General features: G+C 47.3%; 5 protein-coding genes across 11 annotated transcripts; 3 read left to right on the top strand and 2 right to left on the bottom strand.

Annotated features, from left to right (window-relative positions):
- Nucleotides 1–3,445: 3,445 nt before the first annotated feature.
- MESP2 (mesoderm posterior bHLH transcription factor 2) lies at nt 3,446–8,038 on the bottom strand. Of its 2 annotated transcripts, none has more exons than XM_069558881.1 (2): nt 5,211–8,038; nt 3,446–4,140 (listed from the first exon to the last, which is right to left on the bottom strand). In XM_069558881.1, the coding sequence occupies exons 1-2, from the start codon at nt 6,501–6,503 to the stop codon at nt 3,871–3,873; spliced, it is 1,563 nt and encodes a 520-aa protein (XP_069414982.1). In that variant the 5' UTR covers nt 6,504–8,038; the 3' UTR covers nt 3,446–3,870. The 2 variants fall into 2 exon arrangements, with proteins under 2 accessions (XP_069414982.1, XP_069414983.1); XM_069558882.1 differs by having other exon boundaries at nt 5,277–8,038.
- A 17,949-nt stretch (nt 8,039–25,987) lies between these two features.
- Nucleotides 25,988–27,357, top strand: MESP1 (mesoderm posterior bHLH transcription factor 1). Its single transcript, XM_069560254.1, has 2 exons — nt 25,988–26,683; nt 26,997–27,357. Exons 1-2 carry the CDS (start codon nt 25,988–25,990, stop codon nt 27,069–27,071), a joined length of 771 nt encoding a protein of 256 aa, XP_069416355.1. The 3' UTR covers nt 27,072–27,357.
- Nucleotides 27,358–32,466: 5,109 nt separating this feature from the next.
- Nucleotides 32,467–82,397, bottom strand: WDR93 (WD repeat domain 93). 2 transcript variants are annotated; one of them, XM_069560300.1, is made up of 17 exons: nt 82,047–82,397; nt 71,600–71,968; nt 70,139–70,331; nt 67,852–67,916; nt 60,510–60,588; nt 58,005–58,123; nt 55,919–55,957; nt 53,570–53,654; nt 49,291–49,462; nt 47,583–47,653; nt 46,532–46,618; nt 45,165–45,284; nt 44,408–44,621; nt 42,118–42,181; nt 41,570–41,726; nt 41,011–41,212; nt 32,467–32,837 (listed from the first exon to the last, which is right to left on the bottom strand). In XM_069560300.1, exons 2-17 carry the CDS (start codon nt 71,900–71,902, stop codon nt 32,738–32,740), a joined length of 2,070 nt encoding a protein of 689 aa, XP_069416401.1. In that variant the 5' UTR covers nt 71,903–71,968; nt 82,047–82,397; the 3' UTR covers nt 32,467–32,737. The 2 variants fall into 2 exon arrangements, with proteins under 2 accessions (XP_069416401.1, XP_069416402.1); XM_069560301.1 differs by having other exon boundaries at nt 71,600–71,943; nt 82,047–82,088.
- PEX11A (peroxisomal biogenesis factor 11 alpha) lies at nt 81,819–89,203 on the top strand. 2 transcript variants are annotated; one of them, XM_069560302.1, is made up of 3 exons: nt 81,819–82,318; nt 84,467–84,582; nt 86,794–89,203. In XM_069560302.1, the coding sequence occupies exons 1-3, from the start codon at nt 82,263–82,265 to the stop codon at nt 87,363–87,365; spliced, it is 744 nt and encodes a 247-aa protein (XP_069416403.1). In that variant the 5' UTR covers nt 81,819–82,262; the 3' UTR covers nt 87,366–89,203. The 2 variants fall into 2 exon arrangements, with proteins under 2 accessions (XP_069416403.1, XP_069416404.1); XM_069560303.1 differs by lacking the exon at nt 84,467–84,582 and having other exon boundaries at nt 82,236–82,318.
- Nucleotides 89,204–90,926: 1,723 nt separating this feature from the next.
- PLIN1 (perilipin 1) lies at nt 90,927–110,545 on the top strand. 4 transcript variants are annotated; one of them, XM_069560298.1, is made up of 11 exons: nt 90,927–91,119; nt 95,728–95,936; nt 96,349–96,450; nt 97,101–97,159; nt 99,844–100,048; nt 101,900–101,982; nt 103,974–104,238; nt 104,769–104,941; nt 106,701–106,892; nt 107,301–107,546; nt 108,562–110,545. In XM_069560298.1, exons 4-11 carry the CDS (start codon nt 97,115–97,117, stop codon nt 108,901–108,903), a joined length of 1,551 nt encoding a protein of 516 aa, XP_069416399.1. In that variant the 5' UTR covers nt 90,927–91,119; nt 95,728–95,936; nt 96,349–96,450; nt 97,101–97,114; the 3' UTR covers nt 108,904–110,545. The 4 variants fall into 4 exon arrangements, 3 of the variants coding, with proteins under 3 accessions (XP_069416399.1, XP_069416398.1, XP_069416400.1); XM_069560297.1 differs by lacking the exon at nt 90,927–91,119 and having other exon boundaries at nt 96,349–96,513; XR_011250500.1 differs by lacking the exons at nt 90,927–91,119; nt 95,728–95,936 and having other exon boundaries at nt 96,353–96,513; nt 108,562–109,498; nt 109,972–110,545.
- The last annotated feature ends 858 nt before the right edge of the window (nt 110,546–111,403 follow it).

Below are 111,403 nucleotides of genomic sequence, written 5' to 3'. Positions count from 1 at the left end.
TGTTACTGCTTGGGGCATAGACTTGGATTACCATGATATTGAATGGTTTGCCTTGGAAATGAACAAAGATCATTCTGTCCTTTTTGAGATTGCATCCAAGTATTGCATTTCAGACTCTTGTTGACCATGATGGCTACTCCATTTCTTCTAAGGGATTCCTGCCCACAGTAGTAGATATAATGGTCATCTGAGTTAAATTCACCCATTCCAGTCCATTTTAGTTTGCTGATTCCTGGAATGTCGGCATTCACTCTTGCCATCTCCTGTTTGACCACTTCCAATTTGTCTTGATTCATGGACCTGACATTCCAGGTTCCTATGCAATATTGCTCTTTACAGCATCGGACCTTACTTCTATCACCAGTCACATCCACAACTGGGTATTGGTTTTTGCTTTGGCTCCATCCCTTCATTCTTTCTGGAGTTATTTCCCCACTGATCTCCAGCAGCATATTGGGCACCTACCGACTTGGGGAGTTCCTCTTTCAGTATCCTATCATTTTTGCCTTTTCATTCTATTCATGGGGTTCTCAAGGCAAGAATACTGAAGTGGTTTGCCATTCCCTTCTCCAGTGGACCACATTCTGTCAGGCCTCTCCACCATGACCCGCCTGTCTTGGGTGGCCCCACACGGCATGGCTTAGTTTCATTGAATTAGACAAGACTGTGGTCCGTGTGATTAGATTGACTAGTTTTCTGTGATTATGGTTTCAGTGTGTCTGCCCTCTGATGCCCTCTCACAAGACCTACCATCTTACTTGGGTTTCTCTTACCTTGGACCTGGGTTATCTCTTCAGGACTGCTCCAGCAAAATGCAGCCGCTGCTCCTTAACTTGAATGAGGGGTATCTAATGTGGAAGCGATCCTCCATTTGGGGATGTGGTCGTTACCTGCTCGTCACCTGACCGCTCACAGCACTGGCGTTCACAACACCTGTGTGGCTGGAGGAACTATGTCTGGAGGATGCCAAAGGGACAGGCAGAGCCAGAGACCTGTTTGCAGGTGGTAGGCAGAACAAGAGATGACTAGAAGTCCAGTCGCTCAGTCTCGGTCCAGAGCTTTGTCTGCAGGTGGATCCACCTCTCCCAGCCAGCGGGTGATGGCATGGCCTTAAGATGAGCCAGAAGCAGCAGGGGGGTGGTGCCCTCTCTGGTGCCCTCTCTCACCTCCCCACCCTCCAGGAGACTCCTCAAGAGGCATGTCCTCTGCACTGCAGGGTCATTGAAAGGCCTAGGAGAGGTACTCAGCAAATTTCCAGTCTCCTGTGGATGGTGCCTGGGTCCCCAAGAAGGTAGGGGTAGACCAGTCATCCCAGAGAGGGGCCAGCCTCCCCTGCAAGGCACTTCGTGGAGGTGCAGCCAAGAGCAGCTCTGCCTGGGATGGAGCCATAAATCGAGGCAAGGGGCTGATGATCCTGAGAGGCAGGGCTGAACCTGCGCTCCCAAAGGGTAAGGACAGGGGTAGGGGCTGACCTAACCCCCCTGGGCCCTGCCTCCCCAACTCTGGCAGCAACTAGGAAGTGTCCCAGGCAACTCCAGCTGGGGCGACAGCAGCCTTTGGCCTCTGCCTTTGTATCTCCCGGAGGAACACCTCTTGAGGGGAGTTGGGAGAACAGGGTTGCCAGCTTCTAGAAGACGCTCAGCTCTGGCTGCTGCTGGTGGGAGCTCCACTCCAGCCCCTGACGACGTCATTAGTGACTGGACCAGGAAGTACTTCTCTCTGTCCCTGTAAAGACTGTGCCTAGACAGGTGGGAGCCAAAGGAAGGAGACGGGCGGTTATTCAGCTCCACCTCTGTGCAGGTGTTGTGAGACTGTGGAGCCAAGACCTTGGGTCTTCTCAAGAAGGAAAGAGCACTGGACAGGGAGTCAGGGGCTTGAAGTTCCAACCCAGCTGAAGGGCTGGATAGAGTTCTCCTCTCTCTGGACCTGTTTTCATAAAAATGAAAGAGCAAAAAATATCCATTGCTCCTGGACCTGGCTGGGCCTCAGCCCCAGGTTCCCAGGTCCTGGCTCCATGCACTGAATCACACTCTCAGGGTGGGACCCTGGAACCAGATGATTCAACCCGTTATTGAGGTGAGGGGACCACTGGACTGGAGCATCTCTGGGGTCACGTAACTCTATCCAGGTATTCTGTATTGAGCTTTTGTTGTTGTTGTTTAGTTGCTAAGTCGTGTCCAACTCTTTGTGACCCCATGGACTGTAGCTCGCCAGGCTCCTCTGTCCATGGGATTCCCTAGGTAAGAATACTAGAGTGGGTTGCCACTTACTTTTCTAAGGGATATTCCCGACTCAGGGATCAAATCCACATCTCCTGCATTGATAAGCAGATTCTTTCCCACTGAGCCACCTGGGAAGCACTGAGCAATTACCATGTGCCAAGCCTAAGAACCCTGAGAGGTAGGGTTTATAGTCTCCACAGCTGAGGAGACAGAGGCTCAGGGAGGTTTTGAAGCTTGCCCACAGTTACACAGAGTTAAGAGCTGAATGAATGTACACCCACGGCAGTGGCATCCTGTGTCCATCTCCTTGCTGTATGCAACCTCGGCTGAGGTTTCTTCCTCCTCTGAGGGGGCTGGCAGCTCCTACAGAGGGCCCTGGGGTAGGAAACAGAACCCACTTCTGAAAGGTTGGGGGACTGGTCACCTAAACCAGTTCCTCTTTTAAGAGGTGGAGAAACTGAGGCACAGAGGAGTGACTTGCCTGGGGTCAAAGGGCACATCAGCAGACAGCGGGTCAGATGGGAGGCCCTGCATGTGGGAACTCATGCTCTGCTCTTCCTCCTGCCCTCTCTCTCACACTGCACCATTAGAACGGCCCCCAGCCTGGCTCCATTTCCATGAGGCTGCCATAAAGACCGAGGAAGGCTCTGACTAGGCTGTCTCATGGCAGCGCCGATAAAATAATACACTGGGCCTAACCCATGGGAAAAGACGCCGATGCTGAAAAGACTTAAGGCAAAAGGGGGTGGCAGAGGATGAGACGGTTGGATGGCAACATTCAGTGGACATGAATCTGAGCAAATTCTGGGAGACAGTGAAGGACAGGGAACCTGGCATGCTGTAGTCCATGGAGTTGCAAAGAGCTGGACACAAGTGAGCGACTGAACAACAGCACACGGGAGCCACACACAAGCACCTTTTGGGAAACAATTCCACCTAACTGTGAAAGAGCCCTGTGGGTCAGCAAGAATGCACCCAGGAGAATGGGAAAGGGCCACAGTGGTGGGGTTGAGGCAAGGGGACAGGCCCAAGTGTTCACCCACCTTGCCCAGCGGACCAGGTGGAGCCCCTGCACGATAATTACTGTCAAATTGGCAATTGAGGGCCTACATCAACCTCAGTAGGCCTAGACTCCCAGTGGGGAAAAGCAGCATGACTTGTTCCTTGCCCTATGGGAACATTTTTACTTTTCCAGAAGCAAGAAAAACCCAGGTAGACAGAAGAAAAACAGACCACACCAATTTTTTTTTTTTAAGAAGTACAAAATCTAAGCATATAGATTTCTTCTCACTCCCATCCCACCCACCACCCACCCCCCGTGCACTCCCCTACCAGTCCCAGCCTGGCCAGCCACTGGTGGTCAAGTAACCACCATCTTACTGCCACTCAGGCTGTGCCCTGCAGAGCACTGGACATTCTAGTGGATGTCGAGGAGTGGAGGGACTGCCCCAGCCCCGACTTCAGCCAGGGAGGTGACCCCCTATCTGCTTTAAACACTGCTCTATGAAAGACATCACTTGGAAAAGGGATCCTTGATAAAAGAAAGCCTGAATACTACTGAAGTAGCCAATGATGTGGGCAGCCTACACTACAGGCCTGATTCCTGGCTGAAAAGGGGGGTGGCCTTTACTACTGGCAGGCAAGGCCATTAGTAGAACATGCCCAGGTGAGTCCCCGCCAAATCTTCTTGCCAAAATTCAGGGCAGCCGCTGAGCGGAAGGCCTGAATTCTGGGGAAGGCTTTCCTCACTGAGCTGTAGGGTAGGGCCTGGTCCCTGGTCCTCCGAGTTGGGCAGCACCTCTGGAGGGTGGCTCCAACATCCCCACTGGGTCTGAGGCTGGAGTCGCTGGCAGGCAGGGCGGGGCAAGAGAGGAGGGGTTTCTGGCAACAGACAGGACTCCGGAGACACAGAGATACCCTGAGGGAGAGAAGAGCAGCAGGTTAGTGGGCCACGGCCTCAGGCCCTGAAATCCCAAACCTGAAGGTTGCCCATAGTGTGGCTGGCAGCTGCTGAACAGCCCTGGGGCTATAGATGTGCTGAAGCACAGTGGTTAAGGGTACAGGCTCTGGAGACACACTGCTGCTGCTACTGCTGCTAAGTTGCTTCAGTTGGGTCCGACTCTGTGCGACCCCATAGACGGCAGCCCATCAGGCTCCCCCATCCCTGGGATTCTCCAGGCAAGAACACTGGAGTGGGTTGCCATTTCCTTCTCCAATGCATGAAAGTGAAAAGTGAAAGTGAAGTCGCTCAGTCGTCTCCGACTCTTCACAACCCCATGGACCGCAGCCTACCAGGATCCTCCGTCCATGGGATTTTCCAGGCAAGAGTACTAGAGTGGGGTGCCATTGCCTTCTCCGGGAGATACACTGCCAGGGTTCAAATCCCAGCTCAGCTACTCACTAGCTGTGAGAACTCGTGGATAACCTCTTTTAGTCTCAGCTTTTTCCTCTAAAACACGGTGATGACAACAAAACCCACTTCATAGGGCTGCTGGAGGGCTGATGAGTTAATACACGTAAAGTACCAAGAATGGGGTTGGGCACACAGTAAGCATTCAGTAAATCTCCTTTATCAATATGCTATTTTATGGAAGCTTGAGGAAAACTTGAAGGTCACCAGTTCCAAGCCCATCTACTTAGGAAGCCCCTACCCTTGGGACAGCCAGGCCTCCCCTCCATTCTCACTGCCCCCGACCTCCCCGCAATACGGAGCACGGAGCACCAGGAGGGAATTTCCTGAAGGTCCCTGCTACCTTCCATCCTGTAGTGTTGAAAGCAAGTCTTAAGATTCCCCCCTCCTCCACATGGCTGTGAAGGCGTTTAGGTAGAGGTGGGGGTGGCCTTAACTTCCCAGGGGCCCACCCGTCTCCCCAAGGAGGTTAGAGTCCTCTTCATCCCTCCGCTTCAGTTTCTCTCCATCCCTAATCAGGATTAGGTAACCCGGGATCTAAAAGGCATGAGATTCTCGGGAGACCAGAGCTTACTCACCCCCTCCGTTTCCAATCGAAGCCTGGGGACCACTCCAAGGGAAGTGGCGAGAGCCTGGGCGCGCACCTGGTACACTGCAGCCAGCTCCAGAGACGCGGGGGGCGATGTCCAGGGCGTGGGCTGGTTCCGGGGCTCTGGGGGTGTCTGCGTTGCACAACAGGCTTGAGGCGGCGTCCAAAGGGCCGCATCAGGGGCTCTTCCTTGAGAGAGCTGCGGGGGCGACTGCATCCCGGGGCAGTAAGGGGGTGTCAGCCAGGGTCCCATGTCGGGGACCCTGCTCCCCAGGCGCTCGGGCGCCGCTAGGGCCTCGGGGCGGACGGGCGGGGACCCGCAGGACACCGCGGCACCGGCGGCCGAGCCGGAGCAGCAGCCTTGCCTCTGCGCCTCCGCGGAGCCGCCGTCGGGGCACAGCGCACAGCCCCGAGGGGGCGCCGCGACACTGCGCTGCCGGCGCCGGCGCTGCAGGCTGTCCTCGCTGAGGCCCAGCACGGCCGACAGGTGTCCGATGTAGCGGATGGCCAGGCGCAGCGTCTCGATCTTGGTCAGGCTCTGGCCGGCGGGCGCCACGGACGGAGGCAGAAAGCGGCGCAGCTCGTGGAGGGCGCGGGCGAGCGTGCGCATGCGCAGCTTCTCGCGCTCGCTGGCGCTCTGCCGCTGCCCGCCTGCCGGCCGGGTGCGCGCTCGGCTGGGCGCCGTCGAGGCGGCCTCTGCGGCGCCGCGGGCTGCAGGCACCGGCTGCGAGGGCCTGCGGGCGCGGTCGCAGGGGCATGAGCCCGAGGAGTCCGAGGAGGAGGAGGCCGGGGATGTGGAATCCGAGTGGCCGACCCAGTCCCAGCCCTGAGGGAAGATCCAGTGCTCGTGGCCGAGGAGGCTCTGCAGAGGAGGCGACTGGGCCATGGCCGGGGCTGGCTGCGGGCTCCTCGAGGCAGGCCGGGCCGGCCACCTCCAGGACTGAGCTTTTATTCGGACCGAAGGTGCGAGGTGGACCCCCGCCAGGTTGCGGAGAGGTGTCAAAACCCACAGAGCCCAGGGAAGGTCTGGGCAGGGGGGCCCTGGGAAAGCGGGCCCATTTGCGGAGGTGTGGATTCTGACTCCTCTAGGGGGCTCTAATGGAGGTCCCTGCTGCCGGGGGAAGTGTGGAAGAACAATTCGCATCTGGATGGAGCCGCGAAGCTTCTCACCGTGTTCCCACCCACCCCGCCTCGTCCCCTGCTCCGGTGCGTGCCCGGACCCTGACAGTGGTGGGCAGTGGCACCGTCTAGGGGCGGCCAGGCAGTCCCTCAAATGACTCATGGACCCCTGCAAAGAGTGGCCGCCTCCCTCATCACCACCCTCCGGGAGGCTGTGCCCAGTAACTCCCGCCCAAGTGCCTAAAATTGTGCGGGGTAACGCGTCAAGATACACGCCGAGGGACTTGCTCACAGTGATGGCGGGAGAGGGGGTTGGGGAAAGGAGCAGAGGTCCAGGGGGACCCTTTCTGGGTTCCCAGAACCCGCACTTGCTGCTTCACCGAGTGATAACCGAGAAGGTCATCTCACTGTCCACAGTTTCTTTCCCTGAAAAATAGGACAGAGCCAGCAGCTCAGAGAAGAGACATGGAGCGTAGTGGGTGATGAAAATGAGGGAGGGTGGGCCCCCAGGCGGGCCTGAATCAGATCCTCCTTATTTGCTGTGTGACCTTGGAGAGTTCATTTAACTCCTCTGAGGCTCATCCTCATGACAGTAATAACATAAAATACCTACCACCTAGGATGATCGCTGGTGCTAAATGGAACCATCTATGAGACCACTTAGTAGAAGCCTGGCAAGTGGGCTAAATGTTTGCTACTATCATTTTCTAAAGAAAGTATCAATATTTATGTCTCAAGATGCTTGTGGGCATTAACCATTTAATTTGTTTAGCAACTTATGAATGTCAGGCATGCCAGAGTGAACAAGAGAGTTGTGGTCTCTGCTGTCTCGGGATTTCAGTCTTATGGGGAAATATGTCGGCATATAATTAGTAGCTCCACTGCTAGCTTGCTGTGTGTCCTTGGGCAGCTCTGAGCCTGAGCTCTTAAAACAGGAGTAATAATTATACTATCTGCTCACAGGACTGTTTTTACAGTCTTATAGTATAACCTTTGACACAGTAAAGTTTAAAAGTGCCCACTCCTCAGCAATAATTGCAGTTTAAAGGAGGCGTCAGTGTTCCTCATATCTTCCGAGAAAAGGCTGAAATCCAAGGCTAACGGCCAAGTGAGGACCAGGAATGGTTGAGGTCTGGCCACAGAGGCAGAGAGGTTACAGCTGGGCCTTGAACCATGATTAGGATGTGCATAGGGAGAGAGGCAGGCAGGTAGAGAGCATTCTGAATATGGGAACTGCATAAGCAGAGGCCTGGCAGGGGGACTTCCCAGTGTGCTTCGGTGTGCCAAGATGATGTGAAGAGCACAAGCTCACCTTGGCTGGGGCCATGCTAAGAAGGTGGATTTTACTCCTAAGACAAGGGGGAGCCAAGTGACTTCTGAGCAGAAGTGTGACAAAAAAAAACAACAACTCAGCATTCAGTAACTAAAAGTTAATGTGATGATGTTTCAAGAGTAGCTTAACTTGCACCAGCCTAAAGTAATAAATGGCCTTGTGGTAGTTTTGTGACTGTTTAAAAATTAACTTTTACTTACACCAATTATATAACAATATGTTCTCTGTGTAAGAAATGGAAACATAAAGCTGGACTCCCTGTAACTGCTCCCCAAGGGTCATGTGTCCTTCTAGACTGGGTCCCTGTGCACTCCCAGAAACATTTGTATCCTTAGAAAACATATGGTATAAATGAGATAACATTATGGCAAGTTGTCTGTAATTTGCTTTTTCTCATTCAGCAGTGTATCTTAGAGCCTTCCATGTCAGGATGTGTTTAGCTGACTCATAGTTGGTCTTAGTTGATTTAATTTTAACTGGAAAAAAAAAATAATGATAGGAGGTGCAGATAAACCTTCAATGATGAAATTATATCACTTTCTCCTCAGAACTTAATTCTTTAAATATTGGAGAAAATATGCCCAAGTTACTACTCTATGATAAAATAATAATTGACATCGAAAATAAGATTGGTCAGGGCACCTGTTTTTAGTTTAACTACTATCAATAATGAGGGCACATAATTAATTTGTCCATCACACAAAAAGAAGGTGGAATCAATCAACAATGGCCTTGATTTCAAACAGGAAGGAAGCAATTAGTTATGCAATATTTCATGATTTAAAAGGGTTTAAACCAAGGTTAAAAAAAATAGTAATCCTGGGTATTTCCCTGGTGGTCCAGTGGTTATGACTCCTTGTTTCCAAGGCAGGGGGTGTGAGTTCAATCCCTGGTTAAGGAGCTAAGATCTCACATGCTGCGTGGCGCAGCCAAATAATAATAATTTAAAAAATAATCTTTTTTCTAAGGAGAGGGAGATTTAGAAAATAGTCAATCCTACACATTTAAGGATTAAAATAATGGCAAATCATTATTTATCCAAGGCTGTACGATAATACTTTAAAGATCTTGACATATACTATCAGGAAATTTATGTAGATGTAACTGATAGTTATAAATGGGATTCATCAGGTTTCATGTATATTTCTTGATCTGGACTCTGGAGTGTCAAATTGAGGTGCTGTTGATATTGAGTGCTCCAACTCACCTCTTTTCACTGCAATATAGTATTCATAGCATGCTCACACCATAGTCAGTCTCTTTTAATGCACCTTTGGTGTGTTTTTAGCTTTTGCCAAAGAGTGCTGCTTTGCACAGGCAACTAGGTATGGAGTGGTGGAGTGGCCTTGTGATTCCCAGGAAGGAACAAGCCTGGAGGGATCTCCTGTGAGAGCACTTGGTGAATTAGGGGAATTGACCATTGGCAGAGCCCTGTGTACTGTCCTTTCCTCTCTAGCATAGCCTGGCTTCCTTCTGTCTTAGTTTGGGTTAGTCCTAGAGCCCAGGCCTCAGGCTGACTGTGGGATGGCAGAGCATAAGTTCTGGGAGGTGAGGCCCTGGAGCTGGTCCACTGTGGCCCCTGGCTCTTCGCTGGGCCCCTCAGCCAGGCTCCGGGAGCACAGGGGCACACTGCTGGCCCCACTCAGCGTTGGGAGGCAGTGTGGCTTAATGATTAGGAGCCTGGACTGTAGAATCAGACCTAGGTTTAGAGTCCAGGCTTCATCCTTTCTCAGCTGTCAGAACTTGAGCAACTTAACCTCAGTTTTCTTGTCTATTAAGTGGGGATTCTCATTTCCAGGGCAGTTGTTGGTGCAAAAGCAAGATAATGCATGTCTGGGGACTTTCCTAGAGATCCAGTGGTTAGGACACTGTGCTTCCAACATCACAGGTGTGGGTTCAGTCCCTGGTCGGGGAAGTAGGATCCAGCATGCACCACGGTGTGGCCAAGAAATAAATAAAAAATAATAAATGTTAAAAAAAAATCTGTTCAGTCACTCAGTCGTGTCTGACTCTTTGTGACCCCTTGGACTGCAGCACACCAGCTTCCCTGTCCTTCACCATCTCCCAGTTTGCTCGAGCTCATATCCTTCGAGTCAGCAATGCTGTCCAACCGTCTCATCCTCTGTCGTCCCCTTCTCTTGCCCTCAATCTTTCCCAGCATCAGGGTCTTTTCCAATGAGTCAGCTCTTCTCATTGGGTGGCCAAAGTACTGAAGCTTCAGCTTAAGCATCAGTCCTTCCAATGAATATTCAGGACTTGACTGAATATTAGGATGACTGGTTTGATCTCCTTGCAGTCCAAGAGACTCTCAAGAGTCTTCTCCAACACCACACTTCAAAAGCATCAATTCTTTGACACTCAGCTTTCTTTATGGTCCAACTCACATCCGTAAATGACTACTGGAAAAACCACAGCTTCGGTTATATGGACCTTTGTGGGCAAAGCGATGCCTCTGCTTTTTAATATGCTGTCCAGTACTCTTGCCTGGAAAATCCCATGGACGGAGGAGCCTGGCGGGCTACAGTCCATGGGGTTGCAAAGAGTCGGACACGACTGAGAGACTTCACTTCACTAGGTTTTTCATAGCTTTTCTTCCAAGGAATCACTGTCTTTTAATTCCGTGGCTGCAGTCACCATCTGCAGTGATTTTGGAGCCCAAGAAAATAGTCTCACTGTTTCCATTTTTTCCCCATCTATTTGCCGTGAATTGATAGGACTCCTTAAAAGGAAAAGGTAATGTATGTCATCACCACCATGTCATAGAGCCTTTGTTTATAAGTCTTTCTTATAGCAAGTTCCGGGCAGCAGAATGAAGTGGGTTAAGGACAAGATTGCATTGTGGTAAGACGGCTGACAGCTTCATCTGTGGTGCCAGAAGATAGTTCCTTCCTCTCTCACTCTAGCACCAGGCCTTGGGCATCCTGCCCTAACCCCCTCCTCCAACTTCCGCCTGTCTTCTCCATGGATCCTCAGCAGGGCACTCCAGCTCCCGGCCTGTGGCAGGGCTCACCAGTGCTGCAGGGCAGAGGCAATGGAAGAGTTCTAGGTGTTGGAGCTGGAACCAGAGCCAACTGGCCCAACCAAGGCCAGAAAGCGGAGAATCCGAATCAGCTTCTCCTGGTGGACTGGGTCCTGGCCCAGGTGTTTCCCACTTGCTCTCTGGCCCTGAGACTCTCAAGCATTCTTCCTTGTGTGCTTGAAGCAGCCCCGGGTGCTGCATGAACAAGCGAGGTCTGGCCCCCATCCCCCAGGGGCTTCCAGCTGGGCAGTCTCCATTTCTCGTTCATTTGACTTGCCTGGTGAAAGGAGGGATATCTATGGCTGTGTGCTGTTAGATAAGGTGATTAACTTTTGAGCCTCAGCATGATAGTGACACCAGTTTCAGCCCCTTCCTTCCTATGATAGGAGGAGGTGGTAGCTAGATCAGGGAACCATGGTCAGCAGAATGTTCACTAGTGTGGCAGATTCTTCTGGTTGTCCACACACTGTCTGTTATTGCCTCTAGTCTTTCTTCTTTAATAACAGGGCTCTGTATTACGTAGGGTAATGTGCCCAACTGAAAACTACATTTCCTAGCCTCTCTCGCAGATGGAATCATCAATGAAATGTGAGTAGAAATATAGTATGGGGTTTCTAGGAAAGCTTTTTAAAGCAGAGGTACACTCCTCTGACTCTTACTCTCTTATATCATCATCCTGGAAAGTTTAAGTGATGGCTGGCGCTTCAGCAGCTTTTTTGTGACCCTCAAGCAATCTCAAGGACAAAAGTCACATCTAAGGAAAGACTTCCTCGGAAATCAGTGCAAAGAAATAGAGGAAAACAATAGAATGGGGAAGACTAGAGATCTCTTCAAGAAAATTAGAACTGCCCAGGGAACATTTCATGCAAAGATGGGAACAATAAAGGACGGAAATGGTATGGACCTAACAGAAGCAGAAGATATTAAGAGGAGGTGGCAAGAATACACAGAAGAACTATACAAAAATATCATCATGATCCAGATAACCACGATGGTCTTACCTAGTGTCAGACATCCTGGAATTTGAAATCAAGTGGGCCTTAGGAAACATCACTATGAACAAAGCTAGTGGAGGTGATGGAATTCCAGTTGAGCTGTTTCAAATCCTAAAAGATGATGCTGTGAAAGTGCTGCACCCAATATGCCAGCAAATTTGGAAAGCTCAGCAGTGGCCATAGGACTGGAAAAGTCAGTTTTCATTCCAATCCCAAAGAAGGGCATTGCCAACGAATGGTCAAACTACTGCATAATTGCACTCTTCTCACACACTAGTAAAGTAATGCTCAAAATTCTCCAAGCCAGGCTTCAGCAATACATGAACCATTAACTTCCAGATGTTCAAGCTGGTTTTAGAAAAGGCAGAGGAACCAGAGATCAAATTGCCAACATCTGTTGGATCATCAAAAAAGCAAGAGTTCCAGAAAAACATCTATTTCTGCTTTATTGACTATGCCAAAGCCTTTGACTGTGTGAATCACAACAAACTGTGGGAAATTATGAAAGAGATGGGAATACCAGACCGCCTGACCTGCTTCCTAAGAAATCTGTGTGCAGGTCAAGAAGCAACAGCTAGAACTGGACATGGAACAACAAACTGGTTCCAAATTGGGAAAGGAGTACGTCAAGGCTGTATATTGTCACCCTGCTTATTTAACCTCTATGCACAGTACATCATGAGAAATGCTGGGCGGGATGAAGCACAAGCTGGAATCAAGATTGCTGGGAGAAATATCAATAACCTTAGATAATCAGATGACACCATCCTTATGTCTGGAAGAAGAACTAGAGAGCCTCTTGATGAAAGAGGAGAGTGAAAAAGTTGGCTTAAAACTCAACATTCAGAAGACTAAGATCATGGTATCCAGTCCCATCACTTCTTGGCAAATAGATGGGGAAACAATGGAAACAGTGACAGACTTTATTTTTTGGGGCTCCAAAATCACTGCAGATGGTGACTGCAGCTATGAAATTAAAAGACATTTGCTCCTTGGAAGGAAAGCTATGATCAACCTAGACAGCATATTAAAAAGCAGAGACATTACTTTGCCAATAAAGTTCCATCTAGTCAAAAGTATGATTTTTCCAGTAGTCATGTATGGATGTGAGAGATGGACTATAAAGAAAGCTGAGCACCAAAGAATTGATGCTTTTGAACTGTGGTGTTGAAGACCCTTGAGAGTCCCTTGGACTGCAAGGAATTCCAACCAGTCCATCCTAAAGGAAATCAGTCCTGAATATTCATTGGAAGGACTGATGCTGAAGCTGAAACTCCAATACTTTGGCCACCTGATGTGAAGAACTGAGTCATTTGAAAAGACACTGATGCTGGGAAAGATTGAAGGTGGGAGGGGATGACAATTCAAAGATTGAAGAAGGGGATGACAGAGGATGAGATGGTTGGATGGCATCACCGACTCAATAGACATGAGTTTGAGTAAGCTCTGGGAGTTGGTAATGGATAGGGAAGCCTGGCGTGCAGCCGTCCATGGGGTCACAAAGAGTCGGACACGACTGAGAGACTGAACTGAACTGAAAGAGATTCTGTTAGGCTGGAATGACTCATGAGATCTAATTACTAATAAGGTGGAATCAACAGAGCCCTATGTACCCCCCTTCTAAGTTCAGAGTCAGGAGGCATCGTGTGAAATGGGCATGGTTGTTCATTGCTTTCCAGGCGCCAAGGGTATGAAAAATGTGATTCTGTTCCTATTTTCAAGAAAAAGGGGATCTTTAATCAAGGAGAATGAGATGATCAGATAGCATCACCAACGCAATGAACATGAATCTGAGCAAACTCTGGGAGACAGTGAAGGACAGGGAAGCCTGGCGTGCGGCAGTCCATAGGGTCACAAAGAGTCAGACACGGCTCAGGGACTGAACAGCAACAACAGATCAGGAGGCGGTGGTCTCCTACTGCCTACGTGGGGTGAGTGGCCACACCTGGGGGCCACAGTTTATGAGGGCATGGGACAGACCCAGCTTAGGGGAGGGAGCTTAGTGAGGGGGTGTGACTCTGGGTCACCAGAGAAATAGTTGAAGGGCTCGGGGATGTTTCATGCAAAAAGGAAACACAGGGGATGTGAGCATTGTTTCCAGGTGCTGGAGAAATACTCCAGGGAGAGTCTGAAGGACTTTCTAGATCACAGGGACTGTCTTGTGGGGGAGTGAGTGGCCTATTCCTGGAGGTAATCAAGAAGAGGCCAGATGAAGGGACTTCCCTGGTGGTCCAGTGGCTAAAATTCCATGCTCCCAAAGCAGGGGGCGCAGGTTCAATCTCTGGTTGGGGAAGTAGATCCCATATGATGCAACTAAGAGTTTACATACTGCAACTGAAGACCCTGTGTGCTGCAATTAAGACCTGGTGCAGCCAAATAAGTAAATTATATATGTGTGTGTGTGTGTGTGTGTGTGTATTTTTAAAGAGACTGGAAGAGTACACTTAGGAGCTGGAGTGGATGGCTGCTACTGCTTCTGCCAACAGTGACCAAAAGTACCATAAAACGAGGGGCTTGGACCTGATGACCCCTGAGGAACTTTGAGAGCCGAGGCCAAGAATCAGCAGCTGTCCCCTCAGAGCCCTGGGCAGTCTCAGGGCCAGGGAGCCGCTGGAGACCTGGCTTCAGGACATCTTGGGCAGGGGAGGGCAGAGCGAGGCCTCACAAGTGTTTCAGCACTTGGGACACTCCTGCCACTGCTCTTCTCTGGGCCTGCGGCTTGGGCTCAGCTGGGCCTGCTCTCAGGGCCAGCACCACAAGGCCCTGAGTCAGCTTCGCTCACTCGTGTAGCACCAGTCAGCCGGGCACAGAGGGGCAGGCCGCGTCCCCGTCAATACTCCGATTACAAGTGTTAGTCATTCAGTTGCATCTGACTCCTTGTGACCCCACCGACTGCAGCCTGCCAGGCTCCTCTGTGCATGCGATTCTCCAGGCAAGAATACTGGAGTGGGTTGCCATGCCCTCCTCCAGGGGATCTTTCTGACCCAGGGATCAAACCTGTGTCTCTTATGTCTGCTGCACTGGCAGGTGGGTTCTTTACCACTAGAGGCACCTGAGGCCCCTGTCCATCATCCCCTGATTGATGCCCCAGACCCCGGTCAGAGGAGAAGCGCAGAGAGGCCCAGGTTGGAGTCAGAGTGTGCTTTTAGCTCCGGCCCTGCGAGGGGCTGGGGCAGGCCGTGCCTCTGGTCGGCCTGTGTTCGCTCAGTGGCTCAGCGCAGACCCCAGCCCTGATCCCAGAAGTTTTCCACCTGCTCCTTCCCCCTGGGCAGACAGCGCAGGGCCCTGGGGAACAGGCCTGGGCCCTGGAGTTGGTTGCAGGGCTAGCCTCTGCTCCGCAGGTCTTCTTCCCTCCTGCGTCCCTTCCTGGCCCTGGGGTGGTCAGGCAGTGGGAACGTGGGGGTGTGGGGCAGGGAGGCAGGCTGCTGGGGGCTGCAGGGGCTGCCGTGTGGTATTCTCATTACCAGCCAGCGCGAGGGCTGGCCTGGCCTCCCCCTTGGCCACGGTGGCTGCCTTCACACCTCCTGTTGCCTGTTGACACAAGGCCACCTCCTCCAGGGCAGAAGGTGTCGACTTGGGAACCAGGGTGTGCAGGGGCCTCCAAAACAGCCTGGCAGCAGGTCCCCTTAGAAACCCCAGAAAGCACTTTGGGGGTAGGGGCAGGAGGCTGCAGGCCCCCCTTGTGGGAGTCTCAGGGTAAGGGCAGAGCCTGTGTCCCTGGGTTGGTGGCGGCGGGGCGGATGTGGTGGGGGTGATACCCAGGGGCCTGCGTGTGCCGCTTGCTTGCTCCAGGAGCCCTGAGTATCCAGCCCAGAACCCTGGACACTCTCCTCCCGTGGCTCCAGGGACAGGCATGTGACTCTGGGCATAGCCAGGGAAGCCCAATGACCAGGCCCTGCCAGGCAGAGCACCATCAGTCTCACCTGGGGGCGCCCAGAGGCTGACAGCCACCCGGGAAGGGCATGGAGCAGCCCTGGGCACTGTACTCACCCCGACCAGGCCTGAGCACTTCCGCACCCCACAGTACCCAGCGTTGCCCACAGAAGTCTGTTCAGTGCTCAAACCCCAGGCATGACAGCCTGCTACTCCCTGTCTTGCTGAGTGGGAAAATTGGGCCCAGAGAGGCCCCTTCCTTTGCTTTAGGGCATCCCAGAAACAGAATTCAAATCCATAAAGGCCATGCACACCCCCAAGAGGAAACATCGTTCCTGACCAGGGGGCTGAGACTCGGGGTGGCGGGGGTTGGGGGAGGTGGTCGAGTCTCTGCTGCTCTCTGGGAGCTGAGAGTTGGAAGAGGAGAAAGACGAGTTGGCTCCAAGAGTCTGTGGGGGCCTGATGTGTTGGGAGGCCATGGGCGACAGAGAGGTGCTACCTGGCCAGGTGATCAGGGCGGTCCCAGGAGGGAGGGCCCTGAAATTGTGGATTTTCTCCAGGTGGGGGTGGGGTCTTCCTGGCCGAGGGGAAAGGTGTGAGCCTGTCTGGAAGCAGGGACGCTCAGGGGTAATTGGGGCGATGCCAAGCCGTCTGGAGCCCTGGGACAGAGGTGGGGAGGTTGGGAGGGGTGTGGACAAGAAAGTGGGAGCCAGGTGGGGTTGGAAAGTCCTGCTGAGTGAAGAGTTTGGACTCTTGGGGAGGCAGATCACACAGAAATTCTGAGGAGGGGGAGGGGTTGGAAGGTAAAGAGATGGAGGCAGGAAACAGGAGACTGCAGTTACATCAGGGCAAAGGCTGTCTAAATTGGGTACAGGCAGGGGCCCTGGGAGTGGGCCAAGGATACCATAGGAGGTAATGTGGGAAAAGATGGCTGGGGGTGCATGAGAGAGGCTGGGGCCACAGGCATCCAGGGAGTGCCCAGCAGGCTGAGGGCAGGGAGGTGCATGCCATGTTCTTCCTCCAACAAGAAGGGTAGGCCAAGGAGGCTGGTGTGCAAGGGCTTGCAGAGGCCCCAGCGTGGCCTGGTCCAGCTCCTGGGGCAACAAGTCTCAGCAGAGACGGCTCAAGCCTAGGGCCAGCCATGCTTGGGCTCAGTGCCCACCTTTTAGCCTCAGTCTCCTCATCTATGAAATGGGTGTCCTTGCTGGGAGGATTAGATATAGCATCATATGTTCACCATGGGGGACTCCACGAGTATTGCCTGCCTGTCCTGCTGGAGAGGAGAGGCCATCTGTGGTCCTGCAGCTCTTGGGAGGGACAAAGTGGGAGAAGGAGAGGCACTAACTTCTGCAGGCTCTGCAAAGGAAAGCCAGCCGCCCCAGCCTGATTACTGAAAGCCTTGAGGGGGCCTGGGTCCACCGTCTCTGCTACTGGAGTGCAAACAACAGAGGCAAAGGGGTTGCGAAGTCTTTTTTCCTTCCCTCCTTTCCTTTTCTTTCTTTTCTGATTTGTCAAACCAATAATAATCATTACAGAGAAGTGAGACTTGAGCTTCCCTGGTGGCTCAGCGGTAAAGAACCCGCCTAATTCAGGAGACGAGGGTTCAATCTCTGGGTCAGGAAGATCCCCTGGAGAAGGAAATGGCAACCCAGTCCAGTATTCTTGCCTGGAGGATCCCATGGACAGAGGAGCCTGGTGGGCTACAGTCCCGCCGTGGGGTCTCAAAGAGTCAGACATGACTTAGCGACTAAACATCAAGAACGTATAGACAATCAAAATTAAGGGAATTTTAAAGCCCCCACGTCCATCCACCCAGAGGACCAGGGTCACACTTAGCCTATATCTCTGCATCCTAACCTTTTCTAAGCATCCCTACAAACACAGAACATGGAGACGGAAGCATTAAGGGAGCATACTGAGCTCTTTGGGCTTCCCAAGTGGCACAGAGGTAAAGAATCCACCCGCTAATGCAGGAGACACAAGAGATGTGGGTTCAGCCCCTGGGTTGGGAAGATCCCCTGGAGGAGATGGCAACCCATACAGTATTGTCCTTTGGTGTGTCTGGCTTATATCACAATGTCATCAAGGTTCATCTGCAGGGTAGCATGTGGCCAAGCTTCATTCCTTCTTACGGTCAAATAATATCCCATTTTACATTTATACCACATTTTGTTCACTCATCACTTGATAGACATTTGGGCTGTTTCCACCTTTCAGGTGTTATGAACAATGCTGCGATGAGCGTTGGCCGACAAACATCTGTTTTAGCCTCTGCTTTCAGTTCCTTTGGCTGTATAAAGTGCGTGTTGTTTTGTGACCAACTTCTCTCACTAATGCATTAATAACTTTCAAAAAATTGGAGTGTAATTGCTTTGCTATGTTGTGTTAGTTTCTGCTGTACAACGAAGTGAACGGGTATATGTATACATAGAACCCTCCCTCATGGACCTCCCCCCACCCCCTCATCCCACCCATCCAGCTCATCACAGAGCACTGAGCTGAGCTTCCTGTGTTACACAGCGTGTGAATAACCTTTTCTAGATCACTAGACTTATTTCTGCAATGAGATTTTAAAGTACTCCCTGGTGTGACAGTAACTATTCAGGTGACACATTTTCTAGTATATACTAAGATGCCTCCAAGTTTTGCACGTAGGTGTATATCCATATAACTATACTTTTAAACTGCACATGTCGCATGCGAATGCCAACTCCTTGTAAAAATTGTAAACCTTATAGATATAATCTCTTTATATCAGCCCTGAGAACACAGCCCTGCCCCACCTGCCTGCCAGATAAGTCCTAGATCTTAGCCTTGGTGAGTATGCATTTATGCACACACATGCTGTGGATCCTTACAAAATGCACAGTAGGGGTTGGTTTTTAGATTTTTGTTCTCTTTTGCTTTTCCTTATATCAATCGAGTCACACGGAAGGAGTTTTTCTGCAGTTTGGATCTGTCACTCAGCAGCAAGTCTTCACTTGCACCTTTAATCTTTTCTTATCAGGATGAATTCCCCATCAGGGAAATCGCTGGGCAAAGGGCATGCTGAGGCTGTTCTGAAGCCTGGGGCCAGCCTTCGGGAGGGTCGGTGAGGGGGCAGAGGTGGGGGTTGTAGAGGCTAACCTGGTTGTGGGAGGCAAGCAACAGGTGTCAGCACTCCTGGGGGCCTCCGCCAGACGGGCTGCCCATGCTGGGTGCTGACTGTGCACTCCCAGGGCCTGGGGTGAGGCATGATCTCCAAGGGTGAAGGAACTTCCTGGGCTCTGCCAAAGGCTAGACTTGGATTTCTCTTGGTGGGTTTATCCTACCCTCTGCTGCTGCTGCCAAGTCGCTTCAGTTGTGTCCGACTCTGTGCAACCCCATAGATGGCAGCCCACCAGGCTCTGCCATCCCTGGGATTCTCCGGGCAAGAACACTGGAGTGGGTTGCCATTTTCTTCTCCAGTGCATAAAAGTGAAAAGTCAAAGTGAGGTTGCTCAGTCGTGCCCGACTCTGAGACCCCATGGACTGTAGCCTACCAGGCTTTTCCGTCCATGGGATTTTCCAGGCAAGAGTACTGGAGTGGGGTGCCATCGTCTTCTCCGTATCCTACCCTCAGTAGGCGCATAATCAGTACTGACCATGTAAGACCCTTCTTCTGTTTATAATCTGGTCAACTTAAGCCCTGGCTTCCCACGTGGTGCTAGCAGTAAAGAACCTGCCTGGCAGTTTCTTTGCAAGAGACGTAAGAGATGCAAGTTCTATCCCTGGGTTGGGAAGATCTCCTGGAGGAGGCCTGGCAACCCACCCCAGTATTCTTGCCTAAAAAATCCCATGGATTGAGGAATTTGGAGGGCTACAGTCCATAGGGTTGCAAAGAGACCTGACTGAAGCGACTTGGCATGCATGCACGCAACTTAAGCTTTATCCCCACCCCCTACATGTTCTCCACTTGGTTCAGGGCTGTTTCCCAGTCTCTGACAAAGGATCCTATGCTCAGAAGCTCTTCACTTCCCCAGACCCTACCCAGACATTGCAGCCCACTCCCAGGAGCCCCCATTCTGCTCTATATTAGGTCTGAAGTTAGATACCCCAGGAGAAGGGAGGTGATGTGCTCCTTCCCCAGCCCTTGGGAAGGACAACTTGGAGCTGACTGAGGCCCAGAGCCACCCAGTGACTTGGCTGGAGCCTCACCATTGTCCTGGCTCCTTACTGTTTTGCTGTGCAGTCAGCCAGGGCAGGCATGGGGTTAGAAGAAGCCAGAAACCTGTGCATCCTGCCCAGAGGAAGCGCCATCCTGTGCTTTCTGCAGGTACTGGTGCTGGATGTGCCCAAAGTTGGCCGCTGAGTTGGGCGTGTAAATCCTTAGGGGGAGCTGGTGAGCCTAGAGTTTTGGTCAGCTCATGGTCTGATTGCTTTCAGCCTCTGCTTCCAGGGGTATGCAGGGAAGGTAGGGAGACCTGAGCCCGTCTGCCTTCTCCTCATTCCTCTGGGTTCCATCTTGCTTTACCTTTCTGCACACAGGTGTATGTTTTTCCCAGTGGACAGATAAGCAAATTGGCGTCTAGAGAGAACAAATGGACTTTCTGGGGTCACACTGGCACGAAGTCAGCCTCACCCATTTCTTAAGCCAGCCTCAGCCTCTCTGACATATCTGCTTAGCTCCCAGCGCCCACCACCTCCACCCAGCATTGGCCCTGGCCCCAGAAAAACAAATAAATAAAGTCTTCTGACAATGGCAGGAGGTCCGCCCAGCCCAGATCTCAAGATCCCAGGTAGCTGGGCAGCGCCCTCTGCTGTCTGTGGCTGGGAATGCAAGGACCCTGGACACCCAGGGGCAGCTCTCTGACCTGAGACCATGCTTTGCAACCAAGGCATGCAGTCTCCCAGGACATCTCAGCAGGTAGTTGGGAGTCCTTGCTCCATTTTACATACTAACTGAGGGGCCGTGTGACAAGTTTCCCTGTATTCACATGTCTGCATCTTTGCTTTGGGCTGGTTCAGCTACTTACTCCACCCCGTTCATGCCCGGTTTCCCCATGTTTTACTCTAAGGCTCAGACCTTCCTCCACTTACCCAGATGAAGAAGCATAGATGTGACACCTCTAAGGGGAGAGACACGATCTACTTTCCCTGCCTTCTCAGCCTGGCCCGGCTCCCAGAACTGGCACTTCCTCCCCAGCCTTACCAGGAATCTGACAGATCTCTCTCCTTTCTTCCCACCCCCTCCCTCCTCATCACCCCTCTGCCTCCTTCCTGTGACTTTCACTGGCTGTGCATTCCAGCTGATCCATGACCAAGATAATCAGATTATCATGGGTCCAGAATAATCTATTCCATATGGCTTGCCAAGCCAGTGGCTCCGGGAGCTAAAGGTGTGAGGGGAGGGTGGTGATCTCAGTTGGAAGGGGCTTCCTGGGAGCCTTGGGGGCCTTCACTGGGAGCTGATGGGGAAGGAGGGAGGTGGAGGAGAAGCTGGGAGCCTTCCCGCTGGGCCCTCTGATGGCTCTGGGCTCCAGGCGGCTGCAGCCCCACCTCCAACACAAGCACGGCCTCATCTGTCCGTGACACAGTGGAGTATAGGCTCCATGGTGGGGGCTGGGCGCTCCCCATGCCTCTTCCACTCTCTGGATTCGGGGGGCTCACTGTAGGGCACGGCTTCTCAAAAGTGGCTGAGCTTCATCGTTCTCAGGACATTTCACTTTACATACTCGGAATCTCCTCCAGGGATTCTGACTCAAGCAGGTCCAGGGTGGATCTGGAAATGCTTTACATTTTTAATATCACAACAGATCTGGGTGACTTGTAGCGAGGTTTCAGGGGGCCTTGAGGACTAGGGGGCATTGCCCCCTCTTCCTGCACCCTCATTCTTGAGGCGGTCCTCCAGGAGTAAGGAGCCACTGGAGGTTTCCAGAGGAGACAGGGGAGCTGGTGGGAGGACAGGACACTGGCTTGGGTCCCAAACAGCACCAGATGGACCCTGGCTCTGCCCCTACTGGCCATGTGACATAGGACTACCCCCTGCGCCTCCATTTCCTTAACTAGCAGGTGAAGCGGTGACATCCACATCACAGCGCGCTTGTGAGCTGGGATCTGGCCGAGGCCAGGCCCCAAGTGACAGCAGGGACATGCATGGGGCACTGCTGGAAGTATGGTCTGTGCAGGATGACTTGACACCGTTGCAACATCAGCACAGCAGGTAGGACTCATGGAAGGGATGGAGACTGAGTTACCCAAGTGACACAGGTGGTACGTGGCAGAGGAGGGATTCGATTCTAAGCTACACCCCTAGGAGGGGTGTCCTAGGCTGCCTAAAGGTGGGGCTTCATGAACAGCAATTACTCTCCTTGAAAGGGCCTTTCTCTCAGACTTGTGCCGAGGTGTGGTGGGAAGATCCCCTGCAACAGGGAACACCCAAATTAGGAGCCTCCCAGGAGGTGTCCCTGCTGATGCTAAACAGGCTGGCGGTAGGAGAGCCGCTTCCTTCTCCTGGGGCCTCTGGCTCCGGCGGGGTTGGGATTAGGGGCTGCGAGGGGAAGACTGACATTGCACCTTTGATTAGCACTCTCCTGTCAGAGGGCCTGGCCGGGGAAATGAGGGCACTGAGGCTGGGAAGTGGGAGGGGGCAGGATCCAGGCTCAACCTGAGGCAGCCGGCTGGCTCCTAGAAGGAAGGCTGAGACCCAGGCCCCAGCCCAAGGGGGTGCTGCCCTGTCCTGCCTGCCCCCACCCTGGCCGAGGACCCGCTGAACTCTCACCTCCGCTCAGTGGGGCTGCCCCAAGGCCTCATTTCCCAGCCTTACACGTTGGCAGGGGGAGGCAGGCTCGGGCCGGGGGAGCAGGAGCCACTGGTTCTGGCACTTGTCAAAACACAGGCCCCAGAGGTGTGAAGGCCTCAGCCCAGCGGGAGGGCGTGTGGGCCCTGCTGCCCGGAGAACTCATTAACTGGGGCAGCTCCCTAATGAACCCACCGGAGGGGCTGGCGATAAGAAGATCAAAGGTGCGAGAGGCATGGGGACTCGGGGAAGAAGGAGGCCAGCTGATGGGAGCCCGGAGAGCCTGGGCTCCGGCTTGGGGGTCCCTCCTTTCCCCCACTTGGCTTCAGCAGGCCCATAGCCTTGCACACACTGGGCCTTGAGGGGTCACGGGAGAGGGAGGGATTCCAGCTGGCACCTCCAATTTGTCAGCCTTGGAGCTGAAGATGGAAAGATGAAGATGGAAAGACTGGAGTTGGGGGCGGAACCACTCCTCCTCTCTCATGCCGTTTTTTTGTGTGTGTGAGTTCTTGGCCTCCATGGACACCCCTGAATCCTTTAACCCTCTCTCAACCCTGACACCAGAGATCTTCCCATCACACGCCACGCATGGTGTCCCTCTCTTGCTCCATAGCTTTCGGTGGTCCCCACATAAGTGAACAATGAATGTTAACTGTTGGCTCTCAGATTTGAGCATCCTCAGGGGCCAGAGCTGTGTTTTCAGGATCAACAGTCTACCTCCCACACACATATGGCCCTTTGTTTAAAGAATGTCTAGTTGATTTTGTGCTTAACAAAAATTCACTTTAAGAGCATTGTTGCCCACAAACCAGTCATGATGGTTTTCCCTGGACTAGGAATTGGAGACCTCAGAGGCAGAAGAGTAAAGAGATTTGATATGCCCTCTGTACTTATTCAACTTTTAATCACGTGCATGTATTAGATTTTCAAATAAATAATAATATAAGAATACAATAAAAGGGTGGCTGATTTCCTAGGAGCTTTTGGTCATTCTGAAAGTGAAAGTATTAGTCACTCAATTGTGTCTGATTCTGTGTGATCCCATGGACTGTAGCCCACTAGGCTTCTATATCCATGGGATCTCCAGACAAGAATACTGGATCGGGTAGCCATTTCCTTTTCCAGGATATCTTCCCAACCCAGGGATCAAACCCTAGGTCTCCTGCATTGCAAGTGGATTCTTTACTATCTGAGCCACCAGGGAAGCCTGGTCATTTTGAGTTTTCTCAATTATTAGCTACAAAGTGGAAATCAGAATTGTATGGGAATTGGAGGAATTTGTTGACATTCAGAGGTTGGCAACAGCATGCCCAGAGCCCCCTGGGATCCCACCCCTCCTACCTGACCAGCTTTGACTCTGCACCTCCTCCTACAACCTGTTTCCACTGTTTGTTAGCTCCAGTCAAGTGGGATTTAAGGGGGGTCTAATGCCAGGTTCTTGGCTTGGATCTAGAACCCCATCCATTGTCCAGGATCCAGACAGGGCAGACCATGCTGACAGCTGCAGGCCTGGGAGGGTCCTCGTAGCCCAGGCTCTCCTGTGGAGCCAATGGGCCCTGTGGCATGTGCTCATGGCATGGAGTCTACCCCTTCTCTCCAGAGGTGGGTTGGCACTGTCTCTCCTATATGTGATCATGGGCATAAGCATCTGGGGCTGCTGGGACAGACTGCAGAGTAGGGGGTGTAGAGGGTGTTAGAAGAGGCCAAGGGCAGTAGAAGAGAAAGGAGACAAGGCGAGATGGGTGGTGGTGAGCAAAGATGCTCAGGAAGAAGGTACCAAGTCACTTGGCTTTCTTTGCTACAAAGCAGCTCACCCATGAGTCTCACAGAACTGGAAGCCTGGGGGACACAAAACAGTAGACCTCTGAAAGAAACCTAGACATGACTTCTTTGGAAGACATGATACCAGACACCAAATACTTCACAGTCCAGCTGGAGAGCAGACTTCCATGCTTGAAGGAGCTATTGTGACAACGTGTAAACTCAGACCCCAGGGGTCAGGCAGGCGATGCAGGCACTCTGAGCTTTCCCATGTGGACAGTCATGTTATCCATAAATGGAGACAGTTTTATTTCTTCCTTTCCAATCCATATGCCTTTTATTTCTCTTTCCTTAATCCACAGGTGAGACCCCCACCTCCCAACATTGACAAGGTATGGGTAGGAGCCAACATCCTCGCCTTGTTCTGAGTTTTGAAGGAAATCTTTCAGTCTTTCCCGATTTAGTATGCTGTGAGCTGTAGGTTCCCTGAGGATGCCTTTCATCAGACTGAGAAAGTTCTCCTTTAGCCTAAATTTGCTGAGAAGTTTTATCATGAAGGGGTGGGTTTTTGTTGTTGTTGTTGTTTGTTTGTTTGTTTGTTTTGCCATGCTGTGGCTTGCGGGATCTTATTTCCTGACCAGGGATAGAACCTGGGGCCCCTGTAGTAAGAGTGCTGAGTCCTAACCACTGGACCACCAGGGAATTACTCTGAATTTTCTTAAGTGCTTTTTCTGTGTCATTGTCACTCACATTTCATTGGCAAAACCCGTTATTCCTGCCCCAAAGTGGTGGGATACCAGCTAAAGGCCAGAGGTGGCAGCTGTGGCAACAGGCCAAGCCCTTGACCCTGCCAGGCTGAGGGTGTCCTGGAGGGCAGCAGGGCTCCTCTCCTCCAGCTCAGATGGTTCACCAGCCTGCCCAGATCCTGCCAGCTTGCTGGATTTACCTAGGATAGCTTCGTCTCTCCCACTCACCACCACCAGGGAAGGCTGCACCCAGGACCGGTCTGCCCTGGAGGAGGAATGTGGAGTCAGGGCTCCACTTCCTCCTGGCCTCTACAGGAGTCCAGGGACTTGCTGCCACAGTGCCTGTTAGTCACTCAGTCATGTCCGACTCTGTGCCACCCCATGGGCTGTATTAACCTGCCAGGCTCCTCTGTCCATGGGAGTCTCCAGGAAAGAATACTGGAGTGGGTTGCCATTTCCTTCTCCCCCATTATACAAACTGGAAACGAAGGTTAAATAAAACTTTTTTTTTAAGCATTTATTTATTTCTGGCTGTGCTGGGTCTTGGTTGCTGCGTGGGCTCTTCTCATTGCGGCGGCTTCTCTTGTTGCAGAGCCCCGGCTCTAGGGTGCCCGGGGGCTTCAGTAGTTGCCGCTCCCGGGCTCTATCCGGAGCACAGGCACAATAGATGTAGTGCACTGAGCTTAGTTACTCCGAGGCGTCTGGGATCTTCCTGGACCAGGGATCGAATCCATGTCTCTTGCATTGGCAGGCAGATTCTTTACCGCTGAGCCACCAGGAAAACCCTCAAGAAAACAAGAAGGCAGCCCCAAACCTAGGTACCAAAACTTGCACTTCCCTGACCTGGCTTCCTTTAGCCTGCTGAGCTGGTCCAACACCCTGGACAGCGCCTGCCACTGGCGCGAGCAGAAGGCCGGAGTGTCCGGGTCAGGTGTCCCTGCGAGGGCCCAGGTGGGGCCAACCTGGCGCAGCCAACAGGCCGACACCTTCGCCCCCCCGCAACCCCCACCCCGACGTTGGTTCAAAGGGTCAAGCCCCGCCCCCGCCAGGCCCCCGAGCCCCCTTTGAAGTGCTGATGCGGCCTGGAAGAGGCCACTTCACACTTCGGGGCTCGGGGATAAAGCGGTCGCCGGCCGCCGGCCCCCAGACACGCCGCCGCTGCCATGGCCCAGTCCCTGTGCCCTCCGCTCTCTGAGTCCTGGATGCTCGCGGCAGGCTGGGGCCCAGCTCAGCCGCCGCCGGCCGCCGACGCGGACTGCGGCTGCTCCCCCGCTTCGTCCCCGGACTCTTGGGGCAGCGTCCCGGCCTGCAGCCCCGTGCCGAGCCCCAGGAGCTCGGCCACCCGCGCCGCCCTCCGCGCCCCGGCAGCGGGGAGGCGAGGCGCGCGGGGCGGCCGCCTGGGCGCCGGGCAGCGGCAGAGCGCCAGCGAGCGCGAGAAGCTGCGCATGCGCACGCTCGCCCGCGCCCTCCACGAGCTGCGCCGCTTCCTGCCTCCGTCTGTGGCGCCCGCCGGCCAGAGCCTGACCAAGATCGAGACGCTGCGCCTGGCCATCCGCTACATCGGACACCTGTCGGCCGTGCTGGGCCTCAGCGAGGACAGCCTGCAGCGCCGGCGCCGGCAACGCGGCGACGCGGCGCCCCCTCGGGGCTGCGCGCTGTGCCCCGACGGCGGCCCCGCGGAGGCGCAGACGCGAGGCTGCTGCTCCGGCCCGGCCGCCGGCGCCGCGGTGTCCTGGGGGTCCCCGCCCGCCCGCCCCGGAGCCCTGGCAGCGCCCGAGCTGCGCGACCCTCCGGTGCTTTACGACCGCGGGGCGGCGTGCCCGGAAGGACCGGCGATGGAGCCGAGCCCCTCATCCCCGGTTAGTATCGCCCTCCTTCGCGCGGAACTCCCTCCCGGCTCAGCGCCGTCTTGGGGTGGCACTACCTACCGTCTCATGTCCCCACCTCACACTCCGGGGACCAGCCCCGGTGGGGCTCCCCCACCGGCGGCCCGGCTCGCCTGCTCCCTCTCTGGAGCAACACGGTTGGCGTGCGCGGGGCGCCCGAGCGGCGAGGGGAGGGAGGGGGGCACTGGGGACGCCGAAGGCCCCCCTGAGAGCGGAGCTCGCGAGCGCGGACACCCAGGCTCGGCGGCCTCACGCTGAGGACCACGCTGTCTCCTGTCTCCTCCAGCTCTTTCCCGGCGACGTACTGGCCCTGCTGGAGACCTCGATGCCCCTCTTGCCCCTGGAGTGGCCGCCGGCCTGAGAAGTTGAAGTGACGGCAAACATCTGGCGCCCAGTTCTGTGAGCACCGACGCCTTTTTGGCCTCCGCGCCTTCGAAGCGGTCCCTCTCCAGACTCCCTTTCCTGAAAGAGGGCACCGGAGATACCGGCATGGGCATCGCTGAAAGTGAGAGCCGGTCCCCACCTAGGACGGGCTTCCGCAACCCCTCCCGCGATGGAGGGACTCAGAGGGTAGACACTTGGAGACAGGCAGGAGGTCTGCCTAGTATGTATTTATTTATTTGTGAATAAACTCTGTGCTGGTGTCAGTTGGCAAGTTCTTCCTTCACAGGGACACAAAGCTTCCCCTCCTCCAAAGGACGTCAGGGATTTGGGAGTCCCCAAAGCACACAGCCTCAGACCCCTTCCTCCTTGCCACCAGCCCCGGTTTAGCACCCCCTTATTCCCGATGGGCCCGCCTGAAGGGGGCGGGGTTTCATTTGAGAAAGCGGCCGCAAGCTGAGCCTGTCCACCTTTTCTTTGAACCTGGACAAAACCAAGTATCTCTGTAGAAAATGCGTTCATTAGTGCATACTTACTGTGCACCGGGTCTTTACACATTTTATTCCTAAGTAATTATTTTGCAGAAGGATAAACCAAGGATCAGCACTCAAACCCATATATGACTTCCAGAATCCGAGCTCTCGGGCCTGGTTGGGTTTTGCCTGCTCCATTCTTTCTGGGGTCTGACAGGACGCCAGCTCCCAGGGCTCACTGCATGCGTCTACTGCCCTTGTGCTGGAGCATCAAGGCCTAGACCCTGGGATTCTCCCATCTCCCTTCACTGTGGTTTCTCTCCCGTTTAGGGACATAACACAGGTGGGTCAGTCCCAATTTTAAATAGGTGTGACCTCCCAGAGGCCTGACTTAGGCCAAGATGAGAGGTCCATCGGTTGTATCCAGATCCACAGAACCTAGATCTAGGCTTGGATTCAGATGAGGGAAATGCTGTATGGGGGAAGGGGAAACCTGGGTTCAGTCAGGGGGTCTGGTGAGCAGTCAAGCCTGGGGGTTGGTGAGGTGGGGTAAGGGGTCTCTCAGCCATCTATGAATGCTCAGTTCTTCTCCTCTGCCCTCCTCAAGCATCTTTGAAATACTGACCTTAGCATTTTTAAAAAATACCTTTATTGAGATATAATTTATACCATGAAATGCATTCAAGTACATAATTCAATGGTTTTAGTATATTCATAGTTAGGTAGCCATCACCACTGTCTTACTTTGGGTCATTTTTACTACCCCTCAAAAGAGACCCTGTAACCATTTAGCAGTGATTCCCTGTTACTCCATCCCCCTATTCTCCAGCCCAGCCCACTCATCTGTTTTCTTCTAGCTCTACAGATTTGCCTATTCTGGACTTTCATATGAATGAAAGCATCGTATTTTCTCGTGTATCAGTACTTCATTTATATTTTTTGCTCAGTAATATTCCACTGCATGCGTGTAGCACAGTTTATCTATTTATAGGTTGATATTGATTTGTTTTGAAACCACTTCAGAGATCATTCCCAATGCTCTGGCCCAGGCCAGGAGGGGCAGTAACTCAGAGTGGGGTGGGGGTCACAGTGTGTAATTCAGGAGTCCTGGCGCACCCTCGCCAGCATTTGGTTGTAGGGAGTGGGATCCAAAAGCAGAGGCCCTGCAGGGGGCGGGACCCCACACCTTCACTGATCCGCCCCCTTTCCCGCGCCTCCGCCCCCAACTCTCTCTTCCCTCCCAGGGCCCTAAGGAACTGAGTGGGAAGTCTTCTCCAGGACCCTGCCCAGTTTAGAAAAATCTGTTTGCATAGTAAAGGCCCCGTGGTTTAGGATGGGGAATTAAAGTTATTAGCAAGTCTTTTCATAGATAAGTAGGGCTCATCGGCCAGCCCCCTCCCCTGGGGTGCGCCTCCCCTCTCTCTCCAGCCCAGGAGCGGCCCACTGTTTATTAGCACCTGGGTGTGAATTTCCATTAACACGTCCCCGCTAATAAGAGGGCTGGAGATGGGAAGCGGCGCCTCCCACCCCTCCCGCACCCCACTCCCTTGCTGGGGGGCCCCGCTCGCACCCACCGGGAGGAGGGCAGAGAGCGGCTCCCGGGTAGGTGAGCCCTGGGCGAGGGCGCGCTGTCAGTTCTCTGCTAACCTGTTGAGCTAAGCCGTTAGCGCGGCCGTTTGGAGGATGGGAAGTTGAGGACGATCAGGGGCCGCGTTGAGACTGGGACCTGGGTGTGACTCCGGGGCCGGTGTGCTTCCCCGCGGGCGCATCGCCTATGCGACAGCTGAGCAGGGACAGACGGGCTGGGTGGCGCGTCCCCTCACCGTGGGGGGCTGGTCCGGAGCGGGCAGCGCGCAGGCCTGCTGGAAGTGGGGTGGGCGTGGGGGTGGGGGTGGGGCGGAGGATGGCATCAGCGGCGGATCCTGCCCGGCTCTTGTCGCCGCTGGCCGCCTTCGCAGCTCCCAGGGGTCAGAACTGTCATGGTGGAGAAGCACGTATATACGGAGCAACCAGACGAGCCGGGGCTGTGTTTAAGGCTTTAAATTCACCAACTGGGGGCGCTTCCCTGGTGGTTAAGACTCCAGGCTTCCAATGCGGGTTCCATCCAGGTTCAGGAACCTAGATAGAATTGCACATGCCCTGAGGAAAGGTCAAAAGGTTAAAGGAGAATGCTATTTATATATATTGCTAAAAAATAAAATGTTTTTAAAAAATAAATCCAACAACTAATTTCGAGTCATTTTAGCCTCAGATCCACAGGCAAGGTGGGCAGGTGGTGCGGCACCTGTAGCTATTTTACAGATGAGGACACTGGAGCACAGAAAAAGAACAAGGAAATTTTCGCAAAGCTAGTATACCTGGTTGCGGCTTCCCAGGTGGTGCAGTGGTAAAGAATCCACCAGCCACTGCAGGAGATGCAAGAGACATGGCCTGAGAAAATCCCCTGGAGAAGGACATGGCAACCCACTCCAGTATCTTTGCCTGGAGAATCCTCATGGATAGAGGAGCCTGGCAGGGTACAGTCCATGGGGTCTCAAAAAGTCGGACATGACTGAGCGACTAAACAACAACAAAGTATACCTGTTCATTGGGTGGCGACATTGGTGAGTGGTACGCAACAGATCTGGGCTTTGCTGTAGCCTGTCAAGCAAGTAGTATGTATGTGTGTTGAGGGGTCTGAAATAAAGCTCCTAAAGCACATGGGCCACCAGTGCCATCACTGGCAGGGACCTGCCGCTGCCTGCTGACCACATGTATTGCTCCCGTGAGACAGCCGTATTTTGTAGATGCTGCTCTCCCTTCCTTAGTTCTGGTGGCCATGACCTCCATGCCCCTCTAGGGATGGGCACGTGTGCAGGTTTAAATGGTCATCACAGTGAGTGGTTCAGGGACGTGACCACGTGCAGACCAGTGAGGAGCAGGCTCAGGACTTTGCTGGAACCACTGAAAAAGGGACAGTCACCGTGGGTGCTGTTAGTGGTCATTTTGCAACCCAAGCAGAAGGGCCTACCTGAAAAAGGGAATCAAAACTGGGGGGTGGGGACTTCCCTGGTGGTCCAGTAGCTAAGACTGTATGCTCCCAATGCAGGGGACCCAGGTTCAATCCCTGGTCAGGGAACTAGATCCTGCATGCTGAAACTAAGACCTGGTGTAGCCAAATAAGTAAATTAAGAAAAACAGATATGAAAACAAAACAAAACAAAAATAAACAACCTGACCTGGGGGCAACCACATGGAAAGCATTATGTCTAGACTTTTACACTCCATGAGCCAACAAATTCTCCTTGTTGCTGAAGTTCGTTTGAGTTGGGTTTCTGACTTTTGCTGTTGAAAAAGTCCACCAGGATTTGATAAGATTGTTCCAAGTCTTGACTGCAGTCTCAATTTCCCTCTTTGTTAGATGGGGACAATCATACTTACATTTCACAAAGTGGCTTAAGGCTTTTATCTAAAATACAGAGACCCCAGTAGATGCCCTGTAAATGTCAGTAAATGTCAGTTCCCCATCACATTTAGGTGGCGTGTAAAGCCAAGACGATCATCCTGAATTTTCCTTCCTCATCCCAGAGAGACCTGCCAGCCACCATGCCTACTGTGTAGAGGAAAAGGGTACGGTAGAGCGTTCTGTTGTTTTGGGTTTTTTTCCTGCTGTGTTTTCATTCTCATGGTGAGGATGGCGAGTGGCAGAGTGTCTCGGGTGGGGATCTCTTCATCCAGGGGGCATTCAACTAGTCAGGTGTCATGTCCCCTACCATGAGGCAGGGGTCATGCCAACAAAGACTGTGTATGACTCAGGCGAGAAGGTGGATGGGGACACAGAAACAGCTCAGTTCAGTGCAGTCACTTAGTCGTGTCCGACTATTTGTGACCCCATGGACTACAGCACACCAGGCCTCCCTGTCCATCACCAACTCAAATTCATGTCCATTGAGTCAGTGATGCCATCCAACCATTTCATCCTCTGTTGTCCCCTTCCCCTCCCATCTTCAAACTTTTCTAGCATCAGGGTCTTTTCAAATGAGTGAGTTCTGCACATCAGGTGGTCAAAGTATAGGAGTTTCAGCTTCAACATCAGTCCTTCCAGTGAATATTCAGGACTGATTTCCTTTAGGATTGACTGGTTGGATCTGCTTGCAGTCCAAGGGACTCTCAAGAGTCTTCTCCAACACCACAGCTCAAAAGCATCAATTCTTTGGCGCTCAACTTTCTTTATAGTCCAACTCTCACATCCATACATGACTACTGGAAAAACCATAGCCTTGACTAGACAGACCTTTGATGACAAAGTAATGTCTCTGCTTTTTAATATGATGTCTAGGTTGGTTACAAACCATGCAAGCATTCAGCCTTGGGAGAGGCTGGGGTGCACTAACCACCTGCAGTTCTCAAAGGCACCACATGGTGTCCTCAGAGAGGCAGGCCTAAACTCTGAGCGGCAGGGGACTGACTCCACCCAATTTTCCTGGGAAGTGCAGTTTCTAGAAAAGAAAAAGGTACCTCTGCGCCTCCCTCCTGGGCCCCCAATCCCCCAAGTCTCCTCTAGGGTTCCCAGGCAGCAGACAAGAGGCAGCAGTGGCAAAATTCCTGCGTGCACCCACTTTGCCTCTCACACCTGTGTGACCTTAGGCAATCAACCACTCTGAGCCTCAGCCTCTCCAGAGTGATTCCACAAAGGTTATGAAACAGAAAAGAGAGGGCAAACAAGTGGGCCAAGAGAAAAGGGGGGCATACAGAGCCCGGTGGACTGGGTGTCTTGCTTATTTGAGCAGAGTGGCTTCTGCTCTCCTTGTGGGCCTATGAGGCAAACGGCCTCACCAGGCCTGGGACTCTGGCTGACCTCATTGTCTGGGGCCTGCTGGGGGTCTGGACTGAGTGGGAACGAAGGATACACACCACAGCAGCTTTGGAGTCTGGAAACAATATCACTGTTTATTTAGGTGACATCTGCTCTCCTGAGCATTCTGACAAGTGGCTTATAGGTTGAAGGCCCCCCACCACCCTGCCACCCCAAAATCATGTCTCTCCCCTTGCTGGCTTGCAGAGGTCCCAGACTGCAAGGCAGGCCCCTGAGGCCTACTGAGCTGCAGCCCTTTGTCTTGTCTCTTGATCTCAGAGCGTTCAGGGCAAAGCCTGCCTGCTGCCAACCTCTTCGGAGCCTAGGGCCGCAGCCCGATCACTTCTTAAGGTCCTCTTTTTGGAGAAGCAAGGAATACCTCCGCAGCCGGGTCCAGTGCTCTTCCTCTTTCACCTTGTACTTCGCCAGGTTCTGAATACTGTGTGGGACAGGCCATTGATGAGAGAACCCAGCTTTGTACCGCGTCCTCCCACTCCCTATTCCCCCCCACCCCACCCCCCACCCAGGGCTTCTAGGTCCCCAGGGCAGACCCTGACCACCCTGGGCTGATATGAGAAACTCCCCAGATGACACGTCTGCTTCCTGTCTGTGTTCTCAGGACTCAGCCTGGTGCACAGAAGGTACCTGAATCAGCTTTGCAGAAGGAATAATGGGAGAGATGGAAGGTGAATTTATGATCTAAAAGTCTATTTGCAGGACCAGCGTTAAATACATCCGAATGCCACTAGTTACATGTCACATTTCTTGAGCACGTACTAGTGACCAGCACTGGGGGAAGTGTTGGAAAGATCAAAGTGACTAAAACAGCTGCCCTCTCCCCGACCACCAGTTTAGTGAGGTGATCAGTCACTAAGTCGTGTCCGACTCTTTGCGACCCCATGGACTGTTAGCCCTTCAGGCTCCTCTGTCCATGGAATTTCCCAGGCAAGAATATTGGAATGGGTTGCCATTTCCTACTCCAGGGGATCTTCCTGATCCAGGGATCAAACTCTTGTCTCTTGCTGTCTCCCGCATTGGCAGGCAGATTCTTTACCACTAGTGCCACCTGGGAAGCCCAGTTTAGTGAGGCGACGAGAGGAAAAGAACATTCGTAACAGGAGGCAGTTAGAAGCAATAGAAGAGAGCTGTAGAGGAGGGCACCTCCTGCCTGGGGAGTGCTCCCAGAGGATAAGATTTCGGAGCTGAGTCTTTAAAAACATAAATGCACAGTCAGCGTGGCAGAATCAGAGAGCCCAGGTCGCCCTTCAGGCTGCATGCAGAGCTGGCCACGGGGAGCAGGCAGGAGAGAGCTGGCCTTCCTTCTGGGGAGGGCACCACCGCGGGCGCCTGAGTGAGCGGACAACGTTTAAAAGCTTAGAGCAAATGGGAAGAGGGACACTTCTGGGGGGAAGACAAGGACCACAGGTTTGGATATGTTCTGCGGCTCTGCCAGTGGGGCAGCCACACAGAGATGTCTGGTACTCAGTGCATTAAAGCATTTTTTTTTTTTAATGTAAGTAACCTATGCTTTGCTTTAAAAAAAAAAAAAAGCAAAGGATTCAAAAGTGGGTATACAATTAAAAGTAAACCTCCTTTTCACCTCAGACCCTTATTTTCTGTTCCTGAAGAAACTGTAATGAATGGCTCCTTGTAAATCCTTGAAAACTGTTCAGACACACAAGTACAGACATGCATATCATCTCTCATTTTAAACTTAAAAGGAAGAGTGCAGCACACTGCCTGCCTTTTTCACTGAACATGTATCCTGGCGGTTGCTTCTTGGCAACACTCAGGTCTGCCTCTTTCTCTTTCCCTATTGATGACCCTTGGAGTTTTCAGTTCCCCTGTGTGGGGTGTGTGTGGGAGTTGGTGGGCAGGGGGCAGGCAGAAGGTGTGCAGGCCTTGGCCCCTCACAGCTCATGTGCAAACCCAGCTCCTTCACTTAGAACCTGGTGACCCTGGACAGGCGACTTGACCTGTCAGGAAGCCTGTTAGCTTCCTGGCTGTACTGTGGGGATAAAGTTAACCATAGTAAGAAACAAGATGGGCCTCAAACTACTTAGCATAGTACCTGGTACACAGCAGGTGCTCAGGAAAGGTTAATTCTTTTCATTTTTTAAAACTGAAGAATAGTTGATCTACAATGTTGTGTGAATTATTGCTGAACAGCAAAGTGATTCAGTTACATACCACCCATCAGCAAAGCCTGAGGGAAGAAGGGGAAACATCTCACTCCACAACTTCTGTTTGGCTAAACAGGCAACCAAAATTACTCCTAACCAACATCATGAGAAACGCTGGACTGGAAGAAACACAAGCTGGAATCAAGATTGCCGAGAGAAATATCAATAACCTCAGATATGCAGATGACACCACCCTTATGGCAGAAAGTGAAGAGGAACTAAAAAGCCTCTTGATGAAAGTGAAAGTGGAGAGTGAAAAAGTTGGCTTAAAGCTCAACATTCAGAAAACTAAGATCATGGCATCCGCTCCCATCACTTCATGGGAAATAGATGAGGAAACAGTGGAAACAGTGTCAGACTTTATTTTGGGGGGCCCCAAAATCACTGCAGATGATGATTGCAGCCATGAAATTAAAAGACGCTTACTCCTTGGAAGGAAAGTTATGACCAACCTAGATAGTATATTCAAAAGCAGAGACATTACTTTGCTGCCTAAGGTCTGTCTAATCAAGGCTATGGTTTTTCCAGTGGTCATGTATGGATGTGAGAGTTGGACTGTGAAGAAGGCTGAGTGCTGAAGAATTGATGCTTTTGAACTGTGGTGTTGGAGAATACTCTTGAGAGTCCCTTGGACTGCAAGGAGATCCAACCAGTCCATTCTGAAGGAGATCAGCCCTGGGATTTCTTTGGAAGGAATGATGCTAAAACTGAAGCTCCAGTACTTTGGCCACCTCATGAGAAGAGTTGACTCATTGGAAAAGACCCTGATGCTGGGAGGGATTGGGGGCAGGAGGAGAAGGGGACGACCGAGGATGAGATGGCTGGATGGCATCACTGACTTGATGGACGTGAGTCTGAGTGAACTCCGGGAGTTGGCGATGGACAGGGAGGCCTGGTGTGCTGCGATTCATGGGGTCGCAAAGAGTCAGACACGACTGAGCAACTGAACTGAACTGAACTGAAAGACAAATCAGGCAAAATGATTTACAATGTATTAATTAACAAAGAACTCTTTAAAATCAAAAGAAAATGAGGACTTCCTTCGTGGCCCAGTGGCTAAGACTTCCCGCACCAAGTGCAGGGAGCCTGTGTTCGATCCCTGGTCAGAGAACCAGATCCCATGTTCCACAATTAAGACCTGGCAGAGCCATATACATAAATAAATTAAAAAGAACTCAGCCATGAGAAAAAGAGCCAGGTCAATTTGCAGAAGGAGACAGAGAAAGATAGAATAGATATAACATAAAGATGCTCAACCTCCTTAATTTCCAAATTAAATTAGTTACGAACTATGAGTTTTGTCCCTCATTTCTTGGCCAGTCGAGGGAGGGGGTTAAGGATGCAGGGTGAATCTGCCCTTTCAGACGTACCTCCCCTGTAACTCTGAAAGCCCACCTCCAATTTATCCCACAGAAAAACTCACAAAAATGACTGTGGAAGGATGTTGGCTGAGAAATGGGGCCAGAGTGACCCCCATGGTGGAGTCTGTAGTGGGCCAGGGCACAGATGGGGGAAGAGGGCTTCAGGAGTGGGGTGTAGTCACTGGGAGCTGGGCTCTGGGTGGAAGAGGAATAAGGCGGCTCAGAACTGGGAAGGCGCTGGCTTGTTTCCTAACTCGGGAATGCAGTGGGGACACATGCCTGTGACTAAGACAATGGAGGGAAGAGGTCACCAGCCCAATGGACAAGAAGGTCTGGGTGCCTGGGGGAGGAGATAGCCGTGGGTATGAGCAGGAGGCCGCTTTCTCTGAATCAGGAGGGAGATGGGGTATGGGGGTGGGGGTGACTGGGGTGAGAAGGCAGCCAAGGTCCTGGGTGCTCTGGGAAGTGGGAGGCAAGTTTATCCACCAAGGGCACAGCAGAGGTGTGGAGAGCGCGTGGAAGCTGGGCAGGTGGCTCCCGTGGCACCAGTGCCCTTTCCTTGGGCTGAGTGCCGGTGTTCAGCAGTGAGGAGGGACCCGGAAGGACACCTGGCCCCCTGAGGCTAGGTACTGACTGTCCCTGGGGACAGCCCTCCCTGGCGCTCCAGACACTCTCCCTCCACCATCAGGCAAAGAAAGGGTTTTCCTTGCCCATGATGGCATAACAAATATGACTGTAGTCTATTGTTTTGAAGCAATGTGTGTGCATCCAACTTCCAAAAAGATGGGCTGTCCATCTGCAAAGTGGTAGAGCAGACGGAATATCTGTAAGGCCTCAGGCAAGACCTCTGAATTCCAGTAGCCTTACAGCCTGCATATGTGGGGTCTACGGGTCTATAAATAATTTTCCAGAGGTTTGTCCCTCTGTTTCTCGAGAAAAGCAGAGCTTCCCTGGTGGTGCAGTAGTTAAGAGTTTGCCTGCCAATGCAGGGGACACGGATTCAATCCCTGGTCTGGGGAGATTCCACATGCTGCGGGGCAGCTAAAGCCCGTGTGCACCGCAGCTGGAGAGAAGCCCCTACTCACGACAGCTAAAGAAAGCCTGGGTATAGCAACAAAGACCCAGCACAGCCAAAGTAAAATAAATATATTAATTAATCAATTAATAATAATAAAAGAAAGGCAAAGGAAGGTTAGGACGGGCCCACAATTTCCCTCCTAGGGACAATGAAGATGGGGCAGTGGGTGTATTCTTCCTCCACCCTCAAGAGAAATGTCATCTGGTGTCCACATGGGATCTGCCCAATCCCTTGCCAAGGGAGTGTGTGCTCTGTGGACGTGGGACTGTTGGGTCAGCCCAGAAGCCCACCTTCTGCTTGGCTACAGGGAATAAAGAGGGCATGGAGGGAAGAAAGAGGGGTGAGGGGGCTGTTTCTAGCAGCTTCCTGTGTCCTAAAATTTCTGTCTTGTGATCAAAAGTCTGATCCAGCCAAGACGGCAGACCTGACATCAGGGAGTGGTACCAGATGGGAATGGTGCCCTGGAGGCCCAGGAGGGATGGGAACAGAAGCCAGGTCTGGGGAAGGGGCGGGCAGTGGCACACTGGGGGCTAACTGGCCTTCTTCCCAATTCCAAAAGGCCTGCTTTAGTTTCACTCTGGCTATTTATAAAAGTCCCAAGTGCACGTTTTGCAAAAACATTTTGGACAGACTATCTCAAGTTTGAACTCTGAATCTATTGCCGCATAAATCCATTGCCTTAAAGTTTCACCTAGTTTTTGGGCCAAGGGAAACTGTTTCAGTCACAAGAAGTAAACAGAGACCAAAAAAATGATTAAAATCCTTGAACATATTTATGTGCAAGAAACAATGAGAGTAAAATGTTAATGACAGAAAAATGTTAATGACAGAATCTAGGTTGTGGGAATATAAATGCTTACTGACTTTTTTCGAAACTGAGGTCTATTTAACATAATAAAGTATTGGAGGCAGGATACTCTTTGGAAAAGCCCCAGACATCAGACCTCAGAGCAAGCAGAACAGGGAAAGTGGAGGCATCAGTCGCTCAGTCATGTCTGACTCTTTGTGACGCTATGGATGTAGCCTGTCAGGAGGCTCCTCTGTCCATGGGATTTTTCAGGCAAGGGTACTGGAGTGGGTTTGCCATTCCCTTCTCCAGGGGACCTTCCTGACCCAGGGATTGAACCTGGGTCTCCTGCACTGCAGGCAGATTCTTTACTGTCTGAGCCACCAGGGAACCGGAAATGCCTTGTCTAAATCAGTGTTTCCTAATTTATCTCTGGGACCGAATCCTGTGATCAGGCCCAAGTAAATGCCCTTTCAAGCTGAGCTGCCGCAACCACAGCATGCAACCCCTCCCGGCTCCTGCTGGGTCCTTGGACCGAGGGAGCACTTCCCTGAGCTTTTCCCTTCCCCAAGCTCTCACTGCTCGCTCACCCCTGAGCCCTGCACCTGGCCCCTCAGCCCCCTACCTGGTCAGCCATGCTGACTCCGGCCCACTTCCCAGCAGAAGGTTCCCTGGGAAGGCAAGCCCTTCTACCCGACCCGCTTCTGCAGTCGCTCCTGGGGAGGGGCTAGGGTGTGGGACCTAGGAGCTAAGATATGTTGATAAAGGAAGAGACACGGTTGGGAAGGGGATATAGAGGAACACCTTCTATACCCTATGGGGGCCAGGATGGGTCTCTGGAGACTGGAGGGGGTCAGGGCAGAAGGGACTGCCTTCTTAAGGGAGCAGACCCAGCCATGGGGGAGTGGGGAAGGATATTATAGACACCCTTCCCATGGAAATTTATGTACATAGACATTAAAAACCAAAGCAACAAGGAAGGTTTTCTTAAAATTAAAAGTCATTAAGTTGTATTCTGGAGTGACATAAAGCCAGATGAAAAAAGTGAACATGATCTCAACATAGTAAAAATGCTAATGATAAAAGCTTAAAGAAATGTACTGATGCATTAATGGCAGCGCTGGGATCTGGGGGGTTGGGGTGATATTAACTTAAATAATAATTAAATTATTATTTAATTTAATAAAGAAATTAAAGTCCATTTATTGTCCTGTTTCCCAAATTTCTATAAGTGCATATATATATATAAAGCGTAGAAGGCTGAGCACTGAAGAATTGATGCTTCTGACCTGTGGTGTGGGAGAAGACTCTGCAGAGCCCCTTGGACAGCAAGGAGATCCAACCAGCCAATTCTAAAGGAAATCAGCCCTGAATATTCATTGGAAGGATTGATGCTGAAGCTGAAGCTTCAATACTTTGGCCACATGATGCAAAGAGCTGACTCACTGGAAAACAATCTGATGCTGGGGAAGATTGAGGCCAGAAGGTGAAGAGGGCAACAGAGGATGAGATGGCCGGATGGCATCACTGACTCAATGGACATGTGTTTGAGCAAACTCTGGGAGATGGTGAAAGACAGGGAAGGCTGGTGTGCTGCAGTCCATGGGGTTGCAGAGTCAGACATAACTGAGCAGCTGAACAATAACATAAAACTGAGAAATAATGAGTAACATTTTTGCAGTGGGTAATTACTCTGTTATGGTAGTAGCACTACATGAGGAGCAAACTTATCAGGCTAAGCAGGGTTAGTTAAGCAGATGTCTGAGTGGTAATGTCCACCTGCGCCCTGACTAAGGGAGGAAATGGTCAGGGGCTAAGGCATCATGAGTTGCTCAGGTCCTCGGCTGCCAGGCAGGAGGTGAGCTGCCCGGAGCTGGAGCCACTGGCCTCTGGTCCCTTCCCACGGGGAGGGCAGTCAGTTGGATTTTGGGTGAAGTGGGAAGGCTCACTCTTCCTGGGCCAGTGAAAGGAGGGGGTTAGACAGAGAGGACAGAAAGGGGAGCCTTATCAAGCAAGAGCACCAGGAAGCCTTATCAAGCAAGAGCACCAGGAATCTCCCTCAATCCAGGAAAATGGCCCCACTACAGCCATGACCCAACCTCATTCTCTCGACTTTCTTTTTTAAGCCATTGTTTGAAATTTTCCAAAAACATCCATATGTTGGGTAGAAAAGTTGCAAATAGGAAAAATACAAAGAAAAAACATCACACATCCTTCATTATCCGATATAATGTTGTGGATGGATTAGAAGAGACCCCAGCTGGACTTGTCCAGTGATCCAGTGGTTAAGAATCTGCCTGCCAATGCAGGGGACACAGATTTGATCCCTGGTCAGGGGAGATTCCACATGCCTCAGAGCAACTAAGCCCGCGGGCTTCAACTACTGAGCACTCACTCTAGAGCCCGGGACTGCAACTACCGAAGCCCATGCGCTTAGAGCCCGTGCTCCACCACGAGAGAAGCCACGGCAATGAGAAGCCCTCACACCACAACTAGAGAAAGTCCCGTGTGCAGCAAGGAAGACCCAGCGCAGCCAGAAATAAATAAGTAAATGAATGAAAATTTTTAAAAAAGAGAGACCCCTGCTTTCTCAGAATGGACTGCATACCATTAGTGATGCTTTTATAGCAGGAAGGAACACAAGCAGAGTCCCCTTGGAACTGGGGGTTACAAACGGGGAAAGAGGAGAGGTGTGTCACGTAATGGTTTCTATGGATGATGGAGAAAGGAAAGCGGGCTCAGACAAGGGGCTGGCAAACATCTCAACAAGGCCAGCTAGGAAGTGATTTAGGCTTTGTGGGTCATAGCGTCTCTGCTGCAGCTGCTCAGCTCCTCTGTAACTCTTACATAAGCAGATGAGACATAAAGCAGTGGGCGTGGTGTTTTCCAGTGAAATTCTAGTCACAAAAACAGGCAGTGGGCCAAATCTGGCTGTCGTTTGCAACCCCTGTCTTAGACGATCATGTCTGATAATCCAAATCGACTTAAAAAAAAAAAAAGAATTGAAAAAGCAACAAGAAAAACACAGCCTTGACAGGAAGAAAACACCAGCTTGAAGCCTTTCTTTTCTATCAGCCTGAATTCATTATTCCTTTTCTTCCAACCTGAGTGGGGTTTAAATGCCAAAAAGGATCTTATGATCAAGCAAACTACTTATTCCATGGTCCAGAGACCACCCCCGGTGCAGAGGCCCAGAACTTTACCTCTTTTGGAAGAATTTCTCGCATCTCTCCTCCAGGGGCAGTGCCCGGGCAAATGTCGGGTGGTCCAATATGCTAGCTTGAGGAATGGTGCAGTTTCTTGACAAGTTTTCTAGGAGTGGGTAGTCCTCAAAATTAAAATAGAAAATAGAATTTGGGGTGTCTTCAGCTTTGCTGGCAGATCCAATTTCATCTGGATGGTCTCCTGGGATGAAACAGGAACATGGTGTTCTGTTACAGTGATTACCTTTTCCGTGCACCTTGCGGTCAGGGTGGGTGCGAGGGGGCTGCTCTCTGCTTACAAAGCCTGGATCACTGGGGTTGGGCTAAGAGGGCCTCACGTGACCTGGAGCAGCAGGAGTCCAGACGGGAGACTTGCCCAGCATTTTATCTAAGCGCCAGTGAGGACTGAGTGGCGGTGTCCTGGCCTGGGGGGGGCTGGGATGAGGAGTGGGGAGGAGACTGGACGGGGTCACCCTAGCTTTATGCGAGGACTGAGAGAGCTGGGGGTGGTCAGCAGGCCGCAGGTCTGGGCAGCAGCCCTCACGGGCCCCCTCCGTACCTCGGAGCAGGAAACCCGGGTGGTGTAAAGACATGACAAGCACTGGGTTCCAGGGGGCCGCCAGGGAGTAGGATCTGGGGAGAGCAAAGGAGCAGACGATCTGCGGCTTGGCCACGTCCATGAGGAGCACAGAGCCGTCTCTGGAAAAGGTCAGCACCTGGGGAGCAGAGAGGGTGAGTGGGGACTTCTCCAGTCTGCCACTCATCCCAGTGTGAAATAAGAGAGGCAGCTAGAAATAAAAAACAAATGGGGAATTTATTCACCTTGGGCACCCAGCCTCTGGACCCAGCTGGAGCCGTTCGGGGGGAGCAGGAAAGCAGGTGTCTGCTCCTGTGGAGCTGTGGCAGCAGCGGTAAAGAAGCCGCCTGCCGGGGCTCACCTGTCTTCCCCACTGAACTGGGAGCTCCACGAGGGCAGGGGCTTTCTCCTCCCAATCTGTGCCCAAAGCTGCTCTAGTGCCCAGCACACAACAGGCCTTCAGCAGAGATTTTTGAGAAGGAATAATGAACACATTCACTAAAGAAGAATGAGGGGCCTGAGGAACCTACCATGCCAGGTAAGGCTTGGACCGGGGCCACAGCACAGATGGCTTCATCCAGGCACTTCACCGGCCTGTAGCAAACAGACATACAGACATCCAGACTCGGGGAGCTTTCAAGTTTTGCCATCCTCTCCCAGGCATATACCTATATCCAATACAGACAAGTTCTTCTCTAGAAGCATCAGGAGGTACCATCTAAATATCCATTGGTGGGAGAGTGCTTAAGTAATTGTGTTACATTATATGATGGGATACTATATAGCAATGAAAATAAAAGAGCTGGCGCTGCACACAACATGCACCATTCTCCTGAACAATACTGCAAAGCAAGTCACAGAATAAATGGCAATGGAAAACAAATTGGAGAACACACAGAATATGATCCCATTAGCAAGTTCCCTAAAATATGCGCAGCTAGACTGTATATGGCTTGGAGATACACTCATATGAATGTGGTTAATTCTTGAAGGAAAACAAAGAAATGATGAATTTAGGAAAACAGTGTGGTAGATTGAAAAAAAATTAGACATAATATTTGGCAGTAACTCCCATTTAAAAAAAGGTAGAGTCTATTATACAGAGTGAAGTAAGTCCGAAAGAGAAAAACAAATATTGTACATTAATGCATATATATGGAATTAAAAAGATGGTCTGATGAACCTATTTACAGTGCAGCAATGGAGACACAGACAAAGAGAACAGACTTGTGACACAGGGTGGGGAAGGAGAGGGTGGGATGAATGGAGAGGTTTGCACGGATACATATACACTAGGGTATATAAAATAGATAGCCACTGGGAGTTTGCTGTATGACTCAGGGAACTCAAACCAAGGCTCTGTGACAACCTAGAGAGGTGGGATGGAATGGGAGGTGGGAGGGAGGCTCACGAGGGAGGGGACATATGTATACCTATGGCTGATCCACGTTGATGTATGGCAGAAACCAACACAATACTGTAATTATCCTTCAATTAAAATAAATCAATCAAGGGGGAAAATGTGGAGTCTGCTTTTCCACTGCTTAAATGTGCGCACGGCCAGATGACATGCTGTGTCCAGTGTAACACAAGCAGTGCACAAGGCTTGGAAAGCCTCAGTGAGCCTCAACGGCAGCTGGGAGCCCTGAGGTTTACTGAGGAGCGTGAGACAGCCTGCAGGAGAGGCTGCAAGGAGGAGTGCCTTGGCCACCAGCTGCCAGCCACCTGTATGTGAGTAAGCCCCGCTAGTCGGCCCCTTGCCCATGGGCATCTGTGAGAGTCAAGGCAAGCCCAGAGCAGGTACTGTCCAACTGAGCCCTGCCCCAAGTGCTGACCTATAGCATCAGAGGCTAAATGGTGACTGTTTCCTTAAGTCACTAAATTGTGGAGTGGTTTGTTATATGCAGCAATAGATAATTAAAATCAACCCTGAATATTCATTGGAAGGACTGATGCTGAGGCTGAAGCTCCAATAATTTGGCCACCTAATGTGAAGAGCCGACTCATTAAAGACCCTGATGCTGGGAAAGATTGAGGGCAGGAGGAGAAGGGGATGACAGAGGATGAGATGGTTGGATGGCATCATTGACTCAATGGACATGACTTTGAGCAAACTCTGAGAGATGGTGAAGGACAGAGAAGCCTGGCATGCTGCAGTCCATGGGGTTGCAGAGAGTTAGACACTATTTAGCGACTGAACAACAACCACTTTTGAGGTGGAGGAGAGAAGGATGTGATCCAGGAGAGGCACACAGAGAGCCTTAACTTAACTGGAGATGATCTATTTCTCAAGCTTGGTGATAGGGACAGTGGCATTCCCACCCCCGCCCCATATGTATGCTAAATACACACCCTCACGCATACTATACAGGTTATTTGCATGCATAAAATATTTCCCAATTTAAAAGAGGGAGGCCTTTGTAGAAACTGATTACAAACAATATTTTGGCAAAAATGACCCTTTTCTTGGTCACGTGGGATAGGAAAGATGTCATTTGTGCCAACACACAATTTATATACATAGAATTCATATATATATATGAGTGTATATATATATATATATATATATATATATATATGAGTATAGGGTTGGCCAAAAATTTCATTTGCGTTTTTCCATAAAATGTTACAGAAAATAAACCCAAATGAACTTTTCGGCCAACCCAATAAAAGACTTTAGTGATTCTGAGAAGCTCACTGAGACAGTGATGACCAGAGGGAAAGTGAACTCTAGTCTGAGAGGTTGTTTCAGTTTTTTACTATTAAATAGGGCACTATGTCTGGCAGATCATGTACCTCGCCCTTCCCCCAACCACCCACCTCTCCACCAGCAGACTGATGGTGGAGTTCTGGATCGCCGAAGCTGTCACCAGATGGAGAGACGCGTCTGTACACAGCACCACGCATTTCATGTGGCATTTCACTGAGCCCTCGGGATACACATTCTGTCCTTTGTGGACTAGGAAGTATTTCAGGAAGTGGATGCTTTGGCAGAAGCAATTTTCAGGAAGAGCCACAACTCCAAGAGTGAGTCCTGGAGGAAAGGAGGGCATGAGCAGGTCAGGCAAGGGGCAGAGGGAGGCAGCCATGAGCCCGAGGTCTGTGACCAGCGAGTGTGTGAGGGACAGGAGGCAAAACCAAGCACTGAGGGGCTTCCCTGGTAGTCCAGTGGCTAAGAACCTACCTTCCAGGGCAGGGGATGCCGGGTTTGATCTCCGGTTAGGGAACTAAGATCCCACAGCCCGCGGGGCAACTAGAGAAGCCTGTGTGCTGCAGTAAAGACCCAACCAGAAGAAAAACCAAACAAAACCCAGGCAGCGAGCATCCTTCAGAGTGAAGGCAGCCTGTCCACTAGGCTGTCCGTGTTTTAACTAACATTGCCTACAGAAAGGGATTCCTAGCCAACGCCCACGGGGAGAAGGGAGCCCCATTCAGGAGGACCCCTTCTAAATATGTGGGGGAACCAAACCCAAGGACGGGGACCAGTCAGCACTGGCGCGGAAGGGAGGAAGTGTTAACCCGGGCAGGTCAGGGTGTGTAACGGAGGCGCAGCGGGGGAGCGCGGGGCTCGGCTTACCTTGCGCCAGGTCCCAGAGCGAGAGCACGCCGTCCTCGCAGGCCAGCACCAGGTAGGAAGAGCAGGGACTGAGCTGAGACACCACGATGGGCGCGGCGCACGGCCACACGCCCTCGGGGTCTAGAGGGGAGGACGCCGCTCACCAGGCCGCCCCCGGACCCCTGTCCCCACCCATCACCGCCACCCGGACGACTTGAGACCCAGACTGGTCTGCCTGTCTGGACTCACCATCTCTCTCCTGTCTGTGCCATGCTGTCTCCTTCCTCAGGATAATATAACAAGTTATATGATTATTATACTACAGTTAACAGGGATCGGGGCTTCCCCGGTGGGTCAGTGGTAAGGAATCCGCCTGCCAAGCGGGAGACATGGGTTTGATCTTAGCATTGGAAAGATTCCCTGGAGAAGGAAATGGCAATCCACCTCCGTATTCTCCTGCAGAATCCCATGGACAGAGGAGCCTGGAGGGCTACAGTCCATGGGATCGCAAAAAAGTCCCACAGGACTGAGTGACTGAGCATGAGCAGGAACACTGAATGAGTACTTACTAGGTGCTAAGCCCCAGAGCAGACACTTTACGGGCTTTATTTCATTTAATTCTCACAGGGATCCTATGAGGTGGGTCCTATTAGAACCCACATTTTACAGATGAGCAGAATAAGGCAGAGAAACAAGTGACTTGCCCAAAGTCACAAGAGCCAGTCAGTACAGAAGTGAAGATTAGAAGCCAGGTTTCCTGGGAGAGGGATGGCAGGAAAGAAAGTCTTCCTTTGTGAGTTTTTAAACATTACTTCTGAGTATAACTCTGAAGGACAGCATAGTGTTAGCTCAAGGAATCCACACAAAGTGAATTTGCTTGTGGAACTGCCCCCCTGAGTTTGTCAAAAACAAATCACCACCACTCATATTTCTTAAGTGCCTTTCAACTTCAAAAGAACCTTCACGTAGAGAAACTGGATTTTGCTATTCACGACTAATGCGTGCAGTACGCAAGGATGGTGTAACTGAGTGGTTTTCTGCTTTGGAGGAGAAAACAGGGGATCGGGGCATCAAGCGACTGGCCTGAAACCACACTGATTGCAGACACATGCTGGAACCAAGCCCCCCCTTTTTTTACCCTCACTGCCTAAGGAGCCCTGTAAGCCAGATGGGGCTCTGTCCCCGTGGACATCATCTTTAAGAAACATGACAGATCAGAGACACAGCCTTGGGGTTACACCACAGCTAGCAAGCCACCCACTCTGTCTGCACAGCTCTGGTCCCCTAAAAGCCACGGGACTGTCAGTCACGTGCTCTTGGCTAAGCTGAAGAAGGACACGATCTGAGAGCCCCGAGCTTAGGCGACTCCCATCCCAGCAGTAAAGTACCAACTTTATCCTTCAGCGTCCGGTTAAGTGAATAGAAGAAGAAGTTGTGATGATCGGTCCAGTGTACACCAAGGGCACAGGCTAGCCCTGGGAAAGAAGAGAGGAAGGGGTGTCACGGAAGGAGTCTGGGTAGACTTTGATTTGGGTGGAGGGGTTTGCCCAGGAGGAGGTCAGTTTGAAATGGTTTGTGCCAATGGGCAGCACCCAACTGAGGGGTGAGCTACCAGCTGAGGGGCTGGGCACCCCCAGGAGGGCTGCTCCTGGGGCCAACTCATCTTCCTGTGCAGGGAGGATGGTCACTACTACCCCTCAGCTGCTTTCACATCTTCTAGATAAATTCCTGTCCACTAGGCTATCAGTGTTTTAACTAACATCTTCTACAGAAAGGAATTCATATCCAGAGAGTTGGACCATAAAAAAAGGCTGAGTGCCAAAGAACTGATGCTGGAGAAGACTCTTGAGAGTCCCTTGGACTGCAAGGAGATCAAACCAGTCCATCCTAAAGGAAATCAACCCTGAATATTCATTGGAAGGACTGATGCGAAAGCTGAAGCTCCAATACTTCGGCCACCTGATGTGAAGAACCGATCATTGGAAAAGATCCTGATGCTGGGAAAGATTGAGGGCAGGAGAAGGGGGTGACAGCGGATGAGATGTTTGGATGGCATCATTGACTTAATGGATGTGAGTTTGAGCAAACTCCAGGAGATGGTGAAGGACAGGGAAGCCTGGCATGCTGCAGTTCATAGGGTTGCAGAGAGGCGGACGTGACTTAAAAGACTGATCAACAACAAAAACCTAGAAGCAGCCTGGCAGGATGTGTGCACACCGTCCTCTGTGGCAGCTCACACCCTGAAGACGGTGCCAGCGTCCATCATGCCAGCGTCCATCATCAAGGAATCTGGGCTCGGGTCACAGGTGTAACTAGAAACCATTAAGCTGCAGCTGGCAACCCACTTTCCACCTCAGTCCCTCCCAGTAGGCAGGGTGTGTTCTAGGAGGGCTTGCTGGGCATTCCCCCGGGATGACCAGCTGCTTCCTCTTCCTTTACCTGGGGATCTCTTGACTCCCGCGGGCATTGGGATTACGCGACTGGGAAGGAGGAAGTAGAACGTAGCCATACTGGGAAAGAAAGAGACACTGGTCAGAGCCGTGGCGGACTCCTTGGCAAAGAGAAGTGCTGGCAGCGTCTTGGTATTAAGACCAGAAGTAAGTAGTTCAGAAGGACCTTCCAGGGCGTTCAGGGCCATGAAGCAAATCATATTCTATGTGCTGGTCCTGGTGGGTGTGGACCCTTGGAGTTTGGCGAGGGTTGGACAGGCAGAGTGGTGGGAGTTACGCCCAGGCCAGGAAGAGCACCCAGTGTGCACAGAGCCATTCCTGTCCTGGGGGAGGACCCCTTCATGATCAGACTTGGGTGAAGTGTGTAAATGCTCTGATCCCGGGTATACTAAGTTGGTACTTTTTTTTTTTTTAGTTTCTGTTAGGGCCTAGCTAGCCCTGGGACTTTGTGCGAAGTGAGAAAATTCAGGTCCACGTGACGGCAAGATGAGAGGTTTCACTCCCCATGTGAAGCAAGAACATTTCTGAGACCTACAATAGTTGTGAGGAAAGTTGCCTGCTGAACCTGCTCCACCAGATACTTCAAGGACTCAGGCTCAAGTTTTACAATCACTGAGGCCTAGCTGCTCACTGAGATTAGAAAGTAGCGTGTTTTAACAATTACACATTAATGTATTACATTTAGAAAGACTAGATGGAAGTGGAGGAAAATGTTATTAGTGGTCAATTTTCTTTTTCTCTCTAGGATCATCTGTGTTGTCTAGATAATCAGGAAAACAATTTTTTTAAAGGAGATGCTATCATACAAAAAAATTATAAAATAGGGAGTTCCCGGGTGGTCTAGTGGTTAGGATTTGGTGCTTTGATTGCCATGATCTGGGTTCAACCCCTGGTCAGGGAACTGAGATCCTGTAAGCAGTACTGCATGGCCCCCCACCCCATTCCCCCAAAAGAAATCTGAAACTACTTTTCATCTGCATAGATGCCTATTCCTTCTTTCAAATCAGTTCTAATGAGGTGGATGAAACTGGAGCCTATTATACAGAGTGAAGTAAGCCAGAAAGAAAAACACCAATACAGTATACTAACGCATATATATGGAATTTAGAAAGATGGTAACGATAACCCTGTATGTGAGACAGCAAAAGAGACACAGATGTATAGAACAGTCTTTTGGACTCTGTGGGTGAGGGCAAGGGTGGGATGATTTGGCAGAATGGCATTGAAACATGTATAATATCAAACGTGAAATGAATCACCAGTCCAGGTTCAATGCATGATACAGAATGCTCAGGGCTGGTGCACTGGGATGACCCAGAGGGATGGGATGGGGAGGGAAGTAGGAGGGGGGTTCAGGATGGGGAACATGTGTATACCCGTGGCGGATTCATGTCGATGTATGGCAAAACCAGTACAATATTGTAAAGTAATTAGCTTCCAATTAAAATAAATAAATTTATATTTAAAAAATCTATGTTGTCATCCTTTGTTCTAATTATATTTAAACAACCTCCATCCAGCTTTTCAAGATTTTGCTGAAGTTCTCAGAGAAGTCCCCCAAACCATCAAGAGCTTTGAGACTCTAAATTAATTCAGGCCCTTGGGTTGATTTCTGCATGTGCCCACGGAGGAGAAGCTGCCAGGGATGGGTCGTTCTGGTCTCACCCCCGCACCCCCCCCCCCACCTCCAGGCTCACCTGACAGGTTCAGGCTCCCATTCCCCATCCAGGTACTTCTTGTAGGTGGCTTTTAAGATTGCCTCCCGCTTCTCCCACTGGCTTGCCTTGATATAGTGATTCTGCCCAGAGCCCAGCCCGCGGCAACCCGCTATCTTTGCAAAGGCTTCCAGGGGGCTCTTAAATGTGGTACCTAGGTTGAAAATATCCCAGCATTGGTTAAACCATCTGACGTCCTCCTTCCTGTTTCTCCCTCCTCCTCTGTGCTTCCTGGTTTCCTGCAGAATCCCTCTTCCTCAGAAATCTGTGCTTCCTCTGCCCAGGTGTTCAGCCTTCTCCCCGGCCTCCCTCCTACTCCACTGGCTCACGGAGCACAGGTGAAGGGCAGCTGCTCCCCCTCCTCCCACTCCTCCATCTCCATCCTGCTGTTGTTTCCTGTTTCCAGACTACAGAATCTCCAGAGGCCAGGGAAATTTCACAATGTCACTAGAGACCTTAGATCACCATTGCTGTCTCTCCAGCCAGGCAAGGCCTCAAACCTTCCAGTCACTCGCACTATTCAGCCGTGGCTGAGGGCCCTCAATACACAATCCCAGCCTCCTCCTCTGCTTACACTGATCCAGCTGCCTTCCTTTAAAAATTCTCCTTTCTCTGCCAATCATTTTTATCATTCTCCTTCCCAATAACCTTTCATTTCCTTCTTTCTCATCTGCTCCTAAACCCACAGTGAGGACTTCCCAGGTGGCTCAAGTGGTAAAGAATCCACCTGCCAATGCAGGAGCCACAGGTTCGATCCCTGGGTTGGGAATATCCCCTGGAGGAGGAAATGACAACCCACTCCAGTATTCTTTCCTGGGAAATCTGTACAGAAGAGCCTGGTGTTGCTATAGTCCATGGGGTTGCAAAGAGTCAGACAAGACTGAGTGACTGAGCATGCAGACCCACAGTAAACCTAGGCGATCTACTTTCTGGGCATGAACCCTAATTTTCAGAAGAGGTGCCCAGGAGGTCCCACAGGGCCCCAAGTCCCATTCTCCAGAGGCAACCACTGTTATCTGTTCTTGCACAACTTTCTAGAAACAGACCCCTTCTAGATGGCAGCATGTGTGTGTTAGTCACTCAGTTGTGTCCGGCTCTGTTGCGACCTCCTGGATTGTAGCCCACCAAACTCTTCTGTCCATGGGATTCTCCAGGCAAGAATACCGGAGTGGGTTTCCATTTCCTTCTCCAGGGAATCTTCCTGACCTAGGGAATCAAACCCAGGTCTCCTGCACTGCAGTTAGACTCTTTACCATCTGAGCCCTCAGAGAAGCCCCAGATGGCAGCATATTAGTACATTATATAATGTATATAGTATAATATATATCATTATATGTATTACATGTACATTTGTATGTATTTTTTAAGACAAATGATAACATATACTAACTAGCAGTTCTTGAAATGTGGTCCAGATCAGCAGGGTTAGAAATGAAACAGAAACGCTGTGTGTAGGGCCCAGCAATTTGGGTTTTTATAAATCCTCCAAGTGAGTCTGATCCAGCTAAAGTTTGAGAATTGCTGTCATATCCTACACCTCTTGCATTTTGTTTTTTTGGTTTGTTTTGCATTTTGATTTAATGAAATATCTTAGGAGATCTCTTTATTTTAGTACTATAGATCTTCTTCACTGTTTGTTGCTTATTTGCATGTATTAAACCCTTTCCTTGTTGTGAACCATAACACATTCAGAAAGGAGCATAAAAATGTATCTTTTCCTTTAAATACATCTTAATAAATTATGCTAAAGAAAACATCTGTCTCTCCTGAGGTCAAGAAACGCATTATCACATCTCCCTACTAAAAGCTTCCCAAGGGCCCTGCTCCAGTCATAACCTCCTGAGAAAAGCAGCAACAATTCTCTTGGCTTTTAGGTAATCGCTTCATGACATTTATGTTACTTCATGACATTTATGTTACTTTTATGCTACCTAAATATGCATCTAAACACTACAGCTTTGTTTTGCCTGATTTTTGAGCTGTACACAGTGGAATTATACAGTGTCGATTCTATATGTGCCCTCTTTTGCTTAATATTGTGAGATTTATCCATTTTGTTGTGTATATTTGTGGTTTGTTCCTTTTCATTGCTGTCTAGTATTCCATTGGGTGGAAAATATATACATATATTAAGGTTTATTTACATGTTCTTTTGTTGATGGATTTTCAGTTGTTTCATGGTTTGTGGTTATTGGAAATCATGCCATTACTATTATTCCTGTACATTCTTCCTGAAATACCTTTACTTTCAAGCCAATCAGGTATACATCTAGAAGCAGGGTGACTAACTCATTCTGGTTTGTGCAGGAGTTTCCTAGCTTTAGCACCAAAAGCCCCATGTCCAGGGAAATCCCTTAGTCCCAGACAAACTGATATGGTTGGTTACCCAGTGTAAATGCTGGGTCAGAGGATGTAACTTTTCTTTAACACTAACACTAAATTGTTTTCCAGGGTGGTTGTACTGATTTTCATTGCTATCTATGTATGGGAGGTTTGATTGTTTCACATCCTCACCAACTTGGTATGATCAATATCTTTTATTTATTTATTTTTAAACAATATCATCATTGTTTTTTATTAGCAGAATTATTCCTTACTCCTTTTGTTAGAAAAACACCCTGCAGTGTGTGTGCAGATCTGTTTATAATCTATATCTTTTAATTTCAGCCATCCTGGTACGTGTTAAGTGGTATCTCATTATGTTTTTTTTCCTTCTCTCATTATGGTTTTAATTTGCCTTTCCCTGATAACTAACTATGCTGAACGTCTTTTCATATGTTTATTGGCCATTTGAATAATCTCTTACCTATTTTATACCAAATTACCTGTCTTTTTCCTAACTATCTGTAGGAATTCTTAATAGAGTCTGGATATGGACCATTCATAAGTCTTATGTGTTTTGAAAATGCCTTTTCCCAATACATAATTTGCTCATTCATGCTGTTAATGATGTACTTAGATGATTAGAAGTCCTTAATTTTAATATAGTCAGACTTATCAACTTTTCTTTTATCAAAAGTACTTTTTGTCTTTGGTCTAAAAAGTCTTTCCCTACCCAGAGGTCATAAAGATATTGCCTTATATTATTTTCTAAAAGTTTTATTGTTTTATCTTTCATATTAACTTTTATGATTCATCTGGAATTTAATTTTGTATATCATGTGAGGCAAGGGCCATATGGACAACCAGCACCACTTACTGAAATGACCATTCACTGCTCTGTACCACCACCTTCATCAGACAGCAAGGGTCCATTTCGGCCTAACTCTGTCCTGCCCTCTTGATCCTGTGTTTTTCATCTAATCTTTAAATCTACTCTATTCTATCAACTATTTCTATGTTTTATATATATAGAACACATAAGACTTATGAATGGTCCATATCCAGACTCTCTCTGTATATTTTATATATATGTTTCCATCTATCAGTCACTCACCTCTTTTTCTACCTTGTTTTAATTACTGTGACTTTGTAATAAATCTTGATGGATAAATCATATCACCATGTTCTTCTGTGAAAGTGAATTGTCTGTTCTTGGCCTTTTGCATTTGTCTTTTTGCTTTTAATGGCTGCAAAGTACTCTGAGTGTACCAGATTTACCTCACTAGTCTTATGCCTCTATAAATAGGACTGCAGTAAACATCCTTGTAGGTATATCTCCAAGGTCATGTGTGAATATTGAGAGGATAGACTGTATGTCCTCTGTCTAAAGTGTGGACTTCCCCTCTGGTCCTCTTAGCCAACTCCCACTTAATTCTTAAAACCTTCTCAAATGTTCCTTCTTCTGAAACAGCCTGTGCCTATTCTCCAGGCAGAGTTAGCCACTCCTTCCTCTATGTTTTTATGGCCCTAGATGTTCCCTACGGCTGCACTTAATCGACTCCTCCTATGATGGTTTCCTCCGATTCTCCCTTTGTTCACCAGCAGCTTCTAGAGCACGGGAGATGTGTCTTACTCATCTTTGTGCCTGGTGCATTATTGGCCCTCAGCAAATACTGCTGAATGAAGTAACACAGGAATGTAGGAATGAGCAAACCCCACCAGCGCTCGGGAAAGGCGTCTCTTTCCTGATGTCCCAATTCTTTTAGTTAATTATATCCTTGTAACATTTATATTTTTAATCTTTAGGTCCCAGAGCCTATGACTTGTAAATCAGATATTGCTGCTAATAAATGAAAAATGTGGAGAAAGACAGAGAAAGAAAAAAAAACTAAGAAATCAATGGCAAAAGGAAAGACAGTATTCATGGAGTTATACATACCTGTAATTGGTTTGGGTGGTTTGATTTTCATTATTTGAACTGGAAGACTCAACTTAACATCTCCTCTAAAAGAAATGTTCATATCCTACAATAAGGAAAAAGCACAGATAATAAGCCAACAAAGGAGATACAACAGGATCATTAGAAACACTCATTTCAAAAGAAGGTGAAAAAAGAAGAAAAAGAAAGAAAAACAGGTGGAACAAATAGAAACTAAACAGCAAAGTGGTAGATTTAGATATAAATACATCAAAAATCACATTAAATATAATGGCCTAAATGGCCTAAACACCCCAATTAAAAGGTAGAGTTTGATAGATTGGATTAAAAAGGCAAGACCTAGTGATATGCTATCTAAAAGAAACTTATCTTAAATATAAAAATTTTTAAAGTATATAAAAAATGTATCTTATAAACTAATCAAAAGAAAGCTGAGGTGGCTACATTAATATCTGACAAGATAGATTTCTGAGCAAAAAATGTTACCAGAGATCAAAGGGTCATTGGATAAAGATAAAATGGTCAATTCTCAAGGGGATATAAAATTCTAAATGTTTCTTGCCGTTAATAACAGGGCTTCAAAACACATGAAGCAAAAATTCTTAGTGTGAAAGCAGAAATAAATATACAGTCTCATAGATTTCAACACTCTTCCCTCAGTAATTGATAGGATAAGCAGACAGAAAATCAGTAAGAATATAGAGGGGAAAGCAGTAAGGATATAGAAGACTTGAATAACTTGGACCAATGACAACCGACTGCATGTTCTTTTCAAGTGCACATAAAATACTTAACAGAATTAACCACATTTGGAGCATAAAACAAGTCTTAATGAATTTGAAAGGCTTCAAATTATATGAAGTATGTTCTCTGATCATAACAGAATTCAGTTAGAAACCAAAAAAAAAAAAGATATCTAGAACATCTCAAGTATTTGGACACTAAATAACATGCTTCAAAAATAATCCACTGGTTTTAAAAAAGAAGTTAAAAATGCAAATTAGGAAGTATTTTCAAAAATGAAAACTAAAATATCAAAATTTGAAGGAAGTAAGGTTAACCAGGCTGTGGAGAAATTGAATGAATGTAAATTGTCATGTCATTTTTGGAGGACAATTTAATAGGATCTATATTAAAACTAAAATTGCACACATTCTTCAGAAGCACTCAGGTATACAAAGAAGAGTTTACAAAGATTTTCACTGCATTATATACAAGGCACAAGTTAAGAAAACCTTCAATAACATCAATGGATGAACAACCAAATAAACTACGGTACATCTTTAGTAGGAATAGAACAGAGGATGTCAAAAGAACAAGGTAGGTTTGTTTGACATTGCAAAACTTTGCCAATAAGTTAGCTAGTATAAAAATGCAAGTTCATAAGAAAATCTATATAGTATGATGCCACTCATATAGAAGAAAATTCCCATAAAATGAAAGTATATTTTTCAAAATAAACTGATATCTAAATCAAACTATATACTAAAGGCCTATAGAAAATACACACCAAGCTAATAACGGTGATGATCTCTGGAGAGGGCTGCTGAGTCTGCATTACTTGGTTCTTCCCAAAGCAATGTGTTCACATAGCATTTGTATAATTTGAGACAAAATGTAATTTTAAAAGGGATAAAGGAAAGGCCTCTGGAGAGAGACTTCCATGTGGAAGTTCACCATTTCTCTTCTGATAGGCTTGAATCCCAAGAACTAAGCCTCTGGAAAGCATGGTGTGCTCTTTGCCTCAGAGGCAGAGTCAGGAAGCTCCAGGGAAGCCAGTCTGTGCTCTGCTATATCCCAATACAAACGTGACCTCCAACACCAAAATAGAACAAAACCCCCCAAACATCGGTTTGGTGGATTGGGCTGCTTACATTGGCAGAGGCAAGTTGGATTCTATGGGGCCTGAAGTATATATGATTTAGGGGTCTCTGTAAGAAAGAGAATACAAAGTGCCTATGGCCACCTAATACAACTCAGTTTGGGGGCCACTGTGACAGAGGGGAAGTCTGAGTGAGAAGAGATGGTGGTGGTCTTAAGTGATTATGGTTAAAACATGTTACTTTCTCCAATTTTACAAAAGTCCGTGGCCATGTGAAAACACCGGTAGGGCCCCCATCTCAGGGAAACCCACCCCTGAACAAATGACTTGGGTCAATTATCCTCAAGGATAGGGAGCCATCTTCAAGACAATGAGGCACAAGATCAAATCACAGAGAATCTGAAAACAATGCCCTGGTAAGAATATTTTATTAATATATTTGACATTTAAGGTACCTTTAAAATCAAAATAAAAATTTCTAACATGCAAGTTAAATCTCTTTGGAGATATTCGTTAAAGTTTCTTACCATATCTAAACTATCTGCAGGCACAGAATCAGGAGTGTTCTGGGGAGAAAAATGAGAAATTAATTCATGATGGGTTGGTATATGCTCCCCTTCTTCCTTTAATTTTTTGAGTTGCTCCTTCTTCCCCTCAATTATTCTTGTGAGATGTGAACTCATCCCCATAGACATGGAGGGCCAGTATTTGTGTGGTCCTCTGGCCTGTAGGATTTTAATACATGATACCATTCTCTAGGATCTTAAAACCTATTTGGGGAAACAAGAAATCATTAGTGACGTTAAGAGAAAATATGAGTAAAAAGGAGAGGGTCAGCTAGGAGACTATTACAAAAATCTAAGTTAAAGTGAATATTTCTGATTGACAAAATATATCAGTGATGTTGACAATTATTATTTATAAGTAACTCTAAATATAATTCATGGTACAAGAGCTACCACTATAACTGGCATTAGTTGATTGCTTCTATGGTTTTTCCTGTGGTCATGTATGGATGTGAGAGTTGGACTGTGAAGAAGGCTGAGCACTGAAGAATTGATGCTTTTGAACTGTGGTGTTGGAGAAGACTCTTGAGAGTCCCTTGGACTCCAAGGAGATCCAACCAGTCCATTCTGAAGGAGATCAGCCCTGGGATTTCTTTGGAAGGAATGATGCTAAAGCTGAAACTCTAGTACTTTGGCCACCTCATGCGAAGAGCTGACTCATTGGAAAAGACTCTGATGCTGGGAGGGATTGGGGGCAGGAAGAGAAGGGGACAACAGAGGATGAGATGGCTGGATGGCATCAACGACTCGATGGACGTGAGTCTGAGTGAACTCCAGGAGTTGGTGATGGACAGGGAGGCCTGGTGTGCTGCAGTTCATGGGGTTGCAAAGACTTGGACATGACTGAGCGACTGAACTGAACTCCCAGTGTATAGAAACTGAGTGAATTATGGTGACAAATCACCCCCATTCCAAGGTGCTTTTCCCACTTGGATAATAAGTTAATCCCTCAAAAAATGTATCTGTTGGGCACTGAGTAGGATGCCATGGGGATGGCTGACAAAAAGAAGCAGAAGGTACAACATCCTAGAAATTTACCATCTAGTTAGGAGAAAAAAACTTTCATGCACAACAGGATAGTATATGAGAAGTGTCAAAGAGAGGTACAAGAATAGATTCTGTAACAGTTTAGAGGAGGAATGTCTCTGGGCCAGTAACTCTCCCAGAGATACAAAAAATCACACCTTGCTACAAAGACATTCACTGGAGAAAAAGGGCATTTATTCAAAGCCACTCAATGTACTTGGCATTGAATGTGAGTCTCAATCTTGGTGTCGTAGATTAATTTCACTAACACTTTATAGCACATAGCACAATATGTTTTAAAGGCATCTTCAATTGATATTCGTTGTTGTTGATTAAAAAAAATAATAAGTACACTTTGGGAGTTCCCTGGTGGTCCAGTGGTTAGGACTGTGCACGTCCACTGTGGGGGGCATGGGTTCGACCCCTGGTCGGGGAGCTCAGGTCCTACATGCCACACAGAATGCAGACAATATATATAATAACTGTACATCAGATAGGTGAGAAAATTGTCTTAAAATATTTTTTGGTTAAATATCGTATTTTAAAGAGATGGCATGAGTCCCAGGGATCACATATAATTAAACTGAAATAGTAGAGTTCTACCTACCTTCTAAGAATAATATGAAGAATACATATATTCCCGTATTTTTAGAACAACTCCTTTATACCATAACCTGGAGAGTGTAGTGGAGAGACATGGAAGGATTATTTCAGCCCAGGATGGGAAAAAATATATCTATTAGTCAGAGTAAAAAAAAAAACCACTCTTCCAGAGAAATGCCTGGGAGTGTTCTTGGTGGAGAGGCAACTCCCGGATGAGAGAGATACCATGTTCCACTGTTTAAGACCCCTAGGCTTTTTATTTTAACCGAAGCAAACTGACTTGAGAGACACAGGCCAGGGTGCCTCTTGTCCTGTCTTACAGCCTCCAGACAGGCTCCTTCATCTTGAAACTGCAAGGAGGAGATGGGCTAGATGTGGGCAGGGAGGAAGATATCAGTTGAAGACAGGTGTTACCTACCAATTGCAGCTGCTGTCTGACTTTTTTCTTTGTATTTACGGCAAGCTGGGGGTACTGCACTTCCTTGATCCAAGACTCCTTGGGCAGCTTATACACATCCAGCCAAATGTCCCCGGCTCCTGCATTGGGAAACCAAGGAACCACTGAGCAACTGCGAGCAGGCAATGAGTTTCCCCAGAGAAACGGCCTATCTTCTCAGAACCACTAGCACAGAGGCCAGTGGGCACCTTCGGAACAGCAACTTTGACAAACGGAAGGAGACGTGGTTCTGTAGTGGTTGTTGCCAGTCCTCACTCGCAGAGAGCCCTGAGCTCCTCTCCCCAGGCCACTGCCTCTAACCGGAGATGCGCTTCTCACTCTCACTGCGCCAGTGTAAGTTTCAACCTGACTGTCCACACTGCCTGGTCCCCACGCTTTCTAGGTTCCAAATGATAAATTCCACTGATGTTTTGTGTTACAGCTATTTCTACCTGGGGAGGAAAGTGGCATATACAGAATCAGTAACTGAGAGGGGTATGGCTGACAAAGGGCTAGAATTGAATTGTGAGAGATGCCTCAAGAGAATTTTTCTGACCCATATTTGAGGAGATGACAACCCATGGGGTGGCTGTGAGCACTTTATCTTGTCAAAGAAATATGCTCAGCTTCTGTATTGAATACCTGCCAACCCAGGAAAAGTTACTTTCCTAGAATGGGATTCTGGCTAAATGTTTCCTTAAAAAGTAATCATATAGATATCTTGTTTTCAGACTTTTGGACTCCAGAGCTGTGGGGGAATAAATGTAATTTTAAGCCAGCCAGTTTGTGGTACTTGGCTATAACAGCCCTAAGAAACTACTACAAAGAGTACAAAAGTTTCCTTTGGTGCATAAAGCATTACAAAATATGTATCTTTCTCCAGCGCCTAACATCTGAGGGACCTGGAGCAAGAATCTAAATAGAGGCCGAGACGCCAAATATCTAATTATTTAAAAGTTAAATGTCAGGCTAATAATCATTTGGATAAAATACTTTCTATTACCACAGGAATAACTGCAACAAGCAAGATCCAATGTTGAATGCTAAAACTGGTGGGCAAAACTTTAATGACAAACAGGATATTTGCATAATCTCCAAGTGAAAAGTGGAAGTGAAGTTGCTCAGTTGTATCTGACTCTTTGCGACACCATGGACTGTAGCCTATCAAGCTTCTCCATCCATGGGATTTTCCAGGCAAAAGTACTGGAGTGGGTTGCCATTTCCTTCTCTGGTAAATCTTCCTGACCCAGGGATCAAACCTGGGTCTCCTGCATTGCAGGTAGACGCTTTACCCTCTGAGCCACCAGGGAAGCCCCATAATCTCCAAGCATCTCCCCCTAAATGTTTATCAGTCACTGTGGAGGGTTTCAACACAGGTCTCAAAATTCTCTGATCATCCTACATCCAGAAAATGGTGTTTACATTCTCTCCCCTCGACTGTAGTCTGGACCTAGAGCATGGAAAGGGAAAAACAGTCGCTCAACAGTGGAGAAAGCTGACAGATCACTTTAAGTGATGAGGGTTAACATCAGCAGTGGTACTATCACATACCCCCCCAGTATAATTCAATGAAAAGAGTATTTCACCTCTGTGAGATCTTCCCCCAAATCCTTAACCCCAGTTTGAATTATGAGGAAAACTTCAAACTGAAAATCAGGGCCATTGCACAAAATACCTGACTGGTACTCCTCAAATGCATTGAGGTCATGAAAAACAAGGTAAGACCAAGGTAAGACATCACACATATAGGTACAGTGTAAAAAGATGATGGCCAAATACAATATGATATCCTGGATTGTACCTTGGAACCAAAAAAAATCATCTAGGAAAAACTGGCAAAAATCTGAAAAAAAAAAAAAGTGTAGTTTATTGTATTATACCAACGTTATTTGCTTAATTTTGACAAATGTACCATGGTTATATTAAATGTTGGTATTAGGGACACTGGGTGAAGGATATAAGGGAATTCAGTCATATCTTTGCAACTCTTCTGTAAATTATTTCTAAATAAAAGGGTTGGAGGGCTTCCCTTGGCTCAGTGGTAAAGAATCTGCCTGCCAACGCAGGGGACACGAGTTTGATCCCTGATCTGGGAAGATCCCATGTGGTAAGGAGCAACTAAGCTCCTGTGGTAAGGAGCACCACACCACCGAGCCTGCACTCCAGAGCCTGGGAGCTGCAACTACTGAGCCCACATTCTGCAGCTACCGAAGCCAGCACATCCTAGAGTCCATGCTCAGCAACAAGAGAACCCACCACAATTAGGAGACCACGCACTGCGACTAGACAGGAGCCCCTGCTCTTCAAAACTACAGAAAAGCACACGCAGTAGCAAAGGCCCAGCACATCCAAAAATAAACAAAATTATTTATTAAAAGTAAATTTTATTTTATTTGTTTAATAAAAGTAAAATGTTTTTTGGGGAAAGTGATTATCTGGAAGTTACTAGAAATGTGAATCTTCTGAAGAGGCTTTGGTTAGTCTTACCTTGTAGGAGAAAGGCTGCAAAGTTCCCTCCTTTAGAAATTTCCATCTTTATACAGGTGGTTTGCTTGCTGGCGTCCTCCTAAAAAGAAGAGAGAAGCTGATAGAATAAGTTCAGCCTGATGATAGAGGAGAGTGTATTTCAGGGCCTTTTGTAGTTCACATCAGGAAAAAAATCCTTCTAAAGATTGAGGCATAAAAAGATGCCTCAAATTGCTTTAGACTTTCAACTCACTCCAGTTTCCTTGCCTGGAAAATCCCATGGACGGAGGAACCTGGTTAGGCTACAGTCCATGGGGTCGCAAAGAGTCGGACACGACTGAGCGACTTCACTCACTCACTCATAGGAATTGGACAAGACTGCATGTAAAGTAGAACTCAATTTTCCATCTAAAGGATTTTGGACTTATTTCCTGGTTTCATAAATACTCCTGATCATTTGCAGTGATTTCATACTATCTGATCTGGTCAGGTTGCAAAACCTACAGACCTATGAACAGCTCTTTTCAAAATATGTTGAAAAGAGCTCTACATGACAATGAAAACTGGGGTCAGTTGCTTGAAAAAAGGGCTCTGTCTAGGCTATAGTATGGCCATAGTCTGATTTGGCTCATAAACAACATCTATTTCTCACGATCCATGATTTCTAAGGATTTCTGGCAGATTCAGGGTCTGCTAAGACCTAGCTTCCTGGCTCATGGACCGCCTGCCACCTCTGTGTCATGTGGTGGAAGGGCTGAGGGAGCTCTCTTGGGCTGTAATTCCACTCATGAGAACTCTGCCCTCATGACCTAATCGCCTCCCACACTGGGGATCAGAATTTCAACATGAATTGTAGGGGCACAAAAATATTCAGTCCATATCAAGTAGAGACTGAATGGAACCCTAGTATGAAACCTGCTTGAATTTTCAGCAAGGTGAAAAAGACTCAATGTATACAGATGTGCTATACCTTTCAGGGGCTCTGCTGCTGCTGCTGCTGCTAAGTCGCTTCAGTCGTGTCCGACTCTGTGTGACCCCATAGACGGCAGCCCACCAGGCTCCCCCCATCCCTGAGATTCTCCAGGCAAAAACACTGGAGCAGGTTTCAGGGGCTCTAAGACTAGCAAATTTAGGTGCCTAGAAGAATTAGGCTAGTAAGCCCCCTAAGTTATTTAAGGAGAGGGAGTTTTAACTATTTGGTTTCTCTTTCACTTTCTTGTTTAAAAATGGAAGTATATTTGATGTACAGTATAGTGATTCACAATTTTTAAAGTGTATACTCCATTTATAGTTATTATAAAATATTGGCTATATTCCCCATATTGTTCAAAATATCCTTGTAGCTCATTTTACACATAACAGTTTGTATCTCTTAATTCCGTTACTCCTCCTTACTTCTCTGTACCCCTTGTAAGTACTAGTTTGTCCTCTGTATCTGTCTGTTTCTTGGTTTTTTCTTTGTTGTCATATTAACTAGTTTGCTATATTTTTTAGATTCCACATAAAAGTGATATCATACAATATTTGTCTTTTTTCACTTAGCATCAGTTCAGTCGCTCAGTCGTGTCCGACTCTGCGACCCCATGAATCACAGCACGCCAGGACTCCCTGTCTATCACCAACTCCCGGAGTTTACCCAAACTCATGTCCATCAAGTTGGTGATGCCATCCAGCCATCTCATCCTCTGTTGTCCCCTTCTCTTCCTGCCCCCAATCCCTCCCAGCATCAGAGTCTTTTCCAATGAGTCAACTCTTCGCATGAGGTGGCCAAAGTATTGGAGTTTCAGCTTCAGCATCAGTTCTTCCAAGGAACACCCAGGACTGATCTCCTTTAGGATGGACTGGTTGGATCTCCTTGGAGTCCAAGGGACTCTCAAGAGTCTTCTCCAACACCACAGTTCAAAAGCATCAATTCTTCAGTGCTCAGCTTTCTTCACAGTCCAACTCTCACATCCATACATGACCACAGGAAAAACCATAGCCTTGACTAGACGGACCTTTGTTAGCAAAGTAATGTCTCTGCTTTTGAACATGCTATCTAGGTTAGCATAATACCATCCAAATCCATCCATGTTGCAGCAAATGGCAAAATTTCATTCTTTTTATGGCTTAGTAGTATTCCATTGTGTGTATGTATATATGTATAACTTTGAGTTTATTTTTGTATAAGTGTTAGAGAATGTTTGAATTTCATTCTTTTACATGTAGCTGTCCAGTTTTCCCAGCACCACTTATTGAAGAGACTGTCTTTCCTCCATTGTATAATCTTGCCTCCTTTGTCATAGATTAACTGACCATAATTGCATGGGCTTTCTATCCTGTTTAGTTGACCGATGTGTCTGTTTCTGTGCCAGTACCTACTCTTTTGATTACTGTAGCTTTGTAGTATAGTATAAAGTCAGGAATTGTGATTCCTCCAGCTCTGCTCTTCTTTCTCAAACTTGCTTTGACATTTGGGGTCTTTTGTGTACTTCCATACAAATTTTTTAATTATTTATTCTAGTTCTGTGAAAAATGCCGTTGGTGTTTTGATAGGGATTGCATTGAATCTGTAGATTGTCTTGGGTAGTATGATCATTTTAAAAACATTTTTATTTATATATTTTAATATCAATTTGTAGCTTTTATAGAAATTTCAAATGCACATGAAGACAGAAAATAGTATAATGAACCCCATGTATCCATTACTCAACTTCATCAGTTATAATATATGGGAAACCTTTATTACCTCCTGACTTCATTAAACATTTTTATTTAATTAATCCTAGCTTTTTAATATCACTTACTAGCCAGTATGTTTTCAAATTTCCTCAGTTGTCTCATAAGTGTCTCTCCACAATTGGTTTGTTCAAGTCAGGATTCAAATAAAGTCTATGTAGTATATTTAGTTAATTTATCTCTTAAGTCTCTTTTGATTTATAACTGTCACCTCATTTGTTTTCCTTTTTGCCATTTTTTTGTTGAATAAATCAGGTCATTTGTCCTGTGGATTTTTTCACTTTCTGGATTGGACTGATTGCGTCCCATGGCATTATTTAATATAACCTTGGGATCCCATGTATTTCCTATAAACCAGTAACCAGATCTAGAGTTTTGATTAGATTTAGGTACAATTAAAACAAAAGGCAAGCATACCACAACAGGTGTTCTGTGTCTCCCTCCAGCATCACACCAGGAGGTTCATAATAGCTAGCTTGTCTTTCTTTTAATACAGTTCACATTGACCACTGACAACAGGTGTCATCCTGGCTCATCAATTATAAAGTTCCCCATTAGCACTGATGTAATGATCTAGACCGTTCCTCTGCAAAATGGCTAAAAATTGAGATAGTCTAGTTCTATCATTCCTTCCACATTTGTTGAAATTAAAAGTGAAAATCACTCAGTCGTGTCTGACTCTTTGTGACCCCATGGGCTATATATTCCATAGAATTCTCCAGGCCAGAATGCTGGAGTGGGTAGCCTATCCCTTCTCCAGGGGATCTTCCCAACCCAGAAATTGGACCGGGTCTTCTGCATTGCAGGTGGATTCTTTACCAACTGAGCTATCAGGGAATCCACATTTGTTAGAATTCTATAAAGAAAATCTCTCCATTTTTTCTGTCATCATTGATTTGATTATCCAGAAGTACGGCCTATGTGGGAAAGTCAAGAGAAATGCTTGATGCTCTCGCTGATGAGTTTTCAGAATACAGACTTTGTACCCTAGCAACTTCCAAAGGGAATAATGACGTCCCTAAAAGATACATATGTTATGAATTAATTTTTTAAACACTATTGGTGTGTTGTAATTCACTAACATTACTTTGTGTATAATGTCCCTGTCAAGTTTAGATATCACGGTTCTGCTGGTCACAGTTCTGAAACGAGTTGATGAGTATTCCTTGTATCTTTTTTTAAAGAGATTTCTTTTTACATAAAATTTAAAAACAGTTTTCCCTGGTGGTTCAGACGGTAAAGTGTCTGCCTGCAGTGTGGGAAACCTGGGTTCGATCCCTGGGTCGGGAAGATCCCCTGGAGAAAGAAATGGCAACCCACTCCAGTACTCTTGTCTGGAAAATTCCATGGATGGAGGAGCCTGGTAGGCTACAGTCCATGGGATCACAAAGAGTCGGACATGACTGAGCAACTTCACAAAGGCACAGATATTAAAGGTACAACTTGATGAGTTTGGACATTTTATAGTATAGGGTCACGGGCAGGGCGGCAGTGGGGTTTCTCAGAGCTCTCTGGGGTCCACTCTCTGCCCCTAATACTGATTAAACTCTAACAGCATCTTTTAATTATCTATTTTTGACTGTGCTGGGTCTTCACTGTTATGCACGGGCCTTATCTAGTTGGGCAAGCGGGGGTTACTCTGTTGCAGTGCTTCTGCACTGAAGTGGGCTTCTCACTGTGGTGGCTTCTTTTGTTGTGGAACATGGGCTCTAGTGCCTCAGCAGTTGCAGTATTTGCTCGTGGGCTCTAGAGCTCCGGCTCAGGAGTTGTGGTACTCTGGCTTAGCTGCTCCGAGGCATATGGGATCTTCTCAGACTAGAGATCAAACCTGTGTCCCCTGCATTGGCAGGCAGATTCCAATCTACTGTACTACCAAGGAAGTCCCCAACAGCATCTTTTGATGAGCATACATTTTAAATTCGTTTTATTAGGGGTATGATAAGAACATAATAAACTGCACATATTTAAACTGTACAATTTGATTAGTTTAGACATATATAGATCCCTTGAAACCAGCACCACAGTCAAGATAAGGAACATATCCATTCCTCCCGCCCTTTTGTAAGCCTTCCTTCCACCCCTCTCCCAACCTACCCCAGGCAAAAACTGGCATTCCCTGTCCCTAGATTAGTTTCATATCTTCTTGAATTTTATAGAAATGGGATCATACACTATATATGTATTCTTTTTTGTCAGACTTCTTTCACTCAGCCTAATTATTCTGAGATGTAGCCATATTGTTATATGCATCCCTTTTTACTGCTGAGCAGTATGTGCCAAGATCGACTTAGCCATTTACCTGTTGATGGGTGCGGAGTGGTTTCTGGTTTCTGGCTATGACAAAGAAAGCTGCTAGGAATGTCCATATACAAATCTTCATATGGAAATGTACTTTCATTTCTCCCAGGCAAATATCTGGGAGTGGAATGGCCACATCATATGGTGGGTGTACGTTTAACATCTTTTTAAAAAATAACTGCCAAAGTGGTTGTGGCACTAGTCTTCACCACCAGCAGTGTATGAGAGTCCCAGCTGTTCCATAGTTCTGCCAACACCTGGTATGGTCTGTCTTTTCAATGTTAGGCATTCTAGTACACATGCAGTGATAGGTCATGATTTTAATTTGCATTTTCCCTAATGACTAATGGTAGTGAACATCTTATTTATCTTCTATATATTCTTTGGTGAACTTTTTTTTTTCTTCAAGATATTTGCTCATTTTAAAAACCTGTGTTGTTTTTCTTATTTTTGAGTTTTGAGAGTTCTTTATATCTTCTAGATACAAGTCTTTTATCAGATATGTGATTTGCAATTATTTGCTCCTAGTCTATAACTTGCCTTTTTATTCTTTTAACAGTGCCTTTTGTAGAACAGGAGGTTTTAGTTTTGATGAAGTCTGATTTATCAATTTTTTTTCTTGTATGAAACACAGTTTCGGTATTGTAGTTAAAAAAAAACCTTTGCTTCACAAAGGTCACAAAGACTTGCTCCTGTGTTTTCTTCTAAAGGTTTTATAGTTTTTGATTTTTCATATAGCTCAAATGATTCATTTTGAGTTAATTTTTGCATATCACATGAGGCCTGAGAGCTTCCTGATAGTTCAGTTGGTAAAAAAATCCGCCTGCAATGCAAGAGACCCCAGTTCAATTCCTGGGTTGGGAAGATCCACTGGAGAAGGGATAGGCTACCCATTCGAGTATTCTTGGGCTTCCCTGGAAGCTCAGCTGGTAAAGAATCTGCCCACAATGCGGGAGACCTGGGTTTGATTCCTGGGTTGGGAAGATCCCCTGGATAAGGGAACAGCTACCCACTCTAGTATTCTGGCCTGGAGAATTCCATGAACTGTATAGTCCATGGGGTCACAAAGAGTCAGATGCAACTGAGAGACTTTCATTCACTCACATGAGGCATGAGAAGTTTCTTTGATGAAGTCCCATTTCAGTTTTTTTCTCTTATAATTAGTGCCTTTTATGTCCTAAGAAATCTTGGCTTGCTCCAAGGTTGCAAAAACCACTTCCTGTATTTTCTTTAAAAAGGATAATGTCTTTGCCCTTTAAAGTTAAGTCTGTAATTCATCTCTAATTTTTATATATGATGTGACATAGGGTTGAGCTTCATTCCTTCCCTCAATTTGTTTATCCAGCATTCCAGCATCATTCCAGCATCCCACACACACACTGAATTGCTTTGGGCTCATCAGTAATATTTTTTATAAAATAAACTGCAATTAAAAATATACTCTTAGTAATACCTCCTCCTTTTTAGGTTTGTTAATTAAAAAAAAACACTTTCAAAAACCTACAGTATACAGGCAAGTTACTAGGAATAAGAAATATATGGGTCCATGTCCTGTGCTCTCGAGGAACTTACCTCCAGGAGAAGAAACAGTCATATAAACAAATAAGTATGGAGGGTGGAGAAACACTGTGATAGAAATTCTCTCTTATATGGTGGTGACACAGGAGGGAAAGGTCAACTTCTCTTGGGAAAGTATCTCAGAGAAGAGGATGTCTGAGCTGGTCTTGAGGAATGAGAGCAATTTAAGAGGCACACATAGTACGCAGGGAAACAAGGAGAGCTTTCTCGGTGGAGGGAAGAGTATGGATAAGAGAACAGGATGTGAAGCAGCCTGGAAAAAATTAGGGTCTTGTAAGTAGGGCTTCCTTGGTGGCTCAGTGGTAAAGAATCTGCCTGCCAATGCAGGAGACATTGGTTCGATGCCTGGGTTGGGAAGATCCTCTGGAGAAGGAAATGGCTATCCATTGCAGTATCCTTGCCTGGAGAACTCCATGGACAGAGGAGCCTGGTGGGTTATGGTCCATGTGGTCGCAAAAGAGTTGGACATGACATAGCAACTAAACAACAACAAAGTCGTTATTAGATATGTTGATCTGGTGCTCAATTTGGACTGGAGTTCCTTAGTAATTTTGTTCTCTTGACAAGAGGGTAAATAAATCCAAGGCATTCAGCATGTACTCTCTGATGGTGAGGGGTCTTTCAGTTGGATATTCTGGAGGAGGCTCCCTGGCCAGGGAGGTCTCTACTTCTCTCTACTCTAGGATAGCTGTAATTGCCTCCATGTTAAAAGTAAACTTGATTTGCTACAGCTTTTGGCCCAGCCATCGATGAAAGAACAGGAGCTTACCGATTCATTGATGGCTTTGATGAGGTAAAGACCATCCTTATAAAAATAAAACAGTCGAACGATACCTGAAACAGAAAAATAAGGAAGATTGAGAGACAGACAAGTGAGCTGAAGACAAATTGGAATTTTATATATTTGACTTTCTGAAACATCATAAGCTCGTGCATTATTAGGCTTCCTCCCTAGCCCCTTCACTGCCCGTGATCGTCTTGGTTTCCTGGCCTTCTTACACCCCTCACTTGAAATGTTCAAGCTGTTCCCGCTCTTAAATCATCTCTAGCTACACTGGCCCTACCTTCTTCTTTTAGGATCTGTTTGTAAGCACTTCAGCTACACCGATCCACTCCCTGATGTCCGTCCACCCATTTTAGCACATCACATTGTCATCCAGTCACTTCCTACGGCCGTGGTGGTTTAGCCGCTAAGTCCTGTCTGACTCTTGTGACCCCATGGACTGTAGCCCACCAGGCTCCTTTGTCGATGGGGTTTCCCAGGCAAGAATACTGGAGTGAGTTGCATTTCCTTCTCCAGGGAATCTTCCAGACCCAGGAATCGAACCCAGGTCTCCTGCATTGCAGGCGGATTCTTTACTGACTGAACTACGAGAGAAGCCCTCACTTCCTGTGAGTGTTCATTATTCCTCTGCCAAGTGCATGGATTCTCTGAGGGAAAGGATAGTTTCTTCCTCTTCACTGTGCCTCATCTCTCAAACCCCAGCAAGCTCCTCATGAAGTTAATTTTGTCGATTCAGTAAGTAATTCGGTCATTCTAATTCCCATTTAACCTAAGGGCTCTAGTATATGATCATCACCCACAAATTTCTTGCCCCTTTCTTGAGGTGCCTTCCAGACACTCATAATCTACCTCTATTGCCATAATACAGACTTTGAAGAGGCACCTGGCCCGCTGTGGGCGAAAGTCTAACTCAACCCAATAAATACTCATGGGATATCTGCTCCAAGACTGCAAAGGTGCGAAGGACAACCAAGACAGTCTCCGCCCTCCCGTTTATCACATTCAGAATCAGAGACATGAAACTAACTGGACATAATGCAGTGTGATAAATGCAATCCTATCGTCAGACCAAACTCCTCCTGAATATCAACATTCCTACTCCAGGTGCCTCAAACATGTACATGCGCAAATGGAAGCTTTCAACTCATAGTCCCCTGGAACCTTACTCTCCTATAACTACTTCTCAAGGAATGGTATCATCTTCTACCCCATTATCTAAAGGCAGAAAGGAGTCATTTTCCTTCACACCCCCAACTCCCCAACTCCACACATATGTTCCATCTCTCACCAAGTTTTTCCATTATATTTTCCTTTTCATATTTTAAGCTTTTTATTTTGAATTAATTTTAGACATATAGAAAAACTGCAAAAATACTACAAAGCATTCCCTTATACCCCTCACCTCACTTCCCCTAGTGTTAACATCTTACAGAACCACAGTGCACTTTTCATTTAAACAGCTCCTGCCTTAGTTCAGACCTTCATAATTTCTCTTCTCAGTGGATGCACTAGCTCTTCCTGGTCTCTCTACCTTTCCATTTGGGTTTTTCAAACTCCTATCTGGGTGCTCTTCCTAAAACGTCAATGGAATCAGGTCATTCTCCTACAGAAAGAGTATCCTCCAGATCACCGTCCATAGTTCTCTGCACAAAGGTTCCCCTGCCTGGTTCATCCTCAGGCTGAGGGGGGAAAGCAAGCCTCGTGTATGTGAGCAGCAGGACTGCTGAGTGCTGGAAAGGGTGTGGACTCTGGGGCTACACTGCCTGGTTCAAATCCTGCCTGTGCCATTTTCTCTGTTGTTATTTAGTGGCTAAGTCATGTCTGACTCTTTGCAAACCCATGGAATGTAGCCTGCCAGGCTCCTCTGTCCATGAGATTTTCCAGGCAAGAATACTGGAGTGGGTTGCCATTTCTTCCTCCAGGGGATCTTCCCAACTCAGGGATCAAACCCGCATCTCCTGCATTGTCAGGCAGATTCTTTACCACTGAGTCACCCAGGAAGCCGGCTTTCTGCATTACCTCTTCTGAAAAACAAGAATAATAAACTATACCTATCTCCTAGGCTATTGTGAGGGTGAAATGGACCAACATATGTGAAATGTTAGAACAGTGCCTGGCACACCACACTGTCCTGCAGATGTTGGCTGCTACTACATGACCAGGGAGAACTCTCCATGTCTGGTCCCTCCCAAGCCTGGAAAGAAGATTAAACTGAACAACAGTCTACAGGTACCTGTAAATTAGGCTAAAAAGGAAAGAGAGGAACATATACCCGTTTCATCCACAGGAGCAATAAGTATTTCACTCCCCAAATCTGTGGCCAAGATGGAAATGACATCAACCTTAAGTTTCTCCCAAACATATAATTGTTTAGCATTATGCAGATTATAGATAGAGAATCCTTTGCTTCCTCCAATAAACACATAGTCTTGGGAAACATCCATGCAGTTTGGCGTTGTGCTGAGCTGCAAAAAGCAAAACAAAGAGAAAAGGAACAGTTTTCATTTACTGCCATCTGCAAGTAATATGAGTGAACTTTTCTTTTTTGGCAGCGCTGTGCAGCTTGTAGGATTCTCAGTTCTCCAGCCAGGATGGAACCTCTGCCCCCTGCAAGGGGAGTGTGGAGCCTTAACCACTGGACCACTAGGGAAGTCCTGAGCTAACTCTTCAAAAAGGGATGCAGGTACTTTCTAGTTATCCCCCCCAAATGCTGCTGCTGCTGCTGCTAAGTTGCTTCAGTCGTGTCTGACTCTGTGCGACCCTGTAGACAGCAGCCTACCAGGCTCCTCCGTCCCTGGGATTCTCCAGGCAAGAACACTGGAGTGGGTTGCCATGTCCTTCTCCAATGCATGAAAGTGAAGAGTGAAAGTGAAGTCGCTCAGTCGTGTCCGACTCTTTGCGACCCCATGGACTGCAGCCTACCAGGATCCTCGGGCCCGTGGGATTCTCCAGGCAAGAACACTGGAGTGGGTTGCCATTGCCTTCTCCACACCCAAGTGCAGTGCCCATCTAAATATCTTGTCCAGATATCAAGAAAGTCATAGTATTCTACATTTAGGGGAAAGGGGCAAGAGAAAGCAAGGAAGTTGAGAAGAAATGCTCATTCACAACACCAAGTGTGGCCACAGCCCTGCGATAAGTGGACCAGTGGCCCCATTCCCTGTTCTTCTAGAATACTGTGGAAAGAGTTGTAGCTGACACCTGGGAAGATTCTCAACTACCAAGCAAGACAGTGATTGATGCACTCCGAAAGATTTTCAAATAACAATACGATGTAAAAGGTAGATGTGCATAATCTTCAGTTAACCAGAACACCCATTTACCCAGGCAACGACTAGATCCGTTTCAATCAACATCAGCATGCCTGTAATCGTTCCAACATGTGCCTGTCCTACAGGTCAATGAAGATTCCTGGCAGGAATTCCTCCCCTGGATCAGGTGTTTTCATTTATTACCGTAACACTCAGTTGAGGGGACTTCCCTGGTGGTCCAGTGGCTGAGACTCTGCCTTGAAATGCAGGGGACACGGGTTCGATCCCTGGTCAGCGAGAGAGCCCACATGCCCCAGTTAGTGAGCCCCTGTGCTGTAACAAAAGAACCTGCATGACAAAATGAAGATCCCACATGGTGCAACGGAGACCCAGCACAGCCAAATAAATAAATAATTAATAAAATAAATGTTTAAACCACCACTCAGTTGAGAAACAAGGTCACCTTGGCAGCTGCTCCATACCTTAATTTCTCTAAGTGGATGGTAGATGGTGGGTTGGATCCGGTGGAGCTCAGCTTTGCTTGAGGTATCCCTTGCCTCAATAATTTCCCACGCACGGTCAAACAGTGAGTTCACCATCTTGTTGATCATTCGATATGGCTGGGGTAGGGAATCTTGCTCTTGATCTGGATCCTTGAAGACCCAATCATCTTCATCGTCCTTAGACCAGTCCTTCTCTGTCGGGGACGGCACCTCCAGTGTCCCCTTTCGGGTAAAGATGGGAAGCTTCATCTTCTGACTTCGACTTCCTTTGGGACTTGCCATCACAGAAGATAGTGTTGGAAATTCTATGAAATTCTGAAAAGCTGGTCAAAGAAGTAAGCCGAGGTACTTAAGAGATAAAAGGGGGAAGTTATCAGAAGACAGCACATCCTCCTCCTTAGCGTATTCACTTATGGGCACTATTTATTCTAGAGCCTGGCACCTTCCTCATTACCACATCACTAAGATATGCTCTTCATTTTAATAAGGATATCAGCAGAGACAGGCTTTGACTATTCATATCTTTCAGGCCACCCCAAGATGACATGTGCTATGATGAAAGGAAAGGAATTTGACTTCTTGCTGCCTTTCTTCACCTCCTGATAAGAGAGTGGCTTTCTGCCCCAAATTGAATACACCCTTTCTCTGCAACTTATGCCTTCTCCTGGCTCTTCCATCTCTGCGAATGGCTGTGCTGAAGCCAGCTGGGTAGGGGGCCATGATTCTCTGCTTATTTTCCTTTCACCTCCAGTCAGATACAGCTCAAACACTTCCATTCCTTGCTGTCCAGTTTACTCCTTCCTCCCTATTCCCCCTGCTGCCATCCAGCTCTGTAGGCACAGTGCCCAGAGCCTATGAGATTTTTCAAGGGCTGACCGAAATATTTGAGACCTGAAAAGAAATGGACTGAAAAAGAAAATCCCACAAAATCAAAATAAATATTTATGAAAACACTGACAGCATATCAACTCCACTGTGTGTCCATAATATCTAAGTCTATAAGAAAAGAACAAGCAATCCGTATTTTATAAAACTCAAAACTGTACAATTATAAAAAGGTTCTCAAATGTTACAGTTAATAAAAGGCATTTAATGTGGAACACGGGGTACATTTTAAGATGTTTAATAGGTAGTGGAGTAGGGTCTTGCACTGTTGGAGTGCCTTGGGGCCCTGGAAGCCTTATGAAGGCCCTGGTACCACCATCTTTTCTCACTTGTGAGAGTACATTTGTGATGTTTCCGTGCAAAGTGAGAAGAGACTATCCGGGTCTGAGTCTGAAAGGAAAGAATCATCTGAAATTAGCAGTGGAAACACTAAACTGAGCTCACACAGGGCCAGGAATAATGCCTGTTTCCACCAGCAAGAACAGAAAACCTCATTATTCACAAATACCGGGTAGAGTACTCAGGAGAATCTAGCCAAGTAGTGGGAAAAATTAATCCTATTCAAATACTGTTCTGGTATTGCCCGACGAATCTTGGAAGTCAGAAGATCAAACTTAATGAAATAACTTGACTACACATCACAACAAATATTTATAGGAATACAAATATGAAACCAAGCCCAGATAAAACTAAGTTCCCTTACTGAGTTTGTGATTAATCTCTCTACCTGAAACTTTACTCCCTTGCCTCTCTCCTTTGACTTCACTCCATTTCTTCTCCCCTCTGACCTCAATCCTGTACACTATTCAACCAGAATCAGATGACTAAGATTGCAGTTGGCGGTAACATCATAGATGTATGAAGATTGCTGTTATAGACATCATCATTAACATACAAACTCAGGTTGTTTCTCCAGGGCAAGATTAAGCTCTTAGATCCCCGAGCCATGGACTACCTGGCCAGAGAATCATGCACTGGGTCATCCAGAGCTCCCAAAACTATGACTAAGACATGTCACAGAAATGTCACAAGACAACGATAATCCCAATTTCTTTGTTTTTCCACGTTAAAATATCCCTGACCCAAAAACCAAGAAGGAGTGGATCCAAGACTCATTTCCCACTCCCTTGCTTGGTGCCCTGCAATAAATCCTTCAGTTCAGTTCAGTTCAGTTCAGTTCAGTCGCTCAGTCGTGTCTGACTCTTTGTGACCCCATGAATCACAGCACGCCAGGACTCCCTGTCTATCACCAACTCCCGGAGTTCACTCAGACTCATGTCCATCAAGTCGATGATGCCATCCGGCCATCTCATCCTCTGTCATCCCCTTCTTCTCCTGCCCCCAATCCCTCCCAGCATCAGAGTCTTTTCCGATGAGTCAGCTCTTTGCATGAGGTGGCCAAAGTATTGGAGTTTCAGCTTTAGCATCATTCCTTCCAAAGAACACCCAGGGCTGATCTTCTTCAGAATGGACTGGTTGGATCTCCTTGCAGTCCAAGGGACTCTCAAGAGTCTTCTCCAACACCACACTTCAAAAGCATCAATTCTTCAGCGCTCAGCCTTCTTCACAGTCCAACTCTCACATCCATACATGACCACAGGAAAAACCATAGCCTTGACTAGACGGACCTTTGTTGGCAAAGTAATGTCTCTGCTTTTGAATATGCTATCTAGGTTGGTCATAACTTTCCTTCCAAGGAGTAAGCGTCTTTTAATTTCATGGCCGCAGTCACCATCTGCAGTGATTTTGGAGCCCCCCAAAATAAAGTCTAACACTGTTTCCCCTGTTTCCCCATCTATTTCCCAGGAATTGATGGGACCCTTACTTTGCTGTAAACACTTGCTGTCAGAATTTGGCTCTCTGTGTCATGGACATATGAGCCCTTGCTCAGTTACAAAAATAGTCAGCATCCAATGGAGTAAAATTCACAATGTCTACGATCCAATTAAAAAATGACTGTGGTATATCCACATTACAGGATACTACTTAATAATAAAAATCAAAAAACTACTGATAAACACAAAAACATGGATGAACCTCAAACGCATTATACTGAATGAAAGAAACCAGTCTAAAAACTTACGTGCAGTGACTCCATCTATAAGGCATTCTTGAAAATCAAAATGAATAATGGGGAACAGAACAGTAATTGTCATGAGTTATAGGTGGGGGAGTGATGTTATTTTAAAAAGAAGAGAATGAAGGAATTTTGGGGATAGTGGGACTCTTTCATTCAGAGTGGAAAGAGCTCTGCAGAGCTATTCCAAGATAATATGATTATCTATAGAGAAAACCTGATGGAATCTTTAAAAAAAATTTTACTAGAGCTAATAAAGTTAGCAAGGTTGCAGAATAAAAGTTTAATATACAAAAATCTACTCTATTTCTGTATAATGGCAACAAACAATCAAAAATTAAAATTAAAAATGCTATTGATAATAGTATAAAAATATGAAATCAGTTCAGTTCAGTTCAGTTCAGTTCAGTCGCTCAGTCGTGTCCGACTCTTTGCGACCCCATGAATCGCAGCACACCAGGCCTCCCTGTTCATCACCATCTCCCAGAGTTCACTCAGACTCATGTCTATCGAGTCTGTGATGCCATCCAGCCATCTCATCCTCGGTCGTCCTTTTCTCCTCCTGCCCCCAATCCCTCCCAGCATCAGAGTCTTTTCCAATGAGTCAACTCTTCTCCTGAGGTGGCCAAAGTACTGGAGTTTCAGCTTCAGCATCATTCCTTCCAAAGAAATCCCAGGGCTGATCTCCTTCAGAATGGACTGGTTGGATCTCCTTGCAGTCCAAGGGACTCTCAAGAGTCTTCTCCAACACCACACTTCAAAAGCATCAATCCTTCGGTGCTCAGCTTTCTTCACAGTCCAACTCTCACATCCATACATGACCACAGGAAAAACCATAGCCTTGACTAGATGGACCTTTGTTGGCAAAGTAATGTCTCTGCTTTTGAATATGCTATCTAGGTTGGTCATAACTTTTCTTCCAAGGAGTAAGCGTCTTTTAATTTCATGGCTGCCGTCACCATCTGCAGTGATTTTGGAGCCCAAAAAAATAAAGTCTGACACTGTTTCCAAAAATATGAAATATTTAGGGTTAAATCTGACAAAAGATGTACAAGACCTGTGCCCTGACAGCTACAAAATACCACTGAGTGTGTGTGTGTTAGTCGTTCAGTCATGTCTGACTCTTTGCGACCCCATGGACTGTAGCCAGCCCGGCTCCTCTATTCATGGAGTTCTCCAGGCAAGAATACTGGAGTTGGTAGCCATTCTCTTCTCTAGGGGATTTTCCTGACCCAGGGATCGAACCCAGGTCTCCTGCATTGCAGGCAGATTCTTAACTGTCTGAGCCACCAGGTAAGCCCATAAAATATCACTGAGAGACCTAAATAAATGGAGAGAGAGATCTTATTCATGGGCTGTTTTTAGGGTGTCAATTCTCCCCAAATTGATTTATAAAAAATTAAAATAATCCTTATGATAATACCTGTTGGCATTATTTTTTAGAAATTAAGAAGTTGATGTTATACTCTATATGGAAATGCAAAGTACCTAGAATAGCCAAAATTACTCAGAAAAAGAAAGAATTAGAAAATTAACATTATCTACTTCAAGACTTAAAAAGCCACAATAATCAAAGCAGTGTGATATTGGCACTTTAAAAAAAAGACAAAAAGATAACAAATAACAAGTGTTGGTGAGGATGTGCAGAAAAGGGAACCCTCATACACTGCTGGTGGGAATATAAATTAATGAAGTCATTACAGAAAATAGAACAGAAGTTCCTCAAAAAAATAAAAGAATTACCATTGTCGTTGTTCAGTTGCTAAGTTGTGTCTGACTCTGCAACACCACAGACTGCAGAACTATACAAAAAAGGTCTTAATGACCTGGATAAGCAGGATGGTGAGGTCACTCACTCAGAGCCAGACATCCTGGAGTGTGAAGTCAAGTGGGTCTTAGGAAGCATTACTAGGAACAAAGCTAGTAGAGGTGAGGCAATTCTAGCTGAGCTATTTCAAATCCTGAAAGATGATGCTGTTAAAGTGCTGCATTCAGTATGTCTGCAAATTTTGAAAACTCAACAGTGGCCACAGGACTGGAAAAGGTCAGTTTTCAGTCCAATCCCAAAGATCCAGCAATTCCACTTTTGGACATTTTTCCAAAGAAAATAAACAAACAAAAAAACTATTTTGAAAAGATATGTGTATCCCTAGGTTCATTGCAGCGTAATTCACAATAGCCAAAATATGGAAGCAACCTAAACATCCTATCGATAGATGAATGGAAAAAGAAGATGTGATATAGACAATGGAATATTACTCAGCCATAAAAAAGAATAAAACCTTGCATTTGCAACAACATGGATAGACCTAGGGGCTTCTCTGGTAGCTCAGTCAGTAAAGAATCTGCCTGCAGTGCAGGAGACTCGGGTTCAATCCCTGGGTCAGAAAGATCCCCTGGAGAAGGAAATGGCAACCCACTCCAGTATCCTTGCCTGGAAAATCCCACAGACAGAGGAGCCTGGTGGGTTGTAGTCCATGGGGTCACAAAGAGTTGGGCACGACTGAGCAACTAACACTAGACCTAGAGTGAATTATGCCAAGTGAGATAAGCTGGACAAGAAAAACAAGTACCATATGATTTCACTTGTATGTGGAATCTGAAAAACAATACAGACTTCCCTGGTGGTCCAGGGGCTAAGACTCCATGCTCCCAATGCAGGGTGCCTGGGTTTGATCCCTGGTCAGGGAACTAAAGCCCATATGCCACAACTACGAGTTCACACTCTGCAACTAAGACCCGGTGCAGCCAAATAAATTAAATTAAAAATACTTAAAAAAGTACAAGTGAACAAACAAAACAAAATAGTCACAGATACAGAAAACAAACAGGTGGCTGCCAGAAGCAGTAGGGGATGGAGAGATATGTAAAATAGGTCAGGGAGATGGGGAGGTACAGAAACAAAAAAAAAGACAAATATATCAATGAAACTAAATTGAGAAGACAGAATTAGATTCACACATATATGGACAGATTATTTTTGACAAAGATAATTCAGTGAAGAAAGCACAATCCTTTCAATAAATAATGTTGCATTGGTTAAATATCTATATGGGGAAAAAAGAACTCTGATCAATACCTTGCACTATATACAAAAATTAATTCAAAGTAGTTGTTTAGTCACTAAGTCATGTCCGACTCTTTTGCAACTCCAAGGACTATAGCTTGCCAGGTTCCTCTGTCCATTGGATTTCCCAGGCAAGAATTCAAAGTAGACCATAGGCCTAAATGTAAAACTAACCATAAAACTTCTACAAGAAAACATAGGGAAAAACCTATGCAATCTTCAGTTAGACAAAGATTTCTTAGATACGACATTAAAGCACACACTCCATAAGAACAAACTGATAATTTATACCTTTCAAAAACAAACTTATGCTCCTCAAAAAACATTTAAGAAAATAAAAGGTAGCCCAAAGACTAGGAGAAAATATTTGTAGGCAAAATGTTTGTATTCAAAATATTTTGAGAATTCTTAAAACTCAATAATAAGAAAATGATACAATTTTTTCAAATGGGCAAAAGATTTGCATCAACACTTAACAAAAGAAGATATACAGATGGCAAACAGGCATACTAAAGATGTTCTTCATGGTTAATCATTAGGGAAATGCAAATTATAATTACAGTGAGACAGTACTACCCGTGTGTTAGAATGCCTGAAGTTAGAAAGTTAGACCATAACAAATGTTGTTGAAGATGAGGAAAACTGGAACTCTTCCAGTTGCTGCTGGGAAAGTAAAACACTACAGTTTAGGAAACAGTTTAGCATTTTCTTAAAAAGTTAAATTTACATCTACCACAATATCCAGTCATTCTACTCCTGGGTGTGATATAAGGGAACTGAAATCATATGTCCATACATAGACTTGTAAATGAACATTCATTACAGTTTTACTTCCAGGAGCCCCAAACTGAAAGCCACCTAAATGTTTACCAACAGGTGAACAGACAAACTCCTACACATTCACATCCCATTCATATCAGTGGGAACACGAAATAGTAGAGTCACTTTGGACAACAACTTGGCAGTTTCTTACAAAGTTGAAAACACACTAATAGGATTCAGCAATGCCATTTCTACATATGTATGCAAGAAAAATTAAAATGATTCATATGAAAATCTGTACTTAAATATTTATAGCAGCTCTGTACTTCAGTGGATAAAGAGACAATAAACTATAGTACATCCATACAATGGAATACTACTCAGTGATTAAAAATGTACAAACTACTGATATACATAACATGGGTGAAACTCAAATGCATTATGCCAAGTGAAAGAAATCAAATAGAAAAGCTACATACTGGACTTTCTTGGTCCAGAGGTTAACACTCTGCACTTCCAAGGCAGGGGCATGGGTTCAATCCCTGATTTAGGCACAGTGTGGCCTAAAAAAAAAAGGGCTACATACTGAATGATCCAATTTATGATACTGTGGAAAAGGCAGAATTGTAGGTATAGCAAAACAAACTATACAAATCTGTGTTTAGCAGCACTCTATGCTCATCTCTATAATCTAACATATCTGCACTGTACTTTGCTCTTTTCTTGTATCCCTCATTAAACCTATCGCCTTAGGCCTAGAGCTTAGCACAGTGGGTGGTACAGTTTAGTTGCTTCAGGGCCAGGCTCTCACATCCTGCCCAGCTGTCATCCCTGAGAAAGCCAGGCATTCAACCCAACTAGCTCTCAGGCTCCTCAGGCCACCCAAATGGGGAGACCAGGTCTCACAGACTGTGACCCAGACAGATGGCCACTGCTAGAGGGTCACAGAGACAGGGATGGGGGAGAGGTTCACTGCTCCTCCTTGGGCCAAGGCTAGTGGAAGGCCTTAGTGAGGGCTCTGGAGCCCTCAGGACGTAGTTCCCAATCTGTTCCCTGGACCTTCCTTCCAGCTCACCCACTAGCAGAAGGCGGTAAGCTGGGGGGCCTCCAAGAAAAAGCCTGAATCTCCCTCTTACCTCAGTCTCCACCTGATGACCACCACACCACCAACCCCTGACTCAATCTCTTCTCCAATGGTCCCTCTTGACAGTTACCAGTGGGCAGGGCCCACTGCAGTGCTGACCAATAGCTGGGCAGGACCACTAACTGTGGCTCACTGACAAGTTGGTTGCTTGTGGTCAAGGCCCACTGAGGCACCGACCAATGGCTGAGCAAGACCTGTTGCCTAATAACGGTACAGAGTAAATGAGGCACAGCAATTGGGAAATGAGTGCCTCAAGGCTGTATATTGTTACCCTGCTTATTTAACTTATATGCAGAGTACATCAGAGAAGGCAATGGCACCCCACTCCAGTACTCTTGCCTGGAAAATCCCATGGACGGAGGAGCCTGGAAGGCTGCAGTCCATGGGGTCGCTGAGGGTCAGACATGACTGAGCGACTTCACTTTCACTTTTTACTTTCATGCCTCGGAGAAGGAAATGGCAACCCACTCCAGTGTTCTTGCCTGGAGAATCCCAGGGATGGGGGAGCCTGGTGGGCTGCCGCCTATGGGGTCGCACAGGGTCCAACACAACTGAAGTGACTTAGCAGCAGCAGAGTACATCATGCGAAATGCCCGGCTGGATGAAGCACAAGTTGGAATCAAGATTGCCGGGAGAAATATCAATAACCTCAGATATGCAGATGACACCACCCTTATGGCAGAAAGCAAAGAGGACTAAAGAGCCTCTTGATGAAAGAGAAGAGGAGTGTGAAAAAGCTGGCTTAAAACTCAACATTCAAAAAATGAAGATCATGGGATCTGGTCCCATCACTTCATGGGAAATAGATGAAGAAACAATAGAAACAGTGAGAAACTTTATTTTCTTGGGCTCCAAAATCACTGAGGATGGTGACTGCAGCCATGAAATTAAGGACTGCAGCTCCTTGGAAGAAAAGCTATGACCAACCTAGACAGCATATTAAAAAGCAGGGATATTATTTTGCCAACAAAAGTCCATCTAGTCAAAGCAATGGTTTTTCCAGTAGTCATGTATGGATATGAGAGCTGGACCATAAAGAAAGAGGAGCCCCGAAGAACTGATGCTTTTGAACTGTGGTGTTGGATAAGACTCTTGAGAGTCCCTTGGATGACAAGGAGATCCAACCAGTCCATCCTAAAGGAAATCAGTCCTGAATATTCATTGGAAGGACTGATGCTGAAGCTGAAACTCTAATATTTTGGCGACTTGATGTGAAGAAGTGACTCATTGGAAAAGACCCTGATGCTGGGAAAGATTGAAGGCCGGAGGAGAAAGGGATGACAGAGAACGAGATGGTTGGATGGGATCACTGACTTGATGGACATGAGATTGAACAAGCTCCAGGAGTTGGTGATAGACAGGGAAGTCTCGTGTGCTGCAGTCCATGGTGTCACAGAGCTTTGGACACGACTGAGCGACTAAACTGAACCGAACTGAAGGGCTGTGCTCATCCTGCTGTGTTACAACTGGGAAAGAACTAGAGACCAGCTTTCTCCACAGGGCCATAGTCCAGCTGGGTTTCCAGGTATTCCAAGGAGTCCAAGAATCCCAAACGTGAAACTGGTCTTCTAGATCATTATGATGGTACATTGTCAAGGTAGGAGAAAAGAACATAGCTCATACAATTGTTACCTTGATTTAAAATTTAAATATTTAAGCATATGGTTTGTGGGTCTCTATTTGTACTTTCATCCAGGGCCTACAAATGTGAGGGGCAGATCTGACCATGGGAATAAAGTTTAAAAAAAATTGACGCCCTTACTTCGTGACAATAAGTGAGTAGTAAGTCACTCAGTCGTGTCCAACTCTTTGTGACCCCGTGGGTAGCCGTTCCCTTCTCCAGGGGATCTTCCCAACCCAGGAATTGAACCCAGGTCTCCTGCATTGCAGGCAGATTCTTTACCAGTTGAGCCACAAGGTAAGTCCAAGAATACTGGAGAATTCTATAAAATTACTGTTTATGGAAGAGTAGGGATTCATGTCTTTAAGCCTCAAAAAGGAAAGTTCAGTGGTGTAGTTTTATTGTAATCTCTTTTAGCCCCCACTTCCTTCATATTAACCCTTCAGAATTCCCTCGAGGAGCAATCTTCTTTCAGTGTTCATTCAATAACCCTAACAGAAAATTCTCTCACTCTACCTAGCTCTCGTGCTAAAATACACCCCATGAATTGGCTTATCTCTGCTCTAACCATTTCCTTCCCCAGATCCGGAACTGGTGTTGCTCAAGGGAAAACAGAAGTACAGAGCTGGGAAATGACTGGGCACCTCAGTCCCCAAGCAAAAAGTTCAGGGAAACCTCCTTTCAGGACTCCGCTGTGGAGGTCCCTGGGTACCCAGGATCTGCGGGGAGGCGCAGGGCGTCCTAGGGACGCCTGAGGTTGAGGAGACAGGTCCCCTCAGATCCCCCGCTCAGAGATCCTACAGATAAAGGGGAGTCCTGGGACATGTGAGGAGCCGCGGCACCCGGATCAGAAGCCGGTACTTTTCTCACCTGGACCAGCAGCTTGGCGTCGCCGTAGTAACCACAACTTCCGGTCCCAACCGGACGTCCACTAAGCCCTCTTTGGAAGGTGTACACGCCCCCGTGGGGGCGGGGAGACTCGGTCCCTCGGGGGTGGAGAAACCGACGCTCCCGTGGGGGACTGTCGGCTGCCCCTGAGGACTAGTGACAGAGCCCGGTGCGACGCGTGTCCTTGGGCTGGGTGCCATGGACGCCTTCATCCGCTTCACCAACCAGACCCAGGGCCGGGACCGACTCTTCAGGTGAGTTAGGTGCCCGCGGCCTCTACCCCTTCCCCGGTCCCCTCACCCGGGTCGTCGGTTCCCAGCTCTCCACACCCGGAGAGGGCGGTAGTAGCCCAGTGGACGAAACCGGGAAAGCCGCTGCCGGCTCCCGGCGGGTGCGTGGCCCAGGAGCTCCTCCTCACCCTGACTTCAGTGAGGTTGGGCCGAACACACCTCCCTTCCCGTCCGGTCCCGCACCTCCAGGCCGCCGGCTGCGGTAAACCAGCCGACGAACCCTCTCTCCTCATCCCAGGAAGAGTGGGTTTTCTCCGCTCAGTATTCCTCCAAGGAATTATTTCAAACTCGAGGTTGACATATGAGCACTTGGTAGTGTCTTGAAAAGCTCCATGAAATACTTACGGGGAGGAATTGTGTTTGTCATCCGTATCTCAGCGAGATACCGCCTGTGAAAAAGTTTTGTGAACCGTAAAATGCAGTGTGGAGAGCCTCAGAAAAAACTGACCACCCTTCCAAGGTACACGCCGTGCTGCTGAAAATATTAAAGAGATTGTGGCTTTAATACTAGCTCCTAACGTTTCTTTTAGGGATTTGGTTGAGTCGTGCTTAATAAAAAGAAATTAGTCACAATTGCAGTTTTATTTAACAGTTTTTTCTTCTTCTGAGTGTACAGTGCTGATACATACAGATGAATAGTAACCACCCCAACAATTATGAAACTTTTGGAACCGGGCTTAATGCCAGATGTTTTCTCAGTGTTACAACTATTAACCCACTTAACTGTCAACACAACCCTATTAGGTTAAATTCTTGAAATCATTCCCATTTCACAGAAATGGGGAAACTGAAGCAGAAGGAGTTTAATAGGGACTAAGTGACTGAACTGAGAGATTTAAAACCACACAGTTGACTTCAGGACCCAGTTCTTTTAACTATCAAGCCATACTATCTTTCTAACTAATTTGGTAGATTTTCAAAATGGTCGCATTATATACAAACTTCACTAAAACAGAAGCCTCCAGTTCCAGTGTGCTTAGAATATACCCTGCAAATTTTATCAATGAGGTTGGTTAATAAATAATTGCTTAGTATATACTTATTATATGTACTCAGCATATACTTATCTCAAGGTCTGAGATTTCTAGTATTCATTTCCTAATCCCTTTGGTGATCTACAGCTTTTGTGAATACACTGGCATTCAGAAAATAATGTCTTGTTTTTGGACACATTCCTATTATTAGGCAAGATCTGAGAAAAAGGGATTCATTGACCTGACCAGCTTGAGCCCTTTAGCCAGGAAACATACTTACAAGAGAAAGAGAGATTGTTTCTTATTACTTCAGGCATAGTAACACATTCACCATTTTTATTGAGAATAATATTTATAGCATAAGGGGATTTAGATGCAGTTACAGTAGGAAACAGGCATCTATCTACTTTATTTACTAGAATGCCAAATGCATTTAGATGTTTGGTTATATGATATAAAATTTTTAATTTGTTTCTTTTTTTTTCATTTGTTATGTTTCTGTCAGTAAGGCATTGCTGTTTGTACTCACAACAGTGATCACTTTATTGAATATTTAGTATTATTAAACAGGAGTCTGTATTTTATATAAAATGCTAATTAGTTTGAAAGACAAATCTATACTTATTTATGTGTTGGTCTGTATTTGCTTCTTTTATAAAAAGCTAAACAGTATGCCAGTGATGGACTTTTCATTGGTTCTGGTTTGTGTGTGTGACCTGTCACATTAAGTAGTTGGTAAAAATTTCCTTTTAGAAATCTGAAAATCTTTTAGAAATTTACACTGGAGAAAATAAAGAATATGGATCTTTGCAGACTTAACATGAGGTAGACTTTTCTGCAGTTTACTCTTTTGACTGGGTGGATTTGTCTGTGCCAGCAACAGGCGTTCTGAGGAACTGTTCACTCTATTTTTGCAGATTTCTATTTCATTACCTTTGTGTTGCATTTTCATCACATGTTCTACCCTTTGGCCCTGTGAAATGAATGTTGCAGAATTTTGCTCTTGTAAGAGCTGCTGCATGAGAAATTGTCTTGGAAACTTTGTTTTCAGCAAGACATGTTTCTCTTTCCCTTACTTCATGAATCATATTTTATTTGGCTTGTAAATCATTCTCCTCATTTTTCTTTTCCATTTCAGAGCCACTCAGTACACATGCATGTTGCTTAGATATTTGTTAGAGCCTAAAGCTGACAATGAGAAGGTTGTAATGAAGCTCAAGAAACTGGAATCCAGTGTGAGCACTGGCCGTAAATGTAAGTACCCTGTCCCTTGAGGGACAGTGGCTCCTGGTTTAGAATCCTCAGACCTTGTAATTCACAAAAATACTTCCTAGGTCATGAATTTCTAGTCAGTCAAGCTGATTGATGAAGATCACTAGTAAGGCTGCCCTCATGGAATGATAGGCCATAAAGATGGAATATTTTGCTGCAAACGGTTCACAAACACTCTCCTATGTTCACATTTGGTGCGACATCTTGTCTTTCTGCTTCATCATAACCAGTGGAACATACAATATGTTAGTTCACCTTTAGTTCTTAGAATCACAAAATATTCTGGCAATCTCTGACATGAACTTCTGGCTCCTGGGAGCCCTGAGAGAATACAGTAGCTATATCCTTGACCCCCTTCCCTTTTCCTTTTTCTTGAGGGATTGCTAGAGGAAATGGATGGATACTTTTTCTTAAGTCTTTTTTGGGGTTGTTTTCATGTAAAACGCAAAAAGCAGTCAGTGTTGTACTCATTTAATTCATTTTGAGTATCTGCTTCATGTAGGTATAGTTCTGAGCTTTATGGAAGAACTAAAATCACATGGTCTAATGATATAAGATTTAGTACCAAATATATTGGTTGAGAAAAAGAAAGCTGTTTTGAGGAGGTGGAACTTGAGGTGTGGCAAGAGAGAGAAGGATTAGGAGAGCATTCTTGAAGGGTAGTTTCCTGTAGTGGAGGCTCAGGACTGCTCTGAGCAAACCACTGTGTTGGAAGATCAACGAGGAAACTAGTTTGATGAGCAGAAGACTTACTTTGTCACGCAGAGGGATGGGAAGGAGCTCTTCTGGGTGGATTGGAAAGCCAAGATTAGAAGTTCTCCCTCTTCAGAATGTTGGGGCTCAAAGGTCCTTTATTTTTTTTTTTTTTGATGACTTTGTTTATTTTTTTTATTTTATTTTTTTTGACTGTTTCTCAAATACTTTATTATTATTTTTTTTAATCTTTAATTCTTACATGCGTTCCCAAACATGAACCCCCCTCCCACCTCCCTCCCCATAACATCTCTCTGGGTCATCCCCATGCACCAGCCCCAAGCATGCTGCATCCTACGTCAGACATAGACTGGCGTCAAAGGTCCTTTAAAAATTATTGGTCTTTGAAGTTTAGAAAGGACTTACCCAAGGTCACTAAGCTACTTAGTGCAACAGCTGGAACTGGAAACCTGGATTATTCATTACATATTTTGTGTTATTTTTTATAAAACAATACCAAACATTTTTCTGAGATCAATGTTTCCTGAGAGTAGCTACTTCTGAGAATTTACTGGGTCTAAGGTATATTCATGTATGGAAAATACTTCTTTTGTATCCTCCATAATGTTTCAGATTGTAATATATACAAATATTTATTGATTGGTGCATCACTGATCGAGTTATGTGCTCTGATAAAGGAAATGCCCTGGCAATGGTTGATTTAGTTGAACTAGGCGTCACATATGACAGTATTATTAGTTGTGCTACCCGCTAAATCCTGTTATCGCTACTTTGGCTTTTTGACAGTAGGGAGCCATAAGGTCTTTGGACCAGAGCAGGATGATGTTTTGTTAAGTCGCTAAGTTGTGTCCAACTGTTTGTAACCTCGTGGACTGTAGCCCTCAAGGCTCCTCTGTCCATGGGATTTCCCAGGCAAGAATACTGGCATAGGTTGCCATTTCCTTCTCCAGGGGATCTTCCCAACCCAGGGATTGAACCTGCGTCTCCTGCACTGGCAGGTGGATTCTTTACTGCTGAGCCACCAAGGAAAGAGTTTTTTTAAAAAGCAGTCTTTTAACTGGAAAGTAAATAAGCGTAAGGCATCCGACTCTCCAAAAGAAAGTTGTATTCCAGAGTTCATGTTACTGCAGTACCTTCCTTCTAAAGAAGTATAGCTGGTAATATGCAAATTGTAACAACCCACACTTATGATTGACCTGGCCTAAAGTATGTTGTCATTTGTTAATATTGTCATTCAAATGGAGGCAATAAGTTTAAAGGGTTGCTGGTTGTTTTTTTTTTTTGCCTTCCAGGATCATCTTAGGTGTCCTTAACCTACTGTAAAGTGCTTTTCCTTTCCTGAGCAAAGACTGAGCCACAAATGACAGTCAGTTGTTAAAAAAGCAGTGCTGACCTCTCACCCTGATACAGGGCTTCTGCCTGTAAAATCCTGTTACATCTAATTAAATAACCATGAATTCTTGTGGGTTCTTCTTACAGGGTTCAGACTAGGCAATGTGGTGCATGCTCTCCAGGCGACACAGCAGAGCATTCGTGCCACTGACCTGGTGCCCCGCGTATGCCTAACATTAGCCAGCTTGAACCGTGTGATGTATTTCATCTGTGACACCGTCCTCTTCGTGAGGAGTACAGGGCTCGCCTCTGGTGTTAACAAAGAGAAATGGCGAAGGTGGGCTGCCCGCTATTACTACTGTTCTCTTCTGCTGAGCCTGGTCAGGGATCTGTATGAAGTCTCCCTGCAGATGAAACAGGTTGCACACGACAGGGCAAAGAGGGAGAAGTCAGCGTCCCAGGATACCCTCAGGTACAGTGTGGCTGACGAGGAGACAGAGTGGCTCCAGTCCCTTCTTCTTCTCTTATTCCACTCTCTGAAGAGGCATCCTCCCTTGTTTCTGGACACAGTGAAGAACTTCTGTGACATCCTGAACCCCTTGGACCAGTTGGGGATCTATAAGTCCAATCCTGGCATCATAGGCCTCGGAGGCCTCGTGTCCTCTGTAGCAGGCATCATCACTGTGGCGTATCCTCAGATGAAACTGAAGACCCATTGACATGGTTTCAGGCTGAAGACAAGTATCTGCTTTGAAGACAAGCTGTGAGTGAAATGGACATTTGCACTAGGCACAGCCGTGTCATACTGTGCTTGAGGACTTACTCACATGAATATCTAGTGACTGTGGTGTGAACAGAGGTGGGGCCAAGGGTGGTGAAGGGGAGAGCTTGAAGATTTATGTGTTTTCTAGAGTGTGGGAGTGACTTCTAAATTTCTGTATATTTTTCCTTCATCTCACATTTATTGAGCATCTCTTATGTGCATATTAGGAGCTCAGTGTTTGCTAAGTAAATAAAAATTGAAAAGGAAAAATTAGAAAGATCTAAACTAACAAGTGGACACTAATATGTAACGACTGCAATTCGGGAGACCTGGGTTCGTTCGACCCCTGGGTAGGGAAGATCCCTGGAGAAGGGCATGGTAATCCACTCCAGGATTCTTGCCTGGAGAATCCCATGGACAGAGGAGCCTGGTGGGCTGCAGTCCACGGGGTCGCACAGAGCTGGACATGACTGAGTCCTTGTGCCTGGCTGCTTTTGCACAACTCCAGTAGGTCTGATGCACAGCCCTCTCGCAGACCTAGTAGAGACCCCTGATCTGGTCACTTACCCTGCTTCCTCCATAGCTGTCAGTGCCAGGAAGGAGCAGAGCTAGCCTCTTAACTTACCTTTCACATCACTGCACTCCTGTCCTTTGTCCAGGAGTAAAATCAGAAACGCATCAGGTGTCTTCATGGTATAAATTGTGTCTTTAGGTAATGCAGCAAGGAAAAACAAAAAGCAGATAGAAAGGACATGAAGTAAAAATAATGTGGAAAGTTACGGTTGGTACTTGTGGGTCAGCTTGTGACAGATGAGGAGACTGAGGTTAAAACAGGATAGGGACTTCCCTAGTGGTCCACTGGCTGGGACTCTGTGCTCCCAATGCATGGGGCCCAGGGTTCAATTCCTGGCCAGGGAACTAGATCCCACATGCTGCAGTTAAAGATCCTACATGCCACAACTAAGACCTAGCACAGCCAAATTAAAAAAAAAAACAAACAACTGAGGCCAGACCTTGTTTCTCTGACTCTCAATCCAGTGCTCTTTCCATGTGTCACTGTCTTCCTGATTGGGTAGAAGTGTGAGACTCTCCAGAATCCCATACAAAAAGCCTTTTTTTTTTTTTTTTAAGAACATTTGTTGGCTAGTGGTTTATATTCTGTTCTACAGATATCTAGATCCAACAACTGGATTGTTTTATTTAAAGCGGTATAACAGTATGGGCATTTATACATTAATTTTCAGTGAAAGTTACGAAGTTAAGAAACTTCATGAATACTATAAAGTAGAAGGATCATAACATTCTATAAGTCAGACTTCATATTTGTGGAGTGGTTGGGAAAAGTGGAAAAGGGCAGTGAGCTATGAGTGAGGAAGACACCAGAATACTGAGTGGATGCCACTTGCTCAAGCAGGGTGTTGAGTTCTTTCTTGTGATTGAAGATCCTCTTAATTTGAGGCAAGTGAGGTAGAGAAATAGGGGAGCATCAGATAAGAGGCCAGTGTCAGCCTTACCAGTAAAGCCATCACATTTATCTGAACAGCAATGAGAAATGTACACTCAGTAAATTTTCCATAAACGTAATTGAGATTCTTAAAAAATAGATTCAGGTACTTGGCTGTCTAGTTTTTGAGTAACCAATCAAGATACAGGATTTGACAAAGAACATTTTGAGAATTTTAAGAGAAATGAAAGCTGCTAGATTGGGGCAAATAAAAAATATTAACTATAATTACTTTGTCCATACCTTCTACTGTAATAAATTATGTCTAATAAATCTGTAGACAAAATTTACTCATGTATCTGTGAATGTGTTCTGGGAATGGACAAGAGTTAAAGTAAGGTGGTCCTAAGATAAGCAGTTTACACAGTCGATAGAGTGAGTTCTGGTAAAATAAGCTCTTGGCTGGAAGGTCCAAGTGCAGGAGAAGGATGAAGAAAGATTTAAGTATAGAACATCCTGGTTGAAAGAGACCTCTAAGACAATCTTGTCCAGACTGCTGAGGGTCCCATATATTATCCCTATCAGTGGTGTTTTGCCTCTGCCTGGAAAAGCTTGACTCTAATGGCATTTTAACAGTGTGACCATCTTGGTAGTTTTGTCCTCTGCAAGTTAGAGTGGGTGATGGGGAGCTTGGGAAAAGCCACATCTTCTAGAATTTGTGAAAACCTTAATGGTACCTCCTTCCCTGTGCTCTTTTCTCCTTTCTAACTAACCATCCCCACCTTCAGTCCTCAATATTCATTCAGGAAGGATCCTAAAAACCAAAGATATTTTTTTCTCTTTCAGTTTTACTGAGATATAATTGACACAGTACTTATAAGATGTACAGCATAATGATTTGACTTACATACATCATGAAATGATCAGTAAGTTTAGTAAATATCCATCATCTCATATAGATACAAAATTGAAGAAATAAAAAAAAATCTTCCTTACATTTAGAACCCTTAAGGTTTACTCACTAAAGAACTTCCATAAATAACATACAACAGTGTTAATTATATTTATCATGTTGTGCATACATCCCTAGTACTTATTTGTCTCATAAACTGGGAGTTTGTACTTTTTGACTGCCTTCCTCCAGTTACCTCTCTCTCCATCTCCTGCCTCTGATAACCACAAATCTGATTTCTTTTTCTACAAGTTTGGTTTTGAAGTAAAAGTGACCTACAGCACAGTGTTATTTCCTGGTGCAGAACATAGTAATTCGATATTTCTACACATTTCAAAGTGATCACCACAATAAATCTAGTTATCTGTCACCAGACAAAGGTATTATATATTTATTGATTAAATTTTCCACATTGTACATTCCATACCTGTGACACATTTATTTTATAACTGTAAGAAGTTTGTTAATCTCCCTCACCTATTTGCTCTTTTACCCCATACCCTCACCTCAAATGGTAAGTATTCTTAATAACTGTATTTCTGTTTTTTTCTTTTAAAAAAAATTGAAGTGTAGCTGGTTTACAATATTGTTAGTTTCAGGCGTACAGCAAGGTGAATCAGTGATACATATGTATTTTTTAGATTATTTTCCATTATAGGTTATTATAAGATATTGAATATAGTTCCCTGTGCTATACAAAAAATCCTTATTTATATGTTTTATGTATGCTGCTGCTGCTGAATCGCTTCAGTCGTGTCTGACTCTGTGTGACCCCCTAGATGGCAGCCCACCAGGCTCCCCCGTCCCTGGGATTCTCCAGGCAAGAACACTGGAGTGGGTTGCCATTTCCTTCTCCAATGCACTAAAGTGAAAAGTCAAAGTAAAGTCGCTCAGTCGTGTCCAACCCTCAGCGACCCCATGGACTGCAGCCTACCAGGCTCCTCCATCCATGGGATTTTCCAGGCAAGAGTACTAGAGTGGGGTGCGATTGAAGTAGTTTGTTAATCCGATACTTCTAATTTATCCCTACCCCTGTTCCCCTTTGCTAACAATAAGTTTTATTTCTATGTCTGTGAGTCTGTTTCTCTTTTGTATGTAAATTCATTTGTATTATTTTTTAGATTCCATATGTGCATACATGCTAAGTCACTTCAATCATGTCCAACTTTGTGACTCTATGGACTGTAGCCTGCCAGGCTCCTCTGTCCAAGGGATTCTTCGGGCAAGAATACTGGAGTGGGTTGCCGTGCCCTCCAGCGGATCTTCTCAACCCAGGGATTGAACCCACATTGTTTATGTCTCCTGCATTAGCAGGCAGGTTCTATACCACTACGTGATACCATATAATATTTGTCTGAAGACATTTCTTAGATATATAGACCAGCACATTCACAGCTGAACATTGTTGCCTAGAATTTGTTTATTCAACAACAAATGTTTGAGTGCTGTGCTTAGATCTGGGATCCATTTGTATACAGGATGACCAAGGTCCCTGTGCTCATGGGGTAGTTGGACAGAGTTGGGGGCGGGGCATATAGGGACAGGGAATAAAAGGAAATAACTATGTCCTTCAAGCTGCTGCTGGAAAGTGGACTCTTCCCATGGGACTCTGTTAGACCCTTTTCACCACTTCTCACTTCTCACCCACATTCTGGATGCCCAGCTGACATGGCCAAAGAGCCAGCTTTGTCAACAGAGCTTTCAGGCACAGAGCCCTATACTCCCTCTGGCCCAAAGCCATGACTTCAAAGTCTTAACACTGCCCTTTGGCCCAGGTTGCTCTCTTGACACATAGATAATTTGACCTAAACATTGAAGTGAGGTGAAGGCAGAGGCCACTTCTTCAGGTACTTCCCTCTCTCTCTATTACTGTCTTATATTTTCAAAGCCCAGGTTGGATCAATAAGTATTAAATGTATCACATATTTAAAAATTTTTAGTAATTTTTATTGGAATGTAGTTGCTTTGCAATGCTGTATTTGTTTCTTGCTGTACAGCAAAGTGAATCAGTTATACATATATCCACTCATTTTTAGATTTTCTTTCTGTTTAGATCACCACAGAGCACTGAGTTCCCTGTGCTAAACTGTAGGCTCTCATTTATTTCTTTTATGAATTGTATCAAGTATAAATATATGTCAGTCCCAATCTCCCAACTCATTTTACCCTCCTCCCACTTTGATAACCATAAGTTTCTTCTCTACATTTGTGACTCTATAAATATTTTTGCTTTGCAGACAAGTTCATCTCTACTATTTTTCTAGATTCCATATATAAATGATATTATACAATGTTTCTCTCTTTCTGACATAACTCTACTTTGTATGATAGCCTCTAGGTCCACCCACATCTCTACAAATGTCATTTCTTTCTATGGCTGTCTAATATCCCATTATATATATATGTACAACATCTTTTTTATCCTTTTGCTTTTGTGTCCTGGCTACTGTAAATAGTCCTTCAGTGAACAGGGTGTGTGAATCCCTTAGGATTATGGTTTTCTCTAGATATATGCTTAGGAACGGGGCTGCTGGGTCATATGGTAGTTCTATTTTTAGTTTTTTAAGGAACCTCCATACTGTTCTCCATAATGATTGTACCAGTTTATTTTCCCATTGACAGTACAAGAGGGTTCCCTTTTCTCCTCACTCTCTCCAGCATTTATCGTTTATAGCCCGTTTAATGATGGCCATTCTAACTGATGTGAGGTGATATCTCATTGTAGTTTTGATTTGCATTTCTCTAATAATTAGCAATGTTGAGAATCTTTTCAGACGTTTGTTAGCCATTTCTATGTCTTCTTTAGAGAAATGTCTATTTAGGTCTTCCACCTATTTTTTGATTGGGTTATTTGTTTTTGATATTGAGCTGCATAAGCTATTTGTGTATTTTGGAGATTAATCCCTTGTTGGTTGCTTCATTTACAAATATTTTCTCCCATTCTGAGAGTTGTCATTTCGTTTTGTTTAGGGTTTGCTTTGCTGTGCAAAAGGCTTTTAAGCTTAGGTCCCATTTTTTAATTTTTGTTTTTATTTTCATTATTCTAAGCAGTGGATTGAAAGAGATCTTGTTTTGGCTTATATCAGAGAATGTTCTGCATATATTTTCCTCTAAGAGGTTTATAGTACCTAGCCTTACATTTAGGTCTCTAATCTATTTTGTTTTTGTGTATGGTGTTAGGGAATGTTCTGATTTCATTATTGTACATGTGGTACAAGTGGTTTTCATTTTGTACAAGTGAGTTTTTGCAGTACCACTTATTGAAGAGACTATCTTTTCTTCACTGTATATTCTTGCCTCCCTTGTCATAGAAAATGCTCAAAATTCTCCAAGCCAGGCTTCAACATTACATGAACCATGAACTTCCAGATGTTCAAGCTGGATTTAGAAAAGGCAGAGGAACCAGAGATCAAATTGCCAACATCCATTGGAACATTGAAAAAGCAAGGGAGTTGTAGAAAAACATCTGCCTCATTGACTATGCCAAAGCCTTTGACTGTGTGGATCACAACAAACTGTGGAAAATTCTTCAAGAGATGGGAATACCAGACCACCTGATCTGCCTCCTGAGAAATCTGTATGCAGGTCAAGAAGCAACAGTTAGAACTGGACATGGAACAACAGACTGGTTCCAAATAGGGAAAGGAGTATGTCAAGGCTGTATATTGTCACCCTGCTTATTTAACTTATATGCAGAGTACATCATGAGAAACGCTGGGCTGGAAGAAGCACAAGCTGAAATCAAGATTGCCAGGAGAAATATCAGTAATCTCAGATATGTAGATGACACCACCCTTATGGCAGAAAGCAAAGAAGAACTAAAGAGGCTCTTGATGAAAGTGAAAGATGAGACTGAAAAAGTTGGCTTAAAACTCAGCATTCAGAAAAAGGTCATGGCATCTGGTCCCATCAACTTCATGGCAAATAGATGTGTAAACAGTAAGAGACTATATTTTGGGGGGGCTCCAAAATCACTACAGATGGTGATTGCAGCCATGAAATTAAAAGACACTTGCTCCTTGGAAGAAAAGTTATGACCAACCTAGACAGCATATTAAAAAGCAGAGACATTACTTTGCCAACAAAGATCCATCTAGTCAAATGTATAGTTTTCCCAGTAGTTATATATGGATGTGAAAGTGAACTGTAAAGAAAGCTAAGTGCCGAAGAATTGATGCTTTTGAACTGTGGTGTTGGAGAAGACTCTTGAGAGTCCCTTGGACTGCAAGGAGATCCAACCAGTCCATCCTAAAGGAAATCAGTCCTGAATATTTGTTGGAAGGACTGATGCTGAAGCTGAAACTCCAATATTTTGACCACCTGATGCAAAGAACAGAGTCATTTGAAAAGAGCCTGATGCTGGGAAAAATTGAAGGCAGGAGGAGAAGGGGATGACAGAGGATGAGATGGTTGGATGGCATCACTGACTCAATGGACATGAGTTTGAGTAAACTCAAACTCCGGGAGTTGGTGATAGACAGGGAGGCCTGACATGCTTCAGTCCATGGGGCTGCAAAGAGTTGAACATGACTGAGCAACTGAACTGAACTGAGGTGGTCATAGGTGCAGGTACATGGGTGTATCACTGGACTTCTATCTTGTTTCCCTGATCTATATTTCTGGTTTTGTGCCTGAATCATACTGTTCTGATTACTGTAACTTTGTAGTATAGTCTGAAGTCAGGGTGCCTGATTCCTGCAGCTCTGTTCTTCTTTCTCAACATTGATTTTACTATTCAGGGTCTTCTGTGTTTCCATACAAAGTGTAAAATTTTTTGTTCTAATTCTGTGAAAAAAATGCCCTTGGTAATATGATAGGGATTGCACTGAATTTGTAGATTGCTTTGGGTAGCATAGTAATTTTCACAGTATTGATTCTGTCAATCCAAGAACATGGTATAGCTTTCCATTTGTGTCATCTTTGATTTTTTCATCAGTATCCTATAGTTTTTGCCTCCTTAGGTAGGTTTATTCCTAGGTAATTTTTTTTTTTGATGTGATGGTAAATGAGATTGTTTCTGTAATCTATATTTCTGGTCTTTCATTGTTAGTGTATAGAATTGCAAGAAATTTTTATGTATTAATTTTGTATCTTGCAACTTTACTGGATTCACTGATGAGCTCTAGTAGTTTTCTGGCAGCATCTTTAGGATTTCTTAGGTATTGTATCATGTCATCTGTAAACAGACAGTTTTACTTCTTTCCATTTTGGATTCCTTTTGTTTGGAATCTTTTGGATTCCTTTTGTTTCTCTTTCTTCTCTGATAGCCATAGCTAGAACTTCCAAAACTGTTGAGTAAAAGTGTCTAGAGTGGACATCCTTGTCTTATTCCTCACCTTAGAGGAAATACTTTCACCTTTCACCATTGAGTTTGATTTTAGCTCTGGGTGTGTCGTATGTCTAGATGTGTCATATCCTTTATTATGTGGAGGTAGGTTCCTTCTAAGCCCACTTTCTGAAGAGTTTTTATCATCAATTGGTGGTATCACATATTTATTATTCTTTTTGGAGACTCCACTTGACTCTTTCCTCCCCTTCCTGACTTCTAGTTTCTTGCCTTATCATATCCTAGACATAGAATTGATTACAGAGGATCTGTTACACATCTCCATTCGTCTCTACTTGCTGCCTCTTTCTCTGATCGCCCACGGTGTACAGCTTAGCAGAGAGCCAACAGTAGGTACGATTTTGCAAAAAATAAGGGAAATAAGTTTTGTCCTATTACCAGTGTTAATTAAAAAGCCCTTCTTAGATAATCTGAAACCTATGGTTTACATCACAGCCCTCCATCATCTCTGAAGCCAGGAATTAGCACTTGGGGTCCTGTCTGATTCATTACTAAGGAAGGGAGGGGAGGTGATCAGTGGCTGTCTGGATGCTATTGATCAGTAACTGAATCTTGGTCAACATTGTCTTTTCCAGACTTGACAAAATCCATTTGGCTTTCTCACTGCATATTCTGGTGGCATCTTAAATCAGGCAGAGTTCAATAAACTTTCTGGAAATCTGGAATTTACAGAGATTGAAATAGCTCCATTAAAACCTAGATTGTCAAGGAATCTACCCCAGCTCTGGTTTTCTTCTTCACTGAGAGTAATTTATCTTCATAATCAAAAGACTAACACGTTCAGGTAAACTGTGTTCCTGTGTGGGTTTAAATCTTACTGTTCAAAAGTCATTCTTGATAGTAAAAAATAAGGATGAGGGAAATGGATTAAAAACCATTCCACAGGACCCTCTATGGAAAAGGAGTCAAAGATTATAAAACTTTAGAGGTTATGAGTTTAATGACATATACCCCAACATCTTCTTTCTGGAAAACAGCTTTTTTGAGAATTGAGGGTCAGAAATGGGTCACAGAGCAGATATTTCATTGCTCAGGAATAATAACTGCTCTGAGTCTGGTTTTCCCTCAGCCCTGCTCTCTACCCCCTAGTTGGCTAAATCTCCTTACAGAAGTCAGGATATGCCCAGGGGACCCTGGGTCAAATAACCATGACAACAGGCTGACCGGACTTTCTCTTCCTCTCTGCCCTCCTCTAGTTGGGAGGTGTTAATAGCTTTGCTCAAGAGCAATTGGATTTGTTTCCTCCGGACGAGACTCGGCAGCCTGGGCTCTGTGGCACTGAGACAACATCAGCTGGAGTGAGTGTGGGGCTTCCGAGACAACCTTACCTGGTTGGTTTCTGAGAAGTAAAGAAATTGAGGGTAAGGGTCTTCTGGGAATTTTACTGAGGATGAAGAGGCCTGCAGGGAAACCCCTGAAGGAGAGGTTATTGAGGGTGAATGACCAAGAATGTAAATACTCTGCAGCCACTGGCTTTTCCAGAACACAACTGAAATGGCTGATTTTACGAATGGCTACTTTCTTATCTGGCTGAGCAGGGGAAGGACTGGCAGCTATGCTTGCTTAAAAAGAGAGGAATTAATGCAGAACTTTTTCATTAAAAAAAAAAAAAGACTAAACCTGAAATTCATTCTTTTAGTCTCTTGGACCCTCATCTAAGAGCTCCCAAACTTCATCTAAAACCTCTTATCTCTTAGAAGCTACTTTCATTTTTTGTTTCTTACCCTGAATACTTAAAAGAAACTTCGGTCTCGACAAGTAGGCTGCCAGGCCTCATCATTGTAGGACTCTAAGGACTAGCCACTTGTCTGTGAAATTCATCCTCCAAATACCTTCTCTTCAGGGAACTTGAAGCCTGGGTCCCTTGATGGCCTTGAGGGATAGGGACTGACCCCGTGGATCTCAGGCTGAGGACTTTCTCATGGACCTAAAACCTTGTGCTTTGCAGTTTGAAGAGCTCCAATGGCAGTTAACAAGGGCCCCACCTTGCTGGATGGAGACCTCCCTGTAAGTAACTTGGGCTTATATGAAGAGTAGACAACTCTAAGGGGAGGGAGCAGCTGGGAGGAAGGGCTCAGGGGGCTTAGAGCAAAGTATGTCTAGGTTATATTCATAATTCATTGAGCATTACATCTTCATTATTATTGCTTTTGCAGAAGGCTGTTAGAGAATGTGAGGGGTGGGGGGTGGGATGATGTCTTTTAAAAACTAAGCACCTGGGAGAAAAAATTGGCTGGTGGGGGACAAGGAGAGGAAGGCAAATACTGTATTCTAAAGCCTGACACAGAAGTCCATGCTTTGTCCATTCAGGCAAAACTGAATTCTCAGGACCAAGACTCTGCATTCTGTAACTCCAGAGCTATCTTGGATATGTTAGTCTATGTAAATGGCACCTCTTAGAGCTACACAGCACACGTTATGTATGTGAGGAGGGACTACAGGGGCAGTGTGTCTAGTACTGTTTGTCTAGCCTGGTCTTCAGCATGACTCAGACAGGTTTAACACGTTTAGGTGTATTGATGCCTCCTGGCAAGGCCTCTCCAACTTAGGCACAGTTCAAATAATGAAGCTGAAAAATTGTGAGCCCATCTAATATCCATCTTGTCCCAAGTTAGGCTTTAACTCACCTTTGCACTAGGAATTGCCATGTGTTGTATTTGATCATAGAACACAGAGGGGCATAAAATGGTCACGTGCATAATTAAGCCACCCTAACAGATGGTAGTGTATTCCATCCCAGGACCTCTCCTTCTTTGGCTTTGCCTGAATCAACTCCCGAAGGCTTTGTCCAAAATGTTAAAGAAAATTTTTCTTGTTTACAGTCATAACCTTTTTCTAGTTCAAATTGTCAAACTCATCTGCAAGGCCAAAACCTGAAATATTGTAGCCTACGGTCTGGTGTACATGCAAGTCTCCTACAAACAGAAGAAGCTAGGTCTTCCCCTCTGGAGAAAAGCTATGCAGCAGTGCAAATTCAAAACTACAAAAAGAACCTGAACATCTGAGCCAGACTTGGGATGTTTATGTGGAGAATTCCTAATATTCCTAAGAATAGACAGAAAAATACAATACCCTTCACTAGCCACAGCAACCAAATCCCATGGACATTCTGCCTTCTCCTCACCCATCCTTTCACCCATCTTATGTTATTTTGAAGCAAACCACAAATTTGCCATCTCAGGCCTGAGTTGGAAGCCTGGCTCTGCCACTTATTAGCTCAGTGTGTTGTTGGGTAAGTCACTTCATATTGCTGAGTCTTTCTCTCCTCAGTGGCAAAGTGCTGGTGACAGTGCTGACCTCAGAGGGTTGCTGTTAGAGTTACATGAGGTTACGTTACCGAAGCACCTCAATCAGTGCCTGGAGCATAATGGCACTGAATAAATATTGTCTCTCTCTGCAAGATTAGAATCTGCATTTTTTTTTTTTTACTCAAAGACCGCTTTTTAAATTTTAACTAAGATTCCTAGGTGATCCAAAGTTTAATTATATGCCTGCTGCCAAAGTTAGAATGCATTAATAAGAGCCCAGCATCCCAGGAATGAGAGGTGATGGTCTCACTGGACCTCACACATTCAGATCATACCTGGAATGCTGTCTTCAAGCTTTAGTGCTATAAAGGCTGTGTCAAAATGTAGTGTGTGCAGAGGATGGAATTAGCAGATCAGGGCACTGATTCGTTTATAAGCTAAGTTAGGAACTAGAGCTATTTAGAATACAGAAGGAACTGCTAAAGGCAGAGATGCTTATCTTCAAGTGTGTGAAAGGCCAGCCCATGAATGATGAAATAGATGTGCTCAGCACTGTTCCACAGGGCAGCGGGTGGAGCAGTGGGTGGAGGTGGATTCCAGTTCAGCCACGCTGTCCAACAAGGGGCATAGGCCACTCTATGAGGAGTGAGCTCCATTCGAGGAGAATTCCAAATGCAAGCCTCCCAGACGGATGTGGGAAGCACTCTTGCTTCAGAGGCCCCTGGAGGCCTAGGATTCTGTCATTCTGTCCAGCTGGGCAGGTCTACACACCTCAGGTGCAGCCCTGCCACCTGTTGAGCTAACATGACTCTGCAGGCTTTAGGTGAGGCCCTGGAGGTACATTGGTGGGAGTCTCCTGGGATGGAGCCAAGCACACAGGTGATCAGCACAAGCACAGCACCACGTGCGAGTCCGGACACATCCCAGGGAGGGAGATGGTGACTTCTGATAGGAGGGAGAGTCAGGAAGTTTCTCAGGAGAAACAATGCTCAAGCTGCGTCTTCTGTCAGACAGAAAGGGCTGTGGGAGGGAAGGGGAGCACCCCAGGCAGTGGGACCAGCACTGGAGGCAGGGAGGTGTGTCCCAGAAAGACCCAAAAGATGCTCAGGGGAAGCTCCCGGTCCACGGTGGACTGAAGCGCCAGACAGGTACACCGGCTCCTCACTCCTGGCCGTGAAGTTCAAGTGGCTGCAGGGTGGGGTGGCCCCTGGAGGGTGGAGGCTGCCTCAGGAGCTCTCCAGAACCAGGACTGTGACCAGGAGAGCGCGGCCACCGGCTCTTGCGTTTCCTGGGAGGCCTGCAGAGGCCTCTCTATTCCGGATTCCTCCTAGGTCATCTGGACCCAGGCCAGCCCTAGTGGGCACTGCAGCTCTGAGACCGCCTCCCCAGGAGGTGGGAGAAGGAGGTGGGCTGATTTCTTTCGCTGCTTTCCTTCCATGCCAGGAGCAGGAGAATGTGCTGCAGCGGGTCCTGCAGCTGCCAGTGGTGAGCGGCACCTGTGAGTGCTTCCAGAAGACCTACGCCAGCACCAAGGAAGCCCACCCCCTGGTGGCCTCTGTATGCAATGCCTACGAGAAGGGTGTGCAGGGCGCCAGCAGCCTGGCTGCCTGGAGCATGGAGCCAGTGGTCCGCAGGCTGTCCACCCAGTGTGAGTCCTCATGGCACTCGGAGGCTGACTGCCTGCCAATCTTTTACCTGTCTGCCAGTCTGTCTGATAGCCAGCTTGTCTGTTTGCCTTTTTGTTTGTATCTGACTACCTTCCTAACTCTCTACATCCCATTACATAGTTGTTTCATTTATAGATACAGGTGATTTAGATGCAGATATGTGGCACAGAGACTGCCTGCCAATACAGGAGACGCAGGTTCAATCCCTCGGTCTGGAAGATCCCCTGGAGGAGGGCATGGCAACCCACTCCAGTATTCTTGCCTGGAGAATCCCATGGCCAGAGGAGCCATGGGGTCCATGGGGTCGCAAAGAGTCCATGGGGTCGCAAAGAGTCCATGGGGTCACAAAGAGTCAGATGCGACTGAAGAGACTTAGCGTGCAAGTATGTTACTGAGAGATGAGAGACAGATATAGACATAGGTCTCATCTCATCTATAATGCCTCATCTCTGATCCAGTTGGCATTTTCCTAGGATGATAATTGGCAGGAGAAGGGGTGGACAGAGTTATGGGGTGGGCAGTGGGGGGTGTGGGGCAGACCAGACACACAGTTTAGCTCCAGATCCAGCAGCAGCAGAAACTGGCAGAGTCTGGCACAGAGCCAGTGGGCAGGAGGGCTGGCCTGGCAGGGCTCAGGGGAGTGGAGGGAAAGGGGAAGCCCTCTGGGTCCCGCAGCTGATGCTCCTGGCCCCATGACAGGCAGTGGCAGAACAGAGTTGCCAGCCAGGGCCCTGAAGGTGGAGGATAGCTTATCAGGCCTGCCCCTGTTCAAGTTGTTCTGCCTCATTTGAAAATATGGTCTCCCTGGCACAGCTCTTGACAGGACTGAGGGAAATTCCAGCAGTCTAGGACCTTCCACCATCCTGAAGAGAGTTATGGGTACCTGTGGATTTGGCACAGCAAATAGGAGAGGACAGATACAAAGAAGACCTGGGCCTGGGCCCACCTCCCTGCCTGCAAGCTCCTTAAGTAATCTCCCTGGGTCTCATTTGGCCCAATATCAGAAGTCAGCTGAGTCATCTGAACTCTCTGCTGCTTGAGAATTTTGTGAAAACCTAAGATACCTGGAGAAAGAATATGTGAAAGAGAAGATGTAGGTATCCTTTGAAACTGTGATCTCCATGATCACGGGCGCAGAGCTGACGTCCTCAGTAGCCCCTGGGCCATGTCTTCCAGGAGCATTGGCATCCTCTGTCACTTGCCCCTTTCTCTTCCCTGTGACCCTCTTCCCACTGCTGACCATCTCACTCCTCAAGGTTAAAATGAAGGGTCACAGACCATCTGGCACTCTAGACCAGCCTGTCATCTCTGGCCCTAAGCAGTGCCAGGCCAGCTCCCAGCAAGGTCTTCCCTGAGGGCCCGACTGCCTTTCCTTCCTGCTGCCACTTCTGCTTTCCCCTGTCATGTTCGCCCAGCGCTCACCCAGACAGGGGTCATAGGAGGACGAGAGTTGGTGATTCCCATAGGTTCTGTCACTTCTTTCTCCTGACAACCCTGCAAGGTTTGTCCACATTAATGCACACTTGACAAATAAGGAGCTTGAGGCTCGGCTAGGTTAAGACTTGCCTGAAGTCACACTGCAGATGCAGGTGCCGGGCTCTGAGAGCAGGTGTGCATGACTGCAGAGCTACCCAGAGGGGAGACATCCCGGTGTCAAGGAGTCACTGTAGATGGGGGCCAGTGGTGGCAGAGGGCCTCAGGCTGCCCAGCACTTTGGAGGTGGCAGGGCTAGGGGTTTGGAGGGCTCCAAGGTGCCTTCCTTGGCACAGAGGCCCCTGGTAGGTCCTCACAGTAAAGGCAGGGTTCACCCCACCACGGCCTTTTGCTTCCAGTTGTAGCTGCCAACGAGCTGGCCTGCCGAGGCCTGGACCACCTAGAGGAAAAGATCCCCGCCCTCCAGTATCCTCCTGAAAAGGTGAGCCCCTCCCCTCTTCTCTGCACGTCCACCTTCTGTTGTCACTGCCTCTCAGTGGAGGAACAGGCATGAGCCCATGATGCAGGATGGCGTGGCTTATGCCTTCCCAGGCTGGTGGCCACTGCCTGCCCCTAAAACTGCACAACGGGCTTCTTCCTCTCCCTGTGGGACCAGACAAAGGCAGGCTTTCTGAAACCAGCAGGCACAGCCCAGAGGCAGACTCATACAGGAGCTGGGAGTGGGGGCCACTGCTCCTGATCCCCCCTCTATGACATACCCCATGGGCCTACATCAGACCATTTGGTGACTGCTGCTGCTGCTGCTAAGTAGCTTCAGTCATGTCTGACTCTGTGCGACCCCATAGATGGCAGCCCACCAGGCTCCCCTGTGCCTGGGATTCTCCAGGCAAGAACACTGGAGTGGGTTGCCATTTCCTTCTCCAATGCATGAAAAGTGAAAGTGAAGTCCCTCAGTTGTGTCCGACTCTTAGCGACCCCATGGACTGCAGCCCACCAGGCCCTCCGTCCACGGGATTTTCCAGGCAAGAGTACTGGAGTGGGGTGCCATTGCCTTCTCTGATTTGGTGACTACAGACGCCTAAGATCATGGGTCACACTCACCAGATCTCAGGATTGCTGTCCCATGTCTTCACAATCCAACACCTTATGAACCACGAGACTGAAAAAGTCATTTCACCTGGATACGTATTCACTGGGTATTTGCCGTCTTAATGGCCAGGTCTGGTGCTTCAGGGGAATACATTTCACTCTCAGACCTCATCCATCTCACTGATAAACTACCACTCATCTCACATTTACTGAGTGAGCCCTAGCCTATGCCAGGAGTCATGACACGTGATTTATAGAGTTCTCTCCTTTAATCCTCTTTCCCCCTGGTGGCTCAGACATAAAGAATCTGCCTGTAATGCGGGAGACCCAGGTTCAATCCCTGGGTTGGAAGATCCCCTGGAGGAGGGCATGGTACCCCACCCCAGTGTTCTTGCCTGGAGAAGCCCATGGACAGAGGAGTCTGGCAGGCCACAGTCCATGGGGTCACAATTGGACACAACTGAGCGACTAACACTTTCAAACCTTCTGGGATAGGGGTGGTATCCCCATTTGACAGAGAAAACTAGTGACTTCCCCCTGACCACACAGCCTGAAGTGGAAGCCTCAGGAGAGCAGGGCTGTTCAGCTCTGAGGCCTTGCTCTTCACATATTTTTCCAGATAAAGGGCAATACCTTTGTCACAAAGAAGCTCCCAAGTCAAAGGAGTTGTTCAGTCGCTCAGTTGTGTCTGACTCTTTGAAACCCATGGACTGCAGCACACCAGGCTTCCTTGTCTTCACTGTCTCCCGGAGTTTGCTCAAACCCATGTCCATTGAGTCAGTGATGCCATCCAACCATCTCATCCTCTGTCGTCCCCTTCTCCTCCTGTCTTCAATCTTTCCCAGCATCAGCGTCTTTTCCAATGAGTTGGTTCTTTGCATCAGGTGGCCAAAGTAGTGGAGCTTTAGTGTCAACACCCGTCCTTCCAAGGAGTATTCAGGAACCCAAGGAACTGTATTAAAAGGCAAAAAGTCAAAGGAGAGAAAGACGTTACTTTAGTGCAGAACCTATATAAAGGCCAGCCACATTCTTACGATCGCCTAATTATAGATGGGAATGTGAGGAGTGCTCTGAGGGCAGAACAGAAGAAACAGTGGAGGAGGTGCCTTGAGGATATAAGGACAAGTGTTATCAAGAATTTGGTCACTGGGGTGATTCTTGAAGGATGATTAGCATCTCAACAGGCAGAAATGGGGTACAGAGAAGCCAAGAGATCCAAGTGGTTGGCGCAGAAAGGACTCAAGCCCTTTCCCTTTAAAGTTCAGCTTAATCAAGGTGCCCCAATACTGGCGCCAGTCCCCTGGGCCTTTAAGTGAGACTTTCCTGAAGCGGGATGTAGGCCCTGCCAGAGCCTCACGTCTGACTCCCCATCCCTTCCACCAGATCGCCTCTGAGCTGAAGGACACCATCTCCACCCGCCTTCGCAGTGCCAGGAACAGCATCAGTGTGCCCATTGCCAGCACTTCAGACAAAGTCCTAGGGGCTGCTCTGGCCGGCTGTGAGCTCGCCTGGGGGATGGCCAGAGATACTGCCGAGTACGCTGCCAACACCCGAGCTGGCCGGCTGGCATCTGGAGGGGCTGACTTGGCCTTAGGTGGTGTCGAGAAGATGGTAGAGTTCTTCCTCCCTCCAGCCAACGAAGAGTCAGGTATCTGCCATTGTGGGGGTTGCTGGAAAGGGAGATCCCCCTCACCCTTGCCCTGTTGCTTGTGGATAGGAAGAAGCAGCCAGGGCTCATCTAGCCACTGCTCTCCCTGGTGGCTCAGAGGTTAAAGAATCTGCCTGCAATGCAGGAGACACAGGTTCTGTTCCTTGGTTGGGAAGATCCCCTGGAGGAGGACATGGCAACCCATGCCAGTATTCTTGCCTGGAGAATCCCATGTACAGAGAAGCCTGGCTGGGTATACTCCTTAGGGTCATAAAGAGTCGGACACGACTGAAGTGACTGAGCACACGGCCACTGCTGTGGAGCAGGGAAGGCCCAGCAAGATTTCCAGAGGGCTCCATTTTCATTTGGCCCCTCTCCCCATTTTTAAGTGGAGAAAGTGACTTCCCCAAATCTCCAGTGAGCTTGTGTTGGAGTAGGGTGATCCCTTTCCAACTCTAGACACAACCCAGCTTTGTCCAGCCCCTCTCTGATCTGCTTTCCTCTCCTTCCCCCCTACAACTCCCACCTAGCCCCTGCCCCAGGACTGCAGGATGCCCAGAAACCTCCCAAGGCCAAGCCGAGCTTCGTGAGCAGGGTTGGGGCCCTGGCCAACACTCTCTCTAGACACACCTTCCAGACCACAGCCCGGGCACTGAAACAGGGCCATGCCTTGGCCATGTGGATCCCAGGTGTGGCGCCTCTGGTGAGTGTCTGCCCTAAGTTGCCATGGCCTGGGAACCCTGTGGACCTCCTGGTCCCTCCCATCCCCTATCCAATTCCACCTCCTGTCCCCAGAACATCCTTTCTTCCAGCTGGTGGGGTGGGGGTGGCGGGGGGTGGGTGGAACATTAGGTCTAAGGATAAGAGACCTTAGGTGGGGTGGAGGGCTAACCCTCTAGGATGCAAGGGGAGAAGAGGGCAGGCCTGCTTGTTAGGATCATCCTGCCCCACCCCACCCCCTTCTGTCTCTCCCATTCTCCCTCTAGGTTCCACTCTATCCCCCAACCTTCTTGGGAGAAAGCAGAAACCTCCCCCCCCTCATCTTCTCTGTAGGCACTTGGGAGTGCCACCTCTGAATCAGCAAGGTGCAAGGCACCAAACCCCTCCTGTGGGGCAGAGAGCGCCTGCTTGGGCATATCCCTGACTTCCCCCAGGCTTCTGGTTTCCCTTCTAGAGGCTTCTGATTGGCATCCCACTGCACCTCTGGTAGAGCTGTCTTTTCTAGCCCCAGATAGGGCTTACTCCCCCCAACACCACACTCTCTGTGTATTTTAGCAGGGATAGCCTGGATTTTTTTCATAGGAACTTTAATAAGAAACTAAGCCCCGTGCCCCCACTAAAAAAGGAAATAAAAACGTTACCGCATAAAGGTCAGTGAACAAGATAACCACTTTTCAGTCATCATGAGGGTGGCACTTTTAAAAGCACTGTCAAACCTGGCTCATTCATTTAAGCAAATGTTTGCTGAGAGCCCACCACATGCCTGGTCCTGTAGGGAGCAGCAGTTCTCCCCTGTCTCCTACACTGGGGGTCACTTCCCCATGGGGGCTAGGCTAACTCCTGTGTCCTAGCCTAGCCCATAGTGGTTGGAGGCCACTCTGCAGCACAACCTCAGAAACCACCATTTACATAGAAAATAATGGTGTCCCCTAAGGTTGTGTAACAAGGAGACTCTGTTTGTGGGGCCCCCTAGGGGTTTGAAATGAGCTGGGCTGTGCCTCAGTGGACACCTGCCCACCTGCCCAGGTCAGTTTCCTCCCATGGGACCCTCTGGCCCTCTTGATTTTTTTCACTTTTTAAAGAACTGCAAGGAGTACCTCTGAAAGCTAAACACACACATCCCCTATGACTTAGCAACTCTACCCAACAGAGAGGAGAGCTTATATCCCTCAAAGACATGTTGGAAATGTTACTATCAGCTTTATCCTTAGCTAAGAAATGGGAACAACACAAATGTCCATCAGCGCTGAAATAGGTAAATTTTGGTATATTTATTCAGTGGGGTGTGACACAGAAATGACAAAGGAGGAACTGTTCAGACAGTACTGTGGGTGAATCTTACAACATGACATTGAACAAAAGCTGTGCATGGAAGGAAACACGTGTGAGGCCATTCACAAATGGGCGGGATTGATGCTTGGTGATAGAGGCCAGTGTGGTCCCCTGAGGCGGTACCGGCTGGGTGAGGGGCACGGGGTTTTCTGGGGTGTTGAAAATGGTCTCTGTCTTGATCTGTGCTGGTCACACTCACATGTGTTTCTAAAAATTCCCAGAGCTGTACACTAAAGCCGTGGGCACCTCAGTGGGTGTAAGTTATCACTCCATAAAAAGTTGGACAGTCCCCTGGGGCCAGGCCCCGCTCGCCTCCCCCTACCCTGACCTTGCGGGGCTTTGCCTGCTGGGGCTGCCTGGCCTCTGGCAGGGGCAGTTAAGCGAGCGGACCGCCGCCTTCCTGCCCTCAGAGCAGCCTGGCCCAGTGGGGCGCGGCGGCGGCCGGGCAGGTGGTGTCACGGCGGCGGAGCGAGGTGCGGGTGCCCTGGCTGCACAGCCTCACCGCCACCCGGGAGGAGGACCACGAGGAGCACACGGACACTGAGGGGGAGGAGACCGAGGAGGAGGAGGACTCAGAGACCGAGGACAGCAAGCTCAGCGAGGTGAGGGGAGAGTGCCAGCCGAGGGGGTGTGCAGGACCCTGGGGGTCCCGCGGCCCCCTGAGGGGGTGAGAAGCAGAGGCACAGGGTGACACCAGGGTCTCTGCCCCCAGGCCCAGGGACGTGCACGTGGGTGCAGCACTCTTCCCCTCACCCCTGAGCACCCAGCTCATAGTTCTCTCAGCAGATCCTCACAACAACCCCATAAAATAGGACAGAGACTGTCATCCCCATTTTGCAGATGAAGAAACTGAGGTTCAGAGCACAGAAGTGACCTTCCTAAGAGCCAGGCCTATAGTTCCTTCTTTTCCCGATTTAGTGTCCAGATTCTTTCGCCTCTGGCTCCAGGGATGGTGAGGGGACGGGTCAGGGGAGTTGCTGTGGAGGCACTGACCCTGCTCTGGTCACCAGGGAGCAGGCCTGCCCGGCCCGCAGGGCCTCCTGGGCAGCATGGCGCACACCCTGCAGAAGGCCCTCCAGAGCACCGTCTCAGTCGTGATGTGGGCACCGGCGGCTGTGCTGGGCACGGCGGGGAGGATGCTGCACCTCACGCCGGCCCAGGCCACCTCCTCAACCAAGGGCAGGGCCATGTCCCTGTCTGACGCCCTGAAGGGTGTCACTGACAACGTGGTGGACACAGTGGTGCACTACGTGCCGGTGAGCGCCCCCCACCCTTCTGGCTAATGCCCACCCCCCAGAAAAGCAGATTAGACTGAAGGGGCAACAGCGGTTCTCCCTTCCCCAGTCTCTGATCCTCGATGCCCCAGAAACATTCTGACATACTGTGGCTTTGACTGGGGGCCTTTGCAGCCCCAAGAATATAGAGACTGGTGGCCTTGGCCTGAGACCCTCCCCCACATCCATCCTTCCTACCTGCTGCTGGAGAGGTCACCAATCATCCGTCTGGGGCCCTCACTGGCCCAGCCCTCACCCCTCAGCTCCCGACCGAGGGGCCTGGCAGGTTTGCATGCTGCTCCCTAGGGAAGCGTTGGAGGGAGGCTTCCAGGACCCCTTGGGGGGTGGGCTGTGTTTCAGGGGACAGCAGCTGCCCCCATCCCAATTCCAATACCTGTTCCCAGCAGGAAAACCCCAGGGGTGCCTACTATCAGTTTGGGGGTCCCTGGGTCCCTTCCCAGAGCAAGTTAACAGGTCATGCAGGCTCTAGAGAGCAGGTCAGAGCAGGAGGCCCCTTCAAGCTGAGGGTGGAGAGGGCTGGGAGGGTAGGGGTGGGGAATGGGTTACTAGTCACTGATTCACACCAAGAGGCTTAAACAGGGGTCTTGGCAGAGAGCTCCCTTCACTTTGGACCCAAAATGGAGCCAGATGTGGATACCCTGACCCAGGCAGGGGCAAGGTGTGGGCTGTCCTTAGCTTATGGAATTGGGCCAAGGAAGGGTCAGGAAAGCCCCTGACCTCCCACTGAGGGACCTCTGAGGGGGATCCCGGGGTCCGGAAACTAGAGGGTGGCTGCCTGCCTCGCCTTGGGGGTCCGCACTTGCACGCCGGCAGGGGTGGCCGCCCTCGGCAGGTTCCCCTGCATCCTCCATCCCCGTCCCACTCCCGCCTGTGCTCTCCGGATCGCGCGTGACCGCGGGGCCGCAGACAAGGCGGCGGTGGGAGGTGCGGGGACAAGGGCCAAGTTGAGGGCCCTAACGTGGCTGCCGGCCCTCAGCTCCCCAGGCTGTCGCTGATGGAACCCGAGAGCGAATTCCGGGACATCGACAACCCTCCGGCCGAGGCCGAGCGCCGGGAAGCGGAGCGCAGAGGGTCCGGCGCGCCGCCCGCTTGCCCAGAGCCCGCCCAGCGCCCTGCGCAGCCCCGCGGCAGCCTGCGGAGCGCTCGGGGCCCGGGCGCGGAGGAACGCGTGGACGCAGCCGCCTTGCCGCGCGCCGCCTTCCCGGCCATGCCCCGCGAGAAGCCCACGCGCCGGGTCAGCGACAGCTTCTTCCGGCCCAGCGTCATGGAGCCCATCCTGGGCCGAGCGCAGTACAGCCAGCTGCGCAAGAAGAGCTGAGCCGCCTCCCCACCGCCCTCCCGGCCCGGCGCTCATCCCCCACCCCGGGCCAGGCCGCTGTGGCCAGCAGACAAACAGAACCTACGAGAAGTGAGCGTTGGCTTCCTCAAAGTAGTCCCGCTGGGTCCCGAACCTCCTTCCAAGGATGCTGCTAAGGCACACATCTTTTCAGCATCCTCTTTGGGCTTAGCTATCAGAGCCCATTTTTGAGAAACATCAGAGTAGTAGTCTGATTCTAGGCCTTGGTTTTTTGATTTTTTTTTAACCAAAAGATTAATTGCCCAACTTATCTCTCACTTCTTTCACCAAATTTGTGGCCCTCTGACATTTAACTGTTTCCATATTTACATCCATCCTCTGTAGACAAATATATGCTACCAGCGAGTAACGTATCACCACGCCAAGGGTTCAAGCAGGCGATCCTGACACATGTTCAGGCCCCGAATGCGGAGATTCCTGTGAGTACACAGGCTCTCAGCTGACTCCTTCAAAGGGAACAGCGTGCGTGTGTGGTAAGTCGCTTCAGTCGTGTCTGACTCTTCGCGACCCCACAGGCTGTAGCCCTCTAGGCTCCTCTGTCCATGTGATTCTCCAGGCAAGAATGCTGGAGTGGGTTGCCATGCCCTCTCCTCCAGGGGATCTTCCGGACCCAGGATTGAACCAGTGTCCCTTATGTTTCCTGCATTGGCAAGCGGGTTCTTTACCACTAGTGCCGCCTGGGAATCACCTAGATACATATTAGCATCATTTTCTGAGAAGCCTGACCTCTTCACAGGCTGAATCCTCGCGTGTGCTCTGTAGCGCCACCTTTCTGTTCCCAGCTACATTGCCGTTTGCACCGTTCCGGTTTTACACCTAATGTTCACTCTTCCTTCCACGTTTTGAGTGCTGGCACCCCCAGTCCTAGGAGACAATAGAGAACGTTAGATATATAAACAATATATATATAGAATCCATCGGGCGTCCCTTGGTGGCTCAGCGGTAAGGAATCCACCTGCAACACAGGAGATACAGGTTTGGTCCTTGGTTGGGAAATCCCTTAGAGTAGGAAATGGCAACCCACTCCAGTGTTCTTGCCTGGGAATCCCTTAGACAGAGGAGCCTGGTGGGCTACAGTCCAGGGGGTCGCAGACAGTCAGACACGACTGAGGGACCGAACAACAGCAGCATGGACCCTATAGCCACAGCTCATTCCAAACCTGTGTTTGAAAGTGTTAATATTCGGTACATTTAGAAATGCATACATATAATTTAAAATTCAAACATTGCGAAAGGGTGTGTGCTGTCCTCCCTGAGTTCCCTGGTTCCCCTTTCCCAGAGCACTCTTGGCCCCAGTCTTGTGCACCCTTTCCATTACAGACTGAGGGTGCGCAAGCACACGTGTGTGCCCTCCCCACTCTTTATACACACTGTGGGTGTTACACTCGCTGCTTTTTCACTTAGCAATACATCTTAGAAGTATTTTTGTAAGCAGTATCATAAATCCTCCTTGCTGTTTTAACAGCCACATAATAAGTGCTTCATAATATAGACGTGCTATATTTGATTAAACCAGTTCCTTAATCATGAACTTTTCTGTTATTTCCTTTTTTTTTTTTTTGCTACCAGGAGCAGGGCTGCAATAAATATATTTATACAACAATGTTTCATGTAGATGTGTGCCTGTATCTATAGGGTACATTTATAACTTGAAACCATGACATGTTGAGTGAAAGAGCACATTCATTAAAAAATATTGGTAGGTGGTACAGTGGATAAGAATCCGCCTGCCAACGCAGGGGACATGGGTTCGATTTCTGGTGCGGGAAGATCCCACATGCCGTGGGATGTGGGCCATGTGTCTGGCACATGGACTTAGTCCAACAAGTCCATGTGCCACAATTACTGAACTCGGGCCCTAGAAACCCCTGCCGCCCAAGTGCTCTGACTACTGAAGCCTGCACCCCTAGAGCCCCTGCTTCACAAGAGAAGCCACCACAATGAGGACCCTGAGCACTCAAGAAAGAGTAGCCCCCTCACTGCAACTAGAGACAGCCTGTGCAGCAAAAAAGACCCAAAACAACCAATAAATAAGTAAATTATAAATAAAAGAAAATACTGATAGATAATAGCAAATAGCTTTCCAAACCAAACTTGGTTTTCCTTGTTATTGTCATCTGTACCTGCACAGGTAATTCTGACATTTCTGTCCATCCTTTTGACATCTGTATACACACGCTTATCCCCTCACCCATGAGTGCCCTCTTGGCCTCCACTCTGTCGCACACCTAGGAGTCCAGCTCCCTGACTCTCCCTGACACTGACTCTAGACCCTGGCAGACCTTTGGTGTAAAGAGTCGTTGGCCTTGATCCACGGTTTTGGAATCTAGGGATGTCCAGAATGAGGAAAGGGGAGTGTTGATGGACATACACAGGTGGACATGGTCAGGACCTTGAATTAGCTTTGGGATCAAGCTCACCCACCTCAACCCCCACCTCACCCTCTCCCCCTACCTCACGC

Source organism: Ovis canadensis, chromosome 18, assembly GCF_042477335.2.
Source record: "Ovis canadensis isolate MfBH-ARS-UI-01 breed Bighorn chromosome 18, ARS-UI_OviCan_v2, whole genome shotgun sequence".
Lineage (NCBI taxonomy): Eukaryota > Metazoa > Chordata > Mammalia > Artiodactyla > Bovidae > Ovis > Ovis canadensis.
The sequence above is the reverse complement of the archived record's forward strand: the minus strand, read 5'-3'. Positions and strand labels throughout refer to the sequence as shown.

Bases quoted from the DNA above. Each gene is read 5' to 3' on its own strand.
- WDR93 (XM_069560300.1), bottom strand. From the start codon at position 71,902: ATGGCAAGTCCCAAAGGAAGTCGAAGTCAGAAGATGAAGCTTCCCATC. The intron at 49,463-53,569 runs GTATGTATAACT...TTTTCAACCTAG, and splicing joins ACCACCCAAACCAATTACAG to GTACCACATTTAAGAGCCCC. The intron at 47,654-49,290 runs GTGAGCCTGGAG...TTTCTTTCCCAG, and splicing joins TGGGAGCCTGAACCTGTCAG to TATGGCTACGTTCTACTTCC.
- PEX11A (XM_069560302.1), top strand. From the start codon at position 82,263: ATGGACGCCTTCATCCGCTTCACCAACCAGACCCAGGGCCGGGACCGA. The intron at 82,319-84,466 runs GTGAGTTAGGTG...TTTCCATTTCAG, and splicing joins GGCCGGGACCGACTCTTCAG to AGCCACTCAGTACACATGCA. The intron at 84,583-86,793 runs GTAAGTACCCTG...TTCTTCTTACAG, and splicing joins TGTGAGCACTGGCCGTAAAT to GGTTCAGACTAGGCAATGTG.
- MESP2 (XM_069558881.1), bottom strand. From the start codon at position 6,503: ATGAGTCATTTGAGGGACTGCCTGGCCGCCCCTAGACGGTGCCACTGC. The intron at 4,141-5,210 runs GTGAGTAAGCTC...TCTCTCCCTCAG, and splicing joins TTCGATTGGAAACGGAGGGG to GGTATCTCTGTGTCTCCGGA.
- PLIN1 (XM_069560298.1), top strand. From the start codon at position 97,115: ATGGCAGTTAACAAGGGCCCCACCTTGCTGGATGGAGACCTCCCT. The intron at 101,983-103,973 runs GTGAGCCCCTCC...CCCTTCCACCAG, and splicing joins TCCAGTATCCTCCTGAAAAG to ATCGCCTCTGAGCTGAAGGA. The intron at 106,893-107,300 runs GTGAGGGGAGAG...TCTGGTCACCAG, and splicing joins AGGACAGCAAGCTCAGCGAG to GGAGCAGGCCTGCCCGGCCC.
- MESP1 (XM_069560254.1), top strand. From the start codon at position 25,988: ATGGCCCAGTCCCTGTGCCCTCCGCTCTCTGAGTCCTGGATGCTCGCG. The intron at 26,684-26,996 runs GTTAGTATCGCC...TGTCTCCTCCAG, and splicing joins AGCCGAGCCCCTCATCCCCG to CTCTTTCCCGGCGACGTACT.